This window comes from Ranitomeya variabilis, chromosome 6 (genome assembly GCF_051348905.1).
Source record: "Ranitomeya variabilis isolate aRanVar5 chromosome 6, aRanVar5.hap1, whole genome shotgun sequence".
Taxonomy (NCBI): Eukaryota; Metazoa; Chordata; class Amphibia; order Anura; family Dendrobatidae; genus Ranitomeya; species Ranitomeya variabilis.
The window spans coordinates 500,325,009-500,456,904 of record NC_135237.1 but is presented as its reverse complement, the minus strand read 5'-3'; the positions used below and the strand labels follow the sequence as shown (position 1 = coordinate 500,456,904).

General features: G+C 45.2%; 2 protein-coding genes and 1 pseudogene across 8 annotated transcripts; 2 read left to right on the top strand and 1 right to left on the bottom strand.

Annotated features, from left to right (window-relative positions):
- The first annotated feature begins 23,278 nt into the window (after positions 1 to 23,278).
- NBN (nibrin) lies at positions 23,279 to 84,747 on the top strand. 5 transcript variants are annotated; one of them, XM_077270800.1, is made up of 16 exons: positions 23,279 to 23,486; positions 27,829 to 27,962; positions 33,273 to 33,421; positions 33,857 to 34,016; positions 47,816 to 47,919; positions 51,485 to 51,602; positions 53,141 to 53,331; positions 59,853 to 59,962; positions 61,340 to 61,478; positions 61,581 to 61,841; positions 63,821 to 64,256; positions 69,448 to 69,528; positions 71,787 to 71,942; positions 72,864 to 72,977; positions 73,464 to 73,513; positions 84,648 to 84,747. In XM_077270800.1, exons 1-16 carry the CDS (start codon positions 23,456 to 23,458, stop codon positions 84,679 to 84,681), a joined length of 2,268 nt encoding a protein of 755 aa, XP_077126915.1. In that variant the 5' UTR covers positions 23,279 to 23,455; the 3' UTR covers positions 84,682 to 84,747. The 5 variants fall into 5 exon arrangements, with proteins under 5 accessions (XP_077126915.1, XP_077126916.1, XP_077126917.1 ...); XM_077270801.1 differs by having other exon boundaries at positions 23,333 to 23,486; positions 59,853 to 59,967; positions 61,345 to 61,478; XM_077270802.1 differs by having other exon boundaries at positions 23,417 to 23,502.
- A 13,664-nt stretch (positions 84,748 to 98,411) lies between these two features.
- LOC143782873 (UBX domain-containing protein 1 pseudogene) lies at positions 98,412 to 105,453 on the top strand (annotated as a pseudogene). Its single transcript, XR_013217061.1, has one exon. The product of XR_013217061.1 is annotated as a UBX domain-containing protein 1 pseudogene (transcript).
- A 1,438-nt stretch (positions 105,454 to 106,891) lies between these two features.
- OSGIN2 (oxidative stress induced growth inhibitor family member 2) lies at positions 106,892 to 130,232 on the bottom strand. 2 transcript variants are annotated; one of them, XM_077270797.1, is made up of 6 exons: positions 130,094 to 130,232; positions 114,085 to 114,221; positions 112,108 to 112,244; positions 111,396 to 111,587; positions 109,652 to 109,743; positions 106,892 to 108,297 (listed from the first exon to the last, which is right to left on the bottom strand). In XM_077270797.1, exons 2-6 carry the CDS (start codon positions 114,149 to 114,151, stop codon positions 107,259 to 107,261), a joined length of 1,527 nt encoding a protein of 508 aa, XP_077126912.1. In that variant the 5' UTR covers positions 114,152 to 114,221; positions 130,094 to 130,232; the 3' UTR covers positions 106,892 to 107,258. The 2 variants fall into 2 exon arrangements, with proteins under 2 accessions (XP_077126912.1, XP_077126913.1); XM_077270798.1 differs by lacking the exon at positions 130,094 to 130,232 and adding an exon at positions 122,576 to 122,721.
- Between the last annotated feature and the right edge of the window lie 1,664 nt (positions 130,233 to 131,896).

The following is a 131,896-nucleotide window of genomic DNA, read 5'->3' as shown; positions in this document are numbered from 1 at the left end:
GGAAGGGGGACGTGTGCTGGGGGGGGTCTCTGTGGGGAAGGGGTTCATGATCCTTGCGAGTGGGACTGGTGGTCTCTGGTGGGAAGGGAGGCTGCATGCTGGGGGGTCTCTGGGGAAGGAGGTCATGTTGCTTGCTTGGGGGCCTGCGTGCTGGGGGTCTCTGGGAAGGGAGGCTGCATGCAGGGGGTCTCTGGGTAAGGGGGTCCTGTTGCTTACGTGGGGAGAGTCTGCGTGCTGGGGGTCTGTTGGGCAAAGGGGTCATCATGCATGGGGGGTGGTCTGCATGCTGGGGGGTCTACCTGCGGAAGGGGGCTGATGTTGCATGAGCTGTGCAGGTTAGTGTGTGATGTCACTTGCGGTGGGGGGTGTGCAGGGAAGTATAGTGCTGCGTGTGTGGGGGCGAACAGGGGAGGGGATGAATGATTACTTAACGTGAGAATCTCTGCCTGAAGGTGGAGTCAGTCCTATGTTGTTGTTTTTTTTTTGTTACATAAAACGTGTTCTCATTAATATTATTGGGGACACGTGACGTCAGGCTGATGACTGACCTATGACTTCTGGGAGCGAAACTGCTTGACAATAATGTCTCCAGATCCCGGGCTTTATTCTCTGCTCGCACGCTGTGCTGGTCAGTATTAGCCTGGAGGCCACTGGAGTCAGCCACTACTTGAATTGAGTTTTCTGCGTGATTTTTTCTGTTTCATTCTAGGTATTGTGGCTTTTCCCCATCCTGTGCCCCCCACACCAGTGACCTCCCTGCAGATGTCATTTCATCACTGCACATCTCTTCACCAAGTGGAATGCTGGTGCCCCCACAATCCATGTGAGGACACAAAGGGATGACACTGCGGGCATCTGATAATGTCAGATAGATGAGTATAATCCCTCCAAAACCCCCTCAATTTCTCTACATTTATATTGTCTTGCCAGGGTGTTTCCTCCCCCCCCCCCCCCCCCCTCCTCCGGGTGTCCTCCCTGTGTCCCCCCCCCCCCTCTTCCTCCGGGTGTCCTCCCTGTGCCCCCCACTTCCACCCTTCCCGTAGGTCCCATTTCCATTACCCACGCTCGTGTCCTATAGTGTATTCAATGAGAGGAATTTTGTGTTAAGTACCGCAGTACAATTTTTGCAGCTGAAGCACAGGAGAGAGACTTTTGTGCAAAATGTGTTTTGCTTTTTTTTGTCATTAATCTGTAATGTGGATTAATTCGTTGTTTTGATTTCTAAAATTCATTATTACACATTTGTATGTACAGTGCCTACAAGTAGTATTCAACCCCCTGCAGATTTAGCAGGTTTACACATTTGGAATTAACTTGGCATTGTGACATTTGGACTGTAGATCAGCCTGGAAGTGTGAAATGCACTGCAGCAAAAAAGAATGTTATTTCTTTGTTTATTTTTTTTTTTAAATTGTGAAACGTTTTTTCAGAGGGTCATTTATTATTCACCCCCTCAACCCCCCAGAATTCTGTTTAGTTCCCCTAAAGTATTAAGAAGTAGTTCAGGCACAAAGAACAATGAGCTTCACATGTTTGGATTAATTATCTCTTTTTCCAGCCTTTTCTGACTATTTAAGACCCTCCCCAAACTTGTGAACAGCACTCAAACATGGTCAACATGGGAAAGACAAAGGAGCATTCCAAGGCCATCAGAGACAAGATCGTGGAGGGTCACAAGGCTGGCAAGGGGTACAAAACCCTTTCCAAGGAGTTGGGCCTACCTGTCTCCACTGTTGGGAGCATCATCCGGAAGAGGAAGGCTTATGGAACTACTGTTAGCCTTCCACGGCCTGGACAGCCTTTGAAAGTTTCCTCCCGTGCCGAGGCCAGGCTTGTCCGAAGAGTCAAGGCTAACCCAAGGACAACAAGGAAGGAGCTCCGGGAAGATCTCATGGCAGTGGGGACATTGGTTTCAGTCAATACCATAAGTAACGTACTCCACCACAATGGTCTCCGTTCCAGACGAGCCCGTAAGGTACCTTTACTTTCAAAGCGTCATGTCAAGGCTCGTCTACAGTTTGCTCATGATCACTTGGAGGACTCTGAGACTGACTGGTTCAAGGTTCTCTGGTCTGATGAGACCAAGATCGAGATCTTTGGTGCCAACCACACACGTGACGTTTGGAGACTGGATGGCACTGCATACGACCCCAAGAATACCATCCCTACAGTCAAGCATGGTGGTGGCAGCATCATGCTGTGGGGCTGTTTCTCAGCCAAGGGGCCTGGCCATCTGGTCCGCATCCATGGGAAGATGGATAGCACGGCCTACCTGGAGAATTTGGCCAAGAACCTCCGCTCCTCCATCAAGGATCTTAAGATGGGTCGTCATTTCATCTTCCAACAAGACAACGACCCAAAGCACACAGCCAAGAAAACCAAGGCCTGGTTCAAGAGGCAAAAAATCAAGGTGTTCCAGTGGCCTAGTCAGTCTCCTGACCTTAACCCAATTGAAAACTTGTGGAAGGAGCTCAAGATTAAAGTCCACATGAGACACCCAAAGAACCTAGATAACTTGGAGAAGATCTGCATGGAGGAGTGGGCCAAGATAACTCCAGAGACCTGTGCCGGCCTGATCAGGTCTTGTAAAAGACGATTATTAGCTGTAATTGCAAACAAAGGTTATTCCACAAAATATTAAACCTAGGGGTTGAATAATAATTGACCCACACTTTTATGTTTAAAATTTATAAAAATTTAACTGAGCAACAAAACTTTTTGGTTTGTAAGATTTATGCATCTGTTAATAAATCCTGCTCTTGTTTGAAGTTTGAAGGCTCTAACTTATTTGCATCTTATTAAACCTGCTAAATCTGCAGGGGGTTGAATACTACTTTTAGGCACTGTATGCTTATATTCATGTATTTCTATTTTTTTTTTTTTTTAGTTCTAACTTCATGACTTGTAATAAAATAGTTTGACAGCTATGAGTTGAATTTTCATTTCTCTACTTGTAAAGCTCGGGGTGACATTAGTGGAGATCTGTATCAGAGCCGTTACACACTCTGCAGCGGAGTCCTCACCAGTAGCCCAGACCTGCACTGCCATGTAGCCCATACAGCCGGACTAGCTGTGTTTTTTGTGTGTGTTTTTTGCGTGTGTGTGTTTTTTGCGTGTGTGTGTTTTTTGCGTGTGTGTGTGTTTTTTGCGTGTGTGTGTGTTTTTTGCGCGTGTGTGTGTGTTTTTTGCGCGTGTGTGTGTGTGTGTTTTTTGCGCGCGTGTGTGTGTGTGTGTTTTTTGCGCGTGTGTGTGTGTTTTTTGCGCGTGTGTGTGTGTTTTTTGCGCGTGTGTGTGTGTGTTTTTTGCGTGTGTGTGTGTGTTTTTTGCGTGTGTGTGTGTGTGTGTTTTTTTCTTAAAAAGACGTAAGCTGCTTTTCGCTGAGGGTTTGACTGCAGCTGCCACCACTGATGGAACAGGTTATGGCATATTTTCCAGAGGAAAAATATATATTTGTAATTTTAGGCAATATTCACATTTTTATTTTTTTGTTCTAATGGTTTACAAAATGATGTTCATCAGACCTCCTGGAGACATCACAACCCCAGATCAGACCTGAAATCCGAGGACAATAAAACCTTACACTCCTTATCTATGAACTGCTGCAGTATTTCTGGCCACAAATGTTTCCCCCCTCCCATATTAATAGTTCTAAATCACTTGTCTCATTTCCTGCCAGTTCTGTAGAATATGGGACTCTTCACATTTTGTGTCTCACTCGTGCTGGCATAAAAATCAGACGAGTGCAATCCTGTAAATATCGGCCGCACTCGGAGCAATGTTCTTCTATCAGGCCGCGCAGATCTGTATTCGGCTGCAGTGTGACTGAAGTCCGATGGGTGTGAGCAGAAAACATTGGACGCCATACGAACCATCAGTGCGACATTTATAAAGATACATCTCTGTAATATGGAAAACTGAAAAAGGTTCTGTAAAAGATTAATAAAAACTGGGCTAGTACAGCAATGAGAAGTGAGAACAAATCATCCCGTTCTCCTGGATCAGAATGGCAGCACTTTCTTTTCTACACTACTGTAAGCGTCCTCCTATACTGAGCCTGATAGAGACCGGAGGAGGCTCCCAAGAGGCCGGGTACAATCATTTTTACAGTTCTCCTTTAAAAGGGGATCAACCACTGATGATTCTCAAATTTTAATATTTTACAAATGCAAAAAATAAATACAATTTAGACAATTATTTATTTACCACCCTGGTGCAGCATGCCATAACAACCTGAGGTACGCTGCCAGTAATGAAGCATGGTTCAGTGTGCCATAATTCAGCCTTTTCTCTACTGGGAATTATTTTTTTTGGGGAAAAACATGAGGAGAGCATCAAATGGAGGACGTGGTCATAGTGGAGGTCTAGCTGCTGCCAGGAGATGACATGGTTTATCTGTGCCCGTTACGTGTCTACATGAAATGCGTTCCTTTGGTGCATGCAGTCGACAGGATGTTGTGAATCATATCCTAGGCACGAGCACCGCTGGATGGATAGTGAGGCAAGAACATGTGCAGACAGTGTTACCTTGGATGGCTGAGAGCGCCTCCGGTTCCTTCCACTGGGTCCACTGCTGAAAGCTCAGTTTCCACCTGAGAACCTTGGCCATCTTTCTTCCACCTCACCCCCTTGCAAATCGACCAAGCAGTATCAGCCCAAAGTCATGAAACAGTCTCTCCTGATTTTCTTTTCTTAACCTGAGCACCACCTGCATCTGAGTTCTAAGTACGAGCTGCAGTAGAGTAGACACCTTTTCAAAACATGACAGATGTGTGCTTCCTCCTGCTCCCTCTTCTGCTGCGGTCTTGACCTCTTCATCCAGCTCACGAACAACAGCCTCCCCGCAAAGACAGGATGTGACATCACCACCACCAGCAGTGTCACCGAGCATCTGCACCCCGTCCCATGGAAGCGTTCAGCTCTCCATCACCCAAACCCTATAGAGAAAGAGGAAATACCCCCACTACCCGCCCACAGGCCGTGATCCTGAACAACAGCATTTACAAATTCCTGGCCTTTGAAACGCTGCCATTCCAGCTGATGGGAAAAAAAACAGTTTTAAAAAACTGATTGTGGTGGCTGTTGCGCAGTACGTGGTTCCCACCACCACTAATTTTTCAAGCGAACCATCCCTACCTAGCACACACGTGTTGCAGCCAAAATCAGCACTGCGCAACGCCATCAGTGGCAAGGTCCAGATTTCTACCGATACGTGGACCAGTAAGCACCGGCAGGGACGTTACATCTCCCTATCTGCACCCTGGGTAAATGTGGCGGCTGGGACAGAGGCGGAAGGCGTTACAGCACATGTCCTACAACTATTGCTGGACATTGCCCTGCCCATGTGGCCTACTCTGCTTACTCCACCACCTAGCAGTAAGACTTGTACCAGCAACTTCAACACAGCCAGGGGGAAAAGTCAGTAGGCTTCTCAAACTCATCATTTTGGGGGACAAGTTCCATACTGCAAAGGAACTATGGACAGGGATTAAACAAGAGACCGATGAGTGGTTGGTGCCACTGAACCTAAATCCTGGCCTGGTGGTGTGCGATAACAGGCGAAATCTGGTAGCAGCTCTAGACCTAGCTGGTTTGATGCACAATCCTTGCCTGGCACGTGTTAAATTTAGTGGTGCACATCTTTCTTAAAAATTACCCATATGTGAGCTGCTGCAGAAATTGTAGGCTGTCTGTGCACGCTTATGGCGTTCACACCCTGCAGCTACTCGCCTGTCTGCGCTGCAGCGTCACGCCAGCCTTCTCGCTCAGCGCCTCATATGCGACGTATCAAAAAGGTGAAACACAAAAGTTGAATACGCTGTAGAGACTGTGAGCAGAAGCAATACTGGAGTTTCAGCTGCAGCACGCACGAGTGAGTCGCTCTGCGGAACAACACTTCACCATCATGTCGTGAACACACAACGCAGCTGTGGCACCACCTCGGAATGGAGGGTTACCATGGCTGAAATGTGAAAAAGAATTTCATCAGCACCTCCACAACATCCAGCACCAACATCTGATACGGTCCGTACAACCAGGTGCCAGCGTTATAACAGCATGGTGGAAGAGTACGTGTCCATGTCCACACGTCTGCGCGTACTAAGTGATGGGTCTGCCCATTTAACTTTTTGGTTTCCAAACTGGACCTATGGCCTAGGCTTGTACTTTTTGACTTGGAAGTGCTAGCATGCCCTGTGGTAAGTGTAATGTTGGAATGTGTGTTTATCACAGCAGGGGGATGTAATCACACATAAGCGCATCCACCTGTCCAAAGCGAACGTGGGCACTCTCACATTCATTAAAATAAACCAGGAGTGGAGCCCACAGGACTTGTCTGTACCTTTGGTTGACCAGACAAATGTATCATCTGCACCCAGACATTGTTATATTCTATTTAGCGTTCATTTTATTTTGGGGCCTCACCAAAAAGGAAGAGAAAAAAATCCACAAAAATAATGTTGGATACCATCTGCCCTGCCTCTTCCACCTACACCGCAATGTCCACCTACTGCTGGTCCACCTACACCACCTCCTCCTCTACTTGGACATCCGACTACTGTATCTACATTGTTCTCTTTTAATTTTAGTTTATACTTTGTTTTTTAAAGTGCTGTCTCTAAAAAAAAAAAAAAAAGTAATAAAAAACCCACACAAACTGTGTTGGATCCCTCATCCCCTGCCTCTTCCACGCGATGTCTGCCTCAAGCACGAAAGTTCAAGACCACATTGGCTTCTATTGGCTGTGAGCTGGTCTCATTATGCTGGGAAGGGCCCAATAAACATTAACCTTTTCAGCCTATTAATCAGTCAACAGTTGTCTGCTTTTTCTTTGCTGGTAATTAAAAAATGGGTGGACTCCCCCAAAAAATGAATTGGGGTCCCCTCCATTTTTAATAACCAGCTAAGGCAAAACAGACAGCTAAGGGCTGATATTAAAAAAGCTGTGAAAGTCCATGGATATTGGCCCCTTCCCACACTAATAAGACTAGTCCTCAGCCGCACGGGAAATGGAGCATCTATTAGAAGCGCTAATTCTTGCGCTTTGAATCAGCTCTTCCTGATTGATTTTGTGCAGTGGCAATTGGGGCAATATATAAGTATAATTACAACTGTGATGTGTCAAAAATCACAGCTGACATCAAGCCCAGGGTTAGTAAAAGAGATGTCTATGAAACACCCCGATTACTAACACTAAGTAAAAATAGGGAAACACACACAGATTAAAACCATGTATTTTAAATATAAAAACAGACACCCTCTTTCACCCGTTTATTTACCAAAAAAAACACCTGCAGGTCCAATGTAATCCACAAGGTTCGGCGTATTCCACATCAAATTCCCAAGACGATCCCCGCCTGCAATACATACAGAGGCCACAGTGACATCATAAAACGTGACTCCTCCCCGTGTCCGCCGTACACACACTAAGGGTGGCATGGAAGCCGCCACCTAAGTCTGGTAAGCCTGGTATTAAACTCCAAGGGACTTGGTCCTTTAGCCCACTGGGATTTATCTTTTCACAGTGAGCAGGCTAAATCCAAGTGTCCAGAAGGACCTGTCCATTTGTCCACTAAGTCTGGTATTAAACCACTCCAAGGGACCTGGTCCTTTAGCCAACTTGGATTTACCTTTCTACAGTATCACCTGTAGAGCGCCCCTATATACAGCATCACCTGGAGAGTGCCCCTATACACAGCTTCACCTGGAGAGTGCCCCTATATACAGCATCACCTGGAGAGTGCCCCTATATACAGCATCACCTGGAGAGTGCCCCTATACACAGCTTCACCTGGAGAGTGCCCGTATATACAGCATCACCTGGAGAGTGCCCCTATATACAGCATCACCTGGAGAGTGCCCCTATATACAGCATCACCTGGAGAGCGCCCCTATATACTGCATCTCCTGGAGAGTGCCCCTATATACAGCATCACCTGGAGAGCGCCCCTATATACAGCATCACCTGGAGAGCGCCCATATATACAGCATCACCTGGAGAGCGCCCCTATATACAGCATCACCTGGAGAGCGCCCCTATATACAGCATCACCTGGAGAGCGCCCCTATATACAGTATCACCTGGAGAGCGCCCCTATATACAGCATCACCTGGAGAGCGCCCCTATATACAGCATCACCTGGAGAGTGCTCGTATATACAGCATCACCTGGAGAGCCCCTATATACAGCATCACCTGGAGAGCGCCCATATATACAGCATCACCTGGAGAGCACCCCTATATACAGCATCACCTGGAGAGTGCTCGTATATACAGCATCACCTGGAGAGCGCCCCTATATACAGCATCACCTGGAGAGCACCCCTATATACAGCATCACCTGGAGAGCGCCCCTATATACAGCATCACCTGGAGAGCGCCCCTATATACAGCATCACCTGGAGAGTACCCCTATATACAGCATCACCTGGAGAGTGCCCCTATACACAGCTTCACCTGTAGAGTGCCCGTATATACAGCATCACCTGGAGAGTGCCCCTATATACAGCATCACCTGGAGAGTGCCCCTATATACAGCATCACCTGGAGAGCGCCCCTATATACTGCATCTCCTGGAGAGTGCCCCTATATACAGCATCACCTGGAGAGCGCCCCTATATACAGCATCACCTGGAGAGCGCCCATATATACAGCATCACCTGGAGAGCGCCCCTATATACAGCATCACCTGGAGAGCGCCCCTATATACAGCATCACCTGGAGAGCGCCCCTATATACAGTATCACCTGGAGAGCGCCCCTATATACAGCATCACCTGGAGAGCGCCCCTATATACAGCATCACCTGGAGAGTGCTCGTATATACAGCATCACCTGGAGAGCCCCTATATACAGCATCACCTGGAGAGCGCCCATATATACAGCATCACCTGGAGAGCACCCCTATATACAGCATCACCTGGAGAGTGCTCGTATATACAGCATCACCTGGAGAGCGCCCCTATATACAGCATCACCTGGAGAGCACCCCTATATACAGCATCACCTGGAGAGCGCCCCTATATACAGCATCACCTGGAGAGCGCCCCTATATACAGCATCACCTGGAGAGTACCCCTATATACAGCATCACCTGGAGAGCACCCCTATATACAGCATCACCTGGAGAGCGCCCCTATATACAGCATCACCTGGAGAGCGCCCCTATATACAGCATCAGCTGGAGAGCACCCCTATATACAGCATCACCTGGAGAGCGCCCCTATATGCACCATCACCTGGAGAGCACCCCTATATACAGCATCACCTGGAGAGCACCCCTATATACAGCATCACCTGGAAAGCGCCCCTATATACAGCATCACCTGGAGAGCGCCCCTATATACAGCATCACCTGGAGAGCGCCCCTATATGCACCATCACCTGGAGAGTACCCCTATATACAGCATCACCTGGAGAGCACCCCTATATACAGCATCACCTGGAGAGTACCCCTATATACAGCATCACCTGGAGAGCGCCCCTATATGCACCATCACCTGGAGAGTGCTCGTATATACAGCATCACCTGTAGAGCGCCCTATATACAGCATCACCTGGAGAGCGCCCCTATATACAGTATTGTGGCGCCCCAGGGTCCTGGTCATCACAGTGGCATTGCTTTCCTCACGGGAAGAGTGATGTTACGCTTGAGGGCAAGAAGGGATAACTAACCAGGCAACACAAGCATGCAACGCATTCACACTCCAGGCCACCAGGGGGGGCTTTTGATCCTATTTACTAGAGTTTCAGTCAGTTCCTGTCAGAGAGACAGAGGGGAAGGAAGCAGAAAGATGTGCTAGAAAGAGAGATTGCCAGAAGGGAACTTGTCGTGGAATATCAGCTAGGTGGAGCTGGTACGATAGAAGAATAGCTAAGCAGATGTGGGGGTCTGCAGCTCCTGGCAGAAAGAGGAAACTGCATACCTCCCAACCATCCCAGATCCCGCGGGACTGTCCTGATTTTGACAGTCAGCCCCGCGATCCCGGGAGGGACATTAGTTGTCCCGCACTAGGTGCCTAGGGCGGGTGTTGTGAATTTGCTTTTTGCTCCCTCTAGTGGTTACTAGTTTTTTGACTCTGGTTTTTCTGTCATTCCTTTTATCCGCACCTGGGTCGTTAGTTAGGGGTGTTGCTATATAAGCTCCCTGGACCTTCAGTTCAATGCCTGGCAACGTAGTTATCAGAGCTAGTCTGCTGTGCTCTTGTCTACTGTTCCTGGTTCCAGTTATTTCAGCTAAGTCTGCCTTTTGCTTTTTGCTATTTGTTTTGGTTTTGTATTTTTGTCCAGCTTGTTCCTAATCTATATCCTGACCTTTGCTGGAAGCTCTAGGGGGCTGGTGTTCTCCCCCCGGACCGTTAGACGGTTCGGGGGTTCTTGAATTTCCAGTGTGGATTTTGATAGGGTTTTTGTTGACCATATAAGTTACCTTTCTTTATTCTGCTATCAGTAAGCGGGCCTCTCTGTGCTAAACCTGGTTCATTTCTGTGTTTGTCATTTCCTCTTACCTCACCGTCATTATTTGTGGGGGGCTTCTATCCAGCTTTGGGGTCCTCTTCTCTGGAGGCAAGAAAGGTCTTTGTTTTCCTCTACTAGGGGTAGCTAGATTCTCCGGCTGGCGCGTGTCATCTAGAATCAACGTAGGAATGATCCCCGGCTACTTCTAGTGTTGGCGTTAGGAGTAGATATATGGTCAACCCAGTTACCACTGCCCTATGAGCTGGATTTTTGTATTCTGCAGACTTCCACGTTCCTCTGAGACCCTCGCCATTGGGGTCATAACAGTTTGCCAGGCCAGTATTAAATGTTTAATGCATTGCAGAAGAGGGATTATAAGAAAGAAGATTCTGAGTTTTTTTTTTTTTTTTTTCTTCTTCCCCTTTACCTCAGAGTGGCTATGCTTGCTGCAGACATGAATGTCCAGACCTTGATTACAAGTGTGGACCAGCTGGCTACTCGTGTGCAGGGCATACAAGACTATGTTATCAGAAATCCTAGGTCAGAACCTAAAATACCGATTCCTGAACTGTTTTCCGGAGACAGGTTTAAGTTTAGGAATTTCGTGAATAATTGTAAATTGTTTTTGTCCCTGAGACCCTGTTCATCAGGAGATTCTGCTCAGCAAGTAAAAATAGTTATTTCGTTCTTACGGGGCGACCCTCAGGATTGGGCTTTTTCGCTGGCGCCAGGAGATCCGGCATTGGCTGATCTTGATGCGTTTTTTCTGGCGCTCGGTTTACTTTATGAGGAACCCAATCTTGAGATTCAGGCAGAAAAGGCCTTGCTGTCTATGTCTCAGGGGCAGGACGAGGCTGAAGTGTATTGCCAAAAATTTCGGAAATGGTCCGTGCTGACACATTGGAACGAGTGTGCACTGGCCGCTAATTTTAGAAATGGCCTTTCTGAAGCCATTAAGAATGTTATGGTGGGTTTTCCCATTCCCACAGGTCTGAATGATACTATGGCACTGGCTATTCAAATTGACCGGCGGTTGCGGAAGCGCAAAACCGCAAATTCCCTCATGGTGTTGTCTGAACAGACACCTGATTTAATGCAATGTGATAGAATCCTGACTAGAAATGAGCGGAAAATTCATAGACGCCGGAATGGCTTGTGCTACTACTGTGGTGATTCTACACATGTTATCTCAGCATGCTCTAAACGTATAGCTAAGGTTGTTAGTCCTGTCACCGTTGGTAATTTGCAACCTAAATTTATTCTGTCTGTAACTTTGATTTGCTCACTGTCATCTTATCCTGTCATGGCGTTTGTAGATTCAGGTGCTGCCCTGAGTCTTATGGATCTGTCATTTGCTAAGCACTGTGGTTTTACTCTTGAACCATTAGAAAATCCTATTCCTCTTAGGGGTATTGATGCTACACCATTGGCAGCAAATAAACCGCAGTATTGGACACAGGTTACCATGTGCATGACTCCTGAACACCGCGAGGTGATACGTTTCCTGGTTTTACATAAAATGCATGATTTGGTTGTTTTGGGGCTGCCATGGTTACAGACCCATAATCCAGTCCTGGACTGGAAGGCTATGTCAGTCTCAAGTTGGGGCTGTCGTGGTATTCATGAGGATTCCCTGCCTGTGTCTATTGCTTCTTCTACGCCTTCGGAAGTTCCGGAGTATTTGTCTGATTATCAGGATGTCTTCAGTGAGTCTGAGTCCAGTGCACTGCCTCCTCATAGGGACTGTGACTGTGCTATAGATTTGATCCCAGGCAGTAAATTTCCTAAGGGAAGACTGTTTAATCTGTCGGTACCTGAACATACCGCTATGCGTTCATATATCAAGGAGTCTCTGGAGAAAGGACATATTCGTCCGTCTTCTTCCCCTCTTGGTGCGGGATTCTTTTTTGTGGCAAAAAAGGACGGATCTTTGAGACCTTGTATTGATTATCGGCTTTTAAATAAGATCACTGTCAAATTTCAGTATCCTTTACCGCTGTTGTCTGACTTGTTTGCCCGGATTAAGGGTGCCAAGTGGTTCACCAAGATAGACCTTCGTGGTGCGTACAACCTTGTGCGCATTAAGCAAGGTGATGAATGGAAAACCGCATTCAATACGCCCGAAGGTCATTTTGAGTACTTGGTGATGCCTTTTGGGCTCTCCAATGCGCCTTCAGTTTTTCAGTCCTTTATGCATGACATTTTCCGGAAGTATCTGGATAAATTTTTGATTGTTTATCTGGATGATATTTTGTTTTTTTCTGATAATTGGGATTCGCATGTGGAGCAGGTCAGGTTGGTCTTTAAAATTTTGCGTGAAAATTCTTTGTTTGTCAAGGGCTCAAAGTGTCTCTTTGGTGTACAGAAGGTTCCCTTTTTGGGGTTCATTTTTTCCCCTTCTGCTGTGGAGATGGACCCAGTCAAGGTCCGAGCTATTCTTGATTGGACTCAGCCCTCGTCAGTTAAGAGTCTTCAGAAGTTCTTGGGCTTCGCTAACTTCTACCGTCGTTTTATCGCTAATTTTTCTAGCATTGTGAAACCTTTGACGGATATGACCAAGAAGGGCTCCGATGTAGCTAACTGGGCTCCTGCTGCCGTGGAGGCTTTCCAGGAGTTGAAACGCCGGTTTACTTCGGCGCCTGTTTTGTGCCAGCCTGACGTCTCACTTCCCTTTCAGGTTGAGGTGGATGCTTCGGAGATTGGGGCAGGGGCCGTTTTGTCGCAGAGAGGCCCTGGTTGCTCTGTTATGAAACCTTGTGCCTTTTTCTCTAGGAAGTTTTCGCCTGCCGAGCGAAATTATGATGTGGGCAATCGGGAGTTGTTGGCCATGAAATGGGCATTTGAGGAGTGGCGTCATTGGCTCGAGGGTGCTAAGCATCGTGTGGTGGTCTTGACTGATCACAAAAATCTGATGTATCTCGAGTCTGCTAAACGCCTTAATCCGAGACAGGCCCGCTGGTCATTGTTTTTCTCCCGCTTTGATTTTGTTGTCTCGTATTTACCAGGTTCAAAGAATGTGAAGGCCGATGCTCTTTCTAGGAGCTTTGTGCCTGATGCTCCTGGAGTCGCTGATCCTGTTGGTATTCTTAAAGATGGAGTTATCTTGTCAGCTATTTCTCCGGATCTGCGACGTGTGTTGCAGAGATTTCAGGCTGATAGGCCTGAGTCTTGTCCACCTGACAGACTGTTTGTCCCGGATAAGTGGACCAGCAGAGTCATTTCCGAGGTTCATTCCTCGGTGTTGGCAGGTCACCCGGGAATTTTTGGCACCAGAGATCTGGTGGCCAGGTCCTTTTGGTGGCCTTCCTTGTCAAGGGATGTGCGGTCATTTGTGCAGTCCTGTGGGACTTGTGCTCGAGCTAAGCCTTGCTGTTCTCGTGCCAGCGGTTTGCTCTTGCCCTTGCCTGTCCCGAAGAGACCTTGGACACATATCTCCATGGATTTCATTTCTGATCTTCCGCTATCTCAGGGCATGTCCGTTATCTGGGTGATATGTGATCGCTTCTCCAAGATGGTCCATTTGGTTCCTTTGCCTAAGCTGCCTTCCTCTTCCGATCTGGTTCCTGTGTTTTTCCAGAACGTGGTTCGTTTGCACGGCATCCCTGAGAATATTGTGTCAGACAGAGGATCCCAGTTCGTTTCCAGGTTCTGGCGATCCTTTTGTAGTAGGATGGGCATTGATTTGTCGTTTTCGTCTGCTTTCCATCCTCAGACTAATGGACAGACGGAGCGAACCAATCAGACTTTGGAGGCTTATTTGAGGTGTTTTGTCTCTGCTGATCAGGACGATTGGGTGACATTCTTACCGTTGGCTGAGTTTGCCCTTAATAATCGGGCTAGTTCCGCCACCTTGGTTTCGCCTTTTTTCTGCAACTCTGGTTTCCATCCTCGCTTTTCTTCGGGTCATGTGGAGCCTTCTGACTGTCCTGGGGTGGATTCTGTGGTGGATAGGTTGCAGCAGATCTGGAATCATGTGGTGGACAACTTGAAGTTGTCACAGGAGAAGGCTCAGCGCTTTGCCAACCGCCGCCGCGGTGTGGGTCCCCGACTACGCGTTGGGGATTTGGTATGGCTTTCTTCCCGCTTTGTTCCTATGAAGGTCTCCTCTCCCAAATTTAAACCTCGTTTTATTGGGCCTTACAAGATATTGGAAATCCTTAATCCTGTATCTTTTCGTCTGGATCTTCCTGTGTCGTTTGCTATTCACAATGTATTTCATAGGTCCTTGTTGCGGCGGTACATTGTGCCTGTAGTTCCTTCTGCTGAGCCTCCTGCTCCGGTGTTGGTTGAGGGCGAGTTGGAGTACGTGGTGGAGAAGATCTTGGATTCTCGCCTCTCCAGGCGGAGGCTTCAGTACCTGGTCAAGTGGAAGGGCTATGGTCAGGAGGATAATTCCTGGGTGTTCGCCTCTGATGTTCATGCGGCCGATTTAGTTCGTGCCTTTCATGCCGCTCATCCTGATCGCCCTGGTGGTCGTGGTGAGGGTTCGGTGACCCCTCACTAAGGGGGGGGTACTGTTGTGAATTTGCTTTTTGCTCCCTCTAGTGGTTACTAGTTTTTTGACTCTGGTTTTTCTGTCATTCCTTTTATCCGCACCTGGGTCGTTAGTTAGGGGTGTTGCTATATAAGCTCCCTGGACCTTCAGTTCAATGCCTGGCAACGTAGTTATCAGAGCTAGTCTGCTGTGCTCTTGTCTACTGTTCCTGGTTCCAGTTATTTCAGCTAAGTCTGCCTTTTGCTTTTTGCTATTTGTTTTGGTTTTGTATTTTTGTCCAGCTTGTTCCTAATCTATATCCTGACCTTTGCTGGAAGCTCTAGGGGGCTGGTGTTCTCCCCCCGGACCGTTAGACGGTTCGGGGGTTCTTGAATTTCCAGTGTGGATTTTGATAGGGTTTTTGTTGACCATATAAGTTACCTTTCTTTATTCTGCTATCAGTAAGCGGGCCTCTCTGTGCTAAACCTGGTTCATTTCTGTGTTTGTCATTTCCTCTTACCTCACCGTCATTATTTGTGGGGGGCTTCTATCCAGCTTTGGGGTCCTCTTCTCTGGAGGCAAGAAAGGTCTTTGTTTTCCTCTACTAGGGGTAGCTAGATTCTCCGGCTGGCGCGTGTCATCTAGAATCAACGTAGGAATGATCCCCGGCTACTTCTAGTGTTGGCGTTAGGAGTAGATATATGGTCAACCCAGTTACCACTGCCCTATGAGCTGGATTTTTGTATTCTGCAGACTTCCACGTTCCTCTGAGACCCTCGCCATTGGGGTCATAACAGGCGGGGACAATGCAGAGGGCGGCAACTGAGCAAGGTTTGTGGCTGGTTTTTTTTTGTTTGTTTTTTTTATAAAAGCTGGGTCACCTCCCGACCGTCCCCGCCCCCCCGCCCCCACCCCCCGGCCGCCTCCCACCCACCCTCCTTGAAGACGATATTTACCCTGCTCCAGCGATGCCTGGTATCGGCTTCTGCAGCGCTCCTGAATGAGCGGTCACGTGGTACCGCTCATTATAGGTCATGAATATGCGCATATTCATGACCTTAATGAGGTATCACCTGACCGCTCACCCAGGAAGAAGGTGCTGAGCCGTGAGCCGGGAGTCGGCGGGACAGAGCGAGAGGGATGGCCGTGCGGTGAGGAACAGGTAAGTATGAGGGACGGGGGACAGGGGAGGGGAGATGAAGGAGGACGGTAAGCCGCGCCATTCAAGATGGGAGCGTGGGGGAGTGTGGGGGGAGCGGGTGGAGAGATGAGCCATGCATACAGGGGTGTCATTATACAGTATTAAGCATCACGTGGGATCATTATACAGTATGGAGCATCATGTGCAGCCATTATACAGTATTGAGCATCATGTGCAGCCAGTATACAGTATGGAGCATCATGTGCAGCCAGTATACAGTATGGAGCATCATGTGCAGCCAGTATACAGTATGGAGCATCATGTGCGGTCATCATACAGTATGGGGCATCATGTGGGATCATTATACAGTATGAAGCATCATGTGGGATCATTATACAGTATGCAGCATCATGTGCGGTTATTATACAGTATGGAGCATCATGTGCGGTCATTATACAGTATGGAGCATCATGTGCGGTCATTATACAGTATGGAGCATCATGTGGGGTCATTATACAGTATGCAGCATCATGTGCGGTCATTATACAGTATGGAGCATCACGTGCAGTCAGTATACAGTATGGAGCATCATGTGGGGCCATTATACAGTATGGAGCATCATGTGCAGCCAGTATACAGTATGGAGCATCATGTGGGATAATTATACAGTATGCAGCATCATGTGCGGTCATTATACAGTATGGAGCATCATGTGTGGTCATTATACAGTATGGAGCATCATGTGCGGTCACTATACAGTATGGAGCATCATGTGCGGTCATTATACTGTATGCAGCATCATGTGCGGTCATTATACAGTATGGAGCATCATGTGCGGCCATTATACAGTATGGAGCATCATGTGTGGTCATTATACAGTATGGAGCATCATGTGGGGTCATTATACAGTATGCAGCATCATGTGCGGTCATTATACAGTATGGAGCATCATGTGGGGTCATTACACAGTATGCAGCATCATGTGCGGTCATTATACAGTATGGAGAATCATGTGGGGCCATTATACAGTATTGGGCATCATGTGGGGTCATTATACAGTATGGAGCATCATGTGTGGCCATTATACAGTATGGGGCATCATGTGTGGCCATTATACAGTATGGAGAATCATGTGGGGCCATTATACAGTCTCTAGGCACACATGACCTGATTCTTCAGGCTTAAGTAGATCCTGTTCGTGACGCCAAGTTGGAGCGCCCCCACACCGCCGCAGGGCCGAGGGGTACCCGGAGCCGGGCCTCTGAGTCTCTGCTCTGGGGGTTGTCACGGTGGCTAGACCCGGTCCGTGGCCCTGTCCGTCAGTGGGGGACGTCCGGTGAAATAGGTGGTAGTAATGGTAGCGATGTAACGGTGCGGTTGTGGGGTGTAAGTCGCGGTAAATAACGAGGACACCAGTTTGCAGTCTCTTTACCTCTTTACTGGAGATCTCTGAGTCCTCAGTCCAGAATACGGTTCACCAGGCTGCGCAAGTCCGGCCGGTCCAATGGCACCTCCAGAGCCCTCCTCTCAGGTGGAAATCTGTGCCTTCCTTCTAGCGCTATGTGTTGTAGTCCTTCCCTGCTGTGCTCACGGAAAGTGACCCCACAATGGTTGTGTCTGTTTCTTAAGTTCCCTCACAACTCGATTTGATGTTCCTCTGTAATCCACCCCTTCCCTGTATTCAGGTTGGAATGGCACCCGTTTGTCAGGTAGGCCTGGAGTTCTTCCGGGACCCTAGAGACGCCCCTCTCCCGCAATTGCCCCCCAAGACTTCATAGGTGATATGTGGTAGACAGCCCGCCTGAGACCGACTGTCCTGCCGCTGTTTGGAGTATGGCTTGAAGCTGTATTCTAATCCACTCCCTCGGCGTTCCGGCCACCGGTATTGCGCCTCAGCAAGGTGCTGCCTCTTTCAGCACAACCCCTGCTGGTATTCTCCTTCTGCTTGATCTCGTTTCTCACTCAGCACAATCTGTCTCGCTTCTAGTCCTTTCCTTGAGTCCCGCCGCTTCCAGGAGCCTGCGCGGACCCGTTACGTTCTTTCAATGCCAAGCCTCTGCCAGGATCCCACCCCTGGCAGAGACCCTACAGTCTCTCCCTTCACAACACCCCCTGCCACAGGGTGTTGCTCCGTTCAATCCCGTCAGCGTTCTCTCTAACTTTCTGCCTGACCCCCAGTTTACCCACTATGGTGGGGAGTGGCCTAATGAATAGCACCCTTAGCTCCCCCCGGAGGCCCAGCTGTGAAACATATTGGTGTCTGTGATACCTGATTGGAGGAACTCCTTCGGTGCCATCGAACGTACCATGGCTCCCCTTAGCGGCAGAGCCACAGTACTGCAACGACCAGAACTCTGGGGCGCTGCACTCCCCCCTGGTTAAACACAGTACTCCGGGACTGGGAAGAAAAACAACAATACAGATTAGCAAAAAGACATACAATTTTGTTGAGTGCAAAACGATAAGTATACTTGAACAGGCTTCCCTTTATGGGAGGTGAGGACACTTTTAACGTTACAAACATGGTCAACATTATAAATTACAGGCTATGCATAACTCCTGTTACCCAACCGGGTATTCTACTTAGTGCAAATTCTGGAACAATAAATTAACATTGCCTTTAGGAAACATACACTCTTAGTTTACCAAAGGCCTTCCTATAATCACATTACAGGGTAAGGTAACTTCACATTCTCCTACTTTGAACCTGCAGGACCGCCTGTCCCTATGGCACCAGACCTACTGCCTCTCCTTTCTTTTACAGGACCGCCCTGTTCATCCAGGGCCTACTGCCTTTCTCTACTATACATGGTATAGACATAACATTCCTTTCGTTTAAAGAACTCTGAGCCAGCTCTACTCGGCTCCTTTAAGGACTCACTCTCTAACCCCTACGGGTTCGCCTTCTGTCCTTAGTAACAAAGTAACTTTCAATGGGGACGCGGGGTTTACCTTCTATCCTCACCTTCATTATTACTTTGCTTACTTTCAACTATGCAGACCTCTATCTCTACCCCTACGGGCTCTCTGCATCTTTTCTTTCTGCAAAACATTATTTAGACATTTCAACAAATCCAACACATATAACTTAGCATGTAAAACAGTTACATTTCTTTTCAAGGCATCATTATGGCATTACTGTTCTGCAACAGTATCTCTCTCAAGTTCAGTTTCTCACATCCCCTTTAAGAGGAGACCAAGTCTTTCTAAGGTAGCTCGTCTTCTCAGCCTACCGGCCCATGCAAAGGTTCCGGCATGGTATCTTCGCAAAGTGTCTTTAACTAGAACCAGTAGGGAGCACCCTTAAGAAGGTGCAAACCATTTACAATAAGTTTGTATCACGCACGGTCCATGATTACAGCAGTTCTTTCAACTTTTGTGCAAACTTGAAGAAAAAATAAACAAAACAAAAAGCAGAAGAAGGGATCCCGGGTAAACAAAGGGATCCCTTTAAGAGTTTAACCCTAGTCGGGTTGTAGCAGCAAAACAGGAAAACAAACAGTTAACTATGTACATTCTCGTGGTTCCGAGGTTTATTCTTGTAGTAGGTTGCAAGGCATCAGTTGGTAGTGAACACTTCCTGGCCTGGGAAGATCTGTGTTCAACTTCTCATCCGTTGCGGTATCAATGTCACTAATCGGTCTTTCAGGTATAATCTGGGTTCGAATGTCAATTTTGGTGGTAGGTTCAGTGGTAGAGATAATGCACTCTGTAGTAGTAGTGCTGGGACTCGTCGGTTCAGAGGTAGTCTTAGTCAGGGCAGCAGGTAACGCTGCTGCAAGATCAGTCACTGGAACGGAGTCAGTAGCGGTGGCACTAGCAGTCACTGGAGTGGTGTCAATCATCAGGGCAGGGTCGTTCTTCCTACCTGCTTCCGATGCGGTTCCTCCGGGGCCGGTCTGCTCCGTCTCCGCTGGGGTCTGGAACGCTGGTTGCGGGGCCTTGTGCTGCGACACTGTCATCTCTGCTTGCAGCACCTCGCTTTCCGGCAGGGCCTTGCTTTCTGGCTTCGGAGCGCTGGAACTTCTTTCTTGCTCCGGACCAGAAGAGGCTGCCGACAGACGTCTGGCGAGGCTCCCGATGATGGTCTTCTTCCACCCGGTCTCAGTGCTCAGCTGCATCCGCCGGCGTTGGTGGATCAGCTCGTCCGCTCCGGTCTGCAGGAGGTCAGCGTCAACTGTGGAGGTCTGGCTGCGGTGCCTCTCCGGGTAGCTGGGGGAGTCCTCGGCTCCGACCCCACGCTCCGGCTCCGGGCGGCTGGCCATGGCGTCCTCCATGTTGCTTGCTTCTTCTTCCTGGTCTTTTTCCCGCTCTCTCCTTCGTGGGCGGTTTCGTTTTCTCTGCCTCCGCCCTCCATTGAGGATTAGGAGGCGGATCTCTGCTGCTGACGGACACGTCCTCACTGTGCAGAAATATTTAGACTGGGCGGCCATTGTCCTTCGCGCTCTCCAGCTTGTCTACGCCCACTTCACGCCCCTCTTCTTCCCCTGCGCCTCTCCTCAGCGCTGCAATGGCGGCGGTTTTGGCGGGAACTTCTCTCGGTCAATGGCAATTCACAGTCTCTCAAGAAAGCACAGTCCAAGCACAACAAAGTACAGTCTCTAGGCACACATGACCTGATTCTTCAGGCTTAAGTAGATCCTGTTCGTGACGCCAAGTTGGAGCGCCCCCACACCGCCGCAGGGCCGAGGGGTACCCGGAGCCGGGCCTCTGAGTCTCTGCTCTGGGGGTTGTCACGGTGGCTAGACCCGGTCCGTGGCCCTGTCCGTCAGTGGGGGACGTCTGGTGAAATAGGTGGTAGTAATGGTAGCGATGTAACGGTGCGGTTGTGGGGTGTAAGTCGCGGTAAATAACGAGGACACCAGTTTGCAGTCTCTTTACCTCTTTACTGGAGATCTCTGAGTCCTCAGTCCAGAATACGGTTCACCAGGCTGCGCAAGTCCGGCCGGTCCAATGGCACCTCCAGAGCCCTCCTCTCAGGTGGAAATCTGTGCCTTCCTTCTAGCGCTATGTGTTGTAGTCCTTCCCTGCTGTGCTCACGGAAAGTGACCCCACAACGGTTGTGTCTGTTTCTTAAGTTCCCTCACAACTCGATTTGATGTTCCTCTGTAATCCACCCCTTCCCTGTATTCAGGTTGGAATGGCACCCGTTTGTCAGGTAGGCCTGGAGTTCTTCCGGGACCCTAGAGACGCCCCTCTCCCGCAATTGCCCCCCAAGACTTCATAGGTGATATGTGGTAGACAGCCCGCCTGAGACCGACTGTCCTGCCGCTGTTTGAAGTATGGCTTGAAGCTGTATTCTAATCCACTCCCTCGGCGTTCCGGCCACCGGTATTGCGCCTCAGCAAGGTGCTGCCTCTTTCAGCACAACCCCTGCTGGTATTCTCCTTCTGCTTGATCTCGTTTCTCACTCAGCACAATCTGTCTCGCTTCTAGTCCTTTCCTTGAGTCCCGCCGCTTCCAGGAGCCTGCGCGGACCCGTTACGTTCTTTCAATGCCAAGCCTCTGCCAGGATCCCACCCCTGGCAGAGACCCTACAGTCTCTCCCTTCACAACACCCCCTGCCACAGGGTGTTGCTCCGTTCAATCCCGTCAGCGTTCTCTCTAACTTTCTGCCTGACCCCCAGTTTACCCACTATGGTGGGGAGTGGCCTAATGAATAGCACCCTTAGCTCCCCCCGGAGGCCCAGCTGTGAAACATATTGGTGTCTGTGATACCTGATTGGAGGAACTCCTTCGGTGCCATCGAACGTACCATGGCTCCCCTTAGCGGCAGAGCCACAGTACTGCAACGACCAGAACTCTGGGGCGCAGCAGAGAATCATGTGGGGCCATTATACAGTATGGAGCACTGTGTGGCCATATTTTTTTGTTTATAATTATTGTATATGAAACAGTGTGATCAGCAGTGCAAAATGGGTGTGGTTGGGACGTGGATATGGGTGTGACTAATTATGAATGGGTGTGTTCAGAGGCAAACTTTGTCCCTCTTTCCCATCTTCAAAAGTTGGGAGGTATGAAACTGAGAAGGAAAGAACATCATTGACAGGGGCACCCAGGGCCACGGACCGGGTCGCCACTGTGACATCCCCCTGTGAAACGCAGGACCAGATACCGAGTACCCCACGGCCCTGACAGAGTGACTCAGTATCACCTGTAGAGCCCCGCTATATACAGCATCACCTGCACAGTGCCCCTATATACAGTATCACCTGTAGAGCGCCCCATCGTGTTTGTACACAAACCCTACATTTTTTCTGCCAGACTTAGACCCTGTTCACATTACAGTAAGTGGCGCAGTGTGATGTGAACAGTGGGAATTGTTTCCGATGACTTGTCCCTCGTCTGTCCCAGATCTGGCACCGGATGCCGCTGGTCCCGTCTCAGCTGCTCGTCATCAGCCCGGACACGTATACCTGGCTGAGGGGCAGAAGACCATTATCGACCCTAAAATATACATCTACCGCTATAATCTGAGTGCTGTTTTGTGGGGGGCTCAGACATAAGCCCCGACGGGACCACTGAGCCTGAACGCAGCGTGGAAGCCCCTAACAAATACTGAGGAAAAAACTGCCAAATACTGCCTTCGCAGTGATAAACAGGAAGTACATGGGAGTGTCCTGGCAAAAATACAGCGTTCCGCAAAATCAACACACTGGGCAAGCTTCTGTTGTTTTTGCGGCCCCATTGATTTCAATGGGGGCCATGTCCATAAGCTGTGAAAAATATCGAGCAGGCTCAATATTTTTTCACGGCCGTAAATACGGCCCATCCGGCGTAAGGCGCTCCGACAAATTTTAACAGCCTGTTTTTGCAGCCCCATAGAAATCTATTGGGGCCGCAAAAACACGGCAAGCGTAAAAGAAGCCTTACATGGAATCCGCACATGACTGTAGCAATAAAGTTTTGTCAAAGCCAAATCCCAGGAAGTATCAAAAACAAAGCAGCTTTATTGAAAACACAACATAACAAGAGACAAAATCCACAGCTCCAAAAAAACCCATAAAAACAATAGTACAAAAATACCATGAAAAAGAAAAACACAGATAATCTAATTCACACTATAGGTGCAGAAATGCTGCAAAAGTCTGCAACACCAAAAGCTCATCGTCTGCACATGGCCTTACAGGGAACGTGTCAGGTTTGAGTTCATTGATTGGACTTAATGTTGAAAAGTTTATTCATAAATAAGCGTCTAAAATGAATGCGTGTGTGTGAGGTGGTGGGCTCTGCCGGCACAGGGGCAGTATGAGAAATCTCACTAGCACAGTGTGCCTTGTCGTGCGCACCTATGGCCACCAGGTGGCGCCCACGTAACACGCTCTATCTGTACGGTAGACAGAGCGGGAGTGCGTGACGTCATGACTGTGCGACCTACGGAGAGGAGCAATGTGGAAGCTGAAGAGGGAGAGTGCGGGAGGTAATGAGCGCGGGAGGTAATGAGTGCGGGAGGTAATGAGTGCAGGGCGTCATGTCACCGCCCGCGGGTGATGTGCAGAGTGGGGGACAGTGTGAGCTGCTGGGGCTGAGCAGTACTGGAGGAGTATGGCGGTCTTGTACCTGTAGTGACCAGTCAGGCGCCTGAGGTTGGAGCTCGTGCACATGAGGCAGTGCAGCACTTATGTGATGTACATTACCTTGCTATTTCTTTCTATGGAGTTTACTGCACTTTTTTATGTTTTATCGCTGGAGTGCTGCCATTAATCTTAATTAATTAAGTCCCCTTCCCCTAGTGTTATACTCACCAGCCTCCATCTTCATCTGTTACCGGCACCGCTCCGGTCGTCTTCTGCAGGTTGGGACCCGACAGATCTCTCCGGTGTCTGCAGGGCGAGCCGGAGGTCACAACCCAATGTAAGTCCATGGGAGCCAGAACAAGGCCCTAGGCTTACACTGAGAGCTTGTGACCGTTACATAGGACTTCCGGTCAGAGGTTGTGGTCACAAGATGGTGGCTCAGGACCGGAGCGCCGCCGGGAAAAGCTGAAGACGGTGGCTGGTAAGTATAATACTAGGCTCAGGGATCTTACATTAGTGGCAGCACTCCAGCATTGAAATAACAAAAACCACCCTGGTGCGGGGCTTTAAGTACCTTGCTAGCATCCTGTGTGAGCGTCCTTCCTGTGTGTCTCCTGGTCATACATGTGTGTGTGCATAAGGTAGAACAGGAGACCACGAGGACGTGCACACGGGATTCGCCCTGGATCTTGGGAATCCATATGCTGCAAAAAATCTGAAATTGACCTGCAGTTCAAATTTTAGTTTCACAACATGTGGATTTTCCCTGCAGATTTCACTTTTTATTGCATCAAAATTCCTGGCACGTCCACAGTGGACACATGCAGATTTCAATGTGTACTCGGCTCCACAATCTGGACGGGCGCCATTAGTGATGACGTCCTGCCTAGCAGACACCTGCAAACAGACACTGGTCTCATAGGTGACGTGTAAGTCTAAGGGTAGGTGCCCACGATCAGTAAACACTGCGGGTTGGATGCTGCTTACATGCGCAGCGTCCAGATGTTACAGCATAGTGGATGGGATTTCAATAAATTTCACCCGTACAATGTATCACACGGTTCAATGAACACATACGGATTCGCCTGCGTTCAATAACCAGCAGCGCTTTGGACGCAGTGGACATGTGCTGCATCCAGAGCTCTGCCGATTACTGATCGTGTGCACCTACCCTAACACGTCATCACTGAGGACAGAGATTGTCTGCAGTGGTCATGTGGGTTATTTCTGATTTCAGCCGTTGATTCATGATGCTTTACAATAGGCAATGCGATATCACAAAATTTTGAAAAACCCTGATAAACCACCGTAAAGATATAGGGAAGTAAAAGGCTCTCCTTATTTAGCTGAGAAGAAAATGATGATCTGCAGCACCATACCCGGCCTGAGGATTGTTACCTGCAGCACCATACCCGGCCTGAGGATTGTTACCTGCAGCACCATACCCGGCCTGAGGATTGTTACCTGCAGCACCATACCCGGCCTGAGGATTGTTACCTGCAGCACCATACCCGGCCTGAGGATTGTGTTTTTTTTTTTTTAAATTTATAATCCTAATTTCAGACAATACTTTTAAAGCAAACATGAAATCACCAATGTACATTCCCTCTGCTTTTGTGAAGGTGGTGTCACACTAGGTAGTGCAGGAATTTCGTACTTGGGTCATATTGAATAGAATCGGACCTATGCATGGTACTACACGAGTCTCATATGGTCACCTTGATAATTGTGCCACGTTTGTGTTATCAAAGCCAAGGGTTGACTAGACTAGTGAAAGTAAAGCGCCAATTTAATGATATTTTTAGGTCATTGGTATCAGATTGGGATGGTTTGGCACCTGCGTTTCCCCTTCAGCTGTTGGTTGGATGTAAACTGAGAACAGATCCTTACAGCGCTGCTCCATTACCTGTGTTGTGGCCGTTCTCCGGTCTTGGAGCTCGGCTTGGAATGAATATATAAGCGTAGGGCTGAAGTACAGCGGTCACCACACTGTGCATAGCTCTGCTGCTCAGCTCCATCCACTTACATCCAGCCTGATCGATTCATAGGTCATCTGTATCATGTGTTATGTTTTAAGTGTGCAATCTTCTTTATTTCTTTTGGCGTATTGACGGAAAAGCCAAGTGCTGTACTTGCGAAGCTCTGTCATTCCCATAGAGAATGAATTGAGTTGTGGTGCGTGGGCCCGGCCACTTCTCTCATACAGGTCCCCCTCCACCAATCAGCAAGTTATAGGTTATCCTACAGATAGCATGTTTCAGCAGATAACATATTAATAGTTTTTCCTTCACGCTGCCCTGGATTGACAAGTCTCTGCTTATGTGCCCATATAGGCAGACACCTGTCACTCCTGCGCAGCGGGCGGATTTCTAAAGTTTGAGATCACACGGATTGGGCAGCAGATATCGATCGTCGGGATCCCTTTTAAGAATCTGTATTTTATTAGCATTATATCAGGACCCAAGGTCTGGTTCTTCTGTGCGTCCTTTGTGTAGGTCTCTTGGTATTTGGCAGATTAGGCGAGCTGGACTAGAAATCCCTTGTAATGCAATTACTGAGACGATAATGCTACTTGATAGTATTGGGCTGTACAGCACTCGCCTTTGCACTTAATAGGGTTTACTACATATAATATATTAATGACTTATCCTTAAGATAGGTCACTAATATCAGATTATTGGGGTCTAACACCCGGTAGCCCGCTGTTACCAGCTTCACGAGTGGCCAGATATATGCGCTGTATGATTGAAATAGGAGCTGATCTGCAGTATTGTGGCTGCGCGGGTCTGCCGCACCGTGGCTGCGCGGGTCTGCCGCACCGTGGCTGCGCGGGTCTGCCGCACCGTGGCTGCGCGGGTCTGCCGCACCGTGGCTGCGCGGGTCTGCCGCACCGTGGCTGCGCGGGTCTGCCGCACCGTGGCTGCGCGGGTCTGCCGCACCGTGGCTGCGCGGGTCTGCCGCACCGTGGCTGCGCGGGTCTGCCGCACCGTGGCTGCGCGGGTCTGCCGCACCGTGGCTGCGCGGGTCTGCCGCTTGATCTGCCGTCTTGTCCGCACCCACATTAGCTCCATTTAATGGGGTAAATCCATGTGTGGTTACTTGTTGCGTGTTTACCCCAAAGTGCCGTGGTTTTCGTATCTGCAGAAAAATCCACTTCCACTGTCATGAGTGGCAGCCTGATACTTATTGACAGTAATCTGAACATTTTCTCAGAAGATTGTTTCTTCGTTTACGGAAAAAAAAATTCCAATATGCCCTAAGATTGTGTAAGGACTAATGGCATTACACGGGTATTAAATAGTATTGGTCTTCTCATATCTGCCAAAAGGGACCTTTTAGGTGCCACCTAAGCTCCAAGACCCACAATAGGTGGTAGGGACACACCATAAGCTGATGATGACACTTAGTTTTCAATTTATTAATACATTTCTAGGAAGACAAGATGCTCTAGACTTATTTCACAGGCGATCCAAGCATTTTCTATAGCAGATCTGTTCGGAGAGGCATCAGATCCCTACTGATCCCTATCCTGCTGTGTGTGCATCCTGGGCAGTCTCCCTGTTATGTCTTGTGTTATGGCAAATCTCCAATCTAGCAGTGACAATAACAGCTTGTATCTGAGAATCGTCAGGATACTCTCCAGGATTTCCATACTACAGAGCTACCTGTACATTATCATTCAGAGCAGTCAGCAGGATTTCACTCCCCCAGAACTATTTTATATGTACATGTAGCTCCTTCAAGGACAAGTCCAACAATACCTTTATATGGCCAATCCATACAATAGTTACTGAGAAGTCAGCGTTTTAATTAATATGCAAATTCGGCTGAATATCTATGATAGATCTGAAGCCTCGGTCACTCCATCTCTATTCCCCATCCTTCACTGTCACCTCCTCCTTGACTTATGGCCTCTATGCTGTGTGACTTCAGTCAAGAAGGAAGAGGAGGTGGTGCTGGGCAGTGACTATAGCTGGAGTGACCGAGGCTTCAGATCTACAGTAGCCCTTTACATATCAGTTTCAACACAGATTCCTCAGTAATGCAAGAACGAACTGGCCGTGTATTGCTGGACTTTTATTTGAAAAAGATATGCACATCTAAAGACTTGTGGTTTGGGGGATGAAATCCTGCTGACAGATTCTCTTTAAGTATCAATACTATGTTTTCCTAGGCAATCCTGCTCGTGTGTTTCTTGCTGCTGTCATTACTGCTCCATTGTTATGTTCTTTTTTTCGTTACCAGCACTGACCTATCACTTTCTGACCGATACTGACTACATTGTGGGGCGGAAGAACTGTGCAATATTGATTGGAGATGATCAGTCCATTAGCAGAGCTCATGCTACATTTTCTGTTAGCCGCCTGCTCTCCAGCCTGGTAAGTTTTGTCATCGGGAAAATACTTGTTGTTTTAACTTAAACTTAAAGGGAACCTATCAGATCCAATAACACTATTAACCCCTATCATATGGGGTTAACCTCCAGGTTAACAGCGTTCTGAAGGTTCCCAGGCGCTGTACTGAATGTGGGGCACTTGGGAAATATTGAATGTTATTTCTCCGTGGAGTTGCTGGCTTTCAGTCATGCAAGCTTACCCCGACATTAACTGACAGCTGACTCTGTGCTGATGCACTACTGAGCTGGCTGTCAGTCAGTGCCGGGCTGTGTGTTCAGCTGCCACTGTCCATGCTGGGAGCAGTGACTGTAATTGCTCCAGCCGTGACTGAAAGTCGGCGGCTCCCGGGAGAAATAAAGTTCATGTTCTTTTGAGTACTTCACTTTTAGTACAGTGGCAGGGCAACACCATATTCCCTATATCTGCAGGATAATAGCAATATCAGACCCGACAGGCTGAATATTAGACTTCTATTGCTTGTTGGATGCATAAACATTAGCAGCAATGGGCTGATTCAGACCCTACTGAATTTTTTTGAAGCATTTACTAAGCATCCTGTTATCAGGGCAAATGTCAATGTGTCGGGAGTGGGGGGAAGTGAACTGTGACATCATCTGAATGGTGGATCCTGTGTTACCAGCTGTGAGTAGAGGTGCTACCTTTCATTGTAATCATGTCTGTAATGATAATGAACCTGCTGAAAAGTTTTCTTTACAGAACAGGAAGTGTGATTCTAGTATTAGGCCTAGGGACCAATGTGAAATTTGCAAGATTTCTTATTTTAGTCAATAGTTTGCTGATACATTCCTGATAGACAATACAGAAGTTTGCAGCTGTGTCGTTATGTTTTTGTGCACTCAGACTTCTCCATACCACACTAACATCACGCTCTCTGCTAACCCCCTCTAATTACCGTAACTGAATATTCCCACACTTTCTAATTCTTTAAGTAATAGTTACACTTTGCAGAAGACACTTTGCAGTTCTTTGCAGTACTTCACTCACATTCATGATGTATTTTGCACGTGTGATAAATTGGTGTCCGTGTTTTACCTTTGAAATCGCAATGTAGATTTGATGTAAGTGGGTGAATGCCAGTGATGAGTCTCCAATATATAAGAGGTTGGAGATAAAGGTAGAAGAGTCCTGGAACGAGCAGTCATCTGGTGAATGATCGTTACGTGAATGTGCTCATTCACATCATGGTCTTTATTGGACACACGAGTCTTTAATCATGGCCAGGCACGTTCAGTGACTCCGGATGATCGATCCTTCTGGAAATGTTCTTTACAGAAAGATCGTTCGAGAATTGGCAGAAATTAATAAACTCTGCCGACTTCTTTCCAAATGAGGACCCTCTTTCAGCAGTCGACTATAGTCAACTTTTCAATTTCTCTGACTCAGAATTCACAGCACTGGTCACTACTGAGCATGTACATACCCTGACTCCACAGCACTGCCTCACTACTGAGCATGTACATACCCCGACTCCACAGCACTGCCTCACCACTGAGCATGTATATACTCTGACTCCACAGCACTGCCTCACCACTGAGCATGTACATACTCTGACTCCACAGCACTGCCTCACTACTGAGCATATACATACCCCGACTCTACAGCACTGCCTCACCACTGAGCATGTACATACCCCGACTCCACAGCACTGCCTCACTACTAAGCATGTACATACCCCGACTCCACAGCACTGCCTCACCACTGAGCATGTACATACTCCACTCCACAGCACTGCCTCTCCACTGAGCATGTACATACCCCGACTCCACAGCACTGCCTCACTACTGAGCATGTACATACTCCACTCCACAGCACTGCCTCACCACTGAGCATGTACATACCCCGACTCCACAGCACTGCCTCACTACTGAGCATGTACATACTCCGACTCCACAGCACTCAGCACTACAGAGCATGTACTTACTTTGTCTCCACAGTGCTGCCTCAGTGCTGAGCATGTACATGCCCCGACTTTACAGTAGTCGTCTCTGCTGAGCATGTACATACCACGACTCCACAGCACTGCTTCCGTACTGAGCATGTACATACTCCGACTCCACAGCTCTGGTCACTGCTGAGCATTTGCATAAAATGCAGCACAAATTCTTCTCCACTAAAAGCCACGATCCTTATTTCAGGAAAAGAACAGACATTTATAGGACATTTCATAACTTTCCCAGATTATTCTGAAAACATTTACAGCACATCCTGCACTGAACTACTGAACCCAATTTATTATACATTTTAGCAGTCGGTCCATTTTGCACCGACTCCACCAAAATGGACACCAGCTCTGTCTCCACAGCACGGCAAATACAGTAACTACTGGAGAAGTGGCAGAAAAATAGATGTCAGGAGTGAGGAGGACTCGGTGGCAGAGGGAATGTCTTGCGCGTAGCTATACAGTCTAGATCTTTCTTTTTTTTTTTTTTTGCTGAGTTTTTCATATAATGCAATAATAAACATAATACATCACAAACTGTTTTGAGGTTCATCCCACCACAGTAATGCATGCTTATCCTTTATAGCCCTCTGCAACATGCCTAGATATAAGACAATATAGTCCTGATGTTTTCCTCCATTCAGACCCTCCAAACGAGCTGTCCTCATCGTGAACTTGGGAAGTTACCAGATCACTGTGGAGCAAATTCCTTCTTCTATATGATCTTACATAGACTTAGAGCTGTATCTGTCATTTCCAACCACCTCCCCCATACTTTCTCAAACTTGTCTGCACATTTCCTGTTGGCGTACAAGATCTTATACGGCAGAACATATTTATTGATGAGTTGCACCCAGTGAGTAACACTGTGTATCAGATGACTGCCAGGCCATAATCATTGGTTTACCTGTACAAAATGTAAAACTAAAAAAAATCTTTTCGTGGTTTTTGGTTATTACGTCAACCATTATATCAAGTAAACCTGAGGAGACTGGAACCTAGGAAAATCTAATTGTTTCTGTAATTTTAGAACATGACCATACAGAATGTGCCACTTTCTGCCATACATCTGACACACAAATCACACGGACTGGCACGTATTTCTGTAAGCCTTTCAGACATGTAATACACCCTACTTAGGAATTTGGATTGAATCAGAATATCTCTGGCATTCACAACTAAAGTGTAGTAATCGCCCCCAACCTTCTGCCAATCCTCCTCTGTCAAGTCAGGCACGTCCGACAGCCATTTAACTTATCAAGTGGTTTGGTAGAAAAGGACTGTAGTAATGTGTCTGCCTTAGGTAAATTTGTGGTCACCAAGGCCATCTCCAATTTCGACAACCTAGTAGATGCCTATATATTCCCAAACTGAGCACATTTCTGCATGGCGGAGCTTCAGATATAGAAAATTGGCTTTTTTCGGTACTCGAGTTAGTGCGAATGTATTAGCACATCCCAGTCCAGTGGCCACGACAGTGGTCTGTGGTTACCAGACGAGAACGGGTGAACCGCCTCTTAACAGACAGCATCTGTGGCTCTGCTTTTGATTAGCAAGTCTGGTGCGACATCACATGTGCATCAGGCCACAACAACGATGTGGCCAGGCTGGCTAATCAAAAGAAGAGTATGCCATCAGGTAAGAGGCCATACATAGGAGAGTGGGGGTGCTAGTCCGTGCTACTGATGTAGAACGAAAGAAACCAGGAAAGAACAATTGTCCATATGGTTTATTCTCTACGTGTTTCACAGCTTAACTTCTTCCTCTGGGGACCACAGTAATAAAGTAATAAAAAAATCAGGACAGAATAAATAGCCTAACAAAAAAGGGGGGGGGGGGGGCACTGAAAGGACTGAGGAAACTCTCCTCAAACAAACATGTGACTGAATGCCAGTACAGTTTCAATAAAGTTACAAGATGCTAGAAAATTGCTACATCCTATTAACCGTTTCATACAACCATAATATACAATATATGTATCAAAGAAGTAAAATATTTATATTGATGAAGTGTGGATTTAAAAAAAAAAAAAATGTAATCAGTGTGTAAAAAGAAGCAATGTTTGAGGGTAAAAAAAAACAAGGGACAAAGGTAATTGTCCCTGTGGTTGGGGAAAGGAGAGATGTCTAAGTATTGGCGTGATTATAGTATCGAATTCTTTATTTAATTGATCAAAAGGAAGAAAAGGAACAATAAATAGTAAAGGGGAGAAACTTAGTAGAAAATACCGTCCTAAATCGTCCTGTAACCCTGAGTGAGTCGGGGAGGATTCTAACCACGTTGGCTAAGCTGAAAGTCGTGGAGCCACCGGAGGAAAGATCTTAGCTATCATGGTTAACGTGGTGCCGTATTCCTCTTGTTTCCTCCATTGTGGGCTAATACAACCCCGATGGGTGAGCAGTTCCCTGTTTTCACCGATAACCAATTTCCTTCCTTGGATAAGACCCTGTTGTGCTTGGTGTCCCCATCTCCCATCCGGTAAGAGGCGGCTGTCCCACTGCAGTGGCCGATAGACTCAGACGTGCGAATCATTTTACACAAGCTACTAGATTGCTTTGCAGAACCTGAATTTACCTGATACCCAACCTCCCCCAAAATACCTCTTCTTGTAAAAAATGTAAACGTGCTAAGTAAGGATTAAACCATAGTGGGCAAAACAAATATTGAACCCTATAGTCGCTTCTGTACCGTCATCCACACTTTAGAACATCTGGTAGATCTGAGTAGTGACGAATGTGTAAGGTGTTATCGGCGCATGCTCTGGTGCTGAGTGTCTCCGGCGTGATCGAATACGTTGTTGAGTCCCCTCGGCTGCATGTCTCGCGGCTGTTCGACCTAACAAACAGGCAACCCCTGCATGTGTTGTGGTTGCCGAACAGCTGTGAGACATGCAGCCGCGGGGACTCGCACATAGTATTCGAGCACGCCGAAGACACTCGGTTAGCACCCGAGCATGCGCCGATAACACCTTATCCCAGCACATTCGCTCATCACTAGATCTGAGTGCATGGTGTACGGTTTTAGACTTATTGTCAGCAGCGACAATCTTATTTTTCTCTCAATATGGCAATGTAACATGATGTGAACCTCCGTTCAAGGGGTGGCAAGAAAAAGCTGAATCTCTTCTAGAGGGAAAAATAGTTGTGATGTAATCAGTGTTGGATGTGATGACATCATTGAATTTATGGATAGGAAACCTGCAAAATATTGCTCAGCCAGCTTAGTAAGAATGTACGTGTAGGTTCATTGTAGAGTATAAATGGCAGCAGGGAGCATCAGACGAGGTGGTGAGTAGTCACACGGTATCATCCAGTCTTGTGCTTTTTATTTAGGGTCAACCAGACATAATCCCTACTCTAACGATTAAGGACTCCTCGAAGTATGGCACTTTTATCAATGAAGAAAAGATGGAGATTGGCAGCTCCAGGCCCCTGAAATCTGGAGACAAGATCACATTTGGGGTCTATAACAGCACCTTCAAGTAAGAGCGTCTTTGTTACTGAGGCTGTGTGTTATTTTTTTTTTCAGTGTAATTAGAAGAAATATGTGGAGACCAAACTGTATAAATGTATTATAGGGTTAGTTATTCTACTTACATAGTCCTAAGTACAGGATCATTGTAACTAAATGAAGCTGGTAATATTTGTGTATTTTATTAAAAAAATATACATTTATTTCTATTGGTTATCATTTTTATGTGTTTAGCATTTCTAGGTATAGGACGTATGTTTCACTTGGCACTCAAAGTGGTGAAAAAGATAGAATGGGATCCCGTCAGGGTAATGTAGGGCAGCCTTTTTCACAAGGTTTTGTATAGAAAAAGTTTCTCTGCTTTTTCCTGACGGGATGTAAGTCTGTTTTAGGCATGAAGTACATAGGTCATGGTTGTATGATGTTCTCCTGTGCTTTCCTCTAGGGTGATATATGAGCCCCTGGTGGCTTGTTCCTCCTGTCTAAATGGCTCAGAGAAGAGTTCTCTAACCCAGTCCGTGCTGTCGTTAGGAGGCCACATTGTGAATAACTGGACTCCGCACTGCACACATCTGGTTATGACATCTGTGAAAGTGACTATCAAGGTAAATGAATCCAGTAGAGAGATTTATTCCGCAAAATAAATCAATATTTTAATGGAAATTAGTTGAAAAATAAAAGTATGGGCTCAAAAATGTTCTTTTACTAAAACACATATGTATATAAGTTTCCAAGCCAAATGATGGTTCCTGAAATAGGTTTACTTCCATTTTTCACCATCAGGTAAAAAAAAAACATTTTATGACACGGTTGATAAATCTTCCTCAAATGCAGAACATTTATTTATATACCGCCATGTATTCTACAGCGCTTTACAGACCTCATTACTGTCCCCATTGGGGCTCACAATCTACATCCCCTATCAGTATGTCTTTTCAGATGCTGTGCTTGGTGGGATTTGAACCCAGGACCCCAACGCTGCAAAGAAATAGTGCTAACCACTACGCCACCATGCTGCCCATTATGCATCTATTTTGTCATTGTGCATCGGGGTGACTTTGTCTTCTAAAAAAAAAACATTTAACACATCCCATGCATATGCAATAAATGTCTAAGATGGGACTACGCGTTGAGAATTGGAGGCTTGGATCTGACGGTTGCTGTATGCCAATGGAGATTCCGGCAGATTAAAAAAAAAAAAAAGTTTCTGTAAATGTTTTATTTCATAATCCCTCCTAATTTACATTTAATGGTGCATTAAAATACTTACCAATCACCGTCTTCTCCAGTTTCCAGACCTGTTTGGGTCCCATGAGGTGGCCCTTCAGCTTTGCCTGTTTGCCATTATGCCGGGTGGTGTTACTTCCATCAGTGTAAGTGTATGAAGCCTCAGAACGAGTTTCCATAGGTGTACAGTGGCACCCCTGGTCAAAATCGCTATTATTGTGAACAGTTAAACCCTTAATCCCATATGACTTACTATCCCGTCGAGGTGGGGTGGGCCTTAATTCCCACCGACGGGATAGTACGTCATATGCGATCGGCCGCGCTCTCGGGGGTGAGCGCGGCCGGGTGTCAGCTGACTATCGCATGGACCGCCCCCGACACATTAACCCCCGGCACACTGCGATCAAACATGATCGCAGTGTTCCGGCGGTATAGAGAAGCATCGCGCAGGGAGGGGGCTCCCTGCGGGCTTCCCTGAGACCCTCGGAACAACACGATGTGATCGCGTTGCTCCAAGCGTCTCTTACCTCCTATCCCTGTAGGCCCCGGATTCAAAATGGCCGCGGGGCTGCATCCGGGTTCTGCAGGGACTACTTCTGGGTCCAGAGTAGGCGCTAGTAAGCGTGCAGCACTGTAAGTCAGATCGCTGATCTGATAGAGTGCTGTGCAAACTGTCAGATCAGCGATCTTTGATGTCCCTCCCTGGGACAAAGTAAGGCTACGTTCACATTTGCGTTGTGCGCCGCAGCGTCGGCGCCACAACGCAAACAAAAACGCAGCAAAACGCATGCACAACGCTGCGTTTTGCGCCGCATGCGTCCTTTTTTTGATTGATTTTGGATGCAGCAAAAATGCAACTTGCTGCGTCCTCTGCGCCCGGACGCGGGCGCCGCAGGGACGCATGCGGCGCAAAACGCAAGTGCGACGCATGTCCATGCGCCCCATGTTAAATATAGGGGCGCATGACGCATGCGGCGACGCTGCGGCGCCCGACGCTGCGGCGCAGACCGCAAATGTGAACGTAGCCTTAAAAAGTAAAAAAGAAAAAAAAAAAAAAAAAAAAAAATTGCACATGTGTAAAAAAAATAAAAATAAAAAAAAAAATTCCTAAATAATAAAAAAAAATTATTCCCATAAATACATTTCTTTATCTGAATAAAAAAAAACAAAAGTACACATATTTAGTATCGCCGCGTCCGTAACGACCCAACCTATAAAACTGTCCCACTAGTTAACCCCTTCAGTTTACACCGTAAGGAAAAAGAGGCAAAAAACAACGCTTTATTATCATACCGCCGAACAAAAAGTAGAATAACACGCGATCAAAAAGACGGATATAAATAACCATGGTACCGCTGAAAACGTCATCTTGTCCCGCAGAAAACGAGCCGCCATACAGCATCATAAGCAAAAAAAATAAAAAAGTTATAGTCCTAAGAATAAAGCGATGCCAAAATAATTATTTTTTCTATAAAATAGCTTTTATCGTATAAAAGCGCCAAAACATTAAAAAATGATATAAATGAGATCGCTGTAATCGTACTGACCCGAAGAATAAAACTGCTTTATCAATTTTACCAAACGTGGAACGGTATAAACGCCTCCCCCAAAAGAAATTCATGAATAGCTGGTTTTTGGTCAATCTGCCTCACAAAAATCGGAATAAAAAGTGATCAAAAACTGTCACGTGTCCGAAAATGTTACCAATAAAAACGTCAACTCGTCCCTCAAAAAACAAGACCTCACATGACTCTGTGGACCAAAATATGGAAAAATTATAGGTCTCAAAATGTGGAGACGCAATAACTTTTTTGCTATAAAAAGCGTCTTTTAGTGTGTGACAGCTGCCAATCATAAAAATCCGCTATAAAAAATGCTATAAAAGTAAATCAAACCCCCCTTCATCACCCCCTTAGTTAGGGAAAAATAATAAAATTAAAAAAAATGTATTTATTTCTATTTTCCCATTAGGGCTAGGGTTAGGGCTAGGGTTATGGCTAGGGTTGGAGCTAAAGTTAGGGTTAGGGTTGGGGCTAAAGTTAGGGTTGGGGCTAAAGTTAGGGTTAGGGTTTGGATTACATTTACGGTTGGGATTAGAGTTAGGGGTGTGTCAGGGTTAGGGGTATGGTTAGGGTTACCGTTGGGATTAGGGTTAGGGGTGTGTTTGGATTAGGGTTTCAGGTAGAATTGGGGAGTTTCCACTGTTCAGGCACATCAGGGGCTCTCCAAACGCGACATGGCGTCCGATCTCAATTCCAGCCAATTATGCGTTGAAAAAGTAAAACAGTGCTCCTTCCCTTCTGAGCTCTCCCGTGCGCCCAAACAGGGGTTTACCCCAACATATGGGGTATCAGCGTACTCAGGACAAATTGGACAACAACTTTTGGGGTCCAAGTTCTCTTGTTATCCTTGGGAAAATAAAAATTTGGGGGGCTAAAAATCATTTTTGTGGGGGAAAAAAAAGATTTTTTATTTTCACGGCTCTGCGTTGTAAACTGTAGTGAAACTCTTGGGGGTTCAAAGTTCTCACAACACATCTAGATAAGTTCCTTGGGAGGTCTAGTTTCCAATATGGGGTCACTTGTGGGGGGTTTGTACTGTTTGAGTACATCAGGGGCTCTGCAAATGTAACGTGACGCCTGCAGACCAATCCATCTAAGTCTGCATTCCAAATGGCGCTCCTTCCCTTCCGAGCTCTGCCATGCGCCCAAACAGTGGTTCCCCCCCACATACGGGGTATCAGCGTACTCAGGACAAATTGGACAACAACTTTTGGGGTCCAATTTATCCTGTTATCCTTGTGAAAATACAAACCTGGGGGCTAAAAAATCATTTTTGTGAAAAAAAAAATAAAATAATTTTTATTTTCACGGCTCTGCGTTATAAACTGTAGTGAAACACTTGGGGGTTCAAAGCTCTCAAAACACATCTAGATAAGTTCCTTAGGGGGTCTACTTTCCAAATTGGTGTCACTTGGGGGGGGGGGTTAATGTTTAGGCACATCAGGGGCTCTCTAAACGCGACATGGTGTCCCATCTCAATTCCAGTCAATTTTGCATTGAAAAGTCAAACGGCGCTCCTTCCCTTCCGAGCTCTGCCATGCGCCCAAACAGTGGTTTACACCCACATATGGGGTATCAGCGTACTCAGGACAAATTGCACAACAATTTTTGGGGTCCAATTTCTTGTCTTACCCTTGGGAAAATAAAAAATTGGGGGCGAAAAGATCATTTTTGTGAAAAAATATGATTTTTTATTTTTACAGCTCTGCATTATAAACTTCTGTGAAGCACTTGGTGGGTCAAAGGCTCACCACAAATCTAGATAAGTTCCTTAGGGGGTCTACTTTCCAAAATGGTGTCACTTGTGGGGGGTTTCAATGTTTAGGCACATCATGGGCTCTCCAAACGCAACATGGCGTCCCATCTCAATTCCAGTCAATTTTGCATTGAAAAGTAAAATGGCGCTCCTTTCCTTCCGAGCTCTGCCATGCGCCCAAACAGTGGTTTACCCCCACATATGGGGTATCCGCATACTCAGGACAAATTGTACAACAACTTTTGGGGTCCATTTTCTCCTGTTACCCTTGGTAAAATAAAACAAATTGGAGCTGAAATAAATTTTGTGTGAAAAAAAGTTAAATGTTCATTTTTATTTAAACATTCCAAAAATTCCTGTGAAGCACCAGAAGGGTTAATAAACTTCTTGAATGTGGTTTTGAGCACCTTGAGGGGTACAGTTTTTAGAATGGTGTCACACTTGGTGTCACACTTGGGTATTTTCTATCATATAGACCCCTCAAAATAACTTCAAATGAGATGTGGTCCCTAAAAAAAAAAATGGTGTTGTAAAAATGAGAAATTTCTGGTCAACTTTTAACCCTTATAACTCCCTAACAAAAACAAATTTTGGTTCCAAAATTGTGCTGATGTAAAGTAGACATGTGGGAAATGTTACTTATTAAGTATTTTGCGTGACATATCTCTGTGATTTATAGGCATAAAAAAATCAAAGTTTGAAAATTGCGAAATCTTCAAAATTTTCGCCAAATTTCTGTTTTTTACACAAATAAATGTAAGTTATATCGAAGAAATTTTACCACTATCATGAAGTACAATATGTCACAAGAAAACAATGTCAGAATCGCTAAGATCTGTTGAAGCGTTCCAGAGTTATAACCTCATAAAGGGACAGTGGTCAGAATTGTAAAAATTGGCCCGGTCATTAACGTGCAAACCACCCTCGGGGCTTAAGAGGTTAAGCAAGTTGGAGATGAATTAATCTCTAAAAAGCTTAAAGTTAAAGATGACACATTTCCTTTGTATTTTAGGAAAAAAAAATATATTGACATTTTTTACATTTTAAAAATTACTAAAAGGAAAATGGGCTGATGCAAAAGTTTGGGTACCCTTGGAGATTTGTGTCCTCCGATAACTTTCACCAAGCTTTCAGACCTTATTTTTCCAGCTTTATGAAAACCCAGCCTTCTCTAACCTTGAGCCAAAAAGCAGCAGCCATGGGTTCTTCTAAGCAGCTGCCTAGCACTCTAAAAATGATGAAGCCTACAAAGCAGGAGAAGGCTATAAGAAGATAGCAAAGCATTTTTAAGTTGTCCTTTCCTTAGTGTGAAATGTAATTAACAAAATGGCAGTTAACAGGAACAGTGGGGAGGTCAGGATAAGGTCTGGAAGACCAAGCAAAATTTTAGAGAGAGCTGCTCTTTGGGTTGCTAGAGAGGCAAATCAGAACCACCGCTTGACTGCAAAAGACCTTCAGAAACATTTAGCTGACTCTTGAGTTGTGGTACATTGTTCTACTGCTAAGAGGCACCTGCACAAATATGGCCTTCTTAGAGGAGTCATCAGAAGAAAACCTCTCCTGCATCCTCACCATAAAATTCAGCGTCAGAAGTATGCAAAAGTTGAAAAGATGATGGCTTCTGCAAATAAATAATGATCCTAAACACATGTCAAAATCCAGAATAAACTACCACAAAAGGCACAAGCTTAGGATTTTACAATAGCCCTCATAGTTCGCTGATCTGAACATCATTGAAAATCTGTGGCTAGACCTCAAAACAGCAGTGTATGCAAGACAACCCAGGAATCTCACAGAACTGGAAACATTTTACAAGGAAGAATGGATAAAGATCCCTCAAGCAAGAATTGAAAAACTCTTGTCTGGTTACAAAAAGCGTTTATAAGCTGTGATACTTTCAAAAGTGGTACTACTAGGTACTAACCATGCAGGATTCCCAAACTTGCAATGGCACGTTTTCCTTTTTGTAATTTTAAAAATGTATAAAATTACAATATATATATTTTTTTTGCCTAAAATGCAAAGGAAATGTGTCATCTTTATCTTTGTTCTATTTATTGATCATTTCATCTTCAAATTGCTTATAAGTAATTTTGAGCAGGGTTGCCCAAACTTTTACATGCCACTGTGGATTGAGAAAGTGACTTCCGGTTCACACAAAGACCGCAATGTGAGCCGGTTAGTCTTTTTTTTTCAGATCAGTGCCACTGTCCGGTGTAATCTTGGCCATGATCTTCTGATAATCTGGCATCCTTAATATTTCTGAGATGCTGGATTTCAATTGAAAGGCATGTATATAGCGGCATAATAGGTTTGTATGGAGAATGGACTACATGTCGTCGTTCTAAGCTAATGCACATAATACTGCTTCTATAATGCTGCCAGCAGTGCACCGCCACGTGGAAGATCCTACAGATTTACCATTGGCTCCGCAAGACAATGAGTTCTGTTATACTCTGCTGTGTTTTAGAGTGGACATGAAAGCAGATCGGCTGAGGGGGAAGTGTCAGCCCCTTCCTACCGCATGAGTGGAGGGAGATCCATCTATCAAGACGAATTGGACATAAGAGGAAAGCTGTTCTTTTCCTCGACCTCTATCAGGAGATTCTTGCTGTTTGGTGTGGCGACACATGTAGATCCATGCAAAACATAAAGGAACATACAAGCCGGAACTGCTTTTATTATTGTCTTCAGGCGACGATGTAATGAATGGACAACCGTCATAATACTGTCTGTAACAGAGCTCCATTTCTTTTGAGAAGGATTGTGATCCAGCACCAAAAAATAGGTTAAAATTCCAAATGTATTCAAAGCAGTTCATTAAACAGTACATACGATACTTGAGTCTGAAACACATTAAGTTTCAAAATGCTATTATATTCCCATTTTTTTGTATGGACTCTTTAATGGACCACTTTGAATACATTTGGAATTTTAACTAGGGATGAGCGAATAGCTTCAGATAAGATCCGAATAGCTATAGCACTTCCTGAATAGCTGCAGCGGGAACCCGGATACCTGGAGCGCTCCGATAATCAGCTGTTCCGTGCCGCAGTTGCATGTGTCGCGGCTGTGTGACCGTCACAATACATGGCGAACCTGTGTGTTCTGACTGTCACACAGCCGCGACACATGCAGCGTCGGATACCTGATTATCGGGAGCGCTCCAGGTATCTCATTTCCCCCCTTCTTCTTCTTTTTCTTTTAGTCTTTTCTAGGGCTATAGGTCCTTAAACATGGATTACGTAACATCTATTGATTCTGGGAAGATGACGTACACTGGCATTTTTTATTAGGATCATCTTCAAGTCCCCTGTGTTCTTTACTATTATTGTTATATAGCTGGATTGTGCTTTGTACACATGCTGCTATCACTTTACTATTGTATAACAACGTTTTAGCCCATATATATATATATATATAATTATTATTATTATTATTATTATTATTTATTGTTATAGCGCCATTTATTCCATGGCGCTTTACAAGTGAGGAGGGGTATACATAATAAAAACAAGTACAATAATCTTGAACAATACAAGTCATAACTGGTACAGTAGGAGAGAGGACCCTGCCCGCGAGGGCTCACAATCTACAAGGGATGGGTGAGAATACAGTAGGTGAGGATAGAGCTGATCGTGCAGCGGTTGGTTGATCGGTGGTTACTGCAGGTTGTAGGCTTGTCGGAAGAGGTGGGTCTTCAGATTCTTTTTGAAGGTTTCGATGGTGGGCGAGAGTCTATGTTGTGGTAGAGGGTTCCAGAGTAGGGGTGATACGCGAGAGAAATCTTGTATGCGATTGTGGGAAGAGGAGATAAGAGGGGAGCAGAGAAGGAGATCTTGTGAGGATCGGAGGTTGCGTGTAGGAAAGTACCGGGAGATGAGGTCACAGATGTATGGAGGAGACAGGTTGTGGATGGCTTTGTACGTCATGGTTAGGGTTTTGTACTGGAGTCTCTGGGCAATGGGGAGCCAGTGAAGGGATTGACAGAGGGGAGAGGCCGGAGAATAGCGGGGGGACAGGTGGATTAGTCGGGCAGCAGAGTTTAGAATAGATTGGAGGGGTGTGAGAGTGTTTGAGGGGAGGCCACAGAGCAGGAGGTTGCAGTAGTCAAGACGAGAGATGATGAGGGCATGGACTAGGGTTTTTGCAGATTCTTGGTTGAGGAATGAACGGATTCGTGCAATATTTTTGAGTTGAAGTCGGCAGGAAGTGGAAAGGGCATGGATATGTGGTTTGAATATAATATATATATATATATATATATATATATATATATATATATATATATATATATATATATATATATATATATATATATATATATATATATATATATATATATATAAATTTTTTTTATATTTTTCTTTTCCCATTATGGTCCTTTTTTGTTATATCTCAATTTTTGTCCTCTCATGGCTTTAATGTATTCTACTGAACCTTTTAGTCTATCTAGCACCAGCATTTTTACGCATATTTTGACCTCTGGTTTCCATATAATGGGTGTGCGTAGTTGATGTAATCTATTTCCATATATTGGCTCTTGCTATACATTTGGTGTCTATACGTCTTACTTTCATATGTGTTGCGTTCTCATATGTACTATTAATTAGAAACTTAGGTCTCTGATTTATGTTCCTTGTTTGGCCTGCACTTGCGCATTGTGTTCCTTATATCTCTGTCTTTACAGCGCATGCGTGTGTTTCTATCTATGGGACCGACTTGTGACTTCCGTCCAACCCTTTGCTTGCACGTGCGCTCTATATGCTGCTATTACGGGACGGACTTGTGACTTCCGTCTAATCCATTGTCTGCTCTTGCGCTCCACATGCTGCTGTAACCTCCATTCGCTACTTCCGGGTGAATACTCAACCTGCACCTGTGCGATAATCTTGACGGACCGCGATTCCTACCGCTCCACGATTATGAACCAGCTGGTATGATTTATTCATCATTTTTTCCTCCTTTAAAGTTTGACCACAAGACTGGTGTACACTTATCTTGAGAAAGACACTGCGTGTGTCGTAACGCGTGGGTCCATGTACCCACTAGGCCGGACTGCTTGCTTCAAAGGGGTTCTCAGACCTTTTTGCATTATTTGCGGTTCTATTTATATTGAACCAGGGTTTTTGGGCAGTATTGCTTTGCTCTAATTAGTCATTAGCCCCATAAGATTAAAACACTATTCTGCTGCACACTTATGCATGCCCAGGTGTGGTCTGTGTATGGGCGAGCCATTTAAGTATCACTCTATATAGTGGTAGCAGCATGAACAGTATATAGATTGCTGGATTATTATCTAGCAGACTCTCATTTATTCATTGCGGCCTGTGGGTATTTGAGGATTATACTTCTGATTTTTGGATCTTTTTCTGTGTGATTTATCCCAAGTGGATTTTTAATTGTTTTTATTGTGTGTTTTCTAGTCTTGAAATAAAAACTTTGTATTTTATTATTCAACAATTGTTGGTGATCCCTGTTTTCTTTGCGTGTACTTTTCCTAGTTTTTTCTTTAGGTATCCAGGTTACCGATTCAGCTATTCGGATAAGCTCTTATCCAAAGCTATTTGATCAACCCTAATTTTAACCTATTTTTTGGTCCTGGATCACAATCCTTCTCATATTCCATTGCCTCACTTGAGGATACCGGCCTCGAGGAATCTGAGCACCTCCTTACTGAGAATTTTCAAGCGTTTCTTCAGGTGCAGTGGTGAACTGATGTCTTTTTCTATTTTATCTGCATCAGATATTGCAGTACATCTTATTGCACCAATTTGATATATTTTTTTTTCCGTGTATGTTAAAATGATTGACCTTGATCTTTACCTTGTTCTCTGGCTCCACTTCATCTCTTCCTCTCGCTGTTAGGGTACCTCAGGGCTCAGTCCTTGGCCCCCTTCTCTTCTCCCTCTACACGGCCCCAATTGGACAGACCCATCAGCAGATTTGGTTTTCAGTACCATCTTTAAGCTGATGACACACAACTATACACGTCAGCCCTTGACCTTACCCCCGCTGTACTACAGAACGCCACTGACTGTCTGTCTGCAGTCTCCAACATCATGTACGTTCTCTATCTGAAACTCAACCTCTCCAAAACTGAACTTCTTCTGCTCCCACCGTCTACTAACCTCCCTAAATCTGACTTTTCCCTCTCCGTGGATGGCACCATAATAACACCCCGGCAGCAGGCACGCTGTCTGGGTGTTATGTTTGACTCCGGTCTCTCCTTCACCTCCCATATACAATCTCTTGCCCTCTCGTGTCGCTTACACCTAAAGAACATCTCTAGAATCCGCCCTTTTCTCACAAAAACCCTCACTGTCGCCCTAATCCACTCCCGTCTGGACTACTACAACGCTCTATTAATTGGCCTCCCCCTCACTCAACTTTCCCCTCTCCAGTCTATCCTTAATTCAGCAGCCAGGGTTGTCCATCTAGCTAATCGTTACTCGGACGCGTCCGTTCTTCGCCAGTCGTTACACTGGCTGCCCATCCATTACAGGATACAATTCAAAGTACTTGTTCTCACCCACAAAGCTCTCCACAGTGCGGCACCCCCATACATCTCCTCCCTCATTTCGGTCTATCGGCCTAGCCTACCGCTGCGCTCTGCGAACGACTTTCGACTAACCTCTGCACTAATCCATACCTCCCATTCGCGTCTCCAAGACTTCTCCCGTGCTGCGCCAATCATCTGGAATGCTCTACCCCAAGATATTAGGACCATCCACAACTTGCATAGTTTTAGGCACTCGCTCAAAACACATTTGTTCAGAGCGGCCTACCACCTTCCCTAATCAAAGTAATTTTAGGTTTGTGTGAAGCCCATTCACTACTTCCATCTATCCCCCACCCCCTGAAGATGGCTGGACCATCATTGTAAATACATCATTGTAAATACACACCTGCACTTTGTATCTCCCCCACCTCATTGTAGATTGTAAGCTCTCACGAGCAGGGTCGCCTTATTTTGCTTTAATTATTGTATTGTTAACATTGTTACTTATGACTGTTATGTTTTAAACTGTTAAACTGTGAAGCGCTGCGGAATATGTTGGAGCAATATAAATAAAGATTATTATTACCTACAGATTAATGTCTTTTGGGTTCAAGCTGGTGCCTAAATAAATCTGCATTTTTCCATTTTCTCCCCGTTGACTTTAGTTACAATTTGGTTTGGAGAATTACAGTAGTATGTCGATAATGCACTGTCAAGTTGCCATTTTACAGTTTGTTTCATGTTTTCATCTGGGCTTCACTGCAGATGTCATGTTGATCCACAGTTTGCTCCCCGCAGTTAGGCAGCGGGGAGCCGGCTGTCAATGAGCATGACATCGGTAGAGAACCCCAGATGAAAACATGAAATATGCTGTAATATGGCAACTTGCCACATAGTATTTTCATAACCGGATCCACGTCCCTGTGTTTGTAAATTAGACATTTCCTCTGACATTTCCCTTCCCAACCTGATGTAGAAGATTTCACACCAGCGACAGTGGGTTCTTATCTGCTGCTCATGTTCTGACCTCGCTGCGGCACAAATACAAGTCATCACTGGAATATATGTGGCTTTTGTCATTTATTTTGGAAATCTTACTTAAAACGGGAAAGCCTTCCCTTAGGCCGTACGATTACATGCAAGTAATGCAAGATTTGTGTTATACATTTCACCCAATCCTGCAGTCTAGGACTAGTCTGAATGGACTTGGGAGCTCCTAAGGTTCATCTGCCATTGAAGAGATTGTCCGACAGTTTTTTGTTTTAAGTCATAAATTGATTAAAGATAATAATCGGAAGGCGAGTATCGTTCCAACAGCTCTGCGGATCCAGCATGGAGACCTGCACGGGATCCGGATGTGGTGTCTGCACCGTCCAAAAGTCACAACACCACTGTAAGCAGTCCGGTGACTAGAAGAGCGCGTCATTCGATAAACACCCCCTTGTTGTCCACCATGTCGATAACCTAACCAGTGAAGTGTCCTGGACTGCTGGCTGTGAACCTTCCTCTGGTGCATCCCTCTGTTCTGGATCGAGGTCTCTAGCGCTGTCCAGCATTATATGAGGGCCTTTCCACTTCGTTCTGCAATGTGCATGTGCTGGATCTAGATACCGTCCTATGGTGCCGGAGGCGGCTGGAAATATCAATCAGGCGCAGAGGAGACTTCTGTGGATGATGAACACCCACCGGACACTTGACTTCTCATTAGCATGCCATTGGCCATTTTTGCACTTTCATTTTTTCCTCCACTTCCACCAAGAACCATATATTTTATTTTATGTTACAGGGTATATACACTAGATCCCTTGATAGGGCGTTGTTCCAATGAACTAGTCTGATTGCCGTATGTGGAGTTGGGAAGGAATTTTTTTCCCCAATGTGGAGCTTACTCTTTGCCACATGGTTTTTTTTTTTGCCTTCCTCTGGATCAACATGTTAGGTTTGGCTATGGGTTGAACTACATGGACTTAAAGTCTTCCTTCAACCTTAATAACTATGTAACTATTTTTCTGTCTCCATAGCCGTATGAGGGCTGATTTTCTGCAGAACAAGTTGCACTTTTGAATGACGCCATTCATTTTATCATGTAATGCACTGGAAAGTGGGAAAACAAATTTCAAGTGTGTTGAAATTGCAAAAAAAGTGCAATTCCACAATAGGTTTTTTTATTTACCATGTTCACGATATGGTTAAATATAGTTAAACTGACCTCACAATATGATTCCTCAGGTCAGTACGAGTACGCAGATACCAAGTATGTAAAGGTTCTTTTCTATTTCAGTGGTGGGAAAAAAAATTCCAAAATTTGTAAGAAAAAACATTTTTGCTCGTGTCGCCATTTTCCGAGACTCACTGTGTTTTCATTTTTCGGGATTTGGGGCTGGTTGAGGGCTTGTTTTTTTGCGTCTTCAGTTGATGTTTTTATTTATACCATTTTGGGGTAGATACAATGCTTTGATCGCCTCTTGTTGCATTTTATGGCAATATTGTGGTGGCCATAAAAACAATTCTGGCGTTTTGATTTTTTTCTTGTTTCCCAGTGTACTGATCAGACTTCGTTTTTATTTTGATCGGACTTTTACGAATGCAATGATATCAAATATGTATACTTTTTTATTTTTAATGGGGCAAAGGGGGATGATATGAACTTTTTTTTTCTTTTTTTTTTTTTTGTTCATACTTCTTAAAAACTTTTTTTCTTCACCTTTTTACTTTATTTAGTAGTCCCCTTAGGAGAATTGAGGCTGCGATCGTCCAATCAATTGTGCTTTATGTAGTAGTGCTTCAGTAGGAGTACACTCCCGAAAATGATGCAAGGTAGAGCACATGTTCATTCTGTCAGCACCATTATAGTCTTTGCCTTGTCGGTGCATATGCCCACATCCAGTTTTGTGGGGGGTTTGGATGTAATCCCCGACGGAGCCACTAAACGCAGTGTGAAAGCATCCTTAGACTGCTACACTGTGACAAAACCTCAGATGTGGGAAATTAGGATTAGATCTGTACAAAACTCTATGTATAACGAGTTCTTCTGTCTTGCTGACAATTTTCCTGAAAATGGTGAAGGATTGAAACACGTTCTGCAACTTTCTAATCCAGTTTTCTTTCATAGTACAAAGGTGATCTTCTGTCCTGGTGGTTGTTCTGCAGTTAGTGCAGGATAAATTTTATGACTTTTATGTTCCAATTTGATGCAAATTTTGGCTCATGACTGTTATGTGCACAGTTTAGTTTTGCAGCTTTTTTTTCTTTTAAGGTGTATTTTTAATCCACAAATTGCATTAAATGTTATAGATGACATCTTTTAAAGCTAATAATCTACCCACCTGTTTCTTTTTTCCCCCCTTCTTGTCTTAGACATTATGTGCATTGATCTGTGGCAGATCCATCATAAAGCCGGAGTACTTCAGTGAGCTGATAAAAGCCATCAAGCAGAAGAAGCCGCTGCCGACACCTGCAAGGTATTGTGATCAGGGGGCACTCGGGACCCCCTGTAGTCTTCCTCCAGTCTGTACTTATAGTTTACTGTCTGAATCATGACTTTATTCATATCTGTGACCCTTCACAGGCTGTAAAGGTCAGAATATTGGGGAAACACACAGTAAACAGTGTAAAACATGGAGAGAATGCTCAGCATCTGGACCTCAGTATATTTTGCCAATAGCAAATTATTCCACACTGCACCATCTGAGCCATGAATGAGTGAAAATTAATTAATAAAAAAGAGTGGACCAAAAAAAGTGACCACTGCTTCCTGGAACACAGACGAATGATGGGAGTGTAGATGCGAGTATAATAATAGTAGAAAAAGCAGTATAACGGGTTATAATGTGAACTAGTCGCTTTCAAAAGTGGTCCAAGAAAAAACATGTGGTGAACAGGCACGAGGCTAAGGTCATACCTAATGTAAGCAAAAGTCAGATTTTCATCCAGAAAAAAAACAATCTCGTCATTCGTTTTTATACATTAGCAGTTATTACACTTTACAGGATCAAATGTTATTCCCGTTTGGTGATTTACATTGTTATTTTTTAAGGGTTTTTTCAGTTGGTTTTCAATAATAGGTGACCTTATCCATATCGATATAATGTTTTTTTTCATTGCTGAGGTACATGCATGCATCGACACCCAGCCACATACAGTACAGAACAAAAGTTTGGACACACCTTCTCATTTAAAGATTTTTCTGTATTTTCATGACTATGAAAATTGTACATTCACACTGAAGGCATCAAAACTATGAATTAACACATGTGGAATTATATACTTAACAAAAAAAGTGTGAAACAACTGAAATTATGTCTTATATTCTAGGTTCTTCAAAGTAGCCACCTTTTGCTTTGCTGACTGCTTTGCACACTCTTGGCATTCTCTTGATGAGCTTCAAGAGGTAGTCACCGGGACTGGTGTGCCCTGTCAGGTTTAATAAGTGGGATTTCTTGCCTTATAAATGGGGTTGGGGCCATCAGTTGTGTTGTGCAGAAGTCTGGTGGATACACAACTGATAGTCCTACTGAATAGACTGTTAGCTGTTTTTTTCTTGCCATAATACAAATTCTAAGTAAAGAAAAACGAGTGGCCATCATTACTTTAAGAAATGAAGGTCAGTCAGTCCGAAAAATAGGGAAAACTTTGAAAGTGTCCCCAAGTGCAGTGGCAAAAACCATCAAGCGCTACAAAGAAACTGGCTCACATGAGGACCGCCCCAGGAAAGGAAGACCAAGAGTCACCTCTGCTTCTGAGGATAAGATTATCCGAGTCACCGGCCTCAGAAATTGCAGGTTAACAGCAGCTCAGATTAGAGACCAGGTCAATGCCACAGAGTTCTAGCAGCAGACACATCTCTACAACAACTGTTAAGAGGAGACTTTGTGCAGCACGCCTTCATGGTAAAATAGCTGGTAGGAAACCACTGTTAAGGACAGGCAACAAGCAGGAGAGACTTGTTTGGGCTAAAGAACACAAGGAATGGACATTAGACCAGTGGAAATCTGTGCTTTGGTCTGATGAGTCCAAATTTGAAATCTTTGGTTCCAACCACTGTGTCTTTTTGCGACGCAAAAAAGGTGAACGGATGGACTCTACATGCCTGGTTCCCACCGTGAAGCATGGAGGAGGAGGTGTGATGTGTGGGGGTGCTTTGCTGGTGACACTGTGGGATTTATTCAAAATTGAAGGCATACTGAACCAGCATGGCTACCACAGCATCTTGCAGCGGCATGCTGTTCCATCCGGTTTGTGTTTAGTTGGACCATCATTTATTTTTCAACAGGACAATGACCCCAAACACACCTCCAGGCTGTGTAAGGGCTATTTGACCAAGATGGAGCGTGATGGGGTGCTACGCCAGATGACCTGATGGTTTGCGGTGAGCTGGACCGCAGAGTGAAGGCAAAAGGGTCAACAAGTGCTAAGCATCTCTGGGAACTCCTTCAAGATTGTTGGAAGACCATTCCCGGTGACTACCTCTTGAAGCTGATCAAGAGAATGCCAAGAGTGTGCAAAGCAGTCGGCAAAGCAAAAGGTGGCTACTTTGAAGAACCTAGACTATAAGACATAATTTCAGTTGTTTCACACATTTTTGTTAAGTATATAATTCCACATGTGTTAATTCATAGTTTTGATGCCTTCAGTGTGAATGTACAATTTTCATAGTCATGAAAATAAAGAAAAATCTTTAAATGAAAAGGTGGGTCCAAACTTTTGTTCTGTACTGTATATACCATTGTCAGTGATTGCCAGTGGCATCTAATGGTGAGAAAGCAGTGATTGGATCCAGCTTCAGTCTCTACTGTTGCAGAAGATGATGGCTGTATAACACAGCCCGGATATGGGGCGCCCTCACTTTCTGGGCCTGCTCCAAATACCCCCAGCACCCATATCACATGTAATTCATTAGTCACAAAGGGGTTAAAGTCAGTGAAGTAAAGTCACCTGTGGCCACGTTAAGGGTATGTGCACACGTCAGGATTTTTTGCGGTTTTTTCGAGTTTTTTCCGCTATAAAACCGCAATAAAAACGCGAAAAAACCGCTAACATATGCCTCCTATTATTTACCGTGTAGTCCGCATTTTTTGTGCAAATGTTGCGTTTTTTTCCACGAAAAAATCGCATCGCGGAAAAAAAAGCAACATGTTCATTAAAAATGCGGAATTGCGGGGATTCCGCACACCTAGGAGTGCATTGATCTACTTACTTCCCGCACGGGGCTGTGCACACCATGCGGGAAGTAAGCAGATTATGTGCGGTTGGTACTCAGGGTGGAGGAGAGGAGACTCTCCTCCACGCACTGGGCACCATATAATTGGCCAAAAATAAAAGAATTAAAATAAAAAATAGTCCTATACTCACCCTCGATGTCCCCCGCAGTGTTCCCGCCTCACCGCTGCATGCTGCCGCTTCGGTTCTCATAGCTGGTGTGCGGTGAAGGACCTGTGATGACGTCACTGTCTTGTGATTGGTCGTGAGCGGTCATGTGACCGCTCACGTGACCGCTCACATGACCGCGACGTCATGGAAGGTCCTGCGCGCACACACCAGCTATAGGAAGAGGAACGGACGCCGCTGAGGAGATCGTCTGGGTGAGTATAAGCATTTTTTTTATTTTTTTTTAAACATTCTATCTTTTACTATTGATGCTGCATAGGCAGCATCTATAGTAAAAAGTTGGTCACACTTGTCAAACACTATGTTTGACAAGTGTGACCAACCTGTCAGTCAGTTTTCCAAGCGATGCTACAGATCGCTTGGAAAACTCTAGCATTCTGCAAGCTAATTACGCTTGCAGAATGCTAAAAAAAACGCGAAATAAACGGAAAAAAAAACGCAAAAAAAAAAATGCGGATTTCTTGCAGAAAATTTCCGGTTTTCTTCAGGAAATTTCTGCAAGAAATCCGGACGTGTGCACATACCCTAATTTCTAGTTTCTCAACATTACGTAAATCGTTTTCTTGTTTCTTTAGTTTAATTGCTGCTATTTGTGGTGATAAATGTCACATTTTTCTTCAAAAATGTTTCATGTTTTAGTTTTTTTCCTATAATCGATGAACCGTCCTTGCAGTCCGAGTCACTGGATTTCTCAGAAAACAAAAAGCGGAGAGCAGTCTTCAAAGACAAGACCGTTCTGTTTTTAACAGCAAAGCAGGTATCTACTGTATCTAAACCTGAGACATTTCCTCTATATTTCCTGGCCGAAAATATATTAAAGTGTTTCCTGTGTGATAATATCTGAGTAACAGTAGCAAAATATACAGGATGACTAACATGTCCTGCTACTGGGGCGGAAGCCACAATGCTGGAATGTCTTACACCTGCCGTCCTGCGGTGTACACACAGTGCTTCCCCAATATACTTATATAAATGGAACATATTCTTTCAAAACCGTGGGGATGTAATCATACAGCCAGGAAATATTTGTGAAATCAGTTTCCCTATTTGTTCAGTAGCAGAATACAGGCCGCGGACTGTTGGCGGGGTGCGGGCGGGGGCCTGTTGGTGGGGTGTAGGCCCGTGGCCTGTTGGTGGGGTGTGGGCCGGGGCCTGTTGGTGGGGTGTGGGCCTGCGGCCTGTTGGCGGGGTGTAGGCTCACGGACTGTTGGCGGGGTGCGGGCCGGGGCCTGTTGGCGGGGTGCGGGCAAGCGGCCTGTTGGCGGGGTGCAGGGCCACGGACTGTTGGCGGGGTGCGGGCCCGCGGCCTGTTGGCGGGGTGCGGGCCCGCGGCCTGTTGGCGGGGTGCGGGCCCGCGGCCTGTTGGCGGGGTGCGGGCCCGCGGCCTGTTGGCGGGGTGCGGGCCCGCGGCCTGTTGGCGGGGTGCGGGCCCGCGGCCTGTTGGCGGGGTGCGGGCCCGCGGCCTGTTGGCGGGGTGCGGGCCCGCGGCCTGTTGGCGGGGTGCGGGCCCGCGGCCTGTTGGCGGGGTGCGGGCCCGCGGCCTGTTGGTACCGGAGCACAATACAAGCCACCATTCAGACCAGGCTGTATTGTGCCTATGGAGCAGTGGAATCTGTTCTCGAGCTGTTCTAATACCACAGAACCAAAGGAATTATCCACCTATTTTTAAGTGTTTAGAAAAGGGAATGCCAGCATCGCCTTTTCAGGACCGGACCGTAAGTCATGAAGTCTTGTCCTTTCAGGTAGTTGACCTCTGAGGTTACTTATTGGCTGCAGGGTTAGGTGACTGACAGGCAGGATGTCACTGATGCTATACCGTCTCATCAGTCACATGACCTTTTAACCAATCAGTGGCCTCATGGGTCAGGTGACTCCTAGTGATGAGCGAATATACTCGTTACTCGAGATTTCTCGAGCATGCTCGGGTGTCCTCCGAGTATTTTTTTTGTGCTCGGAAATTTAGTTTTTAGCGCCGCAGCTGAATGATTTACATCTGTTAGTCAGCATAAGTACATGTGGGGGTTGCCTGGTTGCTAGGGAAATCCCCACATGTACTTATGCTGGCTAACAGATGTAAATCATTCAGCTGCGGCGCTAAAAACTAAAACTCCGAGCACTAAAAAATACTCGGAGGACTCCCGAGCGTGCTCAAGAAATCTCGAGTAACAAGTATATTCGCTCATCACTAGTGACTACATGTAAGGGACCTCCTCTCTTATGGTCCCTCCCCACCTCTGGTCAGAATTTTTCTGCTAAATAATGCAGTGTTTTTTAATTATTTTTTTTCTTTTTCAGCACAAGAAACTGAGTGCAGCAATTCACTTAGGAGGGGGCAAGACAGAGCTACTGACAGGAGAGCTGGATGACACGTCCCTCCTAGAAAACCCCAATGTTTGTGTGATAGATGTGGGATTCTCGGAGTCACAGTCATCGGAGTCGCAGGATTGCCCCTCCTGGATCACATCCATTGTGGACGTACTGCACAGGTATTCATTACTGCCTTGCATCCATGAATACTGACACTTATTGTGCATGTGTAATGAGTGCTCGGGGTAGGAGGCCAATACCACTGCAAGGAGCATGTGATAACTCAGAGACCCTCCATGTGTAACCTGGTCATTGGTCTGGGGCTCCAATGAGGCAGCGTTCCATGGTATATCTGCACTGACACCACACAAATAGCTTATGAACATTAAGCATTGGGAGGTTTCTGTATAATGGCAGCAAGCAGAGGTCTTAAAAATTCTGAGATTTTAATTCAAAAAGTAAATTGAAAAATTGTCTTATTTACTGTACAAGGAATAACCATTGGAGCGTGCGGCCACACTGTATATTGGGAGGAAATCTGGCTGAAAACCTGCAACATATAGATTTTACTGATGCTGCTTAGTGGTTCCCATCACCCATAAGCTCCCATATCCATTTTTCTACTGGATGCCTATGTCGTGTACTGTGCCGTATACTGTATCAGTCAATGGAGGCCAAGAGGACACTGTTTTGGCCTCTTTTTTGATGAATGGAGGCTGGTAAACAAATTAAAATGATGCACTGGGTGCTTCCCTGGCATATGTGCCATAAGGGTCGCTCTATTGTAACCAGAAATTACCCCATGTTCAGAAAAAGCAGATGTCACATTCACTGCAGATGCTGAAGGTGCAAGTATTCCTATAGATTGGAGTGGGGGAAAGATTCCACTGCCCTGAATACCTCGAGTAAAGGCATGTCCCACATACATGAGGATATTGTAAGTGTATATAAAATATATTATTTTTGAAGCACCTTTAATTCCAGTGTTGTACGAGCGAGCAGTTTTACATATGTGTGTGTGAAGAATATATACAATATTATTTATTATTATAGCGCCACTTATTCCATGGCGCTTTACAATATATGTATGTGTGTGTGTATACAGTGGCATGTAAAAGTTTGGGCACCCCTGGTCAAAATTACTGTTTATTGTGAACAGTTGAGCAAGTTGAAGATGAAATGATATCTTGGTAAATAAATGGTAAAGACACAGCCAGAATAAAGTCCTTTATTTGAAATCATCACACAGACTCCTTTATTGAATCTTAATTTTGCAATACTTGATGAACTCCTAATCCCTGGCGCCCTTGTCTCCTGCAAAGAATCATAAAATAATAAACCAACATATAATACTATCATGTCCAATGTAGTCCATATAATACCGAGTGACCCAGAGCAATGTCGCATGTAGAACAGTCACATCGGGAGATGTAACTTCTCTACCCGGCCTCCGGCGATACAGTGCGGGAGCGATCACCTCCTGTCAGTGTATCACCAGCGTGATAAAGAAGTCTAGCACTCAACTTCAGCAATAGTGGAGAATTTATTTGTAGCACTTGAAACGTTTCAGTCCGTCTGGACTTTCATCAGTCACGTGCTGATTCCTAGCAAGTAGGAAAGGTTTAACAGAGGGGGTATAAGTATACCCGGAATATGCAATCGCGCCGCCGCACTATAGGGCAAAAGAAGGAGGCTAAAGGCTCGAATAGAATGCTACTGTTGTGGGGCGGTGACCACCGTGTCTGGAGGCGGTGCTTCTTCCCATATTGCTGGCCCTCTAAGCCTGCCGGTGTTATAACTGTGACTGTGGTCACCGCCCCACAACAGTAGCATTCTATCCCAGACGGACTGAAACGTTTCAAGTGCTACAAATAAATTCTCCACTATTGCTGAAGTTGAGTGCTAGACTTCTTTATCACTTTATTGATTGTTTGGGAACCTAGTCTAGGCACCGTATTGTAGCTGTGCACACGGTGTTTCTATTTAAGTGTATCACCAGCGACCGGGTGAGATCGATGTGGGATACTCGGTATTAAATGGACTACGGCGGACAGGGAGTATGTGTTGGTTCATTATTTTTGATTCTTTGCAGGAGATGCGGGCGTCTAGGATTAGGTGTTCAGTGAGTGTGTATGTGAATATGTAAGTTATGTAAATGTTTTGATTGAACACAGGCATCGGATGATGATGAGACTATTCTCCCATCATCAGCTCATGCTGTCTCTGTCACATGTGACAAAATATGTAGCCTGATGGAAGTAGTAGTCCCATCAGACCATGCCTGGGTACACACGTCGCATGGGTACACACACAAACATACAGACACACACATATTCTCCGCCCACACACAGACGCACACACACATTCTCCACCCACACACTCCTCCGTCTGACATCATTTCCCTTTGACAAATCGCAGCGTTCTTTGGCAGCAAATTTGCAGCAAATCCGCAAACCTTTTTACACCTTGGTTTTTGCTGCGGATTTGACTGACTCAATGGAAGTCAATGGGTGCAGAAACGCTGCAGATCTGCACAAAGAATTGACATGCTGCTGAAAATAAAACTCTGCAAATAAGGACAGAAAGTGTTGTGCACAACACTTAAGGAAAGTCATTGATTAACATTGCTTAAGTAATCCATTGCGTTTTTGGAGCATTTCCGCTCTGAAAAAACGCTGCGGAAACGCAACAAATCCGCATCGTGTGCACATAGTCTAAATATTACACATGTTTATTTCCTTTGTGTGTATTGGTTCAACAGAAAAGAAGGCAAATTGGACATAATTTCATACAAAACTTCAAAAATGGGCCGGAGAAAATTGTTGGCACTCTTCCAAAATTGTGGATAAACAACTTTGTTTCAAGCATGTGATGCTCATTCAAACTCGCCTGTGGCAAGTAACAGGTGTGGAAATATGAAAATCACACCTGAAACCAGATGACAAGGGCAGAAGTTGACTCAATCTTTGCATTTTTTGCCTGTGTGTGCCGCACTAAGCATGGATAACAGAAAGAGAAGAGAACTGTCTAAGGATTTGTAAACCAAAATTGTTGAGCAATATCGGCAATCTCAAGGTTACCTGTCAATCACCAGAGATCTTAATGTTCCTCTGTCCATGGTGCGCAACATAAGTCAAGAAGTTTACAACACATGGTACTGTAACTAATCCCCCTGGACATTTAGAAACCAGCGAAAGGGAATATACACACCAAATAATAAAATGTAAATTTGTGTTCTAATATTTAAAAATATACAAAAATTCACACATGACAGAATACATAAAAAATCCGACATGCTAAGAGGAGGAAAGAACCAACCGATACACTAAAGGTAGGACACAAGTCCACAGTATGACAAGGGTGAACAAGCAAAAGTACTTAAATATTAATAGTCGCAAGCAAGTGCTATCCATCCATTAGACACAATTAGCCCATAATGAGGTCCAGTCTAATGCACCCTATACTTGCACATAATGAGATAAAATGTATGCTCACCCCATAGTTGGTCCGGACTTATAAGTGACCTGCCCACAGCCCCTGACGCGTGTTTCGCGTGATCGCTTTCTCAAAGGGGAAGTGATAGTGATGTCTCGTCCCTACCGCACTATTTATAGAACACCGGCACGCCAATATAGTCTGCGCATGCGCCCGAGATACCCCACACATCAAAATGCGCACTCTGCTGGTGTCACCATGCCGCGCGCATGTGGGCGGTATAACACCCATGGTACCAATATCCATCCGTGCCGCATGTTTGGTGGACGCCAGCCAGAGATTAAGCAGTGTCGGTAACTCACAGTGCGCACGTGCACTATCAGCGGCCATATTTCCACAGATCCACAATGGGATCAGCCCTAGTTTATTCAATATCAGGTAGGTCGCAGTGCACACGCGTATCGCTAGTGGCCATATTTCTGAAGATCAACAGCAACACTAGCCAGGAGTTGCGTGACGTCAAATAAATCACAATACACATACACGCAACCAGCGGCCATGTTACCAGGGATCAATAGTAGCACCAGCCGAAGGTTACCCAGTATCGAGGAATCACGATGCGCATGCGCGTCACCAGCGACCATATTTCTGAGAATCAAAGATATATATCTGGCACAAGAACCGCCACAAACGACCATCTGTCGTCCAAAAAGGGGAAAAGACCCCTATGGTAAGATTAATTCACCACACATACACTAATGATATTCAGGACAGATCAATTAAACCTACACATGGATGAAAGGAAGGAAAAAGAGGAAAAAAGAACAATGCAATTACATATAACAATATAGGAAATAAAATAAGTGAAAAATAATAAAAATATATATAAATACATAAAATAATAAGTGGTATATATTAATAAGTGAACAATACACAGTGAAATAGATACAAATATAATCCTCAAAAAATATATCCCATTATAATAACAATGGCATATATAATAATATCAGTGACAAATTGATGAAAGGTTGCAACGCAGGATCGTCTGGATGGTGGATAAGTAGCCCCAATCAAGGTCTAAAAAAATTCACTGTTCTGTAGGCTCAGGGTGCATCAGTGTCAGCGCAAATTATCTGTCAACATTTGCATTGTATGAAGCGCTATGGCACAGAGACCTAAAAAAACTAGACTGCAGTTTGCCAAAATGTACATGAGTAACTAAAATCCTATTGTGCAAGGGTCTTGTGGACAGATGAAGCCAATAAAAAGCTTTTCGGTAAAGCACATCATTCTACTGTGTACCGAAAACTGAATGAGGCTTACAAAGAAAATAACACAGTACCTACAATCAAATGTGGTGGAGGTCCAAAGATGTTTTGGGGTTGTTTTGCTGCCTCTGACACTGAGTGCCTTGGCTGTGTGCAAGACATCATAAAATCTGAAGATTACCAAAGGGTTTTGCAGTGCCCAGTGTCAGAAAGCTGCCCAGTGTCAGAAGTACTTTGCAAAACAAGAACTTTATACTTTCGAAATCTATCTTCTTGCATCTTCTCATCATTAGGGAAAAAAAATCAAGAATTATCATCAAGCAGACAGCCTTTACCAGAACTTATTGGTCAGCTTTTGGGCAAAACAAATAACTAACTTATCGTATTTAGAAAACTTGTACTATCTAGGACAGCTTTAATAATAATATTGCCTTTGTTAAAACCCCTTACATGTTATAGTGGGAAAAAGACTTTTCTTTGCAGAACAATGGCAGGAGAGTATAAAACCTTCCTACTCCTGTAACATATGCATGTCACTTCACAAGTCATACTATAAATCTCTTACCAAATGGCATTTCTCTCCGGTAAGATTAGCTCAAGCATTGTCAGACTCCTCTTCCCAATGTTGGAGGAACTGGGGCAGGATAGTGATATTTTGCTCATTTTCTGGAAATGTCCCAAATTAAGAAAATTTTGGAAACAAGTCTCCCTTCTCATTAATCAATTATTAAATAAGGATTTACCTATCACCCCTCAGATAGCCCTTTTGTCATTGAATATGGAGACCATTGACCCTATGCATAAACCAATTTTAATTCATCTATTTTTGGTGGGTAAGAATTCCATGTTTGTGAGGACTGGGGAGCAATCTAGTCGAAGTGAATGTAGATTTTATTTTCATTTGTGAGAGCAAATGCCTCTGTCAATGTTTGCCATTTTGCCGGGGTTTTCATATACAGTACTTTGCAAAAGTTTTAGGCAAGTAAGAATGATGCAAAGTAAGAATGTGTTCCAAAATAGAAGTGTTAACGATTTATTTTTATCAAATTGCAAATTGAATGATGAAAAGAGAAATCTGAAGTCAATATTTGGTGTGACCACCCTTTGATTTCGATGCAGCACCGAAGCATCAGCTCCTCTAGATAGACTTGTGCACAGTTTTTGGAGGCAGGAGGTTGATCCAAAGATCTTGGAGAACTTAACCACAGATCTTCTGAGGATGTAAGGTTGGACAAATTGGTCTGTCTAGTAAGACCTCTATTTGTGAAGGCATTCTTACTTTGCAGCATTTTTCCACATCTGCCTATACATTTTGCACAGTGCTGTACATTGTCCATACACTTTTGGAAACACCTGTGTTAATAGATGGGGGTGTAGGGTTCAAGAGCCTCATGTCCAACAAAATGAAGAACCGTTACCTAGGGGGTCTCTAGCTTTGGGGGATCTGTCCTATCCTACATGACATAGACAAATCATTGCTTTGAGGACACTAATGCTTAGTTTCCACTGTGGTGGCGCTGCAGGGAAACTGAAGACTTACTGACCGGTTTCCCTACTCCTTACAGCCGATCACTGGGACTCTCAGCAAGGAGATACATTGCAGTCAGCGTATTGTCTTCTAATAAATCGGGGTTATCAAAGCAGAGACCCCCTTTAATCCATTGCTAGTGTCACTGTCTGTGGCTGGAGGGTGCAGCACTCTCGTGTTTCCTGGGTGTCTTGGCTGCATTTACACCGCTTTATTCTGCCCGCTGACAGGATTGGAAGTGGCATATGCCACAACCTACCTATCAGTTTCCTGCGCGCCCGCTTCCGGCTTCTTGTGTTACTATTAGAAGCAGTTCTTTGCCAATGTCTCTGTATTCCCCGTGGGCCATGTTCTTTTTAGCGCACTGACTGTGATCAGATTTTGCTCCTTATTTCCCAGACTCTTTGATCTGTTGTATCCGACCCCTATCGTGTTACAAGATGTACTAATCCTGAATCTTACTTTTCAGTAAGGGCCTGAGGACGGTTCCCGAAGCTGAAATTGGTTTAGCCGTGATCTACATGTCAACCGAACAATATTGCAATCCTCGGCAAGGATCGGCGAACAGAGATGAGCCCGGTAAGGTAGCACTCCAGGTATTCCCTGCAGAAAGTAGATGTGCTGTCAGGGCTATAAACTGTACAACGGTCAGGGATCAACTATCTAAGCATTAATGGAAATCACTGGAAAATATTGGTATTTGGAAATATAATTAATTATTAGAATAAGTTGCATCCCATGTTTCACCATGGAGTGTCAGCGGCGTGGTTTGTTTCACTCGTCCCTAGTTACGTCTGCATATGGTAGTGAAAAGGGTAAGTGCGATGGCGCCCTGGTCTCTGTGCCTCCCCTTCTCTGTATAGGTGTCTTCTGCTGCCCTTCCCCTTTACGACATGTCAGGAGGACAACTCTGCTCCCCTGCTCTGATGCACCATCATCCATACGCTGCTGTGCAGTTTTGGATATGATCAGGACAGCTTAGGAGCTTTGATAACTTGTTGATGAGTGGGTGACCGACTGCCAGGACCCGCACTGATCCGCAGACTAAGAGACTTGTATTCCCATTAGGATGGAGTGGCTGTGCACGTGATTGACCCCAGCTTTATTCATTCTCTATGGAGCTGCTGAGCGCTGCTCACAGATCTTTCCTGTAGCCCCATATAGAATGAATGGAGCGGCATTCAGGCGTCCAACCTGCTGCTCCACTTTGTAAAGAGATATTGGGGTTAAAAAAAATCTAGGATTGGTGTTGGTCCCAGCTCTTAGACCCCAACGGGTCATTGAGTTGACACCTACTATATGGTTAAGTGATAACTAGTTTAAACCGGACAACCCCTTTAAGGAAAAAGTACATCACCTATCCTCCCCTGCAAATAATAGATGTTCCACAAGTTGGACACTTCTGCCAGACCTACCTCCAGGAAAGCCCGCCATAGAGGAAAGTCATAGAGTAGCACGGATGGTAATCCCGTCGTCTTGCTGATCATGTGACCACGCCTGTGTCCTTATGTTCCTGTTATGGGGGCTGCAGGTTATCACAGGACAGCGGCCTGTCAGTCACTTTAGACAGCGGGAATCCCGCACCGGTGCTCTACTGCTTTCTTCAGGATCTGTGCAGGGGTGTATGGTAGATCACAGGGTGACCGTGCAGGTCATCTTCTTTGTGTCTGCCCACCAGTGGGCTGTGGAATCTGAGTATTCCTTGTGGGAGATAATTATTAGTTGTGCCGAACATTGATGTGTATAAAGTATACAGGTGGATGCGCTGTAATAAGGTTTTGTCCGTGTAAGCAGCCATCTGTTCCCTCAGTGCGGACCCCTGCCCTATATTGTTTAGTTGTCCCTCACACTAGTAACTGTGCCCACAGGAGCCATGAAAAGCCTTATAACAGGGGCCAGTGCGTGCTTTCACTGAGGGTTAGAGGTCCTATCACTTACTTATATTTGTCCTTTCAGAAAAGAATGGTAGACATAATATTATGGGGTCTACGCAGTCTTCCAGTATGGCCGTCGATGAGACTGTGTTACCACCAGCCACATTTAACACCACAGCTTATGTGGCCGACACGGAGCCACAAGACCACACAGAAAACTGGTGGGTAATCGTATAGAGGGGTATAATTACATGGCGCAGATCTGTGAGTACAATGAAGTGCACAGGACAAGACAAGTGATGATTTGTCATCTCGTGACTTAGGATGGAGATCACCGGGGTTCGCGAAGTTAAAGAGACGCCTAAAAGTAATGGAAGGAGCAGTAAAACCTACCTGACGAAGGATCCGGATGTGGAAAGCGATCGCAGTGATTGCAGAATTGCTCTGTTTCAGGAACAACTTGAAGAAAGGCCTCGAGCAGCATCACAAGCTGGAACTCCTGCCTCCGACAGACACAGAGTATCCCAGAAAATCGAGCCCTCAAACAAAATACAGAATTATTTCCAGCCCGTGTCCAAGAAACGGTAAATGGTATAATACTGAGACAAAATAAAACCAAACCTGTCCCTTTTTCTATCCAGCTGTTTAGAAGGACTTTACATAACATACATAATAATATAATAAAGGTACTATTACCAGAATGTGGTGTGCTGCCAGGTACCCCTACGCACGTTTCGTCGCTCGAGCCTTCTTCCATACTAGCACACCACATTCTGGTAATAATACCTTTATTATATTATGTATGCTATATTTCATTCGGTCTTGTTAATCTGTGATAGGGAGACTACTGTATAGCTATACTGATCATACCATGGTCTACTAACTATACAGGATTTATAATGGACTAGTTACGTTGACCACTGAATGGACTATACACTAGAATAACACTAGTCAATTATAATCCATTTATCTTTATTGGATTCTTTGATACCTAGTGTCTACTTGTGCCTTGCATATGGTGCTTCCCGATCGATGGGGGGTCTGACAGCTTAGTGGGATCTGCACTAATCCTGGGAATGAAGGGGTCTCGGTGCTGATTTAGCAGTGGAGACTAGGCACAGTCCTTCTATGCACATGATCCAGGACTGTGTCTCTGCCATCAACACTTTCTCTGATGCAACTGGAAAAGAAGAAGGTGGAAGCGAATGATTATAATCCTCCATCCCTTCATATGAATGTACAGTGGGTACGGAAAGTATTCAGACCCCTTTACATTTTTTCACTCTTTGTTTCATTGCAGCCATTTGGTAAATTCAAAAAAGTAATGTACACCCTGCACCCCATCTTGACTGAAAAAAGAAACAGAAATGTCGAATTTTTTACATTTTCATTATTTTTAAATTATTACCTTGCTGTATTGATACAAAACCACACACCTCTAGTGTATCACTACCTCTTGTTGATAAGCAGAAAAATGTAAAAAAAACCAATTCATATTTCTTCTAGAAAAGTTTAGTTAAAGGGAAACTGTCAGTAGGATCAACCCTCTTAAACAGTCTATATGGACATGCAGGTCATAGGGAGCTGAATAATATGATATATTGAAATTTAAGATCCAGTGTCTTATCCTAGAGAAATCCACATTTTTCTTTAATATGTAAATGAGCTGTGAAGATCTATGGGTGGGACATAGATCTACCTCCGAAGCTTACTGTAAATGAAAGGGGATGTTACCAGTACGGGACATGTAGATCAGGAGAGTGAACTGTCAGTCATTACCTGTCTCACATTGGTAACGCCCTCATTCATTTACAATAATCTCTGGAGGCAGATCCTCAGGGAGATCTATGTCCGGCCCATAGATCTTAACAGCTCATTTACATACTAAGAAAAATGTGGATTTCTCTGGAATAAGATATTGGATCTCTGATGTCAATGTATCGTTTTATTCAACTTGGTTTGACCTACATGCCCATATAGACGGCTGACCCTACTGGCTGATTCCCTTTAAGTACTCACAGACATGTTATACTGAAAAGGGTCAAAGAAGGAGTTTTATCAAAGTTAAAACCTGCACAGTCAGACCCCAATCGATCATTAAGTTATCACCTATTGCGTTGGTAGGAAATAGCTTGATTTCTTCGGACAACCCCTTTAATGGGTGGCCGTTGCCCATACTAATCAGTCTGATTCCACTTTGATTTTTCAGGGACTTTTTGGAAAATACAATCGGTAACCTGATTGGTTGCCTCTGGCCGCTTCTTACATTTTCCATCACGCCAGGGTTGATAAATGTCCCTTACTGTATCGGAAAACAAAAGAAATAGTCCTGTCCCGACCCTAGAATAACCCCGTAATTAACTCCATGTTTACACAGTCCTCACATGGTGATCGTGCCGTGAACCTGTGATGTGTTAGTCATAAGGAAAGTTTATGCCAATATTTACACAATCCTGGAATATTGGGTCGGAAAACGACATGTCATGATGTTTGCTTGCACATAAAAGATTTCTAGATGCAGCCGCTCAGTTTTTTTTCATTAAATTCCTTTGTTCTTTTAAAGCGAGAGAGAAGAAGAAAAAGGTGAAACGTCCACAACCAAATTCTGTAGAATGGAGAACGTCACTTCTCAGTCTTCACAATTGACAAAGGATATTGTGCCCCCAAATCCTAAAAATGCAGATAGTGGCCACAGTAACGCTCTGGATACTGGTCTACATACGGAACCGGCGGCGTCTTCCACTGATAGACTTGGCAACCCACATGGTCGGGATAAGATGGACACTTTCATGACCAGTCAACCCAAGGACTCCTTCATGAGGAAGAGGAAGGAGCCTGATGATGTGGTGGAGGAGTCCGACGTAGAAAGTGAAGACTCTGGGGATGGGAAAAACACTAAAAGTAATGGCAGCCAGATGAAGAGGCCTCGGGTGGGAACCACTGAAGACTTTGGGGAAGATTTTAGCATTCACTCCCAGGACAGAGGACAACGAGCCTCAGTAAGTCTCACCATCGATGGAGATGTTTTTCAGGATAACACACTTATGTGTCCCTCCGAGATGAAAATGTGTCATCAGAAAGTGACTTAAAATGATATTTCCATCTCCAAGATCATATCCCAATAGCTAGTAGTTGTAATAATATTCGCAAATACCTCCAATAATAAATGTAGTCTAGTTCTTCTGATTCGCTATGTCTCTTTCCTCATGTACAGGGCATTGCAGCTTAGGTATCCATGGTTACGCCCACTGGCCACTAGCTGTCACTGTCGTAACCATGGATACCTAAGCTATAGCCTATCAGAAGAACTATACAACATTTCTAATTGGAGGTATTTGCTAATATTATTACATTTACTGCATATTGGGATAGGTTCCTGGAGATGGAATACCCCTTTTAATGTTAAAATCAGATTATTATGTTAAAGGGAGTCTGTTGCCCCAAAACGCTACCTGAACCACTTATACAGATACATAGGAGACTTAGCCCTTGTAAAAAATCCTGGTGGTAGTATAGCTTTTAGGGTATGTGCACACGTCTGGAATGCATGCAGAATTTTCCCGAGATAAACCTGAGGTTTTCCGCAGGAATTCTGCATGCGTTTTTTGCGTGGGTTTGGCGCGGATTTTATGCGGATTTTTTGCGTTTTTTTTCCGGACACTCCAAAACAATGATGCTTCTTTTCCCACAATGTGTTTTTTTTTGCGGAAAAAAACGCATCATGTGCACAAAAAAAGCGGAATGCATTCTAAATGATAGGATGCATATCTATGCGTTTTTTATGCGTTTTTATAGCGTTTTTTGTCGTGAAAAAAATGCGAAAATTCCTGAACGTGTGCACATACCCTTAGTGGTTTAGTCGGCAAGAAAAAAAAAAAACCTACGGTATTTGTCTTATTTATAAATGAGGGGACTGCTCAGTGTTCATTACGCCCCCCACAGACTCTCTATAAGTGCATTTTTAATGTGTTTATTTTAATAACTTACCTATTACAATGTATTAAAAAAATAAATAAATGGTCATTTTTCACACTGGCCACTCAGCACTCATGCTTCCAGTTGCTTTCAGCAGCCACATGTGCGTAAGCAGCAATATACTTCAATGAGCTTGCTCTAAGCTTCACAAAGATCATTGTGAAGGGAAGGGGAGGAGGTGAGCTTTGACTTATTCTGACTGGTAGATCCAGTTGTATTTGCTGTATCTAGAGGTTTCACTTTCATTGTTATCCTGTCTGGCCTGATAATGAAGCTGCTGAAAAGTCAAGTATCGGGCTTAGTAGCCAGTGTGAAAAATACAAGGTTTCTATTTTTTGTTTTTGTTTTAAATAAACAAAATAATATGGAAAAGTGAATAAAAACAAAACCTAATGTAAACATTAATCATTTTCTAATGACACATTCCCTTTCAGGCTTATAGATGTTATTGAGGGGGTTGACTGATGGTGCTGGTGGTCAGAGCACAAGGATTTTATTGAACACACTGAGGCTGACTATACACATTGTGTCTCACAGACGGGCATAATGCGGGCACATCAGTATAATAAGGCCTGGCGGAATGGCGTGTCTGCTGACTCAAACTCGTAGATGCCAATAACGCCGTTACTGCGGGTCATAAAATGTGCAGTTGGGCCGTCTGGATCCAGTCTTGGAGAGAAAGGCTCCTTGTCAGTCTATGCAGCACCGCCGATGTGCTGACCCGCTCTCCTGGGATGAGCACCAGGATGGAGATTGGGGTATCAATGATGATTGAAGCATTTTTTTAGCTGGTCACCCCTTTATGATCAGTGTGCCATTTGTTCTAATGTTGGGAGTGAGGGGGTTCGGTAGGGGTTCTGTGCAATATTTCCCAGGCCAAACCCATGTAAAAAAGGGATCAGTGGCGTATGATGTTAAAGTTAAAGGAATTGTCTTGTCATGCAAAATGGGTAAAATTTCAAAGTTTTCTTTGCTTTTTCCTTGTTTTACTGCTCGTTGCCAAGTTAAGCAGCCACTATGGTTGGGGAATGTGTGGCTGCATGTCTCAGGGCTGTTCAATAGACCCAAAACATGCAGGGATTGCCTAAAAAGCAGCAAATCTCCCTGCATATGTGTGGCAGCTGTCGAATAGCCATGAGACATGCAGCCTCGGGAACTCGAACATATTATTTGAGAATGCCAAGGACACTCAGTTAGCACCCGAGCATGCTCAGAAAACACCTTATCTGAGCACGTTTGCTCATCAATAGCAGCCACCTCTGCAGTATATTAGAGGTGGCCAGTCTCCTAGACAAGGAAGACAACGCTTACAAGCTTTACAACAAAGGACTTGTAAGTGCTGCTCTGCAGCTGGCCGAAATATTGTATCTGTCCAGTATCTGCGCTCCTCCGGTGCTGCAGAGGTAACGCTGCCTCTGCTAGCAGCATGGAAGAGGGCGCTATTCCGGCCGGCACCGCAACCAGTCATTCAATAATACACCCCAACCAACAAGATGGGAAGCAGACGAGAGCTACGCTCCCAACCGAGATGGCGACATTGCTCTTCAGGGCTCAAGGCTGGGGCATATGGCAATAGAAGAAAAGCAAAAATACATTCTTTCTTTCTGTTTACGTTCTTGCTTTCTGTTTTCATTCTTTGTTTTCTTTCTTTCTTTGTTTTCATACTTGGCTCTGGTATAAGGCATCGATGCCACCTATGATGCCATCTCCGTTATTCCAGGCTTGTGTGGAAAGCGCAGCTCTGTTCTTGCTCTTCATTGTAGGCGATTTGTCCTTTATATATTTTGGCAGAGAATAATTTGCACTTTTTGCTCAGTTTCAGGACATAATGTGAATTTCCAGCTATTGTGGTTTTTCTGCTTCTCTTTGTATTGATATTAACAGAAAATGAATTTGTGCCTTTAATCTAAATGAATCTGTGTGATATCGGAGGCGGCGCTCTGTCTGCCGACTGTGTGGCCAGCCTTTGTCACAATGTCACATTTTATCAGTCACAAGCACAAAAAGAAGATGATTAAATGTGTTCTCTAATGAAAAGAATTGCTTTTAAAATGTCCCCAGCCCATTACCAGAGCGATGGCTGCTGCTGAGAGCCAAGAATGCAGGAGGTCGGCTGTTCCTACCTCAGCAGATTGGCGCTGAGCTTGGTGTTTGCTGCCGCCAGCCAGGGTCTGTCATCCGGGGGCCACTTCATACCATTTCTTTGCTCCATGGCTACAGCAGATGCCTAAAGTCCCTTTATGGGTCTGTTTTATGTCAGCCTGCCATAGGCAACCTGCCTGGTATGTGCCTATAGTGGGCCTCGATTTTTTTTATGCTGAGCTTTCGTCCGTCCTGTAGTACTGAAATGGGCGACCAGACGTCAATTTCCCCCCCTCCAGGATGCTACATTGCACCCAGGGGTTGTGCCAGCATTGGGACCCGTACCCATCTGACACTTACTACCTATCTAGTGCATAGGTGATTTTATAGGCTGGAACGCATGTAATAAAAATGTGCTTAAATCCAGCCGGAAGTGGACGGGGCGTTCCCATGTTCTTACATGCATTAAAAAATTGCAAAATGCTCCTAAAAACAAACAACTTTGCACCTTACTTGTTATTAACATATCATCAAGAACCGAGTGATTGATTTCAATGCTCTACGCTTAGGCTATCGGCCACCACGGCAGTCTACCAGTGATGGTTGAACGTGCACAGTGTTTACAAGCTCTTTCCCCTAGAGCTTGTAAGCGCTGCTGTGAAGCTTGAGAGCACTCATGGCTTTCAATCCCAGCCGGTTTCACTTCATTGCTCTCCTCCAATACTTCTATATGAGGTCGGTTTGCTTCTGCAGCATCGGAGAGCGCACGGTTCGGGCCTGCGCTGCAATGATGCCGCTGCTGTAGTCTGTCCATGAGGCAGGACTCTGGGGAGCTGTGTACTTCCGCAGAAGATCTTAAGCTAACCCCTTTACTTGACTGCTCAGAGCAACGCTACTCTGGGTAGGACATTGATGAAGGAGGTATTCCTGTAAGTAATATATTTATTACATATCCCCAGGAAAGAAACCAGGAAATGTCAGTTGTTTAATGCTTAACTTTTGTTAATGTTTTTAAAAGACCATTCATATAGACAGACATATATAAAATAACCCTGAATGGGTGGTGTGGAGACACGAGGGTCAATGGGTGCTCTCGTCCGCTGGCCTGCCTGTCTTTAGAAGGACCACATTGGCCAGGGCTCTAACCACTGACCGTCCGCACTCCTGAGCAGAATACTACTCAGACAACACAGGGTGAGGGTAACGCAGTGTGGCAATACTTTTTTGAACCACCAATAGATAAAAACATGTATTTCTGACCCAGCAAGTCGGGGTATTGTAAAGAGGAAGATGAGACACCAGAACCAACAATGCAGACGAGCTGAAGGCTGCTATCAAAGCAACCTGGGCTTCCATAACCCCTCAGCAGTGCCACAGGCTGATCACCTCCATGCCACGCCGCATTGATGGAAAAGGAGCCCCCACCAAGTATTGAGTGCATTTACTTACTGATCATACATTTCAGTAGGCCGATATTTTGGGTTTTAAAATCATTTTTCAAGCTGGTGTTATAAAGTATTCTAATTTACTGAGATAATGACTTTTGGGTTTTGATTGGCTGTAAGCCATAATCATCAACATTAACAGAAATAAACACTATGAATAGATCACTCTGTTTGTAATAACTCTATATAATGTATAAGTTTCACTTTTTGTATTAAAGAACTGTAATAAATTAACTTTTTGATGATATTCTAATATTGTGGGAAGCCCCTGTATGTATGATGGTGAGACTAAAGTGGAGCAGCAGAATAATATGACCTAAGACCAGAAGAATCTGTGGATAGTGAAGGGTAAATCTATCACAAGATCTGCCCACAGTTTTTCTAATTTCTGTCACATTTTTGGCTCCCCCCGTCACATACCCAATAATTGATTTTCACTCCGCGCCCATTTTTCACAGGCTCCGCATGAATAGAGAATACAGCTTGTGCCCAGCTTTGCATTCCTGCCATATTTGTATCCTTGCATCAGAGGATTAATCCTTTTCAATTAGTTTTGTGGATTTTACTTCCCCTTAATTGAAAATTCCACACATGTATTCTCGTGTGCAGGGAAAGTAATGATTGCAGGAGTTCAGTCATCTTCCCACCGCACAGATGTATAAAACTTTTTCTTATTTTTCCTCTGCAGGTGCCGGCGCTGGACGTTCAGAAAGTAAAAACTGAGCCGAACATCAAACAGGAACCGATATCTCAGAATGAAGATGCAAAAGTAATCAATTCCCCTTCTACAGGACTGGATATATGTAATAAAGGGAGGGGGTCCTCAGACAAGTATTTGTCAGATGGCTGGGTCGCAAAGGGTTAGTGCTTTATGGCAGTAATTCCAGCATTGCCATAACTATGCTGCTCTGAGCCTGTTTCTCTACATAATAGAAAACTCAAATTGCATCACTTAAAGGGATTGTCCACTACTCAGACAACCCCTTCTCAATTGCGAAGTTCACCCTTATAAAATAACAGCACATTATACTCACCTCCGTTGTGTTCCCCATTTTAGCGATGTCTGCACTTGCTCTCCCAGTGGTGTTATACCTCCGTTGTGGGCACCGTTCCAACAATGTCGGCACTTGCTGTCCCGGTAGTGTTATACCTCCGTTGTGGGCGCCATTCCAGCGATGTCTGCACTTGCTCTCCCGGAGGTGTTGTACCTCCATTATGGGCACCGTTCCAGCTATGTCAGCACTTGTTCTCCAAGTGGTGTTATACCTCCGTTGTGAGCGGCGTTCCAGCAATGTCTGCACTTCCTCTCCCGGTGGTGTTATACCTCCATTGTGGGCGGCGTTCCAGCGATGTCTGCACTTCCTCTCCCGGTGGTGTTATACCTCCGTTGTGGGCGCCGTTCCAGCGATGTCGGCACTTCCTCTCCCAGTGGTGTTATATCTCCGTTGTGAGCGGCGTTCCAGCAATGTCTGCACTTCCTCTCTGGTTGGTGTTATACCTCCATTGTGGGCGCTATTCAGCGATGTCGGCACTTCCTCTCCCAGTGGTGTTATACCTCCGTTGTGGGCGCCATTCCAGCGATGTCGGCACTTGCTCTCCCAGTGGTGTTATACCTCCGTTGTGGGCGCCATTCCAGCGATGTCGGCACTTGCTCTCCCAGTGGTGTTATTCCACGTGAGCCAATCAGTGGCCACTTTTACTCTCGCTTAATTCGGATGTAACTGACATTTGGAGGCAGTCGGAGACCAGCAGCGGCACTCGTTAATTTCGGGTGTCAGTTTTGTCTTAAAGAAGTGAGAATGAAGCAGCCTCTGATTGCCTGGAGGGCTCACATGGTATAGCACTGTGGTGCGAGACCCAGGAGAGCAGGTGCCAACATTGCTGGAATGGCACCTGCATCAGAGATGGCTATAAAGTGTTATTTTATAAGGCGGATCTTGGCAGTTGAGAAGGTTCTGTCTGAGTAGTGGACAACCAATTTAATACCCCATATATTAGGCTGCAGGAGACCTGAAATCGCTACCAGTGGGAACATCACAAGTAACCGGATGTGTCCTTTCACTATTGCTATGAAAAACCTGCAGAGGAAGAGATTGGATTTGCAGTTAAGGCCTCCTTCAGATGTCCGTTTTTCATGTGCGATCTCTGTGATTCTCCAGGATAGAACAAGTAGCCAATATAGTCTATGGGGATTTTCATGTGTCCATGTATTTTTACAGCCAAAGAAATCCAGGAGATGTGTCAATTTTTTTTATTGACGTCACGAATGAAAATCATGTGTACAAGTGTTTGGGTCCATGAAAATCAGCCCGCACATGGATGGAATCTATGTACAGTCCGTGATTAACATTGGAAAGGATAGGAGAAGCTTTGTCACTTACTTAATACATTTTTTTATATGTGTAAATCACTGATGGTAAAAGCTGATGCTTGGCCAAACACTGAAGAAATACGGACCATGGCGTACATAAAAAAATCACTTGCGTCAGAATGAGGCCTAAAACTGAATTTGCTAATTACTGCAGGAGATTTAAAAAAAACAAAAACGTCCTAATGAAAGGAATAAAAATATCCCTCTAATCAGACCCCTGTGCTATTAGATTAGAAGCCAGCGCAGACCTGCGGGCAGGGAGCGCAGCGCTCCTGAGCAATAGAGAACCTCAGCAGGTTGTGACCACCACTCCTGAAGGGGAGCTCCGGAATAACTGACCGGCCAGGTTCACACATCCGTGTTTCATGGTCCGAGTGCAGACTGCGATATACGGACCGGCTGGAGGTCTCACGATCGCACTCAGCAGTGTCGTTTATGCCTGTGAGGCTGTTGTGTTCAGGTCAGGAGCCCTGCGCTCCGTCCGTACATCACAGTCCATACTGTGAAACTGGTCTTGGCGATGAAGCGGACAGAGGGGGAAACTGGGGGCGAATATATGATTGAGGCCTTGTCATCGGAACTTTGTAGAGTGTACGCTTGGACCTTACACATGGCGTACTGTTCCACCACACTTTAGACTGTGCTTATTGTTTCAGATGCCTTTCTGGACAAAACAAGAGAACGATGACGGTCTTCCAAGTAAACTTCTGCTATCAGAGTTCCGATCTTTAGTTGTCAATCGGTCAAGGAACAGTCAGTCCATGAATAAAGCTCATCAAGAAAATGTGGCAAATTTTAAGAAATTCAGGAAGGTAATGTGATGGCGTCTGTCCTGATACTTTACATCTGACATGTTTTGTGGATCTTTCATTGGTGATGTATAGAGATGGGCGGACACCTGGATATTCAGGTTTGGCCGAACAGTTACAAAAAGTTCAGGTACCAGAAAAGTACCCTGATCTGAACCCGGACCCCATTCACTTGAATGAGGGGGGCGAACATCCAGTGTTTGCTGCGCTGTTATGTGCATCACAGCCGGCAAACACCACTTTAATAATCCCAATTTAACCGTACTTACCACCTCTCCTAATTACACCGAAGCCCTCGATCTCCTGTAATAAACCAAAAATAATAAAACAACAATATACCATACCTGTCCGTCGTTGTGTCCCACGCCGTAATCCATAGCTAGGGGATATACAGTTTTCAACTTGGACGGTGCCAAGATTGAGAACCTCTGGGGAATGAACTGCTGCCCAATGTCCGTGCCCAAACAGTAGATGTTCGGTACGGACGCTGAACTTTACTGTTCAGGTTCGCCCATCTCTAGTGATGTAGTCTAATACAACCTGAGGGTGATCTAGCATTACAGGGAAATTTGTGTGCGACTTCAACAAATGTGTCTGAGTTTTGATCTTGCGCGCCATAGTCCTCAATTAGTGTCATCGGAAGAGACTACAGAGCGTGTCTCTGTCTCTGGAGGACCTGGCCGTCCTGTACATCACACTAAGAACGCATTGCTTGCCACGGACATTGTGTAATACTTGATTTCCCCTGTGATGGCGCTACAGGAGGATTCCATACTTGTTGCCAGCTTTGTACAGATCCTCTTATTCTCAGGGAAGGAGTTGACCGCAGTGCGCACACAGCGTTGGCAATGGAGGATAACGTGATATTTCCATGCAGGACACTGTGTGTAGACCCCTCATGCAGCACTGCTCTCCATGTTACAGATAGCATACCCAGGGGCCGGGAGCTTCCCTCACATCATCGGAGGCTCGGATTTAATCGCTCATGACAGGAAGAAGAATTCTGAATTAGAGCAGTGGTTACGGCAGGAAATAGAGGTAAGGAGCGTGAAAAGGGAAATGCGAAAAGCGGAAGGCTGAGCTGTTAGTCACTTACAGGCCTTTTGTCTAGCTGTGCAATATATATTTGTTTTACGCAACACAGAGAACTGAACTTATAAAGTGAGATCTACGGTAGTGATGAGCGAACCTGCTCCGATAAGGCGTTACCTGAGCACGCTCGGGTGATAAGTGTCTTCAGCGTGCTCGAAAAGTAAGGTGGAGTCCCTGCTGCTGCATGTCTCGACAGCCGCAACACATGCAGGAACATATTCGAGCATGCCGAAGACACTCGGCACCCGAGCATGCTGAGATAACACCTTATCATCAACGCCTGCCGCTGGACAGGTGACACACTGACCTTTTTGCTTGGTGGAGACCTGTGTATTGCGGTGACTGCAGCCTAATAAACAGTATCGTCGCCCAGCCTAATGTCCGGTCTCATCTCGATGTGCATTTACAGCATAAGATTACTTTTCTTTATAGGAGCAAACTCAACAAGCCAGAGAGCAGTCCCTCGCCGATGACCTCTTCAGGTAAGTCCTGTCAATGTGTCCCCGTGTAGCAATCCCCTGCCCGACCATAGCGTAAGTGACGCCGTTATTTCCAGGCACAAGACGCGGGTATTTGTGGTGGTGTTAATAAGCCCCCCTAGCCTAGTACATCGAGTCCAATAACAATTATTCCACCTTTAAGCAGATTCTGGCTGACCCTCTTAATTCTTCAACTGGATAATGACCGCGCAGCATGAAGGGTATCCATGTCAGGAAGGCACGTCACCTTTCCATGTCTTGTAATGATTTTCCTATGTGCGGTCACGCAGTGGCTGATGGTAGCCGTCTTCAGTGATTTTACTGACACATAATCCATATAAATCCCTGCCCCTCAAATCACTATTGATCATATCTCCAGTTCTGGGAACATCCACAAACAACATAGATTTGTGTGAATTATTTCCGTAGCATAAAGGGGTCCTCCGGGCATATGATATTAATGGAAACAGGAAAATCTGCCATCCGCAGAACATAAGATAAAAGGTTGAACTTTGATGGACCTAGGTCTTAATTCAACCTATGTAACTAAGATAAGTAGTTTAAAACATTATTGGAGACCATTAAAAATCAAGGGAATAAAAAAAAAAAGAATCCATGCCGTTTTTGTTGAGTATTGTGAATCTGTTTTCCACTCTTAGCAGGAATCTTTCAGCAGGTTTTTGCTATATATTCTGAGAGCAGCATGATGTAGGGGCGGAGACCCTGATTACAATGATGCGTCACTGACTGGGCTGCTTGCTGCAGTTTTGATAAAACCATTTTTTCTGCTGCAGATCTCTCAGTTCTCTAAATGCTGAGCTGTGTGTAACCCACCCACACCACTAATTGGCAACATTCTGCCTATGCACAGTGTACACCGAAAGCAGCCAATTGGTGATGGGGGTGGGGTTATTCAGAGCAGGAGGGCTACATGGCACGAGACAAGTAGTCCTGTAGTGATAATCTCCTGCTGATAAAACACAAAATAAAAGTAGTGCAGTAAGGGACTCATCGCTGGAATTGCTGTCTCTTCCCCTACATCATGGTGCTCTCAGATAACATAGCAAAAAGCTACTGACGGATTCCCTCTAAAATTGCTCAAATCTGCTGTAAATGGTTAACTATAAAACTATAAAAATGTGTTTCCCCTTACACTTGACCACAGGAGTAAGTGGTGGTTAGCGTAGTTAATTAGTATGGGGGTGACACATTCTTGTTGCTGCAGACAGGTGCGGGATTGGAGAATTGTCCCTTTATTGTAACACAAAGTCTTCTAATTGTAGCCAGTAGACCGGGATGACCCAGCACCATTGCTATGATAATTGGGGCGCCAGCACTGATACTACAGGACATTTTTTACATCCAATACATAAGCTACAACTGTTGGACCAGAAACCCATTTTACTTCTAGGTTCTCCTTTCTGTGGATGTTTGCTGCTGCTATACACCATTACTCCAATAACTGAGCCCCGAGTCTGTGTCTTATTTCATGTATTTTCCAGACATGTTTCTGGGTTGACTTATTTCTTTTGTTTTGTTTGTTTTTTTTGTTTGTGTAAAATTACTTTTCTCTAATTTCTTTGGAAATAACATTGATCTGGGAAATTCTGTAATATACGTTCCACAGGGTTACTTGTCATGTGTGCTATGCAGCTGCCATTGTGGTTAACAATCGTGTACTGGCAGGGATGGGGGAACGGTCGGTGACCCGCTGATGGGATTTCCTGTCTTAGTTATTAATGGAAAACAGCTCCGCTCTTTACATACCGGTCATGATCCCATCCCATCATAGCCAACTTTTCCAGACTAGGAAATTACAGCACAATTAGACAACATGGTGGTCTAAAGAAAGGAAGGGGTTAATGACAGTAACTTTGTGCTTTAAAGGTGAAAAGGTGTATTAAAGGGGTGAGCTGTCCAGGTTTGGGATGAAAGTCTGTAGTCAGTCTATGTGATTGCAGACTTCTGATTGCTCACAGTGCGCACATCATCCACTGTCAGGATTCTCCAGTGTCGGCAATGAGAGGGGGCGTCCATGTGACCCAGGTATACGGTGTGCATATCTCCGGCTACATCCTGACTACTAATAGAGGTGAATTGAGCCAGGCTGCGCACGTCTAGACGGCACGTGAGCTCATGTATGCAAATCACATACTTACAGTCACGACCGCCCGCTCGCACTTACCAGCCACACCAGAAAATCCTGACGGTGTGCAGAGCGTATGATTTAAGGATTTAGAAGTCTGCATTCACATAGACTGACTGCAGACTTACATCCCAAATCCCGACAAACCATTTAAAGCGGATCTGTCAGTAGATTTTCCAGTGCAGTCTTCATATATTATTTACTATATCTCAGACCTGATGCGATTGGTGTACTAACTGTGAAAAATCATATCTGAATGGCTCTATAATCTTGATATTAAGGTGATCACTTTGAGTCGGGTTATAGAATTATTGCTCATAAGTCGGTGTATTCAGTCTCTGCCCCGGCAGCCTGACTGACTGCTGCAGTTTGTCCTGAGCAGTGTGAGATATTTGCAGGGAGGAGGGTCACTGAGGAACTGTCAAAAAGGCTGGATGGTCAAAGATTGAGTTTCAACTTTCAAAAAGTATGATACCAGTTATTCTGACATGGGTTTTGAAAGTTTGGGCACCAGCCTCACCAGGTCTAAGATATTTTATAATGTGTGCAGTTTACATTGTGAAGTCTGGTGATAGGTCCACTTTAACATTTCATACTCTAATATGACTTTTTATACTTTCATGCGGTAATCTAAGAAAGGAAGGTCAGGAAGGTTTCTAAGTAAACCAGGCATGATGGCGGTGGGAGCATACTCCGGGCATTGACAGGTGTAAGGTGGCAAGAATAGGGTATGTATAGGGTTATGGCAGGCAGACCAGGTTATGAAGGGGAGATAGGCCACGGGCCAGATATGTATTTAACCCCTGCTCCACTTCAGGGATATTCCTATAAAATGAGACACAGAGCACATCACTGTCCAGGCTGGCACAGCATAGTCTGCAATTACATGTGCACGATAAAGCACAGATTATATATTATTATTTATTTATAAAGCACCATTAATTCCATGGTGCTGTACATCAGAAGGGGTTACATCAAAATACAAATATCACTTACAGTAAACAAAACTAACAACGACAAACTGGTACAGAGGGAAGATCACTAGATATCATGTTCAGGGGGCCCCAATGGAGCCATTATCCTGCCCGAGCTAGGAAAGATAGATTCAGAAGTGCGCTGTAAACTAGGGGGGTAAAAGTGTGAAGATTGCAGTAAAATAAAGCCAAGCAACTGGAGGTTCCAGAGAATAACAATCATTTGTATTTGTATAGCGCCAAGATATTTCACAGCACTTTATATGTATAGATAATATCAGCATTACAGTGTGACACATCCATCAGCAGATACCAAGAGCAGTGAGGGTCCTGCTGCTTACAATTTATGAGGAAATGGGGGAGGCACAAAAGGTAAGAATACAGCATTTGTCGTATAAGGTCCAGACATCAGTAAATAGGGGCATTGAATTATTACTGCATGAATCGGTCACCAGCCAGTATGTGCACAGTACAGATACAGAGGGCTACACTGGGTATTAGCCGGGTTGTCTGGGGTAGAGCATTCCAGAAAAACGGTACGGCACAAGAGGAGTACTGGAGACAGGAGTGGGAGGTTCAGATTATAGAGAATGATAGTTTTAGGTCTGAGAGCAGGGCTAGGGAGGCAGATGGAGATGAGGGAGGAGATGTAAGGTGCTGCAGAGTTGTGGAGAGCTTCATGGGTGAGACTGATAAGTTCATATTGGACTCTAGTGGATGGGCAACCAGTGCAATGGCTGGCACTAGGTGAAGGCATCTGTGTACAGAAGTGTGATCCCGGCTGCTGCCTTTAGGATTGAGTGGAGATGGCTAAGTATGTGTATGTATATATGTTGTGACAAAGTCGCTGGTAAGGTAATAGAGGGGAGATATGTGTCAGTGCGCTTAATGGCGTCTGTGATATGAAACCAGCTAGTAATTTCCTCCAGCACGCTATGTGTTGTGAGGGTTAGTTTAAAGCTGCATAAAGGGCTGGTTTCATGTGGACCTTCATAGAGCGGGAGGGAGGAGGTCCACTTTATCTCCACTGGCAGAGATGCCGGATCCTGTGTGATGTCATGATCATGTGGTCAGTCACATGATGGAAAGAGCCACATGGTCTGGGGTTTAAGTAAATGGGCAATACAGGCAACCTGGGTTCAACTAGACTGGAGAGAGGAGTCTCCAGTGGCTTTTTGTGTCTTGTAGAGGACAGACTGAACCTGTGCTGCTCTAGAGCGGGGTGCCACCCGCATAAGTACAGCATATGCCGCATGCAGCCCTGCCACCACGTCTAACCAAAGGGGGCGCACTTACTATTTAAGTCTGTGCAGCTCCAACCTAAGGGTTATACGTGCCATAACTGGCCCATGCCTATCCAGGACGTACAAGGATAACTTAGTGACGCACCTCTACTACGCGACACAGTGATCAAGGCCACAGAGTGGCCGAAACGTCTTGTACTTGTCGCCGTTTCACGTGCAATAAACGCATTTGTTTTTGAAGCATAAATTTTGTCGCAAAGTGTGCAGTGATTATAGACTTATACGTACTGGGATTATTTCTCGTTCACTAGCACCTTACTTCCCTCAGTCGTGTGCTAGCCATCTCTATACTTGACACCCGCATAAGTACAGACTGTGCTGCAGTGTTTTGTTTTCTGTTTTAGCCTGAAGGGCTGTGTTTATTTCTCCCCTTGTGTTGGTTTATGATGTCTTATAATAAACCATCCAAGATTTAAAGACACAGTGCTCCTGTTTTTTCTACCTCCGTATACCACAAGGTATATAATATGTGTGTGTGTGTGTGTGTGTGTGTATATATATATATATATATATATATATATATATATATATATATATATATATATATATATATATATATATATATATATATATATATATATATATATATACATATATATACATATATATACATATATATACATATATATATATATATATACATATATATATATATATATATATATATATATATACATATATATATATATACACAGTTAGGTCCATATATATTTGGACAGAGACAACATTTTTCTAATTTTGGTTATAGACATTACCACAATGAATTTTAAACAAAACAATTCAGATGCAGTTGAAGTTCAGACTTTCAGCTTTCATTTGAGGGTATCCACATTAAAATTGGATGAAGGGTTTAGGAGTTTCAGCTCCTTAACATGTGCCACCCTGTTTTTAAAGGGACCAAAAGTAATTGGACAGATTCAATAATTTTAAATAAAATGTTCATTTTTAGTACTTGGTTGAAAACCCTTTGTTGGCAATGACTGCCTGAAGTCTTGAACTCATGGACATCACCAGATGCTGTGTTTCCTCCTTTTTGATGCTCTGCCAGGCCTTCACTGCGGTGGATTTCAGTTGCTGTTTGTTTGTGGGCCTTTCTGTCTGAAGTTTAGTCTTTAACGAGTGAAATGCTGCTCAATTGGGTTGAGATCAGGTGACTGACTTGGCCATTCAGGAATATTCCACTTCTTTGCTTTAATTAACTCCTGGGCTGCTTTGGCTTTATGTTTTGGGTCATTGTCCATCTGTAGTATGAAACGACGACCAATCAGTTTGGCTTCATTTGGCTGGATCTGAGCACACAGTGTGGCGGCTCTGAATACCTCAGAATTCATTCGGCTGCTTCTGTCCTGTGTCACATCATCAATAAACACTAGTGACCCAGTGCCACTGGCAGCCATGCATGCCCAAGCCATCACACTGCCTCCGCCGTGTTTTACAGATGATGTGGTATGCTTTGGATCATGAGCTGTACCACGCCTTCACCATACTTTTCTCTTTCCATCATTCTGGTAGAGGTTGATCTTGGTTTCATCTGTCCAAAGAATGTTCTTCCAGAACTGTGCTGGCTTTTTTAGATGTTTTATAGCAAAGTCCAGTCTAGCCTTTTTCTTCTTGATGCTTATGAGTGGCTTGCACCGTGCAGTGAACCCTCTGTATTTACTTTCATGCAGTCTTCTCTTTATGGTAGATTTGGATATTGATACGCCGACCTGCTGGAGAGTGTTGTTCCCTTGGTTGGCTGTTGTGAAGGGGTTTCTCTTCACCATGGAGATTATTCTGCGATCATCCACCACTGTTGTCTTTTGCATTGATGAGTTCACCAGTGCTTTCTTTCTTTCTCAGGATGTACCAAACTGTAGATTTTGCCACTCCTAATATTGCAGCAATTTCTCGGATGGTTTTTTTCTGTTTTCGCAGCTTAAGGATGGCTTGTTTCACCTGCATGGAGAGCGCTTTTGACCGCATGTTTACTTCACAGCAAAACCTTCCAAATGCAAGCACCACACCTCAAATCAACTCCAGGCCTTTTATCTGCTTAATTGAGAATGACATAATGAAGGGATTGCCCACACCTGTTAATAAAATAGCCTTGGAGTCAATTGTCCAATTACTTTTGGTCCCTTTAAAAACAGGGTGGCACTTGTTAAGTAGCTGAAACTCCTAAACCCTTCATCCAATTTTATTGTGGATACCCTCAAATGAAAGCTGAAAGTCTGAACTTCAACTGCATCTGAATTGTTTTGTTTAAAATTCATTGTGGTAATGTCTATAACCAAAATTAGAAAAAGGTTGTCTCTGTCCAAATATATATGGACCTAACTGTATATGTGTATATGTATGTATATATATGTATATATATATATGTATATATATATATATATATATATATATATATATATATATATATATATATATATATATATATATATATATATATATATATATATATATATATATATATATATTTACCGTATGTCGAATGATGGCAACATAAAGTAATCATATTGTAATTTTTTTTAAAAGTCAGTTTTTTTTATTTAATAGATTCTAAACATATTGAGCAAAATTTTCTGTTAATATAAATTGACAGTTTTACATGAAAAGAAGAACCATCTCAGAACCACGGGGATACTTAAAATTATTGCTATTTAGAGTGACACATGGCAGATTTTATTTTTCTGGCATAAAAACAGATTTTTGTTCTCTTCAGTTCTGGTGACTATAGAAAGTTATGTACAATGTAGACACAGTTGGTATGTATAGACTCTGAATAATTTAAGGAGGTGCGGTGTATTTAATTTTCTGTTTGAGTTATGCTTTTAGCCACTAATATCAATTTTTTTCTGCTTTTTTTTTTTTGTTTTATTTACAAAAAAATCTATTTAGACCGAAAATTGCATAAAACTGCTTGTGCCCATAAATTTCTAAGTGATGTTTTCTTAATTTGTCAGGTGTGTATCATCAGAAATATTTTTAGATATTGGAGTTTAATATCAATTAATTATTTAGCAATTTAGATTTTATTTTTACACATCAAAGGCACAAAATGTTGAGAAACTCCTGGCAGACTCGTAGCTGATAGCGCCCTTTCGTGTGAGTGGCATCTGGGCACCATGATAAACTGTATCCGGGCATTAAGTGTGAACGGTGCTTTGGCAGTAGATAATCTGTGAAGCATAATCCGGGTTGCGTGTCATCGTCATAGCAAAAGGCAATTTATATCCCAGAAGTAAGGAAGCGGCGGTGAGACAATAAAGCCCTGATTGTGGCTCCCCGGCTGTGCACCCTGCAGTAGGCTCCGGTCGTAGCCGCCGTGGAGCTGCACGGCAGGTTATTTTCAGCGGTTTGTTTGCTTTTTTGCCTTCCTGTCGCGTATGAAGGATAATCAGGAGTTGCTTGGAAACGACAGCCGGCAACAATTATATTCCCACTTAAGAGATGATGCAATTTGGCCGCTGCATGTCCCGGCCTAAGCAAGTAGAGCTTAGCAAATGGGCAAATGCTTAATCACTTATTGTATGCAGCTCATCTGTGACATTTCTCCCTGGTTGTCTATATGCAGAACGCTGGTGATTGTCATTAAAGGTTGTTTCCTGCCCGGGTATACGCTATAGTCATATCTATAGGGGGTCAGGAGGTGACATTTTCATCCCAAAATAGATGCCAGTACTATCAAAAATGTTGTGCACCTCATGCCTAAAACTAATAGATGGAGTTCGTTGCATTGTCTAAAGGGGTGAAACTTGAGACTCTAGGCCCCTAGTGCAAAATTTATAACAAGCCCCCCTTTATCTTGTCATCGTATGTAACATTCATCTCCTTACCCCCTTTTGGGCTCAAAAGCCTTTGATCATAACCATGTACAGTTATATGAAAAAGTTTGGGCACCCCTATTAATCTTAAGCTTTATGTTATATAAAAATTGTTTTTTTTTTTGCAACAGCTATTTCAGTTTCATATATCTAATAACTGTTGGACACAGTAATGTTTCTGCCTTGAAATGAGGTTTATTGTACTAACAGAAATGTGCAATCTGCATTCAAACAAAATTTGACAGGTGCATAAGTATGGGCACCCTTATCATTTTCTTGTTTTAAAAACTCCTACCTACTTTTTACTGACTTACTAAAGCACTTTTTTGGTTTTGTAACCTCATTGAGCTTTGAACTTCATAGCCAGGTGTATGCAATCATGAGAAAAGATACTTAAAGTGGCCACTTGCAAGTTGTTCTCCTGTTTGAATCTCCTCTGAAGAGTGGCTAAAGCAGCACTCGAGTGGTTTAAGGGGAAACGTGTAAATGTTTTGGAGTGGTCGTGTCAAAGTCCAGACTCTTAATACAATTGAGAATCTGTGGTCATACTTGAACAGAGGAAATCCTCTAACATGAAGGAGCTGGAGCAGCTTTGCCTTGAGGAATGGGCAAAAATCCCAGTGGCAAGATGTGGAAAGCTCATAGAGACTTATCCAAAGTGACTTGTAGCTGTAATTGCCACAAAAGGAGGCTCTACAAAGTACTGACTTTATGCAAGTGAATAGTTATGCACGCTGATGTTTGTCCAATTTGTTGTTTGCTTCACAAAAAAAACGTAAACAAAATGTTCACAGTAGGCATGTTATTTACATGTAAACCCAGGGAAATTCCAGGTTGTGAGGTAGCAAAACACGAAAAAAGGCCAAGAGAGTGAATATTTTTGCAAGCCAATGTATAGCTGCCCGCGCTCCATACTTGACAGTATAGAGCAAGAGACCCCTGACCACTAGCGTTTTCCTGAAGCAGCTTTGCCTGGGCAAACTTGGCGTCTAAAAAACCACATGTGCACATGGCCTCAGGCTTCGAAAGCTGCAAACTTTTTAAAAGAATAGACTGGTCCATTTTTCAGGCGGCTTCCAAGGGATTTAACAAAGGGGAGGAGGCTTATTAGTATTTGACATCATGACCGTGGGGTGCCGATGGGAGATCATCGAAGTCAGGAGCTTAACAAAGACTTTAGGTTTTGCCATTTGTATTCTTGGTGGCCTAATAGAGTGCCTGTAACACCAAAGCATGTGCAAAGCGCTACATACCTGACCAAACAATAGCAGGATCCCCCTGCCTAACACCCCTCAAAAGGTGAAATTAAGTTGAATAAAAAAAAATAAAGCAAGCTTTTAAAAAAAATATATATATTTCTATATACCTTAATAAATAAAGCTGAAATTGCAACGTTTGGATAATAAAGTAAATTCAATATTTACCCCTCATAACAGGGCAGAAATTAAAGGGAACCTGTCACTCCCAAAATCGATGGTGAGGTAAGCTCACAGTCATCAGGGGCTTATCTACAGCATTCTGTAATACTGTAGATAAGCCGCCGATGTATCCTGAAAGAGGAGAAAAAGACGTTATATTATACTCACCCAGGGGCGGTCCGGGTCCGGTCGGTGTCTCAGGTCCGGTCCGGCGCCTCCCATCTTCATTCCATGTTGTCCTCTTCTGGTCTCAACGCTGCGGCGCAGGCGTACATTGTCTGCCCTGTTGAGGGCAGAGCACAGTACTGCAGTGCGCAAGCGCCGGGAAAGGTCAGAGAGGCCCAGCGCCTGCACACTGCAGATCACTTTTCATTAATCATCTCTTTATCGTCCTGATAATCAGAGCCCATCAATCTACAGGAAGACCCCATTCACAATAATAGTTACAGCTCACCTCACCTCCTCCCCCTCCCTGCACAGTGACTACTGCACATATTGAATCAGCCCCTCTGTACAGCTATAAAATATGCTGCCCCCACTATAGTTCAGCTTCTACATTATTTGTATAGGCAATCTCCACATACGTGATAATTAGGCTATGTGCATACGCAGTTTTTTAAGACGTTCAAAATGTATGATTTTTTCAAGCCCGGAAGCTTCTTTTTCCGTAAGAGTTTTTGGAAGCTTTTTTTTTATTTTTCCCCTTGCAGCCAACTGCCTAGCACCATCGAGAATCTAGCGCAGGCTCAGTTTTGATGGAGGAGGCAAAATATGACTTCCCAAAGGAGCATGAATGGCTTTACGTCTTCTCACTCTGGCATGCCAGGCTTGGCTTGTCACTCTCCACAAGGAGAAACATTACCCCTTACACCCCAATAGAGGAGGTTGACTGACGCGTCTCATCAAACGTCCGTCCCCCAATCCACAGCCAAATTATGGACAAACGTCGAACAGGTGGCAGGGAATTCTGGCCAAATAAGAGGACATGGTTATACTGATCAAGAAAATGAGACAACGAAGGGATAAAGTGGTAAGTTGCTTGTGTGCATCTTTAACACACACTTTGGCCACTTTATAGGAAATATTAACAAGTCTTCACAGCGGAGAACAAAACAATCTAAATAAATTAAAAAAGAAATCAAATATTAACAAGATCGTTGATTTTATAAAACTGAACTAGAAAAAAAAACCTTTATGATTTATTTAGCAATTTACCACTCTGAAGCAACTGATTGCAGGGGCCATACTAAGGACGTCAGTGTCACAACTTCCCCTACGCTGAAGTTTGGTAAGACTGACACAAGGACTTCAGTCTCTAGTTCCCAAAAAATGGTCTCCCGAACCCCTTCATTGGTGAGAACAGCATGTTGTACTCCCCTGAGAGAGGAGGCCCAAGTGTTTTATTGACGTTCTTATATTAGCAGTAGGTTATTATTCTGTATTACATTGTAAATGTTTGTTTTTTTTTGTTTATATTCTACAGGTATAATCCTAGGACGGTTAAAAAAAGACGTTAAAGGAAACTGTAGAGGAAGAAGAAGACGACGTCCTGTGTAAAACAAATAAAACTGATGTCCAACATCTATCCTGGTGAAGAGATCATTGTGTCATTACATGCACAGAATACATAAATGATGGCTCAATGCGACAAGCCAATATCCGTCTATAAGGCTTCCTTACGCGTGTAGTGCACACGAGTCCATGTGGTCCCCAGTTGCATTACATAATGTGGTTGGTCCCCCCCTGAATTAACCAGAATGGGTGAAACTAGTAGGATCATAGATGGCGCTAAACATCTTGTTTTTAACTATTTTCTATAGTAAAACATTAATATAACCCTATAAATGATCGAAAGAAATAGAACTTGATATAGCGAACACAATGTTGGCTCCTGGAATATATAAAGGTCTGGAACTGAAATCCAGGTCCATTTCCTTCTGGTTTTTACCAGCTTTAGCAGAACCTGAACTTTGGGGATTGATGAACGAAGACAGTCTCCTCCCACGCGGAGTCAAAGAAGACTTGGCGTGTAGCTTTTATATGACATAAGTAAAAATTTGCTGCCCTTAAAGAAAACTTCTCAAATTCTGGCACATCCTTGTTGAATCCTACCTTCTGTCCAGACTTCATCAGTTGTGTATTCACATGTAAAATGGTCGGATCAGACAGTGGTCATTTGTCAGCTTGTGACACACTATGCATATTCCAGTCAGATGGCAATTTGGGATTTCACCCGTTTACATTGTAAAAACCGATCAGTGGCATATACTGTAGATCTTGCGGTTATTGAAACTTAACTCTAGTGTTGTACTTATACCATTTACACACAGCTCAGGTTAAAGAGGTTTTCTCACAAAGTATATTAGGTTAATACATCTTAGGACTTAGGATAACAATGACATCCACAATTGGGTGTATTAAAAAATGTTTCTGTGCTAGGATAATCTTATGTTTCCCTGCTATGTACTGTGTAGTGGCTGTGTCTGACAATGCAGAGCTGCTCCAGTTCATAGTCGGTACATACCATAGCTTCTGGCCCGAGGAGAAAGTAAAAGTCACTTGTGATGACTGAGAACACAGACAAAATAGCAGTGAATCACAGCTGCTACTTTCTGCTGTAACATCTTTCTTTCCATGTCTGTTTTATCACAGTGTTTCTGCCTACTCATCAGTCGTGAGCTTATCGTAAATCATGTCCATGACATATAAGCTCAGCGGCCTCTGGAGAGCCAATGTCGCTGGCTTGATTTATGGAAAACTTCGAGAACTGGAAACATTCACTCCTGTGATAAAACAGGAAGGGAAATGTGTAATAAAGCAGCAACTAAGAGACCATGATGTTTTGTCTGTATACTCGCTTATCAGAAGTACCTTATGCTCCCTCCTCCCTGGCCAGGAGCATTGGGCTGTGCCGACCATGAACTGGAACAACTCTGCATGGTCAGACACAGCAAATAACAGTATATAGCAGGGGCACATTTATAAGATTATCTCAGCATAGGAACATTTTTCCTATCGCCACGACAGCACCCACAACGAGAGAGGGGATCCGCCCACCTTCCGGACAGGAACCTACAGGTTAAAAAAGGGCGGCCCCCCCTCGCCCTCCAGTTTGGGTTCCTGTCCGGACGGCGGGAGCCTACAGGTCAGCTTACCCAGGTCCGCCAAGCCTCTGTGCGGTGTCCGGGTGAGAAAGGCAGAGTCGGGGGCCTGGAAGCAGCGTCGGGGGAGGTTCTGTGTTCAGCCTCCCCCCTCGTCTGGCAGGGACCGGCTCGGTGGAGAGAGCGGTCGTAGTGGCGTTCCCGGGGGAAGGCACGCCGCCCCGGGTCGACCACGCGCGCAGGACGCTGGAAAGATGTCGGCGCTTGTGACCCGGAAGTAGATGAACGACTTCCGGAGGAGGCCGGGAGGAAGAGCGCGGGACCTTTTGAAAAGAAGGCAGCGCTTGGTGAGTAGTGTGCGGCAGCATGTCTTCTACAGGAGACGCCGAACACCGACCGTTAGGTGAGCAAAGGAGCAGCAGCAGATCTCACGCAGGAGATGTGGCGGGCAGCAGGACCCTGGCACGTCACGTCGCATCTCACCCCCTCAAAAACCGGTACTTTATTGTTTCATCAGCAGTGGTGAGTTTTTATATTGAACCATTGACTGATACAGATTGTCCCCTGTATTATGTTTTCTTATAGGGAAAAAAGACCTCAAAATCCAAACATAAGCAATGTGCGCTATGCACGGAGCCACTACCTGACACCTATCTAAAAAAGCTATGTCAGTTGTGTATATGCCGCACGTTAGAGGAAGAAGCTCCCCTCCGTGTATCAGATTTAAGGGAAGTAATTAGGGAGGAAATAAAATCATCCCTTAAAACCAAGCGGCATGAAAAAATTAGCATGGAGGTGATATCTGATTCCAGCCCTTCATTACAAGAGGGCGAGTGCTCGGACACCTCATCATCGGCCTCCTCGGACGAGGAAGGAAGACCTTGTTTCTCCACAGAAAATATGGACGCTTTAATTAAAGCAGTCCGTACAACGATGGGGGTGGCAGAGAGCAAAGAGCCAAAAACCACCCAGGAGATCATGTTTGCAGGACTAAACCAGAGGAATCGTAAAGCCTTCCCCGTGGTTGAGACCATTAAAGATTTAGTCAGACGGGAATGGGACAAACTGGATAAGGGGTTCTTACCTTCGGCTGCAAAAAGGAGGTATCCCTTTGAAGATGACACCCTGTCTCAGTGGGTAAAAATCCCGAAAGTGGATGCGGCAGTAGCCTCTACTTCAAAAACTGCCTCACTACCATTAGAAGATGTGGGACTCCTTAAGGATCCCTCAGATAGAAAGGCTGACATGCTTCTTAAAAAAGTGTGGGAAGCATCATCAGGAGCCTTTAAACCTGCAATCGCAGGCACCTGTACGGCAAGGTCAATCATGGTCTGGGTGACGCAGCTAGAAGAACAACTTAAATCAAAAACACCTAGGGATAAGTTGTTGAACTCCCTGTCTCAGGTCAGAGAAGGAGCGGCTTACCTTGCAGATGCCTCAATCGACTCCCTGAAATTAGCTGCGAGATCGGCGGGGCTCTCAAACGCAGCCCGAAGGGCGCTTGGCTAAAGTCTTGGAAGGGAGATGCCCAGGCTAAAGCCAAGTTGTGCTCTATTCCGTGTAGGGGTGAGTACCTGTTCGGCTCGGTGCTGGATGACATACTTGCAAAGGCGGAAGATAGAAAGAAGGGATTTCCTAAAGCATTTAATCCCACTTTTAGGAACGCCTTCCGGAGACGCATGCCCTTCAGGAAGTTCCAGTCAGACCAGCAGGGATATAATCGTGACTGGGAGTCGTCGGATCAGAAAAAGAAAGGTCGATACTATAAAAACCCTTCATCTTTCTCAAGACGGAGACGCAGATAGAGCAGGTCTGCCAGTAGGTGGAAGATTAAAGTTCTTCTCAGCAGAGTGGCAGAAGATAACATCTAGTGCCTGGATAATGGGGGTAGTCGGGGCAGGCTTGAGATTAGAATTTTTGAAGACTCCCCCAGATCGTTTTATTGTAACATCACTAGACACTCTGGCCCAACAACAGGCCTTAGAGTTAGAGATTCAACAATTACTGACAAAGCGAGTCATTGAAGAAGTACCAAGAGATCAGGAGAAGACTGGCTTTTATTCTCCGCTGTTCTTAATCTCTAAGCCTGATGGGTCCTTTAGGACCATTATAAATTTACGCAGATTGAATGAATATCTTCAGTACCGCGCCTTTAAAATGGAATCCATCAGATCAACAACTAAGCTTTTGTTTCCTAGGTGCTACATGTCAGTGTTGGATCTAAAAGATGCGTATTACCATCTTCCAGTTCACCGGGATCATCGGCAATTCCTCAGGATGGCTGTATGGGTAAACCATCAGATTAAGCATTTCCAGTTCTTAGCAATGCCCTTTGGCCTATCCATGGCTCCTAGAATTTTTACAAAGATTGTGTCAGAAGCAATGGCCCATATCAGGGAAAGAGAAACCCTGGTGGTGCCCTATCTAGACGATTTTTTAATAATTGGAAATTCGATCGCTCAGTGTACATCTAGGGTAAATGCCATAATATCATCCCTACAGGGTCTCGGGTGGATAATCAACTGGAAAAAGTCAAGACTAGAACCAACAAGACATCAATCATTCTTGGGAGTTCTTTTAGACTCAGAAAAGCAGGCATCCTTCCTACCAGAAGAAAAGAAACAAAGGATCATTCAAAAGATCAAGGCCGTAAGGAAAGCTCCAAGCTTAAGTTTAAGAGACGCAATGTCTCTTCTAGGTTCTTTGACGGCATGCATATCGGCGGTGAGATGGGCTCAATCTCACACCCGAATGCTTCAGTACGAGGTGCTTCAGGCAGAGAAAGATCTTCACGGAGCTCTAAGCAAGAAGTTCAGTATAACGCCTGCCACTCTTCACGATCTCAGATGGTGGCTCAATCCAGTAAACTTGTCGAAAGGAGTCCTCTGGACCATCACCCCGGACAACGTAGTCACGACAGATGCCAGTCCGTTCGGTTGGGGAGCCCATATGGGAGACATTCTAACCCAAGGGCGTTGGTCAAGTCTAGAGTCCCAGAACTCCTCAAACCTAAGAGAGCTGTCAGCAGTCAACCAGGCTCTTCTTTCCCTGCTACCTTCCCTGGAGAGTTCACATGTTCAAATACAGTCAGACAATATGACTGTAGTATCCTACATCAATCATCAGGGAGGGACAAGGTCACGTTCCCTAATGACCACTGCAGCACAGATATTGTCTCTGGCCGAAGATCACTTAAAATCTTTGACAGCGGTTCACATAGAAGGGAAACTCAATATAGAAGCAGACTACCTCAGTCGCCATTCCCTTCGTCAGGGAGAGTGGTCCCTAAACCACCACATATTCAATCAGATAGTCAATCTATGGGGATTACCGACAATAGATCTGTTTGCTACGAGGGAGAACAAGAAAACCAGGAGGTTCGCATCCTTACACAGGGCAGACCATCCTCTCATAGTAGACTCCCTTCGTGTCCGTTGGAACTTCCGACTAGCGTATGCATTCCCTCCTATGTGTCTAATTCCGATAGTTCTCAGGAAGATCCGGGAGGAAGGAGCCAGAGTAATCTTAATCGCCCCCTTCTGGCCCAGGAGGCCTTGGTTCTCTCTCCTCAAAACAATGTCTGTCACCGATCCCTGGGTATTACCAGTGGTTCCAGATCTCCTCTCTCAAGGTCCATTCCGTCATCCAGATTTGGAGACTCTTCACTTAACAGCGTGGAACTTGAGAGGGAGCTTCTGAGGGAGAGGGGGTTCTCCGAAGCTTTAGTAAATACCTTGTTAAAAAGCAGGAAGGAGGTTACAACAAAAATCTATTCAAAGATTTGGAAAAGATTCCTTATGTTCTACCAAAAACCATTGGGGAATAATGCTCCGATCTCAGCCATTTTAGAATTCCTTCAAAAGGGCTGGGAGTTGGGTCTAGCGGTCAACACTCTAAGAGTTCATGTATCAGCCCTAGGAGCTCTGTACAACAGTGACATAGCTGGTAATAGATGGGTGGCTAGATTTATTAAAGCATGTCAGCGTTCTAACCCAATCCATATTGCCAGGGTACCTCCTTGGGACCTCAACTTGGTGCTTGAGGCATTGACTGAACCCCCCTTTGAGCCCTTAGAATCTATTTCGATTAAAAATCTAACTTTAAAAACAGCCCTGCTCTTAGCGTTAACATCTGCCAGAAGGGTCAGTGATATTCATGCCTTGTCAGTAGATCCTCCCTACTTGATAATTCTCCAAGATAAAATTGTCTTAAAACCTGATCCTGCGTACTTGCCAAAAGTGGCAACTAAATTCCATAGGAGTCAGGAAATTTATTTACCATCTTTCTATGAAAATCCGGGTTCAGATGAGGAGAAAAAATATCACACACTAGATGTTAAGAGGGTAATATTAGAATACCTGGATAGGACACAAAGCTGGAGGCAGAGTAGGGCTCTGTTTATTTCTTTCCAGAATCGGAAAAAAGGTTCTGGTGTCACGAAAAGCTCTATCGCCAGATGGATTAGAGAAGCAATATGTCTTGCCTACTCTGCCAAGGGAGTAACACCACCTGAAGGCATCAGGGCGCACTCCACTCGGGCCATGGCATCATCCTGGGCGGAGAAGGCAGATGTCCCCATTGAAATGATATGTAAGGCGGCAACTTGGTCATCACCTTCCACCTTTTATAAGCACTATCGCCTTGATCTATCTGCTAATTCCACCTTACAGTTTGGCCGCTCAGTGCTTAGTGCTGTGGTCCCTCCCAGTTAATAGTCTTTGAAAGTCTCTCGTTGTGGGTGCTGTCGTGGCGATAGGAAAACCGGTTTTTACGTACCGGTAATAGGATTTTACAGAGTCCACGACAGCACCCATACATTCCCCCCCTGTAATTAGTTACTTATTCCTGCACTCTGTTGAGGGTGTGCTTTAGAGATCACTCTATAGAGGTGGTGGTATTTAGTAGTGTTTAAGATAATATTGTCATGTACTGATTCATTGGCGGTATCCCTTGTACTCTGGAACACAAACTGGAGGGCGAGGGGGGGCCGCCCTTTTTTAACCTGTAGGTTCCTGTCCGGAAGGTGGGCGGATCCCCTCTCTCGTTGTGGGTGCTGTCGTGGACTCTGTAAAATCCTATTACCGGTACGTAAAAACCGGTTTTTATAACACATCCAATTGTGGAACTTTTTATTATTCCAAGATCTATTGATTAAAATGTACTTTGTCTTAGCACAACCACTTTAAGCAAAACAGTTTGCAGGAACCTGGTCCAGCGGCCACATCACTAGTCCCCCAGCAGCCAGACTAGAGCACTGCGATCCTTCTATCTTCGGGCATCTTGGGCGGCTCTTCTGGTTGGTAAGCATCTTGACATCACAGGGTAAACTAATCAGAAGAGGCCCATGGGATGCAGATAGTAGGAAGTTCACGGTTGTGGTGTGGCTGCCGTGGACTACTGACCTGGTCTCTGGATTTGGAAACAACCTATACATAGGGTAAGTGCTAAACGTATGATCACAGAGACATCCACTGATAAGTTGGCCGTGGACTGTTTCCCCAATTGAGTAGTCTTCTATGGACTCGCTGAGATAGTTGAGTGCTTTAGGGATCCATAGGACATTGCCTCTGGAGTACCTCTGATGTCACACTTGTTCCCATGCATTTGCCAATGTCTTATTCTAGCATATGAAATACTTTAAACTGAAAAGATGAGTTCACACGTTGCATATTTGGTGCGGATTTTACTGCAGCTCATCTGTAACAAAATCTGCGTGTGTTGCATGAAGATTTTGTTGCGATTTTAGTACAGATTTAACCTATTCCATTGTAAACGGTAAAATCCGTACAGGGAATTGACAAGTGACAGATTTAACGATCTACACCACAGGTCAATTTATGCTCGGAAAAATATCCCTAATCCAATTTGTTGAAATGTCATCATCTTAGCTGGTACTGTATATTATGCTACAGATCTTCTGGATGGAAAACTGCATCAGATGTGGGAACTTCCCCAAAGACTTTCCAGGCATTTTTACTTGTACATCCCCTTATTTCGCAGTAGATTCCGATAAGCAGTGCGTGTGTTACTTGTGTTTTGAGGTTTAGGAAACTGTTTTCTTGTGCAGTTGGCCAAGCCTCATCAACATGTCGGGGTTTCGTCGATGTAACATCATGCCTGGAGATTAGAATGATGAGAGGTGTTGTCCACTCTTTTGATTAGGGCTCATTCAGACCTCTTTTTAACATACAACTGTTATTTGTTTGTCACTGATGGCACTCGTACCTATAATAATGGATGGGGTCGTCACATGATCTGGGTGACACATCAAAATTGGCAATGCAAGTCTATGGGCATGCGAGGGGGAGGGGAAATGGGAAAATACTCTGATACTGTCCCAGTGGCCTTCCAATTATTCAGAGATTGTTAGATAGGTGGTGACTGCAGACTTCGGAGTCCTCACTGCGTGTGCTTTGCATACTGTCAGGATTCACTGGTTTTGCCAATACAAGCAGTCACATGACCACAACTATGTGATTTGCAAACCTATAGTTATGTGCCGACTAGACGTGCTCTGCTTCTATCAGTTCCCTTGTATGGAGAAGCCCAGCATGTCTAGTCAGAATGTGGCTTGAAGTATGCAAATCACATACTTGTAGTCGTGTAACCGCCAGCACCAGAGAATCCTCACAACGTGCAGATTTATATCATCAGACCAGACAACCTGCTTCATGGTTAATTTTGTGATCAATTTTGCCTACTTAAATGAATGCATATATTTTGGGATACAATTTTTTTAATTGGGCTTGAATACATTTTTGCACCATTTCGCTTTTAATTGTATGTGCACCAGTGTGGAGGATAAAAAAAAAAATTCTGAATTGGATTTTTCTAGAAAAACTGATCTGATTTTTACGTCTCCAAAAAAAACATTGTGTGTACCTATGTTGATTAAAGAAGCATTCCCATCAAAGTTTTTATTCTTAGTATATTGCAATGATCGTATTATATAGCACTGTGTACTTACAATTGCTCATTTTGCCTTTCTACCCAGATAATTCTTCTCAGATCTATGTAGAAACAGGAAGTCTCTTGTCCCTGCATTTATCATTCCCCTCTTCATCTCCTGACCCAGCTGCTCCCCTTCACGCTGCTGGGAACTTTTGCAGTCATTACTTGCACAGAGGAAATTGACCTCCCGTTACTACATAGAGCTTAGAAGTTACTCAGTTTTTAATTACGTGATGTTATAGACCCAATGGAAAAAAAGAATTAACTGGGTAGAAAGGCAAAATGAGCAATTATAAGTGCACAATGCTGTATAATATGATGACTGCAATATATTAAGAGGATAAAAAGCTGATGGGAGTGATTCTTTAAAAAAAAAAAAAGTGAGCTAGATCTTCCACAAAAAGTAATTTTTATCAGCTCCTCCCTGCTGATTTATGACTACAAACCACAAAGATAATTGTTTACCAGTAATTTGTTTTTCGAGAACCATGACAATGCCGCACACAGAAGAGAGAGTATCTGCCCCCAGGAACAGGAACCCTACCAAAATAAGAGGGGTGGTACGTCTCCACTTCCCCCGGCGTGTTTACAGAGTATGAGATAACCGCCTTATTAGGATATACATTCATGCAAAGTGACTATTACTATTAACCTTTACCATACACTATTATATGCAAACTTTTTTTTTTGTATAACAAAGAGGAAAGTCTTTTATCGCCAGAAAAATAGTGGAGAGGAGGAGTAGCACGGTGTTGTCATTGTTCTGGAAAATCAAATTACCAGTAGGTAATAATCATCTTTTCCTCACCATGACAGCACCGCACAGAGAGATTAAAATAGAAGAAATCCCTAGAGAGGGAGCACCGCTGAAAGAACCTTTCTCCCAAAGGAAAGATCAGAGAGTCGTGGATCCAACCTGTAGTGTTTAAATATTGAGGTAAGAGAAGACCAGATTGCTGCCTTGCAGATTTGGATAACTGAGGCATTAGCTCTTACTGCCCAAGAGGTAGCCATGGCCCCTGTAGAGTGCGCTCTAATACCCCGAGGGGGATCGTGGTCAGAGGCAGAATAGGCTACGGTTATGGTCACCCTAACCCATCTAGCAAGTGTTGTAGATTTAGAAGAGAATAAACATGGCCGAGGACTTCCTCCACTGACTCCTTACCTCAAGGTATCTTAGGATACATCTTCTCACATCCAAGGAGTGAAACGTTTTTTATTCAGTCGCCATGACAGCACCAAGGAGAGAGGGGATCCGCCCTTCAGGCACAGGAAACCTACAGACATAAAAGGGCGGCACCTCTCTCCCGCATCAGTTGGTTTCCTGTCCCTGACAGGGGACCCAGCAGGGCAGGACAGTAAAACACTTCCAATACAGGGCACTCCCCTTTGGAGTTGCAGTTGCCCCTCGTGTTTTCACAAAGATAATGGTGGAGGTCATGGCACATCTTCATGAACAGGATATTCTAGTGGTTCCATATCTGGATGACCTGTTGGTCATAGGACACTCAGAATCACACTGCTCGGCCCAACTAGCAAAAGTAATTTCAGCCTTACAGTTGTTGGGATGGATTATTAATTTTAAAAAATCACGTTTACAGCCCTTAAGAGTACAAGAATTCCTTGGTCTCATCTTAGACTCCAGGTTGCAAGAATGCCGCCTACCAGACTCAAAGGTAGACAAAATTCGACAGAAAAACTCTCAAGGTCATTAACAATCCATCAGTCACATTAAGAGGGGCAATGTCACTATTAGGCTCACTCACGTCTTGTATCCCGGCGGTTCTTTGGGCCCAGTACCACACCAGAGTCCTACAGTGGGATATACTGTGCAATACTCGTCAGTTAGAAGGCCACTTTGATAGTACTTTTTCCTTGTCTGATGCTTCTATACAATCCTTACGTTGGTGGTTACACACACCAAAACTGCGTACAGGTGTTCCCTGGATAAACCATATATCTCGAGTGGTGACCACAGATGCTAGCCCCACGGAATGGGGAGTACATATGGGTGATATGTGGGTCCAGGGAGTTTGGTCACATTCCGAACAAATCTTATCCTCCAACCTTAAAGAGATTTAGTTATTTCCTTGTGTCCTTACAGGGCCGACACGTCAGGCTATTTTCAGACAACCAGGTAACCGTAGCTTATATTAATCATCGGGGGGGGGGGGGGGGGAACCCGATCCAGATCCAGATCTTTAATGGAAGTGGCGGGTCGTATCTTTCAGATAGCCGAAACTCATCTACTGTCGCTCACATCTCTTCATATAATGGGAAAACACAACATCATGGCCGATTATCTAAGTCGCAGAAAACTCAGGCAAGGAGATTGGGTTCTCAATCAGACCGTCTTCAACCAGATCAGACTTCTATGGGGGTGCCCAGATATAGACCTCTTCGCCAACAAAGAGAACAAAAAGTGTCACCGATTTTGCTCCCTAAACCCCAGAGACAATCCGTACGTGGTGAACGCCCTCCTAATTTCCTGTCATTTCAACCTAGCCTATGCCTTTCCCCCATTGAACTTGATCCCGATTGTTCTGAGGAAGATATGGGAGAACAGAGCTCGGGTAATCCTAATAGCGCCGTTCTGGCCCAGGAGGCTGTGGTTTCCGTGGCTGAAGAAAATGTCCATTTCTCAGCCTTGGATTCTCCCAGAACTCCCAGACCCCCTCTCCCATTGTTAAGAAACCAGCCCCGTGGGACTTAAACTTGGTACTTACAGCTTTAACTGAAGCCCCCTTTGAGCCTATTGAATCTGCTCCTATAAAAGTCCTGTCCTTTAAAACAGCTTTTTTGGTCGCTCTCACATCAGCAAGGAGAGTTAGTGATCTACAAGCCCTCACTAGACAGCCTCCATACATTCAGTTTAGAGGCGATAGGGTAGTATTAAGAACTGATCCTCTTTACCTTCCAAAGGTAGCGTCAAAGTTCCACAGACTACAGGAGATAAATCTCCCCACTTTTTGTCCTAATCCCACAAATCAAAAAGAACTTAAACTTCATTCATTAGATGTTAAAAGATGTCTGCTCCGATATATTGCATATATATAGACCCTTGGAAAAAAGATAGTTCTTTATTCATATCCTTTCAGGGAGTCAGTAATGGGTTTAGGGTGTCCAAAAACACCTTAGGTAGATGGATTAGAGAAGGGATATCTTTTGCTTATTCAGCAGGTGGCCTAGAAATTCCGGAAGGTATAAGAGCTCATTCCACTCGAGCCATGGCGACATCCTGGGCGGAAAGGTCGGAGGTCTCGATTGAGGACATATCTAAGGCGGCCACATGGTCATCTCTATCTACTTTCTTTAAGCATTATAGACTAGATCTGGGTGGCCCCTCCGATCTCACGTTTGGTAAAAGGGTGCTGGAAGCAGTAGTCCCTCCCTAAGACTCTTTTCTCTGTAATTCTCTTGTTGGTGCTGTCATGGCCACTGAATAAATACTCAAGCTACTTACCGGTAGCAGTGTTTTTCAGGAGCCCATGACAGCACCCCTATATTCCCTCCCTTTATGCTGGTATGGCTTATCACCACTTGTTTATATAAAATTTTAAGTTTACTCGCATGGTGGAATGTATAGATTATTTATGTGCTACTAACCAAGGAGGTCCTCTCATGCTCTGTAATCCAACTGATGCGGGAGAGAGGTACTGCCCTTTTATGTCTGTAGGTTTCCTGTCCCTGAAGGGCGTATCCCCTATCTCGTTGGTGCTGTCATGGGCTCCTGAAAAACACCGCTACCGGTAAGTAGCTTGAGTATTTCCCCTTGGGTATTTGGTTTATCACAAAATGAAGGAAGAACGATTTCCTCACTTTTGTGAAATTTATAACCTACTTTTGGGAGGAAGGCTGGATCTGGCCTCAATATTACTGTATCTTGCAGGAGGTTTATAACAGAGGATGGAACAATATCGCCTGTAACTCACTCACTTGCCTGGCTGAGGTTGGTGCCACCAGCAGTTAGTGCCTTTAGTGTAAGCACCCTCATAGTAGTGGACGAAATAGGTTCAAAAGGAGCTTTGTGAGAGCATTTAAAACTAAATTAAGATCCTAGGGGGCTACAGTAGGACGGACTACTGGTCTAGATGAAAAACATGCTTTTATGAACCTAGGTATCCATGGGTGATCAACAATCTTGTGATCAAATAATGCCCCTAAAGGTACCTTCACACTAAGCGACTTTGCAGCGAGAACGACGACGATCCGTGACGTTGCAGCGTCCTGGATAGCGATCTCGTTGTGTTTGACACGCAGCAGCGATCTGGATCCCGCTGTGATATCGCTGGTCGGAGCTAGAAGTCCAGAACTTTATTTTGTTTCTGATCACCCGCTGTCATCGCTGGATCGGTGTGTGTGTGACGCCGATCCAGCGATGTGTTCACTTGTAACCAGGGTAAATATCGGGTTACTAAGCGCAGGGCCACGCTTAGTAACCCGATATTTACCCTGGTTACCATTGTAAAAGTAAAAAAAAAACACTACATACTCACCTTCTGATGTCTGTCACGTCCCCCGCCGGCGGCTTCCCTGCACTGAATGTGTCAGCGCCGGCCGGCCGTAAAGCAGAGCACAGTGGTGACGTCTGAGACTGACATGACCCTTAGCCAAGTAAACCAGGCCCTTTTTGGTCAGAAAGGGGCATATAGTATACCCTGGCTTCGTCCTCGCGTCTTTTCTTTAATACCATGGGGATTAGGGGAAAAGAAAGGAAGGCATAAGCTAGGTGAAAATCCCATTCTGTAGAAGTGCATCTATCCCAATCAGAGAATAAAACTTTTCTACCTGGCAATTTTTTTTAGTAGCAAATAAATCTACCTCCGGAAGACCCCTCGCCGAGCAAATTTCCTAGAAAATTCCCCAGTTTAGAGCCCATTCTCCCTTTTTGAGAAAATGGTGACTTGGGTAAATCAGCGATGATGTTCTCTGATACTTGTAAATGTTAGCTTGAAAGGGATAAAAACAAAATTCTGTTCTGCTATGCAAAGTATTTTTTCTACTTCTAACATTAACTGATCTGACCTGGTTCCTCCTTGGCGATTTAAATAGGCCACTGTTGTGTTTTTGTCTGATAGAATCACCAGGTTCTTTCCTATAGCCCATCTCAAGCTTGCTTGTAGTGTTTTTTTCATTTTGGTTAGTTCTTTTAAGTTTGAAGAATCGCGTTTTATTTTGGAATCCCACAGTCCCTGAAAATAAAGCCCCTCTATGTGGGCGCCCCAACCTCTTGGACTTGCAACCGTGGTAATCACTGCTGGTTTTTGTGCTCTCCATGGGACCCCTTTTAAGAGGGTTTCCATATATGTCTACCACTTTAGCGAGTCTAGAATTCTCGTAGATAGTTGAAATTTGTAATCCAGCTGATCTATTGCTGCCTGTATTGTCAGGATATTCCACTGTAGACTTCTTGTCTGGAACTGAGCCCACTGCACAGCTGGAATTGTGGCTGTCAAGGATCCTAGCAAGGACATGGCTTCTCACTGTGACAGACTTTTCTGAACATTCAAGATTTTTTTTAAATTTTATCTATCGGAAGGAAGTATCGCTGGTGCATAGCGTCCAAGCTGTTGCCCCAAAAATATCAGAATAGGCTCGAGCCTTGTTTTTCTTTTCACTATCCACCCTATTCTTGCTAGGATGGAGAACACTTGTTTGACAGCTACTGCACAGGTCTTTTCGGAGTCTCCAACTATTAGAAAGTCGTCTAGGTATGGTACTATTAGTATGTGTCTCTTATATAGGATGTCAACTCCGCCACTATCTTGGTAAAGATTCTGGATGGTAGGGACACCCCCGAAGAGTAGGCACTGAAATTGTAGATGCAGGAGGTCGCCTTGGAATTCTACTGCCACCCTGAGATATTTCTGGTCGTCTGGGTGGATTGGGGTGTGATAATACGCATTCGTTAAGACTGTTACTGCCATAAACTAAAGGGGTACAGAAGCTACACTGTTGATCTTAAGGTTTCCACTTAGAACTTTTCTCTTTTTATGTAACAATTTAGGGCTTTTAGATTTATTATGGTTCTGTAGGAACTATCTGATTTTTTTTTATTACAAATAAATTACAGTAAAAACGTTCCCCTTTTTCTCAATCTGGCTAACACCATTCGTTTATCAATTGTATGACCTCGATTTCTAATGCAGCTTGGTGGTTCTTTCCTACCTGAGCTTATATCATCTAGAGTGGAGGAAAAGAAAAATGGAGTTTTAGGCCTCTGGAATATCCACTTGATATCTCATCCAGAACCGTACCAAACAAATAGTCGCCCTGGCAAGGAATTATTATTATTATTTATTTATTGTTATAGCGCCATTTATTCCATGGCACTTTACATGGGAGGAGGGGTATACATAATAAAAACAAGTACAATATTCTTAAACAATACAAGTCATAACTGGTACAGGAGGAGAGAGGACCCTGCCCGCGAAGGCTCACAATCTACAAGGGATGGGTGAGAGTACAGTAGGTGAGGATAGAGCTGGTCATGCAGCGGTTTGGTTGATCGGTGGTTACTGCAGGTTGTAGGCTTGTTGGAATGGCGCAGTTTCATTTTCTGCTGGAAATCGGCTGACCAATTTTTAAGCCAGAGGGCTCTGCATGCTGAGTTTGAGAGACCACAGACCAGGACAGCAAACCTAACACTATCCATTGATGCATCTGCTAGGTGGTCAGCTGCTTTCGGACAGGCTCCTAAAAGTTGTTCTCTATGGCTGGGACGCCAGCTCTTGCAGCCACTGAACCAGGAATCTGGCAGTTCATGTGGCTGCTATACTTGGTTTAAATGACCCCACTGCCGCCTCCTAGGTCCCCCTGAGAAATGAGTCAGCCTTCCTATATAATGGATCTTTCAGAGATGCCAAATTCTCAAAGAGAAGGGCCACATCTCTAGAAACCCTCAATCTTCAGGGATTTTTTCCAACCATTAATCAATTTGTCCTTAAATGGGTATTTCCACTTAATACTATTGGGCAGTGCCACCTTTTTAATCGGGTTCTTCTACTCTTTTTTTTGATTTGAATCGGCCTCCCTCTTACCAAACTCTCCCCGCTCTAATCTGTCCTGAATGCTGCTGCCAGGATCATATTCCTCACTAACCGTTACACCGATGCCTCTACCTTGTGCCAGTCATTACACTGGCTACCCATCCACTCCAGAATCCAGTACAAAACTACTACCCTCATCCACAAAGCACTCCATGGCTCAGCACCACCCTACATCTCCTCTCTGGTCTCAGTCTACCACCCTACCCGTGCCCTCCGCTCCGCTGATGACCTCAGGTTAGCATCCTCAATAATCAGAACCTCCCACTCCCGTCTCCAAGACTTTACACGTGCTGCGCCGATTCTTTGGAATGCACTACCTAGGTTAATACGATTAATCCCCAATCCCCACAGTTTTAAGCGTGCCCTAAAAACGCATTTGTTCATACTGGCCTACAGCCTCAACGCATTAACCTAACTATCCCTGTGTGGCCTATTAAAAAAATAAATAAACAATCAGGTTCCTCGCATCATGTTCTCATACACTTTATGCAGTTAATAGCCTCTGTGTCTGTACTGCTACATACTTAGGCAGTTAACTGGTTCCTGCAGCTTTACATGAACACCCGAGCCTTACACTATGGCTGCTAAGAATAACTAAAGCAATTGTTACCATCCACCTCTCGTGTCTCCCCCTTTTCCTCATAGTTTGTAAGCTTGCGAGCAGGGCCCTCATTCCTACTGGTATCTGTTTTAAACTGTGATTTCTGTTATGCTGTAATGTCTATTGTCTGTACAAGTCTCCTCTATAAGTTGTAAAGCGCTGCGGAATATGTTGGTGCTATATAAATAAAAATTATTATTATTATATTATTATTTGAAAAAAAAGAAAAAAATTTATGGACAGGAAATACTCAGTTTGCACTTCTCCATGTTACTAAACATGGAATCTTGCTAAGATCTGCGCTCTTTACTCCCATAGACAATTTTTAGCAGTTTCTTCCGCCAGAAAACATGGTTTGCCATATTCCCCATCAGATGATGATGGTTCTGAACTGTCCTTGTCAATCAATTCCCCAGATTCCCCTTTACCTTCCTCTGAGCTAATGTCTGCCAGTGTATGGTGTAATGTTATGTTCTCCCCATGTTTGTGTGGGTTTCCTCCCACATTCCTAAGACATACTGATTGGCAGGGGCGGACATGCAGCCGCTGCACAGGGGCCCTCATCAGCTGCTGAAATGTCTTGGTATATGTTGTGAGCTTAAGGATGTGGAAGGACCTCAGGTATGTCAAATTTCCCTTTTCGTACTTTTAACCTCATCTTTGATTTCCTGAAATAGGGACGGGGATTCCTCCTTTACCGATTTTTCTATACTTGAACCGCAAAGTTTTTGAGTGTAGGATTTTGGCAATGTCTCCTTTCACAAGGCACATTTCTTGTTTTGGTCTTGGTCATGGGCTTTCTTGGGCCTATCCTACAACCAGTAATAACACCAATCAGTGTTTATATAGAAAACACCCCATCCTAGGCTTTGGATCATTTTCACAAGGTAAGCTTAGATTCTCCACCCACTTCAAGCACACCTGCAAAGGGACCAACACCTCCAGTCCTTTTGTGTGAGCAGGTGTGAGAGAATTGATGGCTGCCTGGGTTTTGCCACATATTCCGGTGGCTTATCTTCTGACCCCTGAAGTAGCCACTGGATGCATATGCCAGCGCTTTCCTGATGTCACATCAGTCTTCACCACCACCTGGAAGCAGCTGTGCTGTGTATGCACCATCAGCAACCCAGTGCCATTATTTATTTTTTTTTTAACTTGCATGTTCGGCCCAGATTTCCAAATCTGGAAGTGACCAGCCAACATCCCCATGTGCCCTGGTTGTAGTGGTCCTCCGGAGATCAGTGTCTCCAACCTTGGACAGCACTCCGGCCGCGAGGATCTCAGGGTAGGCACCCTATCAGGAGAAATCTCCCAAGGTAACCTTCTCCAGGAACAGAAAATCACCCTGGGGGAAGTGGAGAGGTATTGCCCTTTTTATTTTGGTAGGTTTCCTGTCTCTCGGTGTGGTCATGGTGAAGGGAGAAGCAGAGCTGAATTATGTGTGATGGTATAGAAGTTAACTCGTTCTGCAGACAGCACTAGACAGTGGAACACAGACTAAAGAAACCCAACTGTAGAAATGTGTTTTATCTCCTATGCTGTAATGGACTGTGCCCGTAATGGGGGCAGCTTTCAGTCACCTCCCTGCTATATACAGAGGTCAGACACTTAGAGGAAGCAGACAGGAGCCAGGTTTTTCATCATATGATTTTTATATTGCATAATATAAAGTTGCATTTCAACAACCATATTTTGCACAGCAAATTGTTACAGACAGCATCTGAATAGATTTCACCTTACACAGCATTGTGTGTAGTGTACGGATGTTTCACAGAGAAACCATAATGACCATGGCAGACGGTAAACATTTTGGGCCTCCTAAGGGTCATCTGTGAGAACAGGACACATCCTAAAATATTACATACGAACAGAAAGGAATGTATAAGTGCTAATATGCAGCTGGGTCACCGGAGAGTGCGTGTAAACCATCGTACTGCAAGGCCACACAGTTACAGGGGTCTGTACTCGTAAGGGGCAGACTACCGAACACTGCAGCAGGAAACAACATTCATGAAGGTCAGGCCGACACATGCGACTTCTATGATTCCCAAAGTACAACATGCAACTTCACCACTGCAGAAAGGCCATCTGTTAAGAGACACAAGTCACATACAAATCTGACGTCAGGCACCAGCATATTTAAAGTGGATAGTCCGAAATCAGGTGTGTCCTGCCTCAACAGTGCCACCGTTGGACACAGGCTGTGCCTGAAATTGCAGATAACCCACACTTGAAATTTTGGGGGTTGATCTGCCATACCAGACATGACCAATATAAAATAGTGCTGTTTCCAGGGCTGTTATACGAACCCCTTTAATAACAGTCTGAAGGAGGTTAGGTGCAGAATCTCCCCATTGTGTTCTCCTAATACCCCACATACTAAGTGTTTAGCCAAACAGCCATCATCCCGATTTCCCCATTGCTAAATGGGCATTTTCTCTACAAAAATAAGTGCGTGCTGGGTGCGATAATGTCTGATCTCAATAAGGGAGAAAAAAAAATAAAAATGAAGGTCTGTAGTGAGCGTGCAACACCTTCTAACAGGTCATCACGGTTATGTACTGCCATTACTTGTCCAGTAACTCGTCTGATACAGCTCTTATCCAATACTAGAAGCATCATGGTGGGTAACACAGACTTATTAATACGTGGCCATAGGCCACCGTACTTATGCATCAGGATTGGCAATACTAGGGCACTTACATGGCCGAGAGGTACTTCCCAGCTTAGCAAATACAAGCTACCATTTTATTTTTCTCCTGTATGGATCTGGCACATATCAGAGGCGTAATGGCCAAACTCTGTAAAGGGCTCTAACACTGAATGACTGTTCCAGCCCACAACAGGCGCTCTGGTCACACAATCAGTTCAGTTCACCGTCCCACCTACTTGTTTTCCCCCTCTCCACTTTCCCCATTTTCTTTGATTGACAGCTCTGGCTTTATTGAGCCAGAAAACAGCGGAGATAGATGGAAACTAAGTAGGTGGGAAGGTGCACCTAAGGCTGTGTGCCCACGTTCCGGATTTTTAGCGTTTTGGCGGCGGTTTTCCGCTGCAAAAATGCTTACATTCAGCATCCCATTATTAGAATGCATTCTGCAATTTGTACCCATGCTGCGTTTTTTTCCTCAAAAAAAAAACGCATTGCGGAAAAAAAAAATGCAGCATGTTCATTAATTTTGCAGAAACTCTGCGGATTTGCCGCTATATTATTGTATTGGGATGCTCTGGGGAAAAAAAAAAGGGAGCGGATTTCCTACGAAAGCAGTCCGGTTTTGTTTAGGAAAATTCTGCGAACAAGCCTGAACTTAGGCTATGTGCCCAAGTGTCTGGGCATGCAAAAAAAAGTTGCAGCGAACGCTTGTACTTTGAACACTCATTCTGTGCTGACAAGTCCCCTTAAATTACAGAGGATACATTTCAGGGCTCTAGGAATCCTTTTGAAGGTAACTACTGAATTACTGTCACAAAAATTGAGGGCACAACTAGGATTCTGTCAACCCTCTAGAAGCAGCTTGACATTGCCACTCATCCATTCATAAAGTTAATACACATAAAGGAGAATGGGTTTTCCCAGTTTGGCATGAAAGTCTGCAGTCACTCATTTGGACTTCATTCCCAGGCAGATTCTAAGCCTCACAGAGATGGGATTCCCCCCGAGCAGAGCGGAAAAAGCCGTGTTTGCCACTAGAAATCAAGGCATAGAATCAGCCATGGACTGGCTGATGGAACATGAAGACGATCCTGACATCGATGAGCCCATTGTGCTGGACACCAAAGAGGATGCGAGTGGGCAGAAGCCACAAGAGATGGACACAGGTTCACCGGAAATGGACAAAAGGGCATCTTTAACCGAGGAGGAGAAGGAGCGGCAGACGAGAAGGATGATGGAGCGGATAGCACAAAAGCAAAAAGAGCGAGAAAAGCGGGAGAGAATCGAGCAGGAGAAACAGCGGCGGAAGCAAGGACAGGAGTTATCCGTAATCAGACAGAAGATGCAGGAAGCAGCGGAAGACAGGAGGAGAGGATGGCAAGAGAACGCGTCAAAGAGAAAATCGCACGAGACAGAGCAAACGAGACGGTACGGAGGGTCCACATCAGATCCGATATCCCCCCTGCAGAGTCACCTCAGGCAGCGACCACACCCTCCCCATCGTCCCCTGTACAGGAGCCTCTCACCAAGAAGGAATACGATGAGTGCCGGATTCAGGCGCGCCTACTTGATGGCACAGCCCTGTCTCAATGTTTGGTGCCCGTGAACAACTGGCAGCCGTCTGCTTATATGTGGAGCTAAACTGGCCGGGCAGTCCAGAGAAGCCCTTCTATTCTACCTTCTGTCCCCCAGCGAGTCTTCACAGAGGAAGATATGGAGAAACCACTGCAGGAACTTGGTTTGGTGCCTTCTGCAGTCTTAATTGTTGCTAAAAAATAAAACTGCATAAAGATCTTTTCTGTCTGAAATCAACAAAAAAAAAAATGGAAGTGGAGAAAACCTGAAAACGGACACCAACACTGAGGAAAATCATCACCTTGTGTTACAAGGAGGGTCACACAGACTGACTCCATCACCTCCCCAGAGTGTGATGTGCTAGATTAAGTATTTCCGGGGTAATAAAGCAGTTGTGTGACACCCTGAAAAAACAAACAAGAGAATTGAGCAAGGCTGGACGTGTCTTAGTCGGAATGTGGCTGTATTTTTCGGACGATGAGTCACTCAATCCCCAAATTTGAAAAAGGGGAATGAGTTTTTTTTATACTAAATGAAGCTTACAGGGTGGGGGTGGGAAAGAGCTGTTCGGTGGTGTAATGCTGCGAGGCCTAGGCTGGTAGGAGCAGGGTATTCAGTGGTGAGGGGAGCTCAGCAGACGTTTTGTGAAAGCCCAGAGCCCCCATGCACTTCCATGGCTTCAATGCAGTGAACTAAGGGAAAATGACAGCCAGAGGTACCTGAGATTGATACATGTCCACCACAGTGAAACCATGGAAGTGCAGGTGCTCCAAGCTTTCACAGAATGTCAGTAGAGCCCCCGTACCGCTGAACACCCCCTTCTACCAGCTTTGGATAGAACTCACATCATCATCATCCCTTACTTAGCGTTGCACCTCCGAATACATCGTGACTCTGCTACACCACCACTAGTGAGCTGAATTTTGACCCCCATTTCACACATAACGTTTTTTTCCCCCCTAGTTTCTGCCTGAAAATTTGGGGTGTGTCTTAAAGTCCGAAAATTACAGTACCTGTGGGCCTAGCACCGAAGAAGTGCGCAGTGAGCATTCACAAGTCTGACAGAAGACTTTCATGCCAAACATTTTTAATACAAACACCCCCCCCCCCCCCCCCCCCCCATTTCCTATGCATTCTTAAAACCTACAGAGTACAATCACATTGGGTTTTACTTAGAGGGATTCTTGTGAATTTTCACAGGGATATGTAGTGAGTATGTACTGTACACCCTTATCCTCTTTAGATCTTACTTTGTAAAAAAATATTTTATGATTGTGACCAGCTTTAGTTGTGATAAATCTTTAATTACCCGAGATAGCTGTTCATTTGATGGAAAGCAATCTTCCCCGTCCCCCCCAACACATGAACACACAGTCCAGCCAACCATTCAAGTGTTTTCAATGGAATAGGAGGAGAATGCCACTGCTGGCCTCCTCATCTTCCCTGAAAGTATATAAAGATCAAGCGTTGACATTCTTACTGTCCAATACTTCTGTCCCCCCACATCAGTAATGGGCGAGTCAGGAGAACCTCTTCTGCATCAGATCCAGCTGACTTATCCAATATGTATTCCATACAGAGATCTGGACCCAAATCATCCCCCAGTACTTGACTTCAGTAGCATTACATAAAGTGGAGTTGGATCCTCTTGATAAGAGCACTTCAACACCCCTCCATTTGGCAGCGTGGACCTGTACATCAATATTCATAACATATCCTTGGTCAATAAGATAAAACCTATATCCGGAATTACAATGGTTCCCATTTTTCTACAATGAAAGAACGGGTAGCACTCTGTGAGACACTACATATATCTCGTATAATATGAAGGAAGCACATACTTCCAACTCTATGTGCAGCCCAATAACACTGACAGAAAATTTACAACATGCCATAAAAAACAAAAATATGGGCAAAAAAAAAAAATAGTATGTAAATATATCTGGCTGAACGAGAGCTAAAGAGACGGAGGACATAAAATCTGGTTTGTCCTCCAAGGTAGACTGGATCTTCTACAAAAGCAGCACTTTGTTTCAGTCTCACCATAGATTATGAAATACATTGCACTGTGCAAAAACACATACTGATGGCATCTGCAAGGTGGCAGATTATGAAAGGGGGGGGGGGGGGATAGGGAAATGCACTAGAACACAAAAGAAGCACTTCATGACACGCCATCCTCACCACCACCTTCCACCATTCGATGACGCGTTTTCTTCTCCCTCACTCCTAGACATCGAGTTATGGCAAGTGCTCCACCTTTCAGAAACCTAATGAAGTTGTCCCCAACTAGAGGTCCCAGGGCAAACAGATTTGGTTCCTTACAAGATTCATAAGTGTATGGATCAATTTCCACAGGGTTGCCTTTACATGTGATCGGCTCATTAGGCTGGTGTCCTAAACTCCGACCTTGTTCTTTTAAGAAAAAGAGGTTTGGATGAGATCCGATCAAGACTAAAGCCATAGATATCTTGATGACCTTCTTAAGTCCACCGCTCTGAAGGACACACTTCATGTCAGGCTTGAAAGAAAGTACAAAGTGCTCGGGATAACTTGTATAAGAGGGGTACAAGTTGGAAGCAGCTGAAGAGACTTGTGTACACATCATATGGTACACCTTGTGGTACTCTGGGTACAGTTTTTTTGGCAATTGTTTAAAAATCAGATTTGGATCATTGAGTCTTCTTCGGAAAGCATGAATTACTGGAATCTTGTTGTTGTAGGCGCATAAAACAGCATCGGCTGCTGTCAGTCCAGCTCCCACAATAAGAACCGGATCCACCGCTCCACTCAGCCGTCCTTTCACTACAGCATCTTCAAATTCAGCAATTGAATGTGAAACATAAGGAAGGTTCTCTCCATGGACTTCCAGACGAGCAGGGGCATCAAATGTTCCAGTAGCAAGAACAAGACTTTCCGCAAAGAGACAGAAAGGCTGATGAGAACCATCGGCCGCCTTCCGATAACCATGAATTTCCCAGTTCTTCTTGAGAAGGTCTTCATTTTCTTTATCAACGCAAGTTTCTTCACATGGAACATTTTCGGAATCGTGGCTTACAGAACCGTCTGCTTCCCAGTAAGGCCTCACCACAGAAGTGATGAAAGTGTGGTCTATAAAATTTCTCTGAATTCCCGTAAGTTTTACGTAATGTTTGTAGTAGGATGCCACTTCTGCTGGTGTCGCCCGGTCACTCTTTAGATTTCTACATGGGGAAACAAAAAAAAAAAAAAAAAACTATAGTATATAGTAAATAATTACAAAAATGGCAGTATTATCACCTGTGGGAACCATTCCTCATTACTCTGGGAGCATGGAACAGCATTGGTGATGTACTTATCTATTACACCATTATCTATTAAGAACTAAGGTGCAGTACCCAACAGCGGTCTCTAAACAATGAGAGGCGCTGCTGGGATCTGTAAATTGCTTAAAGGGACAGACTATTTGAATAATCATTCTGTGCTGGCAAAGTACAGGAGCTGGGTGCATCATGGTGTGGCTAAACATTTAAAGTTAATCTGTCATGTGAAAAAATGCTATTAATCTGCAGGTTAATAGCATTCTGAAGCTGCCCGCACTTACATCCCCACTGCCATAGCATTCAGGTTTCAGCCACGGCGGCACTGGCGTGGGTTAAGTCACTGCTCTGTGTACAAAGAGTGGCGGATATAACCGCCTCCCCCCACACTGACTGACAGCAGGATCAGTATTAGGGCCGGCTCAGTCAGTGCCAGGGGTGAGGTTACAGCTCTGGCTACACCCAGAGCGGTGACCGAAACCGCACCGGTGCCACACAAATGCCGGTAGGCATAAAGTTAATTTCTGACTGGCAGCGGGGGTCTGAGTGACAATACAAGGTAAGGTCAGAAAACTAGTAACCCCTTATTTGCAGGTTTATAGGGTTTTTTTCCCCACATGACTGGTTCCCTTTAAGGGAACCATCCCACCATCTTCATCCCCCCCCCCCCCCTTCTTTGATTGACAGCACTGGCTTCATAGCGCCAGATAAGGGCTGAGATGGATGGAAACCAAGCAGGTGGGAAGGTGCAGTTAAATCTACGGCCACGTCAAGGATGCACCGAGCGCCTGTGCTTGGCTGGTAAAATCATTCTGTACTGACAGAAGATCACAGACATTCTGATTAATCATACAGATAGGTCATCAATTGTGAAGTCCCAACTGACCCCCCCCCCCCCCCAAATCTCCATCTTCTTCACCCATAAACCCCCCCCCCCCAAAAGAAAAAAAGCAAACAAGACCCCCACATACCTTTTACACTAAGCTATTGGGCACCAGTGGCATTTAAACAGAGAGCCATATTGTTAGACTTTCTATTCTCCATTGTGAGAGTTATGGGCAAAGGCTACAAATTCACCATGCTCCGGTAACAATGGAGATCACATTCTACCGCAGCCATGCATTTTTCTTTGTAGTTCAAAAACATAAGAAGTATGAAATATGGGGCAAGCAGAATAGCATTGGGGTCTTCATGTGGCGCCTGAACCCAATTACATACATGCCCTCCCATATGACATCACATGGGAGCTGGCACTCACCTTCTCTTCCCCATGGCCCAGTCTTTAAACTTTAGGCCAGGTAACTCCATCCAATCACCCAGGCTGAGAGTCAAAATGGATCCTTCCATATCCTAGAAGAATGAGATACACAAGAATAGTAAGAGCGGACTGTCTGGTAAAGGAAGCATTTCATTGTGCAGTTTAAACTCTGATCTATGGCAAAACTTTGTTTCCCATGGCCTAATACTTAAAGGCAATGTGTCAGTAGGATCTCCCTACTAAGCCGTCTATATGGCCATGCAGGTCATAGGAGGCTGAATAAAATAATGCCTGGATATCACTGATCCGATGTCTTAGTCCAGAGAAATCCATGCTTTTCTGCATAGGTGAATGAGCTGTTAAGATCTATGGGCCGGACATAGTTCTCCCTGAGAATCTGCGGCCCCACGGCTTATTGTAACAAAGGGGTCATTACCAGTGGGAGACATGTAATGACTGACAAGAAAAAAAAAAAAAAGACAGCTGACGGCACATCAGAAAAGAAGAAGATGCACGCTCCAAGTCCACAGACCCAATTGGACGTCGTAACTCCAAAATAAAATATGGCACAGCATCCAGTCCAGGTGAAAGATTGGAAAAAAACTTTATTCCGCCATCATACAACGTTTCGACCCAATGGTCTTTATCAAGTATACAGCACAGAGCAAAATGGCCGCCTTATATAGTGCGGCTACAACATGCACCAATCACCTATATGGTACTGCCCACCAACACATAACATACACAGACAAAAAATATTCATAAAAATTCACATAATTCCATCAAAACAATATCACATATACATAATATCAAATGAAAAATTAATAAGTAGGAGAAGGATCGCTGTTAAATAGATCGACACCCCATACACACAACAGCCAATCTGTTCCATGCATAATGGTTGTCATGGTGATCACTCGCCAATCATCTCACATGTAATCGGCCCTTGTACACCAATCGCTATAGGCCAGTGTGCTGGGCTGTACCATATAGGTGATTGCTGCATGTTGTAGCCGCACTGTATAAGGCGGCCATTTTGCTCTGTGCTGTATACTTGATAAAGACCATTGGGTCGAAACGTTGTATGATGGCGGAATAACGTTTTTTCCAATCTTTCACCTGGACTGGATGCTGTGCCATATTTTATTTTAATATGTAATGACTGACAGTCCGCTCTCCTACATGCCCCATAGACTGCTTAGGAGGGTTAATCCTACTGACAGATTCCCAGTAAAGTGCTATTCCAGGCTGAAGGATCCACCCGCCATCCTCTTGGTAGGTGATAATGGCTAGATGCTTTGTGGACAGAGCGCTAAGCTTTAGTGATGAGCGAATATACTCGTTACATGAGATTTCCCTAGCACGCTCGGGGGTCCTCCGAGTATTTTTTTTTAGTGTTCGGAGATTTAGTTTTTATTGCTGCAGCTGAATGATTTACATCTGTTAGCCAGCTTGATTACATGTGGGGATTCCCTAGCAACCAGGCAACCCCCACATGTACTTATGCTGGCTAACAGATGTAAATCACTCAGCTGCGCCAACAAAAATAAATCTCCGAGCACTAAAAAATACTCGGAGGACCCCCGAGCGTGCTCAGGAAATCTCATGTAACGGGTATATTCGCTCATCACTAGTGAAGAGTAAAGACGCATATGCACCATAATAAGGAAAACTTCTAGCTCCACAACAGGTATGACAAAAGCCACAGACTCCAGGTACCATACGCGGAACAACATCTACTCACATGCCAGGCTCCACCCGGGGGCCCCTTCCCGAGCACTATGTGAGGAATATAGTGTTCTTGCTCCAATTTCCAGTGCAGAACAGATGGGTAATCATACCCAAAATCAGCATTTGGGTGCAGGAGTGTGTCAAACAACACGGCCACAGGGTTAGAGGAGCGACCCTCCAATCCCTCCGACAAGTATTCCAAATCCTGCAATGGAACAGACAACACAAGGCGATAAGCAGCGAGGAATGAAGACCCCAAAAACCATGGATTTTGGTTACTGAAAAAGTAAACAGAGCACAAATTTGGCAATTTTCTTTGAAAGATCAAATATTAAAAGGAATCTGCCGCCACAAAATGACTGTTCAAACCAAGCTCAGGCGCTCAGTGCACCCTTGGCATGGCCAAGCTTTTCAATGCACCTTCCCTCCTACATATTTTGCATTTGTCGCCACCATCCTTCTTCTTGACTGTCGGCCTTATAGGAGTTAAAGAAAAGTGGAGATGGATTAGATGAGAAGGTGCACTAAACAGTTGGCCACGCCGAGAGGGCACCAAACGAATGCTTAGTTTGAAGAGTCAATTGGTGCTGACAGATGCCCTTTAAATAAGAAAAATGAGTATACTATAGAAAAACAACCCACATCCACTAAAAAAAGGGGGAGTATTTCCATACACAAATCTATGGGTTGTGGACCCCAGGTGTGACTGTCACAAGCGGCTCTACCTGCTCAGCAATGGACAGATGCCGGGCCTCTTCTAGCTTGCTGTGCAGTATAGGGTTCGGATGCAGAGCTTCAGGGGAGAGATATGGTCTGTATCCAGACAACATGTAAGACAAGCAGATTCCAGATGGGCCATTTCCTGCAATGGAAAATGCATATGTTACGCTAGTCCCGGCTGTATAGATTTTCCATTCTACATCGCACCAGCTGTTCCCGACAGAAGGTCCAAGCAAACTGTGATGTGACTAGTGGGTGCATGATGTACACGGCACAGCAGCATGGCCCACTGATGGAGACTACTAGCGTAGGGCGGTGGGAAGCTGGCACCGACAGTACACAGTATTATCAAACCTGGACCATTTGCATCACTTGAGTACAAAGCCAGATTTTGGGAAAAATTTAATCTACAGCATTTACACAAGAAAAGTCCCATGATCAGGGAGACCATAAATTATCCATTACATGTCACCTGCTTAACCTAGAAAGGTGTACAGTGTCAACTCAGAAACGCTTAAGTAGAGAAATCACCAGGCCCAGATCGTGTACATCCCCCCCCCCCCCGAGTACTGCAGGAATCAAGTACCGCAATAGACCAGTATTTCTAATATTCACGGACTCCACAATAACAGGGTCTGACTGGCGCATAGTAAGTGTGGTGCCAATATTTAAGGAGGTGACAAAATCTGAGCCTGGAAATTATAGGCTGGTAAGTGAAGCTTCTACTGTGGACAAAATGTTGAAGCGTTTTCTAAGAAATGCTACCCTGGAGTGTCTCAGTTTAAATAACCTCATAACCCAACATTAACATGGGTTTGAGGTATCAGTTTTATAAAACTAATCTAAAATTCTTCGATGAGGAGGCAAGTTCAAAACTGGACCAGAGTAAGGACGTGGTCGTTTTCTATTAGGAGTTTGATACAGTGCCACATAAAACGAGCAATGGGACCAAGGGAAAATATGTGTAATTGGGTTAACAGTTGGCTCAGTAATGAAAGACAAGAGGGTGATTATTAATGAATCACACTCTGGATCTAAATTATCAGTGGGTTACCACAGGGGTCAGTATTGGGCCATCTTCTGTTTAATATCTTGTAGAGTTCAAACATAATAGAATGTCAATATTTACAGATACTAAACTCTGCAGGGTAAACAACACAGGATTATTGAAAAATTACAGAGGGATCTATGGCAAACAACTTTAGTGACCAGTGCCAGGCAGCTGCTGCCAAGGATCATAAAATCCTAGGATGCATTAAAAGAGGCATAGATGGTGATGAAAAGAACAGTTCTGCCTCTATACAAGTCATAAGTGCAGAGACACTTCGACTGTTGTATATCATTTTAGGCTCCAGTGTATAAGAGCGACCAAAATTATTAGGCCAACTGGAGGACTGCAGTACCAAGACAGGTTATCCATCTTGAGGTTATTCAAGTTTAGGAAAACTAAGACTTAGGGGTGATCTTATTACAACGTACAAAGAGTAGATCTTTGGCCTGCGACAAGGGAGCATCTTCTACGGAAAAGACGCTTTAATCGTAATTTCAGAAGGTGATTCGTCACTGTAAGAGCAGTGAGGCTATGGAACTCGCGGCCACATGATACTGTAATGGTTCATTCACAAAATATAGAATTTTACAAAATGAGAGCCTGGATGCCTTTTTAGAAAGATATAATACAGGTTATAGGCACTAGATTCTGTGATGGCACATTCCGGGCAACCAGTCGGATACCGGATCTGGAGTCGGGAAGAGATTTTTGCATTTCTCTGGATCAAGATGTAGGTTATAGTGTGAAGTTGATGGAATAGTATCTACCTTCAACCTTATACTAAAAAAAAAAAAAAAAAAACTGTGAAACTATAATGGAGCTGAAGAAATGATTGGGAATTTGCCACTTGGCTGCTCCGCTGACCAAATGTCATCTGTAATATGGATGCAAAACTGCGATGATAAGAACGGCTGACTGCACATTCACATACCTATGACAACCACTGGAAGAATTAGCGGAGGGTCTCTAGAGAGGGGGTTCTCTTCAGCCAAAGGCATCACTACAGGGCGTAATATTATTGCTGCAGTTCCAAACTACCCGGTCAATGGTCTGTGGTCAAGGCTGATTCTGGAGAGGAAGAAAAAATAAAAAATAAAAATATATATTTTTTTTAAATTCAAAATCATTATTTTCCCCACACAAACCATCACATAGGTTATAAAGCTATACTTTACACCCCCCACCCCCAGGCTTTCAGCTGTGGTCCAGGAGACAGAGGAGTAAGGCTGGGGTCACACTTGGCGTAAGACAATACGCCACGTATTATACGTCCGTACTACGGCCGTAATACGGAGAAAATGTTCCCAAAATAGTGATCCGTAGTCAGGGTGTGTCAGCGTATTTTGCGCATGGCATCCTCCGTATGTAATCCGTATGGCATCCGTACTGCGAGATTTTCGCGCAGGCTTGCAAAACCGACATCTAATGGATTTATGTGCTCAAATGTTCGGGAAAACACATATATATATATATTCTGTATTTAGATTTCATTCAGCGCGATATCTGTGAACAGCCGGTAATTCAATTGCCGGCTTTTCATTTCTCCTGCACAAACCCGACATTATATGAGACATGATTACATACAGTAAACCATCTCATATCCCTTTTTTTTTGCATATTCCACACTACTAATGTTAGTAGTGTGTATGTGCAAAATTTCAGCGCTGTAGCTGCTAAAATAAAGGGTTAAATGGCGGAAAAAATTGGCGTGGGCTCCCGCGCAATTTTCTCCGCCAGAAAGGTAAAGCCAGTGACTGAGGGCAGATATTAATAGCCAGGAGAGGGTCCATGGTTATTGGCCCCCCCGTGGCTAAAAACATCTGCCCCCAGCCACCCCAGAAAAGGCACATCTGGAAGATGCACCTATTCTGGCACTTGGCCACTCTCTTCCCACTCCCGTGTAGCGGTGGGATATGGGGTAATGAAGGGTTAATGCCACCTTGCTATTGTAAGGTGACATTAAGCCAGATTAATAATGGAGAGGCGTCAATTATGACACCTATCCATTATTAATCCAATTGTTTGAAATGGTTAAAAAACACACACACATGATTTAAAAGTATTTTAATGAAATAAACACAGCGGTTGTTTTAATAATTTATTGCTCTCTCAATCCATTTCCAGGCCCTCGCTTGGCAAAATAATAAACGCACAAGATACATACCCTCAGCTGAACCGTCACGTCCCACGAAGTAATCCATCTGAAGGGGTTAAAATAATTTACAAGCAGGAGCCCTGCTAATGCAGCGGTGTGCTCGTGCTTCTAATTCCCCGGCGAATGAATGAAATGTAGGTCAATGACCTACATTTCCTTCAGTCGCGGTGATGCGCCCCCTGGTGGATGTCCTCATATGACCTGGAGCGTGGGAAAAAGTTCCCAGGCTGCAGTTCATGAGAACATCCAGCAGGGGCGCATCACCGCGACTCAATGTAAGTACAGATCCAGCTTTCCTTTCAGCACCCGGGGATTACAGACACGAGCGAGTGGTTTATCGCAGCTCGTGCCTGTAATATTAGTTAACCCCTTCAGATGGATTACATCGTGGGACGTGATCGGACATCAGAAGGTATGTATATTGTGTGTTTATTATTTTGCCAAGCGAGGGCCTGGAAATGGATTGAGAGAGCAATAAATTATTAAAACAACCGCTGTGTTTATTTCATTAAAATACTTTTTAATAATGTGTGTGTGTGTGTGTGTGTTTTTTAACCCTTTCAGACAATTGGATTAATAATGGATAGGTGTCATAATTGACGCCTCTCCATTATTAATCTGGCTTAATGTCACCTTACAATAGCAAGGTGGCATTAACCCTTCATTACCCCATATCCCACCGCTACAGGGAGTGGGAAGAGAGTGGCCAAGTGCCAGAATAGGCGCATCTTCCAGATGTGCCTTTTCTGGGGTGGCTGGGGGCAGATGTTTGTAGCCACGGGGGGGCCAATAACCATGGACCCTCTCCTGGCTATTAATATCTGCCCTCAGTCACTGGCTTTACCACTCTGGTGGAGAAAATTGCGCGGGAGCCCACGCCAATTTTTTCCGCCATTTAACCCTTTATTTTAGCAGCTACAGCGCTGAAATTTTGCACATACACACTACTAACATTAGTAGTGTGAAATATGCAAAAAAAATGGGGATATGAGATGGTTTACTGTATGTAAATCATGTCTCATATCCTGTCGGGTTTGTGCAGGAGAAATGAGAAGCCGGCAATTGAATTACCGGCTTTTCACTAACACCGCTGCGTATTTCTCGCAAGTCACACTGCTGGTCCGTGTGGAATCCGTATTTTCCCTTCCCCCATGACGGCACACCTGAGAGAGGGGATCCGCCCAGTCAGGACAGGAACCCTACTGAAAATAAAAGGGCGGTACCTCTCCCTCGCTTCAGTTGGGTTTCCTGTCCTGACAGGGACCCTTGTGCTGAACACGGCGGTTCGACTTACCCAGGTCCCGTCCCGGCGTGGAAGAACAGGCAGCGCCTGTGCGTCGGAGGTTCGGGTCCTGGAGGCGCCGTCCGCAGGTCCCCCCGGGTCACTGCGTCCGTGCGGGCGTTGTGCAGCATGGTTGGAGGACCGGGTTCCTTCCATGGCTGCCACGCCGCCCACCCCTCTCTGCCGGCGCGGCGGCCGCTTCCGGGTCGCTCTTCTGACGTCGCACGTCAGGCCCGCTGTGAATGGGCATGCCCGTGTGACGTCGGAGGCAGGCGCCGGATCCAAGATGGCGGCGCCCATGAAGAAAACGCCGGCCGGTGAATGAAGACTCCGGCGGCATGGCAGAGAGGGGGAGGGATCACTATTGGGCACCGGAGAGGCGGGGAGTGCAGTGGTCGCCCCATAAAAGGGTGCTGGACCACAGAAGACGCGCTCATGTCCAAAAACTTCGCCATGGAGGTAGGACAACAAGAGCAGCTGCAGCAGTCTTCTTCACAGCAGCAGCAGCCGGAGCTCTCACCAGATGCCTTGCCGAGCCACCAACATACCAGGAGCAGCCGCTCAAGTGGTAAAAACAGTGGTCGTTCCGTCCGGCAAGATTCGTCAACGTCCAGGAGGGACGCTTCACGTGCATCTGTCCAGCCTCAAAAATCGGTACCCTTGATTGTCGGCGGTGGTGAGTGATCTACGTGAATGTATCCCTTATGGTAACAGGGTCCATTTTTCTGTTTTGATCACTAGGGGTCCAGGAAAGCTACCGGTAAAACAAAGAACCGAGAGTGTGCCCTTTGTAAAAACCCGCTTGCAGTGCAGTATCGGAAGGATCTCTGTGCTGACTGCATAAATAAGACTATTCAAGAAGAAACCCCTAATTTCACCACTAGCCTTAAAGCCATAATACAGGCTGAAATAAAAGACTCCTTAAAATTGGCCCTTAGCGAACCAAGAGGGGGAAGCCGTAGGGCGTCTACAGAGTCGGATATCTCTCAGAGACAAGGGAGTCATAAAACATCCCGATCTCCCTCTACTTCCCCAGCCTCGGTCCACTCTTCAGATTCCTCCTCGGACAGTGATTCAGGAGGTCGTCCGTGCCTTCCCACGGAGGACGTGGACAAATTAGTCAAAGCAGTTAGGTCTGCAATGGGCCTTAAAGAGGAGAAGACACCTAGGTCACTAGAGGATGTCATGTTTGGTGGCTTAGAAGAGAGGAGGAAACGCACGTTTCCAGTTAATGCAAAAATAAAAGCATTAATTGAGAAAGAGTGGAAAAGACCTGAAAAAATGGGTTCTTTGCCCTCTTCATCCAAAAGGAGATATCCCTTTGAAAATAAAGACTCTGAACCTTGGGAAAAGATCCCCAAAATTGACGGAGCGGTAGCCAAATGCTTAAAAAAATCATCCCTTCCATTAGAAGACTCGGGTGTTCTTAAAGACCCGCTTGACAAAAAAGCAGATGGTTTTCTCAGACATATCTGGGAAGCCTCAGCGGGGGGCCTGAAGCCAGCAATCGCTGGAACTTGTACGGCCCGCGCTCTGATGGTCTGGCTACAGCAGATAGAGGATCAGCTAAGGGACAAGGTACCCAGATCCGACATCCTTGCCAATATATCCTTGGTGCAAGGGGCAGCAGCCTTTTTAGCAGACTCTTCTGCGGATTCCGCAAGACTAACGGCCAGAGCAGCGAGCTTGTCTAATGCGGCAAGAAGAGCCCTCTGGCTCAAAGGTTGTCCGGGGGATTTACCATCTAAACACAAGCTGTGCTCCATCCCATGTGATGGCCAACTCCTCTTTGGGAAAAAACTTGAAGAAATCCTGGAACATGCAGGAGATAAAAAGAAAGGCTTTCCCAATATCCCTAAAGAGTCCAAAAAACCCTTTTTTCGGAGGAGAAGATTTAATAGAGGTCGCCCCCCAGGAGAAAGAAAAAACTGGGACTTTAGGGATAAGAGAGGCTCAGGCTACATGTTCAAAGGGCCCTCTACATCGGCAAAGAAATCCCCCCAATGACATTACGCCAGAAGTGGGAGGAAGACTCTCCCTCTTCTTTCCGGCCTGGGTAAACATCTCCCCCAGTACCTGGGTCATAAATATAATCAGAGACGGCCTCAAAATAAAATTCACCTGTCCACCCAGACGAAACTTTATTATAACTCCCCGAAGAAAGTCCCAGCAGGAACAATCTGCCCTAGAAGCCGAAGTCCTGGGACTTATCCACAAAAAGGTTCTTCTGGAGGTTCCGGTTCAGGAGGAGGGAGACGGGTTTTACTCCCCCCTCTTCTTAATCCAAAAACCGGATGGTTCTTGGAGAACTATTATAAACTTAAAAAAACTCAACCAATCCATAGAGAACTACTCTTTCAAGATGGAGTCTATAAATACGACCATAAAACTCCTTTTCCAACACTGCTTCATGGCAGTAATAGACTTGAAAGATGCGTATTATCATATACCAATGCATCCGGAATATCAGAAATACTTGAGAGTAGCTCTCTATGTCCAGAACCAGATGAAACATTATCAATACACAGCCCTTCCGTTCGGTCTGTCTACAGCTCCCAGGGTGTTCACCAAGGTGATGGTGGAAGTAATGTCATACCTCCGGTCCCGGGATGTAGTCATTGTCCCATATCTGGACGATTTCCTGGTAATAGGAAGATCAGAGTCCCACTGCACTCATCAAGTATCAGTGGTAACATCAACTCTAAGGGAGCTGGGTTGGATAATAAATATCCCCAAGTCCAGACTGCTGCCAGTAAAATTACAGTCCTTCCTGGGGTTAATACTGGACTCCGAACGTCAGCTCTGCCTTCTTCCAGAAAACAAGGTAGACAAAATAATAAATCTGACCGGTACAGCAATACGCCAGCCGACAATGACTCTGAGAAAGGCAATGTCCCTTCTAGGCTCGTTAACATCGTGTATTCCGGCAGTAGAATGGGCACAATTCCACCTAAGACAACTACAGTGGGAAGTTCTCTCAGCCCAAAGACTGCTAAAAGGGCATTTAGAAGGAAATCTATGTCTCTCCCTGGGCGTAAGGGATTCCCTAGTTTGGTGGACTGTGAGAAACCACCTGACAATGGGGGTCCGGTGGCAAAATCCGGTCATAGACATTATCACGACCGACGCAAGCGGTACAGGTTGGGGGGCTCACCTGAGGTCTCACTCTGTACAAGGGACCTGGTCCATACGAGAAAAGAACTATGGATCAAACGAAAAAGAGCTGTGGGCAGTGGAGAAATCCCTAAGACATTTTCTTCCTTTACTCCGGGGTCGCCATACTCGAATCCTGACGGACAATCGAGCAGTGGTGGCGTATGTCAATCATCAGGGGGGAACGAGGTCCAAAGGCCTCATGCAGGCATCAAACATACTCTTTCAACTAGCAGAACAACACCTGTCATCTCTGTCGGCATTGCACATCAAAGGCACAGAAAACACTCAAGCGGACTTCCTGAGTCGCAGAGGCTTAAGGCAGGGGGAATGGTCATTAAACCCCCAGATATTTCAACAAATAGTCCAAGCCTGGGGCACACCAGAGATAGACTTGTTCGCCAACTCCCACAACAGAAAAGTCAGGAGGTTCTGCTCCTTGAATCCGAGAGAACATCCCTTCGCAGTAGATGCCCTACTGATACCTTGGAAGTTTTCTCTGGCCTACGCATTCCCCCCGATAGTGATGATTCCAGCTGTGATCCGGAAGATCAGAGAGGATCAGGCGAATATCATCTTCATAGCTCCTTTTTGGCCAAGGAGACCTTGGTTCTCCCTTCTAAGGCAGATGTCGGTAACAGACCCATGGATCCTGCCAGAGGTTCCGGACCTGCTAACCCAGGGCCCAGTGACCCACTCTCAGGTGAAGGGCTTCCATCTCGCAGCCTGGAATTTGAGAGGGCGTTACTAAGTCGCCAAGGATTCTCTCCAGGGTTAGTCTCCACCCTGTTGAAAAGCAGAAAACCCATAACCTCTAGAATCTATGGTAGGACATGGAAAAAATTTCTCGACTTCCTGGGGGAACCATTGGGGGAGGTGGCTCCAATAGGTCCTATCCTAGAGTTTCTGCAAGCAGGATTACATCTTGGGTTAGCAACCAGCACCCTTAAAGTTCAGGTTTCTGCCTTGGGGGCCCTATATAATTGTAATCTTGCCTCAAATAAATGGGTCTCACGATTCATAAAATCTTGTAGTAGATCTCGGCCAGTTATTATCCCAAAAATCCCTCCTTGGGATCTAAATTTGGTCTTAGAAGCCCTGACTAAACAGCCCTTTGAGCCTTTGCAGGAGTTATCACCTAAGTTACTTACCCTTAAAACAGTTTTACTAGTAGCCTTAACATCGGCACGTAGGGTAAGTGATTTACAGGCCCTGTCAATATGCCCTCCTTATACTCAGGTTTTTGATGACAGGATTGTTCTAAGACCAGACCCGGCTTATCTCCCCAAGGTGGTTCAAAAGTTCCATAGGAGTCAGGAGATTACTTTACCATCTTTCTGTAGTAATCCTAAAAATCCAGGGGAACAAAGGTTCCACATGTTAGATGTGAGAAGATCTATGTTACAATACATGTCTGTGACTAATCAGTGGAGGAAAGACCAAACCCTATTCGTAGCCTTTCAGGGTAGCAAAAGAGGGTGCGGGGTAGCTAAAAGTACCATTGCTAGATGGATCAGGGAGGCCATTAGTTTATCCTATTCTGCAAGTGGCACTCCGGTTCCTGACGGCATCAAGGCTCACTCCACCAGAGCCGTGGCTACCTCCTGGGCAGAGAAAGCTGAGGTATCAATTGACCAAATTTGCAAGGCCGCTACCTGGTCCTCACCCTCAACTTTTTTCAAACACTACCGGCTAGACCTTTCCTCCTCTGCTGACCTAACCTTTGGTAGAAGGGTGCTCCAAGCGGTGGTCCCTCCCTAAGGTTTCATTCTACAAAATTCTCTCAGGTGTGCCGTCATGGGGGAAGGGAAAACACCAAGGTTACTTACGGGTAGCCGGTTTTTCCGGAGCCCATGACGGCACCCGTATATTCCCCCCCTTTTTTTCACCCTTTCGGTGTGCACTATTGTTTTGGGTGTGTTTAGTTAATATAATGTGGTGTTGGATTGCCATGTATACTAACCAGGGGGGCCTCTCATGCTCTGAAAACCAACTGAAGCGAGGGAGAGGTACCGCCCTTTTATTTTCAGTAGGGTTCCTGTCCTGACTGGGCGGATCCCCTCTCTCAGGTGTGCCGTCATGGGCTCCGGAAAAACCGGCTACCCGTAAGTAACCTTGGTGTTTTTCTCGCCCCCATAGACTTTCATTGGCGATTTTTTTGCGCAATACGCTGACAAACGCAGCATGCTGCAATTTTGTACGGCCGTAGAACGCCGTATATTACGGATCCGTAATATACGGCTGATAGGAGCAGCCCCATTGAGAATAATTGTGCCGTATGTTATGCGAGTTTTACGGATGTAGTTTCTGCGCTCTTACGTCCGTAAAACACGCATGTGTGACCCCGGCCTAATATTCTTCCCAAGTGTCTATAGAATTCCACCTCTTACTCCTCAGCTGCAAAGGAGCAGATCTCCCCTGGAGGACAGCGGCAGACGTCAGTGCCGGGACATAGGGAGCAGAGTACTACACACCGTCTCATTATATTGCCTACTTTCCAGACAGTTAAAGAATGTGAAACAGTAGTAATATATGTATACAGGGAATCTGTCAGCAGGATAACCCCACTTCCTCCCCAAACTGCATAAATGGGCATGCAAGACTTAAGTAAATCCAATGACATCTTTAGCTCTTCTATCTGTTGTTGCTTTTCCGAGTAATTAGCATTTTTGTTCATATGTTAATTAGGTTTTAAAGTACTCTTGGCATAAGAGCATTTCAAGGGATATTCCCATCTTATATTACTATTAATATTAATACCACCAATTGGAAATGTAGTAATAGTTTCATAGTTTTTATGGTGAGATGCGGGAGAGGGACGAAGGAGCTTACCACACTGAGAATGTATAGCTGGAAATTTGGCCCGGAGTTCCTCCTGAGGGTGCTGTTTCCACTGGTGAGCACAGGAAGGCAGAGGAAAAAATCTTCAGCTATAGTTTTTATGATTCACTATGCCTCTTCCCTTATGTGCAGGAACTTAGCTAGTTACTAGTGGTTGTAACCATGGATACCTAACTGTCACTATATCACTGGTTGTAACCATGGATACCTAAGGTCCTGCAATGCCTGCACATGAGGAAAGACTTAGAAATGTGGTATATTTCCTCTGATTCTAATTGGAGCCATTTACTATATTATTACTCCTACTACATATTGGGATAGGATCTTGGAGATAAAGGGATAGGATGTGTCACTGCCCAGCACCAGACTCTTTACCTCGATTAATAGCTCACGGTCTGGTTTCCTTGCCTGGTGCCTCACATAGACAATGAGCTATCAATCAAGCTAAATAAGTTGGGGCTGGGAAACATCCTCAAGAGACAGAGGCTAGGCAAGTGCTCTCTCTCACCAAGAGATATGATTTTGGAAGGGGGGGGGTAGTTCTTGGGACTGCAACAACAGACAGAAGATACAAAGGGGTCAATGGATATACATTTCAAAGACCTGCATGAGCATATGTAACAGATTTCCTTCAATATGTAAAGTAGAGAAGGGCATGTAGTAATTAAGTTATTAAGTTTTGGAAGTAGCGGACAATGTAAATCTCGTGGGGGGGGGGGGGGGGGTTAAACACGTGTATATATATATATATATATATATATATATATATATATATATATATATATATATATATATATATATATATATATATATATATATATATTCTATTCTATTCTACACACATATATACTGTGTCATGCTCTGGCTCTAAAGCCGGTATAATGCAGTATACGGAGAAGAAGCTGTAAGGATGAAGACATCATTGCCCTTGAAGACTTTGACTCATCACATGAGTAAAGGAATAAATGAAAGTAGGTTTTTGTGTTTCTGCTCTCAGCGGAGAGCTGGGATCTGGCCGAGCGCCAAGATATTTTCTTGAACAGAACTCAAATGCACAAGAGCGAAGATGAAGGATAAAAATAAATCTGTCTTTGGGGAGTAAAACTAATAACAGGCCGAGGCGACTCATGAAGAGCTGGATTTGTAATGTTACCTCTTCACAAGGCGGAGGAGGGAGCACACGAGTGCCGCTAGGATTCGACACCACTGGACAGATGGAACCAACACTAAGGGCCACAAGTTGGGAGTCAAGGGGGACGGGGCCGCACATGGCTGACAAGCACTGCACACACTGGAGGCATGACCCCTCATCAGCACCATAGGAATAATCCCAGAGGACAGCCTCCCTGCCCCAGTAGTCACAGCGGGATTCCTCTTCACTAGTAATCACTGCAGGACTACAACACCCAGAATGGGCCGGTCCTGCCCTCGGCAGGCAAGAGGCGGCTAACACAGACCTCTCCATATACGACCGCTGCGGTGTCACTGTCCGGACCACACAATAGGAAATGGCTGGCGAGGCGGTCAGCGATACGACACGGCGCCGGGCGGAAGCATCCGGCCACTGTGTGCAGATACCTACAGCGAGGTGCAGTCACAAGAGCAGGTGGCCCGGCCATGGACACAGGAGGCGCACAAAATGTATTAATAAAGTGTAACAGAGAATGACAACATTGGGGGATATATATTTTGGGGGATATATTTTTTTTCCCTAAATGCTCGTATATTTGGCTAAAATTATTTGCATTATTGTTTAATAGTATTGCGTGTTATGAACATTCTAGTGATACAGAAAGGCTGAACTTGACGGACCGCTGTCTTTCAACCCATGTAACGAGTTTTGCATTTTTTGGCTTCTATATAGTCTGTGGTGCTCCATTACTGGCTGCAGAATTAAACCCAAGGTACATAGTTGAGGGGGTGTAGGGGCTAAAAAAAACAAGTCCTGGATAAACCATGTAAGGACAGTACCCAGATTTCCCCACTTTAGTACAAACCAGGAGGTTTTGCAGCGCCCCTCGGCAGCGAGGAGGTGTAGAGGGCACGCCCTCGGCAGCGAGGAGGTGTAGAGGGCACGCCCTCGGCAGCGAGGAGGTGTAGAGGGCACGACCTCGGCAGCGAGGAGGTGTAGAGGGCACGACCTCGGCAGCGAGGAGGTGTAGGGGGCACGACCTCGGCAGCGAGGAGGTGTAGAGGGCACGCCCTCGGCAGCGAGGAGGTGTAGAGGGCACGCCCTCGGCAGCGAGGAGGTGTAGAGGGCACGCCCTCGGCAGCGAGGAGGTGTAGAGGGCACGACCTCGGCCGCGAGGAGGTGTAGGGGGCACGCCCTCGGCAGCGAGGAGGTGTAGAGGGCACGCCCTCGGCAGCGAGGAGGTGTAGAGGGCACGACCTCGGCAGCGAGGAGGTGTAGGGGGCACGACCTCGGCAGCGAGGAGGTGTAGGGAGCACGACCTCGGCAGCGAGGAGGTGTAGGGCGCACGACCTCGGCAGCGAGGAGGTGTAGAGGGCACGACCTCAGCAGCATATATTCCTCTAAGCCTTCTGCGAGATGGGACCTACAAACTCCCTGCATTGCTATGTTAATTAGAGCATTTTCATTTTGGAACAGAACCACTAGGACTTTACAATCAGGCAATGGAGCTGCTGGCTGGGAGTCAGAAGGGAGGAAGAAGTTAACCAGCTCTTGTACAGAAGCCATCAGAAATGCCCAGGAGAGCAGAAAGAAAGCTGAAGATCTCTGCACACACCCGCCCGGATCTATCAGACAACAGAGCCATCACAATGTCACAGCTTCTGTAATAAATGGACGTTATGGTGCTAGTGCGAACAGGAACCTATCCTCATAGGTATTAATGGGTACGGAATAATAGTATCCCTCCCAGTGCCTAAACCAGCACCTTTCCAGGATTAGACCCACGCTATAGATCGGTAGATACAAGCCGGTCCTTACTAATGACTTCACGTTACAGGTCCGTGGTATAAACAGAAAACTAGTCTACAGCCCTTCACTATGCCGCCCATTGCTATCCCTCGCTCATCATGGTCATCAAACCTTCCATTCGCAGCCAATAAGCCATCTGGTTAGATCAATACTCATCTGTAACGTTTATCTGGAGCTGCAGCTAGCCTCTGGAACGCTTTACCTCGGACCAGCAGACAATTTCCAACATCGGGCGCCTTGATATATTTTGAGGGACACTCAAGTCACAGCACTGTTAGGTTACGTTCCCACAATGAGCATTTCGGGAGCACTGATGTTGCAGATTTTCTGTGCCCATTAGGTAAATTAGTTCACGTGCGTTTCTTTCGTTGCGTTGACGCTGCAGTTTCCTCCCCTCATTTTTTTTTTGCACGTCATGTTTTAATAAAGTAACACTTATTCAAACAGCGATGCATGCATTTTTTGCATGGTTCTGCACTAAAAGGTCATACGCATTTTCAAACTCTACGGTGGAACTCTGCACATGACACTAAGTGTACCCCCAAGAAAACATGTGACATATTTCAAACACTGGTTTACACTGCGTGTATAAAGAAAAAAAAAAAAGGAAGCACAGTAGACGTGAGATTTCTGTAAATCCAAACCACTTTGCTGGAAACATAAGACACTGAGTTTTTCAAGTTTTTTTTGCGGGAACCCATCTTTAAATGCCACGGCCACAAACCACGACCCATTTGCCGCAGCTCTTCAGCCTTCAAAACACATGTAATTGTGTCGACAGGTTGAGCCAAATTAAGGGATGGATTCTGACAGAAGGTAAGTTATAAAGGAAAAGAAAAAAAAAAAAAAAAGATCCTTTGTAACCATTTCTAAGTTTGGCTAACGAAAACAACAAAACAAACATACAAAGCTGCCACAGAAGTTACATGCAAACTAGTCGGAGACAAGGGCTCTTAGAACAGACACATCCCTACTAGTCTGTTTTCCTGGATCTTGGCATAGCTACTGCTCATACCGGTAAACCTCGTCTTTAGAAGATCTTTAGCTTATGTGGATCAGTTTCTCCATCTTCTCACATCCACATTGTGTAGTTTTGCAGTTAGTTTCTGGAGCGGTGATACGAGGAGCCGGCCGATGTGACTCACTATACAATGACACATCTTACATGAATCACTCCGATTACATTGTACATGAAGGATTCTTCAGCCCGGATATTTCCATGAACTGGCGACAGCGCCGTCCAGTCCTGGAAGAGACTTTATAACGAAGAGTGCGGCAGTCAGCGGATATCTGCCCCCTGCAGGGGGAAAGTAACACTACAGGGCAGATAAGTAATGGGGGATGGGATTAGCCCAGATGAGGGTCCTAAGCAGACGGCAGAGTTGCTGATTACACTCCTGGTGCAGCATTATATTCTATATAACAATAAAGAGGTCGTCCTTTAGATTGATGACCGATCCTTGGGTCACCTGTGGAGCTGCTCCGTCTTCTTCTCCTACCCTGCGGCGGCCACCTATTGATTGAATAGGAGACAGATGTGCAGTCCCTCCCTCGGCCACCATCAGAGGACGGAGCAGCTCCACAAGTGAGTATTCAGGCGGATACCCAGACCAGCTGATCGGCGGGGGTGCCGGGTGTCTGACCCCAACTGATCACACACTGACGACCTATCCTAAGGATAGATCATCAATACTAAAGTAGTGGACAACCTATTTAAATGTAGTTTGCTAGATATTTTAAGTGTTCTTCCATTAGTCATCTCTGTCCGGTCTCCGGCTTCTGGTGTTGTGTAGGTCCGGACAATCCTATAAGAGTCTGTTCACACGGCGTTCTCACATACACAGACCCCATAAGGTGGCACACAGTGTTTATAGCCATGCATTATGGGAACTTGTCAGAAATCAGTCCAGCTCATAAGATGTATTAAACTGGCAGTGCCATAAGTAAGTACCCCTGGCCCATCAGGAACACGTTGGATGCAGTACAGCTTCTCTTATGGGTAGGAGCAGTTTTCCTTGGATAATTATTCCTTGCTCCTGGCGAGGTTCCTGGGCCCCGACGGGCCACCATTATTGGGGAGCTGGCAATCTGCTCTCACCATGTATAGTGGGCCCATTGGTGAGCCGCTTGCTGTGCCCTCGTATGGAGCATTAGCACGGTAGTGTAATCTTCACCGACTGCCTTGGCGCACACCGTCACACACAGCACAAACCACAGACGTCACTGCTCCGCCAATGCAAATAAACGTCCCGGGACACAAACGTGCGATTCACAGGCCAGCACGGATTCACCATTCATCTGAGCGACTGGAAGAAGTTTCCACCAGGTCTGAATAGTGAATGCAGAACATATATACGGCCCGAGCTCCAGATGGAAGACTTCCCCCATTCATGACCCTCATCCCGGAGCCTCCTGCAAGACACCACTGGCTCTGTGGACCCGGAGCTCTGTCTATTGCAGACATTTATTTGAATGGTCGACGTATAAGGATTAGTGATGAGCGAGTACTCGTTGCTCGGGGGTCCTCCGAGTATTTTTTAGTGCTCGGAGATTTAGTTGTCATCACCTCAGCTGGAAGATTTACAGCTATTAGACAGGCTGAGTACATGTGGGGGTTGCCTGGCTGCTAGGGAATCCCCACATGTAATCAAGCTGTCTAGTAGCCGCCAATCATGCAGCTGAGGCAAGGAAAACTAAATCTCCGAGTAGTCATAAACAGGAGACCACCCGAGCGTGCTGGGGAAAACCCTAATAAGGATATCTGACAGCCTGCCATGAGGAATATTGTATGCGGAGTGGCGCCCCTACCCAGGGGTGTGGGATTAGGAGGTCAGAGAGGAGGCCAGTGCCGGAACAGACGCCGGCCGGACTAGTCCCCATCCACTAGCCAGTGTGACGCTGCAGGTGATCATGTCATTCTGCACACACTGTCGTGTCAATAGTCACATGAAGACACATTAAAGTCCTCTGCACTGACTGCAGCAGCTGGGGACAGTCAGGACCTCACAGGTTCCCTTTACAGGGCTCTTGTCACCAGGTTCCCCCATATAAAGTAAAGCCTTTAAGCCTCATGTACAGTATTCTAGAACGACGCATGTCTGCCCCAAATCCACTCTGCAAGGTACAAAAAAAAAAAAAAAGCTTTTTATTATTCTCACATTTGTAAAGCGCCATGGAATAAATGATGGCACAGTCCGGTCCGGTGGGCATCGCTGGTCTTATCCCGACTCCTCATCTCTTCTGGCGGTCACCATCATGTGAATGACATGTCCTCCATCATCCACACAGCGTCCTCCATCATCCACACAGCGTCCTCCATCATCCACACAGCGTCCTCCATCATCCACACAGCGTCCTCCATCATCCACACAGCGTCCTCCATCATCCACACAGCGTCCTCTCTGCACTGCTGAGGGCAGAGCAAAATATTGTAGTGTGCATGCACCAGCTTTACCTGCAGGTTACTGGTGGTCTTTGGCCAAGACAGAGAGAAGGGCGTCTGCGCAGGAACGTGACAGAGGACGCTATGCGGATGAGGGAGGACATGGACGCTGTGCCGGTGAGGGAGGACATGGACGCTGTGCCGGTGAGGGAGGACATGGACGCTGTGCCGGTGAGGGAGGACATGGACGCTGCGCCGGTGAGGGAGGACATGGACGCTGCGCCGGTGAGGGAGGACATGGACGCTGCGCGGGTGAGGGAGGACGGACGCCGCGCGGGTGAGGGAGGACGGACGCCGCGCGGGTGAGGGAGGACGGACGCCGCGCGGGTGAGGGAGGACGGACGCCGCGCGGGTGAGGGAGGACGGACGCCGCGCGGGTGAGGGAGGACGGACGCCGCGCGGGTGAGGGAGGACGGACGCCGCGCGGGTGAGGGAGGACGGACGCTGCGCGGGTGAGGGAGGACGGACGCTGCGCGGGTGAGGGAGGACGGACGCTGCGCGGGTGAGGGAGGACACATCATCCACATGAAGGTGGATGATGATCACAAGAAGAGACGAGGAGCCGGATCAAGACCAGAGACGCCCATCAGACCCGAGCGCACCTCTACAAATATAAGAAGAGCCATTTTCTGGGCCTAGCAAGGGGTCGGGGCTCATACAGCAAACCAGAATGCTGTATATAAGGACATTCAGGTGCTGGCCGCACTGTATAAGGGGAAAGCCTGGTGACAGGATCCCTTTAATCCTTCAAACCCTGTAGTGTCAATAAATCACATTGGGGACAGTGAGCACCTGACCGATCCCTTTAAGCTGAGCATGCCCTATAGATAGCGGAGATCGGCACCTGCACAGCCGCAGCACTGCTCCTATAGGTCACAGATCCCTGTAATAGCGGCGGATCCACATACCGCAGCGTGTGACCGTGGCCCTAGCGGCGTCCGCCATACACGCAGTGAGGCTCGGAGCTGCACATGTGCCGCGGCTCAGCCTCAGCCATCGGCTCCGGGTCGCGGCTCTGTCTGTCTCTCTCTCTCGCTGATGCAATCGGGCAGCCGCATCCTCCCGCATCCCCGGCACATGGACGTGCAGGGCGCCCCCAGCATCCCGCCGCTGCCCACACACTCACCCGCGGAGGAGACGCCGTTCTTGATGCAGTCACTGGATCATGCTTCCTCCTCTGCTGCAGCCCCGGTGACAGCGCCGAGGATTTAAAGCCGCGATCTGTGGGAGGGCAAAGCACACAGCGCGCCTGCCTGTAATGCCTGTCTGTGGTCAGCAGGGGGCGTGGTGACGGGAGGCGGGCGAGAGGACCGCTCCGGGGGCGTGGCTACAGTGACAGCTGCCAGGGGCGGGGCTACAGTGACACATATATAAGGGGCGGGGCTATCTCTCGGTGATGGAGCAGAGCGGACCCTGGTTATGTAATGGTCTCTGCTGCTCCAGTTTTGTGTCATGAATTCATTTTGTTTCTATTGAAGCTTCTTAGTGTTCCCACCCACTAATATAATCATTCCACGGCCCCATAACGTATAATGCCAACAAAACTGCCCCCCAAACACAGTATTCTTATTGCCCCCAGTGAATTCCTCTTCAGTACCGTCCACACAGTATGATGACCCAGCAGATCATCCCCCTCGCCAAGTATGATGCCCGCACAGTGCCCCCCAACACTTAAAGGCGTTGTCCGGTCCAAATCAATAAGTCTGCAGTCACTCTGTGTGACCGTATACGTATGAATCCCCCCTGTGTACACACCGTGACACTGGACGGCCATGTTCTCACTCAGTGCAAGTGTATGGGGCGAGGCCGCGCCAATAGACAGGTATAGCACACACATATCCGCCAATCCCAGAAACCGGCGAATCTCCACAGCGCACAGTGCGTACGCTGGGGGGATTCAGAAGTCTGCAGTCACACAGAGTGCGGACTTATTGATGTGGACCGGACAACCCCTCTAAGATGGCCCTATAGTTCCCGCACACATTATGAGGTCCTGGTGACCCTAACATAATGGCTCCCATAGTCCCCACACACACACACATTATTAGGGACAGCACACAGTACAACACAAAGTATTAGGCTCTCACACACATGAAGTCCCCAATGACCTCAACACAGTATGACGGCCCCAACACCGTATGATGACCCCCAACACAGTCCTCCCATATAGCGTTAGGCTCCCACACACAATGTGATGTCACCAGTGATACCAACATAGTATGACGGCCCCAACACAGTCCTCCCACATAGTATTAGGCTGCCGTCACACTAGCAGTATTTGGTCAGTATTTTACATCAGTATTTGTAAGCCAAAACCAGGAGTGGAACAATTAGAGGAAAAGTATAACAGAAACATATGCACCACTTCTGCATTTATCACCCACTCCTGGTTTTGGCTTACAAATACTGATGTAAAATACTGACCAAATACTGCTAGTGTGACCGCAGCCTTAGGCTCACACACATTATGAGATCCCTAGTGATACCAACACAGTATGATGGCCCTCACAGCCCCCCCCCCACACACAGTATGAGGGCCCCAACACAGTCCTCCCATATAGTGTTAGGCTCCCAAACACAATATGAGCTCCCCAGTGATACCAGCACAGAATTATGGCCCCCAAAGTCCCCCACACACAGTACGATGGCCCCAACACAGTTCTCCCATATACAGAGGCATAGCTAGTGTTTTGGCTCTCCCTGGGCACCTAACCAGGTAACCTTGATTACAACTCGGTGACGCCCCCTACTAGTGCAGGAGAACCTCAGCATATGACCGCGCGGTTACTGAAAATAATCTCTATATAAAGACAAATATAGATAGTACCGTCATATGTTCAATGGTAGATACCAGTCCTACAGAACATATAAGAGATTACAGCACAGTTACAGATAATGACTAGTGATGAGCGAGTGTACTCGTTGCTCG

What these genes read in the sequence shown, in the direction of transcription:
- NBN (XM_077270800.1), top strand. Translation starts at nt 23,456, where the DNA reads ATGTGGAAGCTGAAGAGGGAGAGTGCGGGAG. An exon ending in TGTTTTTAACAGCAAAGCAG is followed by an intron (nt 51,603 to 53,140) that starts GTATCTACTGTA and finishes TTTCTTTTTCAG; the next exon opens with CACAAGAAACTGAGTGCAGC. An exon ending in CTCAGAATGAAGATGCAAAA is followed by an intron (nt 69,529 to 71,786) that starts GTAATCAATTCC and finishes TTATTGTTTCAG; the next exon opens with ATGCCTTTCTGGACAAAACA.
- OSGIN2 (XM_077270797.1), bottom strand. Translation starts at nt 114,151, where the DNA reads ATGCCTTTGGCTGAAGAGAACCCCCTCTCTAGAGACCCTCCGCTAATT. An exon ending in TCTTCCAGTGGTTGTCATAG is followed by an intron (nt 112,245 to 114,084) that starts GTATGTGAATGT and finishes TTTCCATTGCAG; the next exon opens with GAAATGGCCCATCTGGAATC. An exon ending in TGGGCCATGGGGAAGAGAAG is followed by an intron (nt 108,298 to 109,651) that starts GTGAGTGCCAGC and finishes TTCCCCATGTAG; the next exon opens with AAATCTAAAGAGTGACCGGG.